Here is a 109,115-nt window from a genome sequence, read left to right as displayed (position 1 = left end):
GCTACCTAAATGATCTTACGGTTTTTACAGCGATTTCCACATTTCCACAGCGATCTTAAGGAATTATGAATGAACCGCTTGGCCTATTGAGCTAGCTTGTACGTGTGTAGTTTGGATTAGAGTCACTTTCCAGAAGTTGCTAAAAGTTGCCAAATAAATTTAAAAAATTGCTAAATTTGTTGCTAGGTGCTTTTAGAAAAAAAAGTTGCTAAGGTAGTCTGAAAAGTTGCTTAATCTAGCAACAAAATTGCTAAGTTGGCAACACTGGAACAGTTAGTTATAGTTAGTCTGTTTGTACGTTAGCAGGGAATTACTAACTTTAATAATAACTTAATGAGAGTATGACAACCAGAAAATCCTCTCAGGATACCTGGAATCAGTGTTGCAGTCCCTCAGACACAACGTTTTACCATTTTTATAGCATAAACACCATCAAACCGATGACAGTTTCGGATTTTCCAATGTTTCTCTATGGCGCTGAAACCTAAAGATGTCCGAGTTCCGGTCCCAGCGCGACTGATACTCAACTGCCATTGGCTCATCTGCGTTCGATGGGAGGGGCTTACCGATAGGTCAATTGGGGTTGCAGGACAGTGGCCCTCTAGGAGCAGGAGTGCGTTCCACTTCGCTTTTAGACACTCATTCGTGAACTTCCCCTCGATTTTGACCAAGGGAGCGAGTACTTTACACTTCAAGCAGCTCTATATCCTACACTTCAACTTGATTGGGATGTCACAGCAGATCGCACTTAACTGTAGTGTATGATATTTTAATTATTTTGAGAATGAATCGCTTAATACTTGTACCTTATGTTCACAGTCTATATCTAATCTACGGATTTTATATATATTTCCCAACAATTTTATGCATATAGAATGGTGCATAAAACAAATTTAGTAAAAATAAATGCTAGCTTTGGAGTGGAACGCAGCCCAGGATTGGACTCCCCTGGTCTAGTAAGTGCACATGGCTATGTCATAAATGTTCCCGCCCCACGGTTACGGCACAAAAATACTATTAAAACCTTATATCAACTGGCTTTCTATTACCGGTAATACAATACAGTGAATGACATCCATTTGTTGTCTCCCAGTGTCGTACATCATTGGGAGTTTAGTTTTTTTTATACCTGCTGTAGCCATTAGACTAGCGGTTTGGAAAATGGATGGATGGAGGATTCAGCTACAGGCACCATCTTCTGGTCAGATTTGGGAATTAATTCGACGCGTGACTCTCACAGTGCATTATGGGTACTCAAGCCATTGAGCCCACATCGGTTGTACACGCGTTATTGCGGTGCATTGTGGGATTGACTGAGTGCACTCAATAACATCCACTATGGTTTCGGACACCACTACAAATGGTTGTCCCCGTCAAATATTTAAGTGCCCTATTTAAGTGTATAGGGAGCAATTTCAGACACAGTCTTTGTGCATCCTTCAAAATGAGCTAAATAAAGAATGCTAAACAAAAGCTGCCTTCCAAGGATCCTTCAAATTTAGGGTGAATTCCTAACAGAGTTTTTGCACCCGTGAAGGGCATTTCAGGAAGGGGACGTCATTTGTAGGAATGTTCCAAATGAAAGTGAACAACTAAATCCTTTCAAGAAGGGCCCTTCCTCAGATCCGTTAGCAAAGGGAACATGCAATGATCACTTCAATGAGGTGATTTAATAATTTATGGTCATGTTCTCACCCAATCTGACCCTAAATAACCCTAAATAAATGTGCCTATATAGTGTGGGTATACTCAGATTTTTAGTATGCACTGTCTGTGTATTTTGTGTATTTGTGTGAAAGTGAAAAGGGAGAACAGGAGTGGGAGGCGGAGGCGACAGAGAGCGATTCATGGCTTCAAGTCAAAATGCTGAGCCCTCAGGGATGAAACAGCCTCTCACGCCTCTCTGTTGCTCAGCTCGTTCATAAGCCAACATGCTGCAGGGTCACATGGTGCAAATAACCAAGCCTGTCCCACATTGTTCACATTAACTTCAGAACTAATGTAAGCGGTTGCTGTCTTTTTTGATAGTGTGATTGAATGTGTTTTTAATGTGTAACACACAGCCTCTGCAGAATTGTTACTACACTCATTTTGTGCAGGTTAATTAAGCAAAACACATTTTCATGTCATACTGTTAAAGCTTCTGGCAAAATTACAATACAGATTGATTCAGATTACAGCATTTCAACACAATATTGTTGTTCAGCCCACAGACTTACCTTGAGGCAGTGTTTTTTTCTACCTGATAAATATGTAGCCTATAGTTTAGTATGAAACCATGTGATTTTTTAAAAATATAATACCAAAAACTATGATATTGCAGACATAACTGATTCAAACAAACACTGATGAAGTGGCTGACAGGAAGAATTCTAACCTGGTTGGTTTTATATTTTAAAGTAATTTGTACAGCAGCAAAGTGCTACAAGTTGTTTATGTTGTCATCCAAAAAAAAAAAAAAAGGTATGAAGACAGGCCAGACAGGAACATACGGTCATCCTCAGAAGAAATTAGCCCAGATAAATCGTGCTGCAAGGTTTTATCAGTTATTCAGTTTTTGTTAAATACAAATGGTCTCCAGGACCTTTCTTTTTAAAGTACAGTCTTATTTAAGCAGATAATAAGCTTGACTAGTGGAGTGAATCCTCAAACAGGTGTACGTACACAGCCTATTAAATTATATATACAGTATATTATACTAAATCACTTTTTGCTACACCAAAACAAAAACTAAAGAATTGAGAGCAGAGAAGGCAGTATTGTGTCACGTAGGCTCATTATTTGTAACCATGTCTTGAATGGACTTGTGTGTGTGTGTGTGTGTGTGTGTTTTATTTACAAAACAGAACAATATTCTAACAGAATCAATTTTAATAACATCCATTCCAATATACAAATGTAGGGCAAAATGATTTTATAATGGTTTGGTGTTGAAGAAGCCCTACTGACAGAGCTGTGCAGGGTGCAAAAGACAAAATAGCTTGTTTGAATAGTCCTGCCTGCTGTAATGAGATCTGTGTGTTTTTGTGCCTTTTCAACATAGGCTTGCAGCATGACCAGAAAAAAATGAAAACACCTGGTTTCAGCATCTATAACAATGCCTTTCCTCCAGGGGGACATTTTCATTTGTAGTAAATAATAAGCCTATACTTCAACCCAGATAGGTGTGATGTGACTGGTAGCACTGCTGGCTTATTGAGTGGATCATAATCCTGTTTCCTGAACTGGCATTTAGACAGATCCAGTCACAATACATGTGAATTATCCAAACTCACGAGACATCCTCTTCACTGCAATGTGGCCCATGGTTTGAGATTAAAACCCTTGATAGGAACAGACAGCATGAGGAATCGATTTAGTAGAAGCCTATATATCAATCTTGTCAAAACCTATTATCAGGAGAAAAGGTCTGAATTTCTCCACTGAGATTGAAAGAGAAAAAAGTAGCCTGAGGATTTAATTTTCGCTACAGCAGAAAACAAACTACAGGATGCATATACAAATAACATAATTGGGTTTAGATTATTAAGACAGTCGTTACTCCAAATTTCAATAGTACAGTGATTATGACCTCTGGTGTTGAGACAGTAACATTACATCTATGACATTTCACTAATGCTTAGATCTGTAGCACTTTTTGAGTAAGTAAGTAAACTTTATTTATATAGCACCTTTCACAGATAAAAATCACAAAGCGCTTTACAAAGTATATACAATTTAACAAATTAAAACAACTCCAAAAAATAAAACATAAAAGCCCAGAATTAACTTAAAGCTTGTCTGAATAAAAGTGTCTTCAGCTGCTTTTTAAAAGAATCAACAGATTCTGCCACACGCAACGCGGGGGGGAGAGCGTTCCATAATTTAGGGGTAATTGCCTGAAAGGACCGGTCTCCCCATGTTTTAAAACGGGTTTTGGGGACACTCAGGAAATTTTGACCAGAGGAACGAAGAGTACAAGAGGAAGAGTACGGTGACAGCAAGTCGTTGATATATTGGGGGGTCTGACCATGTAGTGCTCTAAAAGTTAGAACTAAAATTTTATAATAAATTCTGTATTTAACAGGCAGCCAATGTAATGTAAATAAAATTGGAGTAATGTGTGTCCTTCTATTGGTTCCTGTTAAAAGCCTAGCAGCAGCGTTTTGCACCGCTTGCAGACGACTCAAAGAAGATTTGTTAAAACAAGTAAACAGAGAATTACGATAATCTAGACGCGAGGAAATAAAAGCATGAATGATCAACTCCATAGTAGCTTTGGGCAACAAAGTCCTCAGTTTAGAGATATTTCTCAAATGATAATAACAGTTTCAGACCAACTGTCTAGAATGACCATCCAGAGACATTGATTGGTCGAACCGAACACCAAGGTTTCTAAAGCTCAGCTGAACGGTTGAGTCCAAGGAACAGAGATGTTGTTTGATTAGAGGTATTTTTTTTTGTCTGGAGCAATGATTAAGGTTTCCGTCTTTTGTGTATTTAGTTGTAAGTAATTATTATTTAACCAGATCTTAATGCAAGACATGCATTCCAGCAATTCAGTTAACTTACCTAACTCTGACTCTTTAAATGAGCAGTATAACTAAATGTCGTCGGCATAAAAGTGATAGGACACATTATTGAAATTTCGAATGATTTCACCAAGAGGGCTAATGTACATTAAAAACAAAATAGGACCTAAAACCGAGCCCTGAGGAACTCCACATGACAGTAGGGTCATTTCTGAAAGAATGTTATTAGCAAACACACAAAATGATCTGTCACTCAAATAAGAGGAGAACCAATTTAAAACCGACCCTGAAAACCCCATATCTTTTTGTAGCCGATTTATCAACACATTGTGGTCTAATGTATCAAATGCCGACGATAAATCAAGTAAAATCAACACAGTGTAGTGTCCAGAGTCTGCAGCCATCAAAATGTCACTTGATACTTTTAAAAGCGCAGTCTCGGTTGAATGACATTTGCGAAAACCTGACTGAAATTTATCAAACAACATTTTTGGTTTTAGTTTAGTTTTAGTTTTACCAGAGATGTGTCCAAGGGTGACATGGTTTAAGGTAGTAATCTTAACTGTGCAAGCCTTAATGCATACATTTAATGGTCTGCATGTGAGACAATTTTAAAACAAACCTCCTGCTCATTACATTATGTGTCCATAAAAATGGTATTCATCTATCAAAGCTAAACTGACTCTACAACAATTCAAAGTGTCGTTTTTTCTAAACGATTACCTACTAATCCAGTTACACTAATTCACTCATAAATACTGCTAAAAGCATTAGTGAATGCCTGAATTTATGATTTGCTAAGCTGATATAACAGTTCAGTGAGACTCCATCCCTATAAAAAAGTCTGTGCAGATGCATAAATCTGTTTGAAATTAAATCAAGAGGCTTGGATGGAAGCCAGTGCACGCTATTGCACTGATGGTCTGATTAGACATGTAATTGTTGAGAAGACTATTCACTTAAAGGCTGTGCCCCAGCAAACACCAACGGCGTTAACACTGATCTAACACAGCCCAAAATGTGAGTTAGGCTTAAAGTCGACATGAAGCGGAAGTTGTGATAATCTTCTTCCCTATTGTGATGTATATCTGAGTGAAACTGTGTCATCAGAGAAGAGATGTTGCTGCAAGAGGGAGCAAGATCAGAGAAGAGATGTTGCTGCAAGAGGGAGAAAGAGGGAGGGGAATTTATTACGAGAGCACATGAACATGTCATCTGAATGTTTCTGTAAAAAGCTAGGATATGTTGAATAATATTAATTGGTTGCTTTGCCTGTTTTTGAAGTGCACTATGCCTCCTGCCATTTAAAAGCAGTTTAGGAAAGCAATGCTATTCTGATGTGTTTGGTTGGCTCTCTTGTTTGAATTTGCAGCACACCACGTCTGCCAATTATACCAATCCACATTGTCGCTGAAAGCTTTAGGCTACAACCCGTCTGAGAGTTGCCCCCAAGGCGAGTGATAAAAATGTGTTCCAGTGCTGGAATTTTAAAAATCATTTCATCCAGAAATCTGTATGCTATTTAACCTTTAACCCTGCCTGGTTTAAATGTTTGAAAATGATTAACAGTTGAAAACATTTGGTAGAAATTAAGTTTAAAGTAATTAAAATAGTTACACTACTTATATCATTTTAAAAAGGTAACTTGTTATCTGTAACTTATGGGCCCTATCATACACCCGGCGCAATGCGTCGGCAGGCGCGAAACAAGTGTTTTTTGTTTGTTTCAGCCTGGTGCAGGCACATTGTTGGGGCGGTGCTATTTTGAGGCAACTGAAAACGACTGCACCATTGACCAACAAAAACCTGGTCTAAAGCATAGACTGTAAAAATAAAAATGGATGTAGTGTCCGTGACTTCACCCATAGGTTTCTGTAGAGAGTTTATGGAGCATCAAAGTTGGCCATTGCCATCATGGCAGCGCGTCACTCCCGGATAACTGACAATGGGCAAAGAGGTGGGACGTGTTTGGTTATGGTGATGTGATGACAAAATCCCTGTTTCCATTGAAATTACCCGGAACAATTTGTACCAGGAACTTTTTTTACAGGAACTTTTTCCCCCCCAGACCTGCGACTGTCTGCGTTTCCACTGCGGTCTGAAGTACCGTGAAGATTAGGCAAATTAGTCCGGTGATGTAGGACTGCGCACGGCACGACTGCTACTCCCAGTCACCGATGGTAATCACTTTTGCGCGACACTGTCTGCAACAATAACAAGTATGGAGGAGATTCAAGCTGCGCTGCTTTTGCTGGCTATGTATTGGTTTACTAAATAGGTCATTAACAAAACGGCGGAAAAGAGACGAGCACTGATACTAAAGCGTATTTTGAAAGCTCGTAAAGCTAGATTTAAAATAAGACAACGTATGTTATTATCAGCTATTACGGACATTGACCGTGAGATGGCTGAGACGAACGCGCGCCATCGGACAGAAAGAGCGAGACTGATATTTACTGAACGCAGAACGATCCTCGCAAAAAATGCTGGTTGAAATAAAATGCTGCATGAGCTCAACCAATCAGCATGTTCATCACCCAAGTCCCACCCCTGAAAGTTCCTGAACTTTGAAAAAGTACTACCTCAGGAGTAGGGCCGTTCGGAGGGGGAAATATTTACCCGGAACTTCATTTAGACCCTGGTTCCTGCGGTCGAAACACACCGAGTACCACCCCAAAGTTCTTAGTTCCTGGGGAAAGTTCCTGCGGTGAAAACGCGGCTTATTAGACCGCAGACAAACGGCAATCCACCTGTCACTCAAAGTGGCCACGGCTTAAATTATGCAGAACTTTAAGGCTTTATATAATGTAAACGAATGAGTTGTAAAAAAAAATCAAATATCGCTTCAAGAGAAACTGGGGGAGGTTGCCGCTTGGTCTAAAGTCAATAGCGCAGTATTTTTTTGTGTTATTTAAAGGGCGCGTTAGTAATATGTGCCTATAGGTGGGTGCACAACGGCATACACTCTGCTTATTACACACACAGGGACACGCAGCAGCACACAAACATTTTTAAATATTAAAAATAAAAGGATTTCTCTCTTTCCGCTCGCAAATTCCGCTATGTAAATAGCGAATCTGCCATGGTGCAAGCGCAGCTGGCTTTTAAAGGGAATGGGAAACACTCTGATTGGTTTATTGCACATTAAGCCCAAAACACACCCATGACTCATTAAGAGACTAAGTACAACCCCTTTGGACCATGCGCCTGGTGCACCGACCATTTTTTTCCATTGTTAAACTAGCAAAAGTGGATGCGGACACGCCCCAACCCCAACCCACTGTCCCAACCCACTGCACCATGCGCTTCAGACCATACACTCAGATCGTTAAAATAGGCCCCTGTATGTGAAAATGAAAGATCTAAACACGATCACCGGCAGAGTGTTAAATGTATTTTAACCATTGTAGGGCAAAATTACTTTTTAAAAGTAATGCATTACAATATTGTGTTACTCCCTAAAAAATAACGTCTCGGTTACGTATGTAACCCTCGTTCCCTGAAGGAGGGAACGGAGACGTACGTCGGAACTGACCGACGAATTGGGATCTGTTTCAGAGACCAATCTACTTCGAGTGTATTAAAAACGAGCCAATGGACATTGGCATGCGGTGCACGCATTCCACGCGCCGCCCCGCATTGCGGGTATAAATACGGAAGTGGAAGTACCGCATATTGTTTTCAACTGAGGAGCCGAGAAGAGTGGCTCGGGCCTTCAGCTGAAGCACAGCACCTGGCGACGGGACGTACGTCTCCGTTCCCTCCTTCAGGGAACGAGGGTTACATACGTAACCGAGACGTTCCCTTTCAGTCGGTCACGTTCGACATACGTCGGAACTGACCGACGAATTGGGATCCCTACCAAAACGCCAGGGATGCTGGCCCTTCCAGCGCCCTGCCTGAGCTCGCTGGACCACTCCTAAGTTGGAGTGGGAGTCAGGGCTCCCGGCAGGGAAGGACAGTCACTGCTGTTCCTGCAAGACCCACTCAGCGTGACTATTGGATAACGCTGGGAAAGCGTGCCCGTCTCGGGAGATGGTACGCTGCGGAGCCACATCCTTCAATGGAAGGAGAGGTGGAAATACGCATCAGGACTAACCTAACCTAGGGTAGTGCAACTATGGAAAATCTCTGGGGTGGACCCAACCTGATCCCAGGGGGGGAAGAACACATCCCAGAGATGACAGAGCGGGCTCTGTCGAGGGAAAGACACGGGGCTAACCGAGCAGGGTAGCAGATACCGTGGAGAATACACATATGGGGTAGCTGTGAGGGGACCGCAACATATGGAACCCAGCCTACACACACGTTCCACAAGCATACGGGTGCAGGCCTGGCGCCAGACGGCCGCAACGTCTGGCACCGCAGGGGTGACGGAGGAACTCACAGGGTTAGCCGTTTCCGGGGAACACAAATGGAGCAAGAATAGACGCACGTATCCGGCCCGGAGGCGGGAGTGGCGTTGCAAGCCGACACTAGAACAGGTACTTAGCGCTACTGGCCCTGGGGGGCGAGGATGCGGGAAGATACCGGCTCTACACGGAGGCTATAAAATCTAGCGAACGTGTTAGGTGTCGCCCAGCCCGCAGCTCTACAAATGTCTGTCAGCGAGGCACCTTGAGCCAGCGCCCAGGATGAAGCAACACTCCTTGTTGAGTGTGCTCGCACCCCGAACGGGCAAGGTACGTCTTGGGACTGGTAAGTCAAGACAATGGCATCCACTATCCAGTGGGCCAACCTCTGCTTGGAGACAGCCTTTCCCTTCTGCTGACCTCCGTAACAGACAAAGAGCTGCTGTGAGGATCTGAAGCTTTGAGTCCGGTCAACGTAAGCGCGAAGAGCGCGGACGGGACATAACAAAGCTAGGGCTGGGTCTGCCTCCTCCGAAGGCAGCGCTTGCAGGTTCACTACCTGGTCCCGGAAGGGAGTGGTAGGAACCTTGGGCACATATCCAGGCCGGGGTCTCAGGACAACGTGAGAGTTGGCCGGCCCGAATTCTAGGCACGATTCGTCGACCGAAAGCGCATGCAGGTCCCCCACCACTGCATGAAAAGTGGGATTTTCGTCAGTATGTGACACTGTAGATTGCCGTGAAACTTCAGGTTTACGACTGTGCACGGCAATTTGCAGGCAACACCGAAAACTGCCGTAAATTGTCGGAAATTGACGTGGGCCTTGCTTGGCAGTTGTCCCCCCATGACCCCCCCTCCCCTTAATTCTAGGGGAGGCTTTATCATGTAAATGAAGATGCTGTGAGCTACACAAATGCAAATCAGAGTAGCAGCAGGGGGAGTTTTATCTAGGTTCTGAATTTTTTTGACTAAAACAAATTTAAAGTTTAAGTTAAAATGTTAACTTAAATTTAAGTTAAATGTACTCGTTTTAGTACTCATTACTAAATTTTTAGGGCAACCAGTTTGCTCCAATTTTTTAAGTAGATTCAACTTGTCCGGGCTCACAGTGTAGATGAATTACTCTGTATGTCATTAGCAATAACCAATGTTATGTAAAAAAAATAAAAAAGTACAGGACAGCAGTTCATGTCTTCAACCTTTAGAGAGGTTATGTGATGCAACAAGACAATGAACCAAAGCACACAAATAAATCAAGTAAAGCATACAGTTTACATACCAACATTAATTTTTCCACCCTGCACTGTGAATGATTTTTTAAATGGCTATTAATCATAAATGTGAAAAGTACAAGTTTGTTTGTTCATAGTTAAGTCAGATTGTGTTTTTCTGTAATTGTCATTTAAATTGAGCTCACACCACATTTTATGAATTATCAATGCAGATTTTCAAGAGGTGCTTTCCTGGACAGGGTTTAAATTATGCCAAGAGTAGGCCTTAATCTATTTAATCGTGAGTTAAAAAATTGTTGCCTGGAACAAAGATTAAGCACAGATTACTAACACCTGGACTATGAGTCCTGAACTAAAATAAACTGGATTCATTTACAGTTTTATCTAATTGCTTACACACAATTTCTGAAAATATGGCTCCATTTCTTGTAACTCTACACACAAAACATCAGACATCTCTTGCAAAAGCAACACTTTGTGCAAAACTATTTTAACTATTTCCAAAAATGTTGTTTTTGCATATATCTAACTACACACAAATATGCACAACTGAGGAATTTACAGTTGAACTGAAATCAACTGAACTGAATCAACACTGAAGTCACTTGAGCTGAATATTGACACTATATTGGCTTGTTAGAGCCGGTTTACAGCAGAATTTGTTTTGAACTTGTTACTGAAGCTGCTATGAAACAATATATTTTGTTGTATGCATATTCTTTCTTGTTACTGAAGCTGCTATGAAACAATATATTTTGTTGTATGCATATTCTTTCTTTCTCAAACCTTAGTTTTGATTTCTAAGTGATCAATTTATGTATGTGTTTTCACACATGATCATTGGCTGTATGGGTCCTCAGTAAATGAATGTGGCATTTAAATGGCAAAAGTTATTCTTGTCTCTATAATTTATGGCTTCCTAAAGACACGTTTATGGGTAAATAAAATATTAATAATATAAATAAAATGAATATCAAAACATATTTTAAATATAATGAAGTCATTTTATTATAGCACTCATCAGATGTTCCTGGAAACAAAACAGAGACAGAACAGTATAAACAAACTATACAACAAACTAAACACCAAATTACAAAAACATTATTATGTGAAAGTGAATAAAGTTGTGTGTGTTTTCAGTTATAAATATGTGCTGTGTAAATTAGCCTATACTTTTAGAAATTATATATAGCCTAACTTTAAAAAACAAACAATAACCCATATAGATAAATTATAATAATTGTATAATATTAAGCATTTACTTAATATACATTGTAACATTAGGCTACTTTACTCTAGCACAGTAGTCAGTTAAGCAATTAATTAATATCTTATATTAATATGTATGTAGCCTAGGCTACATCTAAAGGTAAGTCTGCTTTAAAAAAAAAATTATTACACTTCGACATGTACAGAATGTGCGCGTTAAGAAACACGTTCAAATGTGTCTTCTTAACATGTTAAAACTGTGCGTGAAGCGGAAAACAGGGCGTGTTGAAGGTTGAAACGATCATAAGTCACGCGTTTCGTATAAAGAGATTTGGCCCCGGGCGCGTTCCATATCAGAGCCCTAGTCCAATGAGGTGCGAGGTCGAGGTCATGGCCATGACGCGTAGAAGACGAGCTTTAAACTATTTTTTTATGTTTTTTGCTGCTTTCCTTTTTCGTGATCAACAATGACAGGACACCGTCATCAACTCAATCTCTGCATGGACGCGACGAACTTTTTGGACTCATTTTCAGGAGGCTGTCTTCGTCTTCATAACTCTGAGGCAAACTGCAGGCGCTATGAACCACAGCATGGGTAATGTAACGTTACGATTTAAAGAATATGCTTTTATTCAGCTGTATAAGGAAATGGATGCGTTAATAGATCCGAGCTTAAAACTGCACATTTTGTTTACACAGACTATCCTCGCCTCATAACGAAGCCGTGAGCTCTTATCTGCTTGGAGCGATTTCCGCGAGTCCACATTTAACCGCTGATCATGACGACATTGTGTGTAAGTAACTTCTAATGTGTTTCTCATTCCTTGTTTAATTTTACCGTGACTGTTTTTATTAATACCAGTCTCATGTAATTGTTTTCCAGCTGCCTGTAAGACGTATTATGAATCGACACGCCGGAGCTTCAGATACAAACAACCTGAAACTGCGAAGTTTAGCTCGGAGTCGATCAAGAAGAAAAAGGGTAAGATTTATTATATTAGATCCGTTTTTTGTCAATGTGAGTATTTTTCAGGTTGCTTATTGTCTTTATGGATTGTATTACAGTTGCTGGAAGCGAGAGTGTGCTGGATGAGGTGGACATTTGGAAGTCCGCGACCATTGAACTCATGTTTGACGAGGAAGACGGCTTTGTTGACGGGGTGTCTGGATGGATTGTGCGGCCACCGCGCTCTCGCAGCCTGGAGCTCGACGAACTTTACATTACATTACGAGACATTACTGCTGCACTGTACATAGTTGTGTGTTTAACAATAAAGCTCTTTCTTTGAGTAAACCGCTGTGTTTTATAAATGAAGCCATTTCTTTGAATGAACAGCTGTATGCTTATAAATGAAGCCCCTTGTTTGAATAAACGGCACGGTCCGTATAATTTTCCCATATATTCCTTGATGGTATGAATACTTCATAGCACAATAACATTAATATGAAACAAATTATTACAACATAAATTATATATTTATTATTATTATTGGGGTTTACATTTATAATGAGCCAGGGGGACCAATAATGATTGGTTTGCAGTGATCTGCCAACCAATCACGAGGGATTTTTCTTTTTTAAATGTAGTGGCTTCAGCCAATAGTGAGTGAGTAAATTCAAGTCTGGCCGTTGACTCTCTGGTTTCGCTGCTATTCATATGCAAATTAGAGGCGTCGCACCTCCGTGCGGTCTCTCAGCGGGGGGCTCTCCACCTACGTCATGGTTCGTTTACGACAATTTGTGGCACAGACGAACGCGACGTTCGCTGCCTCTAAATTGTCGAAAACTGCCGAAAATTAGGGAGATTTCCAGGAGTATACAGGCGTTCACGGGTTCGAAAATCCCACTTTTCATGCAGTGCACCCTCTTGATTGAGGCCAATGCGGTCAGGAGGACTGTCTTCATGGACAGGATTTTTAGCTTGACTGACTGCAAAGGCTCAAATGGAGAACCCTGGAGTGCTCTAAGCACCAGGGCTAAGTCCCAAGAGGGTAACGAGGTAGAACGAGGAGGATTTAGTCTCCTCGCACCTCTGAGGAACCTGACGATTAAGTCGTGCTTACCAACGGATTTACCGTCTACTGCATCGTGATACGCCGCTATTGCAGCGACGTACACTTTGAGGGTGGAGGGTGACAGCCGCCGCTCCAAACCATCCTGCAGGAAGGAAAGCACAACATTAATCGAACACTTCCGGGGGTCTTCCTGGCGGGAAGAGCACCAAACGACGAACAGATTCCACTTCAGAGCATAGAAGCGCCTCGTAGAGCGGGTGCCATAGAGTGCCCCGTCCCTGAGAAAGAAGGTCCTTCCTCAGGGGAATCGGCCAGGGAGGGGCTGTCGCGAGGAGTGTAAGTTCGGGGAACCAGGTCCGGTTGGGCCAATAGGGCGCAACTAACAAGACCTGCTCCTCGTCCTCCCTGACCTTGCACAGAGTCTGTGCAAGAAGGCTCACTGGGGGAAACGCATATTTGCGTAGGTCCCGGGGCCAGCTGTGCGCCAGTGCATCTATGCCTAAGGTACCTCCGGTCAGGGAGTAGTACCACTGGCAATGGGTCAACTCCGGGGAAGCGAACAGGTCTACCTGTGCAACCCCGAAGTGGTCCCATATCAGCTGGACGCTCCGGGGGTGGAGTCACCATTCGCCCGGAGGTGTCGACTGACGAGAGAGCTCGTCGGCTGTCTGGTTCAGCGCACCTGGGATGTGAATAGCACGAAGTGACCTCACAAACTTCTGACTCCACAGGAGGAGATGGCGGGCGAGCCGGAGCATGCAACGGGAGCGTAGACCACCCTGTCGGTTGATGTACGCAACGGCCTCAGTGGTGTCCGAACGGACCAGTACGTGTTTGCCCTGGAGCGGTTTCTTGAACCGGGCCAGGGCAAGCCGTACCGCCAGAAGCTCTAGGCAATTGATATGCCAACGCAGTTGGGGTCCCGTCCACAGACCCGAAACCACGTGCCCGTTGTACGTGGCCCCCCAACCCGTGGATGAGGCATCCGTGAAGACCACAGCATGCCTTGACACCTGTTCTAAGGACATACCGGCCCGGAGAAACGAGGGGTCTGACCACGGGTTGAAGGTTTGGCGACAGTAAGGAGTCACTGGGACCCGGTACTGACCGCTGTGCCGCGCCCATCTCGGGACTCGGTCGTGTAACCAGCATTGAAGCGGCCTCATATGAAGCAATCCGAGCGGCGTTACCGCGGCTGCGGATGCCATATGCCCCAGGAGCCTCTGAAAAAGTTTCAGTGGGGCCGCTGTCCTGCCATTGAACGTATTCAAGCAGTTCAACACTGACCGGACGCGCTCTGGAGTGAGGCGCGCTGTCCGGCTGACCGAATCCAGCTCCATACCGAGATAAGAGATCCTCTGCGCGGGGCAGAGTTTGCTCTTCTCTCGGTTGACCCGAAGTCCCAACAGGCTGAGGTGACTGAGCACCATGTCCCTGTGTTCGCACAACTGCTCTCGAGACTGGGCGAGTATGAGCCAGTCGTCGAGATAGTTGAGTAAGTGAACGCCGCGTTCTCTGAGCGGAACAATGGCTGCCTCGACGACCTTCGTGAAGACGCGAGGCGACAGGGACAGCCCGAAGGGCAAGACTTTGTACTGATATGCCCTCCCCTCGAACGCAAAGCGCAGGAACGGTCTGTGTCGAGGAAGGATAGAGACATGAAAGTACGCGTCCTTCAGGTCGATCGCTGCGAACCAATCTCGGGGACGGATGCATTGGAAAATGCGTTTCTGCGTTAACATTTTGAACGGAAGCTTGTGCAGGGCCCGATTCAGAATGCGCAGGTCCAAGATTGGTCTTAACCCACCCCCTTTCTTGGGTACAATGAAGTAGGGGCTGTAGAACCCCGACCTCATATCGGCAGGAGGAACCGGCTCGACCGCGCCCTTCGCCAGCTGGACATCGATCTCGGACCGCAAGACATGGGCATCGCTGCTCCGCACGGAGGTGAAGAGGATGCCCCTGTACTTGGGAGGCCGGCGTGCGAATTGAATCGCATAGCCGAGTCTGATGGTACGGATGAGCCAGCGAGACGGCCTGGGGAGACCTAGCCAGGCCCCCAGAGACCGAACTAGCGGAATCAACGGCACCACAGACGTACCCGGGGTGAGGCAGCGAGGTTGAGTATTCAGACCCGACTCGGGAGGCCCGGAGGCGGCCCGGAGTGTTGCCTGAATACTCCAGGTGGGGCAGAGAGTGGGTGAGAAGGCCCGGGGGCGTCCTCGGTGCCCAATCTGCTGCCGCCTGGCGAGGGGTGAGAGGGGAGGAAAGGAGTGGCAAGGCCCGGGGGCGTCGCACATTGCCAACCTGTCCCTCTCTGGGCTCAGGGAGGGAAGAACTGCTCTGAGAATGTGGGTACCGCTGGACTCCGGGGAGCCAGCGGCAGGACCGAAACCAAAAAAATATTCTCCCCCCCGGTCCTCCTCCGGGGGAGGGAGGGGTGCGGACACCGTCTCCCCGAGCAATTCCTCTCTCGCTGGGCTGCCCGTTTCAGGGGTTGCTTGCCCTTGTGCTTGCTAGCAGGCTCGCGGGACCCTGGACGGGTTGGGCACCTCCCTTGCGCCCGGCCACCTGCTGCCTGGGTGGAGGCGGACGCAGGGTGGCGCCCTCGGCGACAAGCAGATGGAGGTGCTGCGGCCGACGACTGGGAGTAGGCAGCAGCTGGTCGTCGGGGCAGGTTTTTTTTTTTTTTTTATTTATTATTATTATTATTTTTTTATATTTTTTTGCCACCTCCGTCTGCTTCTGGGCCACCAAGAACTGCTGGGCGAAGTTCTCGTTGGCGTCGCCGAAGAGGCCAGCCTGACAGACAGGGGCGATGAGGAACCGAACTTCGTCGGGCTCACGCATATCTGCCAGGTTTAGCCCCAGCTTCCTGGACCACTGGTGTGGACATCGCCTGACCCAGGGAGCGTGCAGTGACTTTCGTCACTCCGGAGAGCGAGGTCCATCACCGCACGCAGTTCCTGCATAACCCCTGGGTCGGGACTACCCTCATGCATGCAGGACAGAGGGCAGTGAGAGAGGGAAAAACTTATACAGGTTATGGCCCTTTTGGTGTTCCATATTTTGACACCAAATAGTTCCATGCTGTTAAATTTTTCCAATGCACATCCGGGCAGCCACCCCGGAAAGCATTGCTGACAACTCTGAATCTGATTCAGCATGAGCACACACCATTATAGTGGGAAACTCAGCATTATCATTTCCAGCGCATAACAGCCCTCTCTCCAATGCAGCAATTGACATCTGTCCTCCGCCAGAGCGCCAAATGAAACGCTAGATCCCCTTTTTTTTTTTTTTTTTTTAAAGGACCAGCAATCCCATCTGTAAGCTACCAGCAGGCATGTGAGACAATGAGCGTGGCCGTCAGACTTGACGGCACACGGCGCGCTGAACAATCCAGCCCCTATGAAAGAGCAAGGTGAACAACGCGCCGACGTGGTAATGTTCTCGTGAGAGAACATGAACCACCCACAAACAAAGTCTCAGCACGCTCGTGATGCGATAGAGGAGTGGGGGCCCGAAGAGATGTACTCGGCGGGGAAGCCCCACTGTAATCCTCAGGTCACCAGCGCTTATTAGCCAAAGTAATCCTCTTCTGGAGCCCCAGAAAAGAAACTAGATCGGGGAATAAGTGAAGGGACTCAACCCCGTTTGAGGTTTCATAGTCTCGACCGCGCATCAGAGCGGCGAGTGACGCGCTGGGTTGCCGTGACAACCCCCGCTATCAGCCGGCGCGAGACGGCACACGGCGCGCTGAACGCTCAGCCTTTACGAGAAAGGTGAGACGAACAACACGCCGACGTGACCATGCTCTCCTGAGAGAGCATGGATCACCCACGAAAGCAATCTCACATGTTTATATGCGAGAGAGATCGTGGCCGTCAAATGAGGACAGGAAACAACCGCATCCAGAAGCACACGGTTTGAATGACATCTTGAAAAAGACGCAGGGTCAAACCGTGTTGCTCTTTTAGTGACAGAGAGAAGAGAAAACCGCTCCGAACGTGCCGAGGCACACAGGGGAATAGCCGCGGCTTACAGCGGTTTAAAGGTGCAAGCCCGCTGTAAGCACTCAGAGGGAAACGCCCAGCGAACCAACAGTTTCACTTCTGGTCGCGACCACCGCTGTACAGCACCGTCACACCGACACAGGAACAGGTAAGCTGATCTTCTCTCGTAATGTCTTGAAACTCGTTCGTAGAACACACTCTTCGCAGGAAGCATGAAAGCTCGGCTCCGAAGTTGAAAGCAATATGCGGTACTTCCACTTCCGTATTTATACCCGCAATGCGGGGCGGCGCGTGGAATGCGTGCACCGCATGCCAATGTCCATTGGCTCGTTTTTAATACACTCGAAGTAGATTGGTCTCTGAAACAGATCCCAATTCGTCGGTCAGTTCCGACGTACGTCGAACGTGACCGACTGAAAGGGAACTAATTGTGTTACTTAGTTACTTTTTATGGAATGTAATATATTATGAAGGAAATGCAAATCCACGCCTGTACAGTAGAGGGCACAGCTCAAACAAACCTTTCAGTGCCCTGACTACTGAACTAGGGAACTGATTGAGACGCACCCATGGCCTCACAGAGCGCGCATTTACAGACAAGCTGTCATTCACGGTGTGCGCGCACTGGCGCGTTTTCAGTTCAGAGCGGTCGTGTGCATGTTACTTTCGGTTAGATAGAATTAGTGATTTAAAAGCCTCCGCCGGTGATACCGGTATTACCGGTGTTGTCACACATCAATTAACTGGTGGGAAAATGTACTCACCGTCACATCCCTACAAGTGTCCTATTCTTCTGAGAGAAAGGCAGCACCTCAAAGGCAGCAGGCGGAGGCTTTTAAATCATTGATCAGTCTATGATTGAAATGCACGCCATGAATGAATAACAGTTCGTCCATAAAGCCTTGCTTATACTCGACGCGCCCGCACGAGCGCGAGGGTGCGCGCGGCAAAAATAAATGCCTGCAGTCAGCGTAGCGCAGAGGCTCGCACTGCGGAGCCAGGCGAAAGTAAACAATGCGCACTCTGTGCGGCCGTGCACATTTTACTTTCGGTTTTGAATTAGCGCCAATTCGGCTGCGGGTTGCTTGAATTGTGGGTTCATTAGCCTATTATTTTTAATGAAAAACACAACAACAAAACAAATGACAAACTCCCTTAAATAGGTGCTTTTACGTTTCGCTTTGAAACCAAATCTTCCGCGATCATCAGTCAGCTCCTCACTCTTAAATCTGATGAATGATCCTGCCGCTGCCGAGACTCACGGTCGGATCCTGCTTTATTAAGCAGATACGTTCAGTTTTTGTTTGTATTGTCTGTTTTCTAACTGAACTAAATTATTTTATTACTACAAAAAAATCAAAAAGACGGTGGGCGGTGCCACGGTGGGCAAGTGATGTAACCGGTGTTGAGTCTGGACACCGGTAACACCGGCAACACCGACTATCATAGCAAGCCTAGACACTTGGGGTATTTCTAATTTCTTATTTGTGCATCCTCGTTTTCTTTCCTCGCTTCCTTTACGTGCATCTTAGATTCACCCCCTGCGACGAAAGGATACACCTGTCCATCCTCGTTCATGACTGCACAGGAAGCTTCTTCGCTCATCGTTTCTCACCTCCTAGCATTGCAATTAGAGAATTGAGATGTCCTTCAATGTGGATAGGTTTGATCGATTTCTGGGTCACAGACTGGAGGATGGAGGAGCGAGGAAATGAGGAAGCATCCATTTGAGTAGGGAGAACTACTCAACGTCAGCAGCAAAGACATTGGTTAATAAAGTGACATTAAATACATAAAGTATTATTGTATTACTTAACATAATATTCGGAGTTTGCATTTCACAGTTTCTATTCATTTTGATGAATACTGAACCTGTTTTTGAGCAAGTGCAATGACTGCACTTCTGGGTTAGCGAGTCAGACTAGTAACCATAAGGTTGCGGGTTTGATTCTCAATACCGACTGGAAATGAGCAGGGCACCAAACCCCAATAACTCCTTGGGCGCCACTGCAAAATGGCTGCCTATTGCTCCGGGTGTGTGTGTCCATGGTTTGTAGTGTGTGTGTGTTCACTAATGTGTGTGCAATAACTTGGATGGGTAAAGTACAGAGGACAAATTCCTTATGGGTTCCTTCACGTCACTTAAATGCAGGCTCACAAGGCAAGAACAAATTTTAATACAGAAATTTTGTGTGAAACAATTTTCCATGCATATAAATATGCAAATTGTATAGTGAATGTCTGTTTCAAACAGGTTTCCCAAAGACTCCCTCTCGTCTACCATCTGTCACCGAACAGGATAGTCCCGCCTCAGGCTTACGCCATTGGTTACGCTTATGTTGCTCGGCTAGGTTGCTTCACAAACAGTTGTGATAAAGCCACAGAGACACTGTGTTTACACAGACTTTTCTGAGAAAACAACCTACAAATTGCTTTCTTATAGCTGTCTCTGCCTATTTAGTTGAGATAGGAGAAAATATTTTAACATCAAAAAAATTACACACTTCAGCTCGTACAAACCTCTGCTCTTGGGGCCATCGGGATGTCTGCAGTAATAAGCAGTGTGAAAAGCGATGATACAGTAGATGTGAGACTGGATAAATCCCACCCTGTGGCTGATGTAAACTTCATCTCTCTCAGAAGAAAATGCACTGTGCTGTGAAATCATCATCAAGAAATGCACCACTACACCATAATAAGGTCGTGAAAGCAATCATTGCCCTTTAGCATTAAACCCAGGTTATCACAGAGGAAGTGTAAGGGAGAGAATGCTGACTCGACAGATTCAAATGAATTAGGGCCCGTTAGCTCTGTGGAAACCACTGAACTGAATGTGATAACTTTTCTTTTGCTAATTTAAAGGCTAGGAAGAGGCTTAACTCAACCCAGGACTGAAAAAGTTAATGGGCCAAGCTAAAGGTAAATCTGCCAATGGGAAATCTGGCCTGAAAGTGTTCATTTTCTTAAGGTATAATTCCAAAGATATATCAGCAATCCCTAAGGGTGTAATAATGCATGCAGGGAAGCTGAAGAAGACAGAAGAATAAGGTTCCAAAAAACTCAAACGGTTTAATTCCACCTCAAAAGTGGACAAACACATCTAAATACAACAAAGACTGGACTGAAGCTGTGTCCCAAAGTGAAGGCTGCGCGCTTCGAAGGCCGTTTTATTTACTTCAAGTTCAAGCGCGGTTAAGCTGTTGTGTCGGGAGCGGCCGGGCTATTGTCAGACTGCCCAGTCCCGTCCAAAGTACACCAGAGTTACCGACCGTTGCCGTCTTTCACTGGGAAATGTAATCCTGCGCAGCAAGAAATCTAATTGAGTGCTGTGGAAATGCATCCTTCCTTTGCCTGAGAAACAGAGGGCGCCTTTTGAAGTCGCTTTCGAATTGCGGCAGCCTTCGTTGCGCCGCTGTGACGCAATCTGTCTTTGAATGCGGCCTTCAGAGGGTGCAGCCTTCACATTGGGACAGCCTTCCTATTGCCGCTATGATGCAATCGCACTTCAAATGCGGCCTTCGAAGTGCATGGCCTTCACATTACGACCCAGCTAAAGAGTGCAGGCAAGGGTGCAGGTTAAATCAGACAGAAACGAGATGAGTAATAACACATGGCTGAAACAACTGAACTAATTATGACGGTAGCCATATAAACAAAGGAATGGCGGGAAACTGAACAAAGAAACAAATCAAACACAGGCTAAAAATAAACTGAAAACATGACAATATGGTCAAGTTTTGTCTGGTTAGTATAGGCCAGTTAGCCCCTGCATGCTGGTAGATACTTTAACAACAGTTTTCTCTATTGACAGTCATTCAAAAGTAGCCATGCTTTCTACTGAAATACATTTTAATCAAAATATGAGTCACAAGTATTTTATTAAATTCTAGGACATGCTTTACCTGTGACAGATTTTTTAGAGGGCTGAGGGTTCTTAAAAGCGTGAAATTTAATTACGTTTTTTCCCTGTCTTCTGGATTTGACATCACAGCTCATATTTCTTAAATCCGATCAAAACACTTGACAGACAGGGAGTTAACTTCACTTAACAGAGCCTAGCGCCAGTGACTCTGGGCCTTTTTGTTTATTAATATCACACTGTTTTGGGCAGTTGTGGGTTGCAATTATTTCAGAATATTCTAACATATTTGGGCTTGCTATTGCTTGGACCCAGTGGCACAATAACCACTTTGCTGTGGTTTAATGTGAAGTAACAGATTATGTTTCTCTGTCTCTGTTTCCCTCCATACACCGACTACTGTGCTGCTAGAATGCGTGTAGTGATGTTGCCACTTGGGATCGATCGATTGTACCAGTTTTTTATGTTCTGTATCATTCTGTATCATCGTGGGAAACTTGAAGGCTCATACGTTTTTGAACTGAAAACGAGCGCAATTTTATTCCACGCAAACTCTACGTTGGGAGTGAGTAATTTGTTAAACGTGCTCGCACCTGATTTCTGTTAGATATAGCCAACGCAATTCATTACTGTTCATATTGGTTAAATGTTACAGGACACTAATAAAAGAAATGGGGTATGACGTATGATGACGTGTAATGGTATAGTAGTGGTGTCCCATTTCTTAGTGGAATATTTTCACCTCTACGCCTTGCCACTCTGTTTTAAGGGGCAAGAGGAACGGGTAGGTGTAGGGGTATAAAATATAATTGGAATTGGGCCTAAATGCATTTATAATGTTACAAAAGAGTTGTATTTCAAATAAACTTTTTATTCGTCGTCAAAAAAACCCTGAAACAAATGTAGGTTTCCACAAAGAAAAAAGGTTTAACAGAATGTTTTATTTTTTTCATCATTTGTTTAAACAGAAAACTAAATTAAATGTAATTTAAATTGTGATAATATTTCACAATATTACTGTTTTTACTATATTTTTGATAAATAAACACAGCCTTGGTGAGTGTTACGGAGGGACTGAGATGAGAGGCGTGCGGATCCATATGCAAAGCTTTTATTAAAGATGTGTCAATAACAGACAGGGCTCAAACCAAGGCAAACAGGCATGATATGGACAAGACAAAGAGCATTCCAGGGACAGGCAAGGGTCATCAACCAGAGAACTTCATCCAGGGGACAAGGCAAGAGGATAATCTGACTTCCAGGCTAAGGTCCAGGCGAGAGGCAAACAGTATCCAAACAGGGCAAGACAAATAGAGATAATCAAAGGCGAGAAAGAGTCCAGGGCAGGCAGAGAGCAGGCAGAACACAGGAAACCAGGCTAGGATCAAAACACAGAGTAAGACTAGAACAGACTAAGAACACGGTTGGCTCCGTAAAGAAGCTATCAGCTAAACAGCAACATGTGCTAACAATACTCGGCAATCAGTGAGCTTGTGCATCAGTGTTTTATAGTCCTTGTGATTGACTACAGGTGTGGAACTAATTAGGAGCAATGAAACCTGGGAAATGTAGTCCAGGGTAACATGTAACTGTGTGCAGTGAAAAAGTCTTAATGGTGACCTCTGGTGGTGGGTAGATGGAAACGGCAGGCATAGGATATGTTACAGTGAGCATACTGCTTTCAAAAACATAAAAAAAAAATCTTACATACTCCAAACTTTGAATGGTAGTGTGTATACAGTGCATCCGGAAAGTATACACAGCGCTTCACTTTTTCCACATTTTGTTATGTTACAGCCTTAAGGCCCTTTCACACCGGACCCATCACGACAAAGTGAAGCGGGAAAATGAATATTTTGTGTTCGAATAGTTCGCGTCAAAACCATTCACATCAGCCGCGACACGAATTTGCGACGTCTGTGACGTTTCAGAACTCCAACATTCCAAAACATTTGCGGCGATAGGTGAGAAAACACGGACACTTCATAATTCAGTGAAGACGAGCTTTTCACTTTATTTAAAAGACAGAAAAGAAGGTTTTAAAGTCTTAAAGAACAGAGAGTCTGAAGGGGAGTATGCTATTCTTGTACAAAAGCCAAAACTTTATCATGGCCGGTCCTGCACTTACTTTCCAATGTCCGTGGGACAATTTGAGGAGCTCCTCCAGAGACAGTAGCACACATTCACTTTCCATAGTCACCGACATAATTAGGTTTAGAAAAAAATCTACGAGTTTTAACTCAAAAGGTTAATGTTATCGTTGTCTGTAGCCTACAGTGGGCAAACGCAGCTGCATCTGCAGGCTACAGCTGTAAACACAACTACAGTTGTAATCTCATGAGGAATGCGATACCTGGCAAACGTTAATGTTGATCGTGACCTTTGTTTCCTTGTATGTGATTGGTTTAAACCTTTTCTGTCGTTGCGAGAGTTTTAAAAAATCGATATCGAAACAAAAAAAAAAAACATAGTTTTTTCGCTGCAGCATATTCACATTCGGTGTGGAAGCACTCATTACACAAACAGCTGATCAAAAAATTAAACCATTGCGCGAATCATTCACGCGTCAAAATTGCGTCCAGTGTGAAATTACCTTTATTCCAAAATTTATTAAATTAATTATTTTCCTCAGAATTCTACAAACAATACCCCATAATGACAATGTGAAATAAGTTTGATTGAAATCTTTGCAAATGTATTAAAAATAAAATAAGTACTAAGTATTCACAGCCTTTGTTTAATACCTTGTTGAAGCACCTTCGGCACCAATTACAGCCTCAAATATTTTTGAGTATAATGCTACAAGCTTGGCACACTTATTTTTGGCCAGTTTCTCCCATTCTTCTTTGCAGGACCTCTCAAGCTCCATCAGGTTGGATGGGGAGTGTTGGTGCACAGCCATTTTCAGATCTCTCCAGAGATGTTCAATCGGGTTCAAGTCTGGGCTCTGGCTGGGCCACTCAAGGACATTCACAGAGTTGTCCCGTAGCCACTCCTTTGTTATCTTGGGTGTGTGCTTAGGGTCGTTGTCCTTTTGGAAGATGAACCTTTGCCGCAGTCTGAGGTCCAGAGCGCTCTGGAGCAGGTTTGCATCCAGGATGTCTCTGTAAATTGCTGCATTCATCTTTCCCTCCATCCTGACTAGCCTCCCAGTTCCTGCTGCTGAAAAACATCCCCACAGCATGATGCTGCCACCTCCATGCTTCACTGTAAGGGATAGTATTGGCCAGGTGATGAACAGTGCCTGGTTTACTCCAGACATTATGCTTGCCATTCAGGTCAAAGAGTTCAATCTTTGTTTCATCAGACCATAGAATTTTATTTCTCATGGTCTGAGAGTCCTTCAGGTGCCTTTTGGCAAACTCCAAGTGGGGCTGTCATGTGCCTTTTACTGAGGAGTGGCTACCGTCTGGCCGCTCTACCATACAGGCCTGATTGGTGGAGTGCTGCAGAGATGGTTGTTTTTCTGGAAGGTTCTCCTCTCTCCACAGAGAAACGCTGGAGCTCTGTTTGAGTGACCATCAGGTTCTTGGTCACCTCCCTGACTAAGGCCCTTCTCCCCCGATCGCTCAGTTTGGCCGGGCGACAGCTCTAGGAAGAGTCCTGGTGGTCCCAAACTTCTTCCATTTATGGATGACGGAGGCCACTGTGCTCATTGCTACTTCAATGCCACAGACATTTTTATGTACCCCTCCTCAGATCTGTGCCTTGATACAATCCTGTCTGGAGGTCTACAGACAATTCCTTGGACTTCCTGACTTGGTTTGTGCTCTGACATGCACTGTTAACTGTGGGACCTTATATAGACAGGTGTGCCTTTCCAAATCATGTCCAGTCAACTGAATTTACCACAGGTGGACTCCAATCAAGTTTTAGAAACATAATTAAATGATTCCAGAATGTATATGATATATCCCTGTATGTACAGATGTTCCCTATGCTATACTAGCCTTTTATGATGTGTAAATTTGGTAATTTAAAATGCTTGTTTTCATGTGTAAGAATATATCTCAGCTTTAATATCTTCCAGCCACATACTTACTGTGGAAACACATACAAAATGTGGAAAAAGTGAAGCACTGTGAATACTTTCCAGATGCACTGTATTTTTTATCTTTCTTAAACCATTTGTTGTAAGCGATAGTAGGAGGGCATCCCCACTATGTGCTTTTTAGTTAGTAATTGCTGTCACCTGTCATCGAGCTTTCCTGTCTTCCTGTCTTTTATTGTGTGCTGTTTTTATGCTGAGCTATACAGCACCCCCCCCCCCCCCAACCATTGTTCCAGAGACATAGTTCCTCCCCGTTTAATGACACAATGAGGAGAACCATTTCCAAGCATCGATCCTGACAACATATCACATCAATTATCCTTTTGCAGTGAGTTTGCTGTTGTGAACTATGTGTGGAACCAGTGTAGCGTTATATATAAATCGCTTTATAAGCTTCTCCCCCCTGGGAACTGGCCAGAGAATGTGGCAGGGCTTGTGCATGCTGTCATCAGGCGCTGCGGCAGCAGTGGGCGGCACACAGGCGGCACCGGACTGTCCTGAAACATAATGCCCTCTCCTACTTCACATTACTCAAAGGCCCAAGCAAGGGCCCTCGCTCTGTCACATCCTTATGTAAGTCCAGAGTGTTTTTGCCCTATACATGCTGAATTGGGCTTGAGGCTTTACCATATGGCGCTCTCGCACTCTGCAGTCTATCCGCTCAGCCATAGGCTTCAGGCTCCATAACTTCATGCAACAACACAGGAACTCCTGTCCCCCACAATGAAGGGAACTGCCCTATGTGGTATGAGCAGACAGACAGATACAGGGATGCCGCTGACATTTTGTCAAGAGAATGGCACGGCATTGAGTGCATGGTACAGACTCCAGGCTTTCCAAGTAGGTGCCAGGACAAGAGTGGGCGGCACTAGATTGTTAAGTGCCTGACAGATTATTCCAAGATTCTTGTGAGTTTACAATGTTAGAGACCGGTCTTGCCATGTCAAGATGATGGCAGTAGGAGAGTGTTATATGAGTTGATTGAGTAATGTTATCCAACCTGGGTTGAATTTTAAACACCATTTCTCTCCCTCCTCTCTTTCACTCTCTTCTTGACAGGTCTCAACCAGGGACAGTTAATAATTCATACAGTTGTTGCCTCAGTTCCTTTTTGCTATTACAGTAATCATGTTTTCCTTTTTGCTATTACAGTAATCACAGTAATCTCCCCCCACTTCTTTTACTACACTGTAAAAAAGCCAGTAAAATAGGGCACAATTTACTGTTTAAATATGAAGGAATTCGCATTGCATTGCATTGTGTTTTGGGATTAACAGAAATTTCCGTAAAATTACTGATAATGTTCTGGCAGAAAATTACCAGTACATTTTCCATTTGTATTCTTTACAGTGAATAGCTCATCGTTTTTCAGTTAGTGTCCCATGTGTCTTAACAGGAAGTGACATCAGCTCATGCACAAGCCAAACAATCTGTATATTTTAGGCAATTTAAAAATTCAAAAAACTTTTTATTCAGCTAAATTATTTAAAAATATGTGTGCAATTCAAGTGCAATCACTGAAACAACAGTAAAACAGTTCTTGAGTAATTACATGTTTTATATAATTGTATAAAATGTTGAATCAATTATTCATGCTTACTATAATTAGTTATAATTAGGCCCAGGTTCAACTTAACAGAAGGCATGGCTTCCTACAATTAAAGATTTATCAAACAAAAATGAGGAACTGTCCCAGTGGACTACTTGCAGCCAATTTAAACTAAAAAAAGCAGTGTAGCTTGACATCAGGCAGCAATGCATAAGGCATTTGAATAAAACATTGATTGTACATGTCTTTTTAGTCACATTTATAAGTTTGAAGTTGGCAGTAAGCATCCACTTGACAGCTTGTCTCTCCCTTGAAAGTGCTCTATGAGAGATCATTCCATTTTTCTTTGTACGTTTTTAGTACTTTTTCACTGTCTATATTAACCCTTAAATGCATGACTCTTTCGCCAATCATTCTTACATATTCGGGTCTTTAGCGACCCGTATCTATATCTAACACGGATGGATCTCTGTCACAGGGTGTTTTGGTGTTGGTTCATGTTCATGTTTCATGTTTCTGAGTGTGTCATGTTCACTGTCTTGTTTCCTGGGCTGCGTTCAGCCTCAACAAAACGTTGCAAAACGTTTTTTAAACGGAAACAGTGCTGCATTGAACACCCTGTTCTGATGACACAAGAGTTGCAACTATGGCAGCTGAGTAGGCCAAAATTGTGTTCTTTTTGAGGAATTTTCGGAGCCTGATGAAATCGATATAAATACGTGTTCAATACTGCAAAATACATGCAATCACTGCCCTTGCCGTCCAGAACATCCCAAACCCATTTAATTAACCTTTTTTTTATCTCCTGGTAATCAATTCTAATTTTATTTTATTTTATTTCTAGTTCTTACTTTTTTATAGCTTGTATTTTCTTTCTCATTTTATGTAAAGCACTTAATTACCATATATGAAATTTGCCTTGCAATGAAGCTAAAAATATAAATAATACATCATCATGTTAATATATATACTGTATATATATATTTTTTTTTTTACAACAATCATGTCTTCGAATATCTTCAATTGATGCGTATAGGCTACATACTGAGCTGCAGCGGACACATTTGTAAACAACTTTACTTGGACCCATTGTGCGAGCTGTCTCTTTAATACCGCATGGTTTATATACATGTTGCTGCTGATTGGGCTGACATTTTTGACACTCCCACCAAACGAGATAAAACGCATCTCAAACCCGTTGCACACCGTTTCCAGGAAACATGACATTCAACCGGAAACCGTAGCAAAACGTTACGCACCGGTTTGAGCTTTGAACGTACCCCAGGGCTGCGTTCAGCCCCGACAAAACTTTGCAAAACGTTTTTTAAACGGAAACGGTGCAGCGTTGAACACCCTGTTCTGATGACGCAAGAGTTGTAACTATGGCAGCCGAGAAGGCTATTCTTTGTGTTCTTTTTGAGGAATTTTCGGAGCCTGATGAAATCGATATAAATACGTGTTTAATAGCAAAATATATGCAATCACTGCCCTTGCCGTCCAGAATAAAAGAACATCCCCATCCCATTTATTTATCTTTTTTATCTCCTGGTATTCAATTCTAATTTAAATCATTTTATTTCTAGTTCTTACTTTTTTAATAGCTTGTATTTTCCTTTCTCATTTTATTTCAAGCACTTATACCATATATGAAATTTGTTATATAAATAAACTTGCCTTGCAATGAAGCTAAAGATATAAATAAATACATCATCATGTTGACTAATATATGTATATATATATATATATATATATATATATATATATATATATATATATATATATATATATATATATATATATATATATATTACTATAAAACTCTTACGACAATCATTTCTTCTAATACCTTCAATTGTTGCGTATACTGAGCTGCAGCGGACACATTTGTAACTTCACTTGGACCCATTGTGTGAGCTGTCTCTTTAATACCGCATGGTTTGTATACATGTTGCTGCTGATTGGGCTGACATATTTGACACACCCACCAAACGAGAGAAAACGCATCTCAAACCAATTGCATTCAAGGGGGTAGCCCAGCCCCCGGAAAGCGTACCACCCATAGGCGCGGCCATTGCTAACCAAGCCATCACCTGTTGTTAGCATCCCATTGACTCCCATTCATTTTGGCCTCACTTTGACAGTGAATATCTTTACATCTGAAGGCCAATTTATACTTATGCGTCGGGTGTACGCCGTAAGCTACGCGCGTAGCCGACGTGAGCATTTATACTTCTGCGCTGTTGTCCGCGTCAATGTGCAATTACACATGCAGACGCTAGTAGGCAGTGTCCTCGGGCATGTTGGTGTAATCAAGACAACAGCCGAAGAAGAAGCAGCTTGTTGTGTTGTAGAATGTGTACATTCATGTCGGAATATCAGTAGCAGTGAGAGAGCGGCTTTTCTTGCAGCTTGAGTTGTTGTATCTAATACAAATTAAGCATCTCTAGTTGATTAGTAAAGTTAAATAAGGTGATCTGGCGCTGGAATGCGTTTGTGAAATCATGCAGAGCTCGTGGCCGCTGTTTTCTCTAGCGGTGGCTCGAGCAATCGATTGCTGTTGTGGAGACTTCATTCACGAAATGTACCCTAATGTGTCCCTGTTCTTGATATACAACTATCATCCCATTTCTGGACACACACACACACACACTCCTATCGCAGATTTTTTATTTATTTATTGACCTGAGGGAGGGGTTCTGGCAGACCAATCACAGCGCTTGCGGTCCGCGTAGAATTGACGCGTTGTTACATTTTTGGAGAGGTGCGCGTCAGGGTACGGCGTATCCAACGCGTCTATGCGTATGGTACGCCGTACCTTCTGCGTGCACTCGACGCAGAAGTATAAATTGGCCTTGAGGCGTTTAAAGACTCCATTCGTCCATTGTTTATTTCTAAACAAACACGACAATGTATAAAAGGCTCCATTACCTTGTATCTTACACTAGCGTCCCGTTGAAGCTGTTTTTGTAAAATATAGGCTAACGATTGCGTCATAACCACGCGACTGTGTCGCGCTGTTGAGCAAATTACCGTATAGACCTGAGGAGAAGCTCGAAGGAAATCTTTTACTCTCTATGAGGCAATCGGGGGGACGTGGAGGCATAAACGCTGATAGAGATGTTGCAGATCCTGCTTCATTCATCAAAGGTTGCTCCTGCTCACCCTCTCTGTCTCTGCAAGATTCGGTGATTCAGATTTTACGTTGCACAACTACTAGAAGACTTGCCACTGTCGGACAGGCTGATCACGTCACATCTACGCCGTCAAGCTCAGTCTGAGGCTGCGCAGTACGATCAGCCATCAGGAAGTGAGTGCTTCTACCTGACTTCAATTCTCCCCGTTGAAGTCTATGGAGTCGCTTTTGTCCATTTCTTTTACTGTCTATGGTTGCACACCATTACACACCGTTTCCAGGAAACATGACGTTCAACCGGAAACCGTAGCAAAACGTTGCGCACCGGTTTGAGCTTTGAACGTGCCCCAGGTCTTGTCATGTGATTCCCATGCCCTCATGTGATCTTGTCATCATATTCTGTCATTGGTTCATTGTTTGATCATTGTTCACAGGTGTCCCTTGTCATTAGTCTCTTGCTGCGTCCCAATTCGCCTACTTATACTACGCCATAAAAGTATGTACTCTTTTTGAAAAGAAAAAGTACATACTTTTGAGTGTGTAGCAGAAGAGTATGCAAGCTTTGGGACATACTACTTCGTCATCTTTAACGGACTCTGTTGCTTAGTTACGTGTGTCCCGTCACCGTTTAAACTGCCCTGTTAATCATCGTCAGAGTTCAAATCCTCCACATTCAATTTAATTTCCTACCGTATCGGAGAGAAATGTAGTAGCGCGTTGATCTTCCAGTCGTGGGTCTTTAATGCAGAGACTCCTCTCATGTGTTTGCAAAGTTAATGGTCAAACGTATCATTACAAAAGTTCACAATGCTGCTGCAGGTGAAATATAATGTGGCTAACATTGAAGAAATATCTTTTCTTCAGGTTAAATACTGATAATTGCTCACTCAAACCCCTTTATCTAATCCTCTCTACTTAACCGTCAGACTAGCGTAGCCGTCATGTTTGTAGTTTTTAACACTTTTTTATCAGCGTTTGTAGTTCTAATCGAATCCTCGTCCATCTCGTAAGGGGTTGTGGGGAATATCAGCCGTTAGAGTGCGCACATATCTGCACTTCGAATTATGACCGGAAATAGTAGACCATCCGGGAATCTTTGGAATACTCTTTTCAACATACTACGATTTGGGACATAGAAGGTGTTTCTCAATGTCAAGGATACTTCCTCTGCAGGACTGGTCCTTCCAAGTTATTAAGGTCTGTTAGCCATCAATAACGTAATTTGTATAATACCAATACGGTAGTAATTTGTACTGGCATTTAAACGTTAAACTTTACTTATATTTACTACGGTTATAACAAATGTTTGGTAACGTAAATACTTACACTGGAAAGCAAAACACTGAAGTCTACTCGTATGCATCCTTTCCTGTGTATGGCATATTTTTCGAACAAAGGACTCAGACCTTGGTTGAAATTCCGAGGATCCTCGACATTGGAACAGTCCTTCGACAGATGTCGATGACGTAGCATCCTCGGAATTCTGGCTTCCGAGGATCCTTCCTTGACATTGAGAAACACCTACTAATTATTTTTTCGAATACTATTTAGTACGGACAGTATGCAAATTGGGACGCAGCATCTGTGTATTTAAGCCCTCATGTTTGCCATGTGTCCTTGTCTGAAATTGAATGTGTATCCATTGCTGGTGAGTTTCTGTTGTCAAGTCAAATTTGTTATCAAGTTAAGTTTAATTAAGTCAAGTTTAGTTTATTGTTTTGCCAAGTCTGTTTTTGTATTGCCAAGGCAAGTCTTTGTTTTATGTTTTGAATTTTGATTTTGGAATAAACTGCACTTGGGTTCTTCAACTTGTCTACAGTGGATTAATGTTACAATCTCTACCTGGGTTGTTTTAACCAAGTGAATGGGTTGTTTTAACCCAGCAATTGGGTTGTTTTAACCCAGTGAATGGGTCATTTTAACCCAGCGGTTGGGTAAAATGTTTGCTCTAAACAACCCAATCGCTGGGTTAAAACAACCCAACAGCATTTTTTAGAGTGTAGTGTAGTCCTTCTGGATGGTGATGGGTGTTATTTATAATAATAGGCCTATTAATAATAATAATAATAATAATAATTTCTGTTCCCAAAAATAACTCTGGTGGTGATGTCTAAACCCATCTTTCACATCTAAGCATTTTGGTCTGATGTAAAGAGTGTGTTCACATCAGTGTTCACATGTGAACAATGGTGGTGTGATGGATATTTTTATCACACCTTGGGCCTCTTACCATTTGAGCATCATTTAAATGCCACTGCCTAGTATTGTTGCTGGCCATGTCCATCCCTTTATGACCTCAGAGACTTTATGACCTCTGATTTTTCAGTCTCACTCCCGTAAAAATATAGGCTAAGTTAACTTCTCCCGCCCGCAACATTCACATTTTGTCCCACTCCCGCCTGCATAAACGTATACTATAAATAGATTATTTTCTGTATGTCCATAAAATTTCCATGAAATGGTTTCAAGTTACTAGCCTACACATTCTCGCATAAACGCTCCCGAAAAATTACTTGTTATTAAAGTATCAATATTCAAAACAAACAGAAAAGCAATAGGCTGCTGCATGCATGGTTTGGCATGGTAGAATGGTAGAATCCTTAAAAAGCTAAAAGATGTGCTGGAAAGGATTTGATCGGCTCAGATTGTATTTTCAATTTTGCTACATTCATTGCGGGAAATTTAAAGGGATAGTTCATCCTGAAATTAAAATAAAGTCATCTTTTACTCTCCCTGCTGTTTTTTCAATGCCCTATGTCCTTCTATCTTTATCGGACCGCAAAAACTGAAAAAAAAAGAAAAGAAAAAAAAACCTCTTGCATGCGCTTTCTATCCGCTTGTTAAGTCGTGATGTAAGGAATGCCGTTTCTGGGTCCAAGCCTCAACTCGTTTCCCTTGAGAATGCCATCGACGGCCGTTTATAAGCGCTATTTATTCATATTAAACATCAAACATTTCAAAAAGTTAAACATTTTAAATACTTACAGTCTATACAACAGTCTCTGTGCTCACAGCGTCACAGACATTAATATTTTAACGATTTATAAAAGACGAATCACTTTCTTGCCATCTGGAATTTTGGTGTGGAGATAAAGGTTATGATTATTTTTTTTGTAGTATAAGACCACATTGTGTGTGTGTATATTAGCACCGTTTGTTGTTTTTCTTGTGGTATGAGATAGAGCAGTTGGACCCGGAAGGGCTGCCGCATGACATCAGACTTAACAACCGAATTGAGCCTGATTTCTCAAAATGGTGCGTGTGTGTGCTTATCCTGGGTGCAATTACAACAGTGCGAGTTACAGTAAGCATGAGCGGCTGCAGGACGTTTTTCCTAAGTTAAAACTAGGAAATGTTGCACAGATGGTATGGAAAATGTAAATGTAAATTCTGAAATGCATTGCCATTTTGCATACAACAGACGTCTTTGCTATCCAGTCACTGCTTAGAGCAACAGCTTAAAGCAGCACTAGTTAAGTTTTGCTCTCGGGGTCCCCCTACAGTTGGGAAACAGTATTGTCCTCTACTACTGTCGTAAACTCTGTCATTCTACATCAGGGGATGCATCGCACGTGCATTTGTTGACATGACAACCATGATAGCCCTGAACACTGCAGGAGGAGTTCACATGCAGGTGTTCTGCTTGCGTCGCGTGTGAAATGTCTTCATCCCAGGTACAGTGGCATATGTTTCAGCATATCATATGAATATAATTTCATGGGTTTTATTTTTTTTTAAACGCCAAATGATCGCGATGCTCACGTTTACAAGCCAGCGTCATTCTAGTATAGCCTAGTCTATTGTTTCCCGTTTTACAGAATCTATATGATACTTCAATTCATTGTTTGAGTGGTAATAACCATATATCGTCAATATTATAATATCAAGCTACCATAGATGAATCTGCAAATTTGAAAAATCGATTTGCATTATAGCTTGAGGCAAGACAAATAACACAGACATGTTAGGTATCCTAAAATATGATTTTGTACGTCTTATGTATTTACTTGCAAGAATGTAGCCCCTCCTCCTTCAGCTCACGCCCAACGAGCAAATGCTGGCCCAATGTTGATCCTCGTCCTGCCTTTAATCCGATCACTTTCTTGTTTCCTCTTTTTGCTTTCCTCCGACAAAACTTTTGCTTTCTTATTTTTCCGTGCTGCTTCGGCCATGACTATAACATTCGGCAAACAAATGATAGTTGGGCTCGCACGTCCGAGTTTAAGGAAATGGGGGTGGTGGTGGAAGTGACGTATATGCCGTAAAGCGGTCGAATTTTGTAGTTCTTTTTGTTCTCGGGTTACTACCCGAAACCCGAAGTTTAAAAGTACGATTAAAAACGATACAGACCCCGTCAGGCTATGGCAGGTGTGTCATTCAACCTATTGTAAGACGATGTATCATCCCAAGAGTCTTTAAAATATATTATAAAGGTTGAAAAGTTACCTAGTGCTGCTTTAAACAACATATGTGCACTTTTACACACTAAAAAGTGATGACATTTTTTATTAATTGCAACTAAGAAAAATATATATGGTAATGTTGTAAAATTATTTATTATGAACAGTTTCCAAACAATGGCAGATTATTATACGTATGGATTTGGTAGATTATTTCAAGAAAACCTTAAAAATATTAATGTAAAATTACTGTAGATTTCTCTCTCTCTGTCTGTCTCTCTCTCTCTCTCTCTCTCTCTCTCTCTCTATATATATATATATATATATATATATATATATATATATATATATATATATATATATATATATATATATATATATCAGGGAAGAAGCTCAGAAAATAACCACTTTTAACATAAACAATACTGGACCATTGAACAATGTGATTTGTTGTGATTGCATATTCAACATACTATGACCAGACCAGATTTGAATTCTTTGTTGTAGATCATATTGAGTATTCTCTTCTGTATGAGAATGTGTCAAAGCAATTATCTTTGTTTATTTTGGCACCCAGTAAATTTACACGATTAATGTCTTGACTTTGTCTTGAGTCACACGTTATATCGAATAATGGATTAAATCTTAGTGGGTTCACAATTCTCTGCTACACTTAAGGACATATTTAAATGTCTTGAGTGGGAGTGTTGCGGGAAGCCTTCAATGCGTATTTGCATGAGCGAGCAGAGAACTTTTTGGACAGGAGCAGCACAGCGTTTGGCATGCAACCCTGAAACAATTTTTATTCTGCAGCAATGTGGGAGGATCCTATTTGAATGCATCTTGTGTAATGTTGGATCTGACAGGCAACATGCTGATGTGCGTAAATATGCAGTCAATTAGCTTTGTCACCAACTGACTTGCAGGTGCTTGATGAAGATAGATCAGAGCCAACACTGTTTTCAACAAATAAGTTCTGGGGTTTTATTTTTAGCTTGTTAACTTTCTCAAAACTTCAATAGCCTTCAGCCCAAAGATGATCTGCACACATTGTCAGCACTGAAATATGCCGTGAAGACATCCATCAGTTTCAAAAGGAAATCTCTTACAATCAGATCTGTGCCTGTTGGCAGTTATATGTTGGAGAGCAGCAGCAAGCCGGTATATTATGAAGACCTGCCAGTTCCGTGGGTGCTGAAAGTGGAACTGGAATTTACCCCAAAATTCCACAATCCAGCCTAAAAACAACCAGCTAGAAGAAGCAAATGCATTTCTGCACTTGATATACGCATTATTCCCTGGAGTGCTATGCCATAGCTAATCTATGTATGATGCAATGTCAAACATCTCTTACTTGCCAGAAGTGGGCGAGCATGTGAAAATAGAATTTCACGCCTCAAAGGAAATAACCTCATGGTCAAAAGTGACATGACATATAAAGAAAGCGATGAGGGGTTTGCCTGCATGTATGTGGCATAAATGGCACATAGAGATTAGTAGTAGCTATATGATGTGAGTATGTGTTAATTGGATGCCACTGTGATTCAATGTATATTTGCCAAACATGCGAGATGTCATTTTCCAAGCCTGTTCCCTCCAATCACCACTGAATCGAGAAGTCTATCACTGATAGGTTCTTCTCCTATGAGCACACAGCGCAGAATGTGTCTAGGAAGCAACCAGTAGTTTAGACTGACTGCTGTGAAGTAGTTGCGCATCCCTGACGGATTCCAGTGCCTTGGAAACCGCTTAAAGTCACGTCTTTCTTTTCACAGAACTAAATGGCTGGGACTTACAACCGATACAACGTATGTAGATGAGTGATTCAATAAGCGTTTGGGAAAGGCAAACGATTGCCCGGCTTTAAATGTAAGTACGCAGTGAGTCAAATTTGATATGATGTATAGGCTACGTTTATGCATTTGAATGAAATATTTTGATGTTTGATAACGTACAAAGTCAAGACTGTACGATGGATTTATTATTGGCTATAGTTGAGGGGAAAAATCCGAAAACTAGCAATCATGTTTGTTGTTTAAAGCGCTTGATTTTTGATTGATTAATAGTGTGAATTTAGAAGACGGTAAACAGTTTTAAAACCGCTTTTTATCTATTATAGAGTGTCATTATTGTAAAAATGTAAAATGCGTTTTATAATTAGTGTGAATTGCTACCACATGTCGAATGTGTATAGCTAGCCTACTGTGTTTGTATAAAAACAAGCACAATATATAGTGGAAAAATTCTCATTAATTATAAAACTAATTTTATATTTTTACAGAAACAACGTAGTCCCACTGTGACGGATCGTCAGATTTAACCCTTTCAGTCTGGAACAAAGTTTTAGGGACACACGGAAAATGACACTCTAAATGCAGGCATAATAATCAATAAAAATCAGCTCATGATAATGTTTTATTTTTTTATATAAAAAAAGATCAGATTCTAAATTAACATCTGATCACGTTTTTTAAATAGGCCTATAAACGTAGCCTGTTTACTAACCTATATAGGCTACTATTTCAGTCTTTTCATGTTTAATGCAGTGTTACTTGCCATTTCTTTGTTGTGATATTTACTAGCATTTTCTGAGTGAACAAATAATGTGTTAGATCATTGCAACTTATTGGTTAAAATTAAAAAAGTTCAATGTCAGAGCATGCAAATCACTTTTGACAGGCATAGTTTGAAGAAAATCTAAGTTTTGGTGAATATTGCCTTAAATGTGTTAGAAATTGGAAAGTTGGAAAATTGGAAAGATGGAAAGTGAAATAACAATCTCTTGTATTTTGCTTGCATTTAGACCTACAGTGTTGTTGTTCAATACAATGAATAATAAAGTTTAAAAAAAAATCATGCCAGGTTAAAGATGGCATAGAGTTAAAGTGAAAATGAAAAATCTGTTATTAATTACTGACTGTCAGTCTAAAGGCGTTAGACATTCGTTCATCTTCAGAACACAAATGAAGATCTTTTTAATGAAATCTGAGAGCTTTCTGTCCCTCCATTGACAAGCCTATATTTACAAGCCCCAGAAAGGTAAAGGCATAATTAAAGTAATCCATGTGACATCAGTGGTTTAACCTCTTTTTTTTCTTTTTTTTTTTTACAAAATATTTATCTCCAACGAGCATTCACGAGAGCACAATGACATGTGTGTTGATGTGAGAGCATGTGTTAATATTTTGTCAATACAATGGTAAATTATATATAATTTTTTTTTTTTTTTTGTACAAACAAAGCACTTGCATCATTTGAGGTTAAACCACTGCCGTCACATGGATTACTTTTATGATGTCTTCCTTTCTGGGGCTTTAAAGTGGTAGTTGCATATGTTGTCAATTGTGGGTTATGGAATAAGATGAGGGTGAGGAATTAATGGCAGAATTTTAATGTTTGGGTGAACTATCCCTTTAAGTTAAGGCCCTTGAATTGAGATTTTGATGTCCTCAAGTGACACGATGGCTTATTGGTGTCTGTTTCTATACTGTACATTACTATAGTACATTACTATAGACTGTGGCCTGAAAAACTATGAGAAACTGTGGAGATTTCCATCTTGTGATTAGCTGAAGGCTTAAGGCTAAGCTCTCCATTGGTTTTCAAATCAGCATTTCTCATGTGCTCTGTTAGCTGGTAAATGATCAGTTGTGTTAAAAGCGGTTTATCTTGGGTGCCATGAGATGCCCAGATAATCTCTATCAAAGGCAGGCCGATCATATTTACCCTGTGCACAAACTCTCTCTCTCTTCCACATTCATATTTTATTATTTACAATACTCAAAGAGGAAAGATGAGATGTTTTCCCTGCTTCATCATACACACAAATAAACAGCAAAAAATATATATTTTTTGATTTATTTTTTTAAATGATATGGCTAAGAAATTCTTTTAAAAAAATAAAATGCTTCACATTATGCTCCTGTTTTGCTTTCATGATTAATTCAGAAAAGGTTCTCGTGGATATATTTTCCAGTTTGTCAAAGAACAGTAATTGGACCCTGCCGTTGCAAGATACAGAACTCAGTCATTCACTGACCTAGATTTTCACTGAGATATCTGGCGTTTGAAGTCAATATAGCAAGAAGGTGTGCAATAAAGAAAAATAGCTGAGGCATCAGACAGCCATCAAGTCTTGTGATAATACCAGTGTTTAAAAGTTTGGGGTCAGTAAGATTTTTTTATTTTTAAAATGATACTTTTATTCAGCAAGGATGCACATTAAATTGATCAAAAATGACAGAAAATACTTTTTTTTTTTTAATGTTGCGATTTTTATTTTATATGCTTTTCAGCTTTTATTTTTATAAAATTCAGCTTTGCCATCACAGGAATATATGACATTTTCAAATATATTAAAATAGAAAACTGTTGTTTGAATATTTGTTTTACTGTATTTTTGATCAAATAAATGCAGCCTTGGTGAGCATAAGAGACTTTCAAAAACCCCAAATGTTTGAATGGTAGTGTATATTAAGGGCAGGCAAGAGGGCAGTGCAGTTTATCTGTAGCACTGGAGATCCAATACCCATAACCACCAAAGCATTCCTAGCTTCAGGATTTTTGGGTTTCCTCCTGGTAAGGTTGTTAAACAAGTCCAGTGTAACCTTCCCGCGGGGTCATCCCTATCAAGGTCCAGACCTCATTGAAGATGTCATCTGTCACTCTAAATGAGTGACATCTCAGTATCCTTCAAGCAGCCACTGAGTCACAAACCACGAGGGTTGGAACGAGATAGAACAGCTTTCGCACTGGGAAGGAGAGGGAATTCTGATTGTAGGATATATATGTTATGTGTGTAGGAAGACTGCATGTTTCATGGATGCAGCCAGGTAAAAATAACACTGGAGACGTCAAGATTTTCTCCTAGTAAGGATGTGTCTACCTCTGATGGCTTGTGCTTACAAAAATGAAAGGGCTCGTTCACATAATTCATCATTTATTCACCATCATGTTTTTCCAAACCTGTATGACGTTCTTTCTTCTGTGGAACATAAAAGAAGATATTTTTAGTGTGTTTCAATTGTGTGGACCCCAAAACCTATTTTGTACTTTTTTACAGCGGCACTTATTCTGCTGCCCACCTCCATCACAAACCATCATGAAGAGCTGATGAGTAGAAAAGAGACAGGAGTGTTAAATTAATAAATAATGAAATTAAATGTTCTGATCTTAGAGATGAGTTGATGTATGTGGAGCAATCTGGATTTAATAGCACTGACAGGCAGAATGGAAGAGTATTACATCTCAAGAGTTTTTTTGTTCTTTTGTGTTGGTCTGTGTGGAAAAACATTTCTTTTTCATGTTAATATGACAGTTTTGTGTTTGTTTAGCCATGTCAACATGACATGATACCCGCTTTAAATACTTTAGCACTACCCACGCAATCCAAATGTAAGCATTCTTACATCTTCCTGCACATTATGTGTATGAACACATGCTGCAGGGCAGACGTCTGTTGTCTCAAACCCATCGTCACAGCTGCACACAGATTGCAATAGTACTGGAAGACTGAGCAAAGAATCACAGACTATTTTTTGCCATCAATGCTCAAAATAGACATTGAGAAGATAAAAAGTACCTGTGAAATATAGGGCCAGATAAAAGCTGTTTTATTACAAATACAAAGCTGAAAGGCTCAGAGCCAACTGGAAAGTATACAAGAACGAGGGAATTGAGAATCATTAGAACCTAAATACTACTTATTCTGTTGTATCTTGTCGTCTTTGCGTAGTTGGTGGTAACACAGCTAAAGTGGTTTTACATAATTCCGTGGGAATATGCAGTATCTGTCGAGTTTTATGTCACCATCAGTAAATCTGTTCTCAGAATGAACTGGATTCCAACGTTAAAGCATTTTTTGAGGGATTATTTCACTGTTTTCTGGGATTATATGCTTCAGAGTGCATCTTTTCAATGGTTAAATTCAAAGTTTAATGATTTCACAGGATAAAGTTTCACAAATCATTCATAACTATTTGAAAATGATTAAAATGTGCTATTTTCTCAACCTTTTTCATATTTTTTCCATATATATATATCTCAATTGGTTAGCTGGTCAAATGTTTTCTCAAAGTATTCTGTGATGGTGAACTATTATAGATAGAAACGCCTTTTTTTTAAGGGTATCGCCTTATAGCTTTCAGTCAAAACTTATGTAAGGGGTATATTTTGTCACCAAAGAGTCTCTAAATACATTTAATGAGGATTGAGAAAACCTGTCCTAATTTGTCCTGGCTCATCAAGCTAAAATTTGGAGTGCTAACTGTAAAATTTGTCAGTAATGCTTAATCTCTATGTACAAATCTGTTGAGTCTACATAATCTCTCCATTTTTTGTCTCTCGTTTCTCAGTCAGACGCGTAACACTCAAGCAGCCATGCATTTGTGTAGCTTTGTGGGTTCTTTGCTCCTCCTCCTTTTCATCAGCAGGTAAGAAACTCCTGGTGGTTTATTATAAACTAGCTTTTGCTATTCTTGCACTCATTATTGTGATGTGGCTAGCTGAATATGACTGCAACATATGCTGTTTATTGCTTTTGTGTTGTTCCCCTTAATTCTTTTTTTTTCTAAAAAAAAAACTAGTGTGTAGGATGTGCATTCACTTCAGTAACTTTGTACAGTTGATAAACACTGTATTTCTCGACGCTCGCAGGAAAGCCGAGGCGGAAAACCCATTTTCGTCAACAAGTTCTCCCGGGTGATAAGCTTTCGGAGTGACGTCTTTGCCGAAATGACAAGCCGGTATAATTTAGGTTTTAGTCTTTTGGCAGCAAATAAAAGACTATATGTCTTAAGTATCCATTCACACCGGATTATGTGGGCTCGGTGAAAGGTGTAGCTAAAGGAAGGATGGAATTATAGCTAATCCATGTAGACTTTTGGGTGAGCCTGAATGAGACCGTCGGAGTCAATGTATGGGTTACAGATGGAAATACCAGCCCTCGTATCGTGTCTCCTCTCTGTTTTGCCTGTTTGAGCTTATCTTTCCATGCAGCAGTACAGTAGCCGCAATGCTAACGCGATTACTGGTGACAGTGTAGAAACAAGACATTGATTTACTGGAACTGCCGTCGCTCAGCCATGTTCAATGAAAGTTCAGGAAGATTCCATTAAATGAGATATGCATCTCATCGTCGATGCTGGTATTCTGGTATGACCTTTGAAATTTCCTGGGAAGATGAATAGGACCTGGTCGGGACAATTCTGCATAAGATCAAAGGGGGATGTTGAGGAAGTGTGCCAACATCAATTCACCTCACCATCTGCTTTTACCCACCCCCTTCCTGTCCTCCTTTCCTTTCCTTTCCTCTCCAATCTCCAGTCTCTTTTCCTGGCAAGATGGGAGAATTTAGTGGGTGTACATATAGTTTGGCCTGCAGTTCAGCTTCCATCACATAACAGACTAAACAAGAGCAATACCTCCTCTTTGGGTTAGTGCTTAGCACATGAAGATAAGGATGTACTATTGAAGGATTAGTCTTGCAAAGGCCCTGATGAAGTTTTTGTTCTAAATCTAATACTGCTGGTGCACAGATCCAATCGCCATCTTGGAATTATAAGGTTTTATCTGCATTCTGAGCAATTTTGAGATATTGAGCTTCAAAGATTTTGTGTTCCATATAACAAAAATTCTCTTTTATACATGAAAATGACAGAGACCCTAAATGTATTCTAAATGTACAATATCAAAATCCTCTCAAATTTGTAAATGGGTATTTTTGGAACAGGCCAAATGCAGATAGAACGTTCTAATGTTAAAAAAAACCACTTTCCGCTTGGAATTAGGACCAGATTTACTAAACAGGGCAAATTAGTGTGAGAGCGCAATTCCAAAAAAGCACAAATGGGAGTGGAAAGTTCAGCGCGTGATCTACTGACGACGTGCAAATTAAAGAACACAGTTGTTGCGTGACAGGTGTCCTACCCGTCAGATTGTCCTACTAGGACTTACTGTGCATGCGCACATCATTATTTAATATTTATTTTTCAAATATTTACATTATATAAGGGTAGGGTAGGTTTATGGTAGGAGTAGGTATGGATGTTAATAAAGCCTCAAACCACATGAATATTATGCTGGTAGCACAATCTGATAGGTAGCATTTTTTTTTGTTGCTGTCGAATTGTGCTACCTACTGTTTTAATGGGAGGTAGCTAAATCTGATCATTTCTATAATAGCCTAACCAACGCAATCTACCAGTTAGCGTCTGGTTTAAGACATGAATAATGGCGCAAACACCAGTAAATTGACATGAGCAAACCTTAGTAAATCACCTTGCGGATTCATTTAAAGAGGTGATGAATTGAGAAATCAACTGTCCCTTGAGACTTTGATATATAAAAGTTAATTGTGATATAAGAATATCCTGTAAGTTTTGGAGCTGAAAGCATCCTTGTTAGTGAAAGAAAAGCTTTCATTGACACCAGGTCCAGCAAACGATCGATTTCAGAATATGTCAACCATTGACGCCATAGAATGCAGAAACGCCGCCTCAACAGATAAATATGTACGCCTGCTTCTGTAGCCTCGCCCACCGACTCGTGGAGCTAAACGGATCGCACTAACGAGCAATATGCCGGTTCCAGCTCACGTGTGTAAGACATTGCGCGTTTGTTCGCTTCATTTCACCGCAGAATCGTTTGTAAACAATACAGGTTGAGACTGGATTTGCAGACATTGAGATTAAAACACAATGCTGTGCCTTCTATATTGGATCCGCCAGGAACGGTGCAACACACTTATGTGAGTAAAACATGTTTTTTATATGTGATAGTATTGCATTGTTACAGATCGTATTGATTATGTGTACGTGTCTAACTTAACATACCTTAGCACGCTGTCACAGGCTGGAGAATCCTTTATTTGAGGTGTTATTGGTTCATTCGTGATCAGACTCGGACTTGTAACGTTATGGGCCAGGGCTCGCAAAGCCCAACGTCCCGGGCCTATGTGTTTTTCCAACCTGATCTCATAGAATTCCGTGAAATGAACACGGGCACCTTAACTCAAAGTCTGTGGCAGTTTCATGGAATCGCCGAAAATTCCGTGATGGGTCCATGGAAGGGATGCCTATGTAAGTCAATGACAGTATATAGGGCATGGTTATCGTCATGAAACTATGATTTTGCCATTATGACATGGAGTGTGATTCTCGATTTAATCAGCCAGCATAATTTTATGTACAATTATTATAATTTTTTTTATTTACAGTATTCAGACACGTTTTGAACAAGTAAACCAATCCCTTCCCTAAACCTACCCATTTGTGTATTATAAAAAACAGGATATAACGGGCAGATACGACTGCAGGCACAATTTATTAAAAAAGTACAAATATTAAGTGTTCCGAGGCCAAACGATTGATTTGTGTGAAGAAAATCCCCAAAAGCGATCAGCAGCGTCGAGTGCATCCGCCAAAGATCATGAACACATTTAAAATTTTACCGCCGGAAGAAAAGTTATGTCAGCTTTGACAGCATTGGCTGTCGTATATGTCTCGTGACCAACTGCGTCATTACGTCGGCTTTGATTGTAAAATGCCATTGGCTCTCGTGTGTCTCGTGATCATGCTAAAGAATCGTGTGTATTATTTGAATGAGATATGAATGAGTGTGTTCACGGAGCGGCGGGATCATCATTTTAGCGATTAAAACATTAAGATCAACTCTGTTCTTTACATGAAGACATCGTGAGACTTCAGAAGACTTGGAATGCAACATGAGTTAATACTTTTATACTGTTTTTGGTCAGTTTTTGCAATAAATACCTGTGACTGTACTTGTATTTGCCTGTTATGTGTTTTATATTGTTGAGAGTGGGTAGGTTTAGGGTAGGAGTGGAGTTAGTTGCTCCAAAATATAAAAGTAGCCTATAAATATTCATAAAATCATATCTACTTTTTACGGTCATAGACTTACATAGGAATCACTTCCGTGGACGCATCACGAAATTTTCAGCGATTCCGTGAAACTGCCACAGATTTTGAGTTAAGGGGCCCGTGTTCATTTCACGGAATTCTGTGAGACCAGGTTGTGTTTTTCAGACGGGCTACCAAAACGTAAGCCCGGCCTGATGACGGGCTATCTTAAATAGTGAAATAACATTCCTTTTTTGCGTGCGTATGTGTGTACGTGTCGTGGTTATTCACCGATCGGGCCGGCCAAGTAATAAAAAAAATAACATTCCAATCAATCGCGGGTGGATGAGAGATGAATCATTGTGTTTGTTTGATAAAGGCATTTTGCGAGCCCTGTGAGCGTTTCTTCACGTGCTTTCAAAACAATTCCCCCATGTGCTGAGGGGAGCTGAAGCTTATTAAATATGCTAATCTTATCCAATCCTAGCCGTGGGCATTTACTTCCAAGTCTTCAGTGCGGCACGCCCATCAAAACCGAGTGTGTCTTGAGAGAGCCTCAAAATCAGGGTAGAAAATAGCCGATTACTTATTCATTATGATGTTTTTGAATGTAAAAACCACGCGAACGTCATAAGTTGACTTCAGACAACAGTATAAAAAAATTAAAAAAGCCAGTTCATGACCCCTTTAAATACTCTCCTTCAATAAATGTTGCATCTGAAACGGAAACTCCAACAAAATGCATATGAAATAAGGTCAGCCGCAAATATAACTCTGTCCATGCCTTTTCAGCGCAAATTTTTCACTGCGTGTCTATGGTAAATCCTGACAGTAGTTTTTAACACCAAAAGAGGGTTTTGTGCTGGTGCAAGGTTAGTAAATCTGGCAAAACATTAATTGAAGCAATAATTTTCAAGAAACACGAACAGTTTACTTATAATTTACATAAAATTAGTGTTGTAACAATTTTTTTGTTGTTGCTTTAAATTTAATGCTTTCTATGACATTTATTTCATATTTAGTACAAATTGTTTTCTGGTTCAAATTGTTTTCTGGTAGCATAAAAGCCAGTGCTAAATATCTAGGTTCTAAAATATTTGTTCCTGTGCAGATGTTAATTTTAGGTAGGAATATGGTAGGTAATGAAACACATTATTGTAGGAACTGTTAGTTAAGTTTTAAATAGTTTTAGTTTAGTAGTTTTAAAAGCTAGAATTTTATATAGACAGACAGACAGAGATAGATATTTTGACAGTGGGAGTTTGAACAGTCTTGCTCATTGGTCCTCTTGTGTGCATTTGAGCTCGCCCTTATAGTACCAAGTTAGAGTTTGACTTTGTAGATAGAACCTTTTTGTTTTCTAAATAAAAAGTACCAAAATGTACGCAACTTTAAAAAAAAAACCCTATCACATAATGTAAATAAGTTGTCACAGAATAAGAATATGTGAATAACTCAATTTTGACAAAAATGTCAGATAGAACCTTAAAATCCCATGGTGACGCAATAGTGTTTAAAGGGGTCACATCATAAAAAAAAGTTCCTTGATCTTTTGAGATAAAAAAGCTTAAGAGGTTCTATGAAATCATACTGTAACTTTCAGAACTAAAAACCTACTTCCCAACCAAAAAAAAAACAACAACATTTATTTAAACTCGTTCTGTATTTCTGCAACTTGGAATTAATGCATCAAAACATTAACCTCCATGGTTACATGTTGATGAAACCTATTGGGTGATATCATGCAAATGCTAAATACTAATATCACACAGAAAGAGAGATTTTTTTATTTGATTTGATTAAATCCGATATGCGATTTATAATTAAAAAACATTTTGGATAATTTTGGATCAAGTAGAATTGCATGTTTTTTTTATCTGATTTGTTGTGGCATAAAGTGCATAAAACAGGATTATTCTAAATTGTATTTTCTATTTACAAAATTGTTCAAATGTTTCACATACAGTTTACAAATGGTCAACCAAATTCAATCAATATGGCTCTCTCTTTCTCACCCATGTGTATTGTGGAAATAAACCCATAAAATGCAATCTGCCACTGCACAATTTTGTATGTGACAATGAAAAAACACCCAAAGTCGCTTATAGTAATCAGACATGGCAACAGTGTTAGAGGGTTTAGGATTTGGTGGAGAAAAGTGCTGTTTCTCATTTCACATTTCATTGGAATCAATGGGTCAAAAAATTACTAACATTATAAGTGGACCTCAGAGAAAAGTGTTTATAATATGACCCCTTTAAAGGTCTTTTTAACGAAAACTCCTAAGGATTAAAGTTTTATTTTGTAGGTCCGTTGCCAGAGATCTATTGAAACATACTGTAGGACTGTTTTGTAGATGAGAGACATAGCTGAGCGTTCTATTTTAAAAGCCATATTTAATGCATGAACCCCTCAGTACAGTAAGCAATCATTTCTTTGACACATACTTCTGGATAAACCAGACTAGATCCAAACCGCAGGAGGGGATCACACTGGTGGTATCAAGAGCGCACACAGATTTATGAAAAAAATTAGGTCATCATCACTCTGAACACACTAGTTTAAATAAACAAATTGCCTGGCACGTTGCTGGTTTGCTTATTTATTTATTTGTTGGTTGGTTTATTGCTGATCTCAATATGTTTTCTATCAGTTTAAAAAAATACAAACTTATTTCCGGCTCAAACTTTCTGAAGTTGTTTAATATTTCAATGCTCGACAAGGTCTCCCAGAGAAAGAGTTGCGATGTTGGGGCTTATATCTCATATGACCACTGATGTGTGTAGACGGGGAGATGGAGTTGATACAAGCTTGAGAAACTGTCTCTGTGGACCAAAGCCGAAACAGTTGGGGAGACAGTCCTGCTAGAGCACTCTTCCTCCATACACAACACGTCAATCAGCCTAAACACCAGAGATGTGGGCAGGATTTAGTCTCAAGGTTGGTTCTGAACTATAAGGAAGGGCGTGAAAAACAGGTTTTGGACAGGTAGAAGAAAGGTCCTGTGTCGTTTTATTATTATCAAAATGTAATTTGAACATTTAGTTCTAAAACACCGGATTAAAATTTTTATGTAAATTCTTTTATGTAATGATATAATCTTGTTTGGCATATTGACATCCCGGGATTACATGGAAATTATTAGTTTTTTTTTAAATGTTATAATTGTGTTTATTGTAATTTCATGTCACCATTACTGCAGTTTTCTGCAAAACTTTATATTTAATTGGCATGTTGTTTTATCCCTCTGCAGTCAATAATTGTATCCCTTAAAACTCATCTTTGATCACCAAAATTACGCATTTAAGCATTTTTTTCCTGTGAATTTTTTTTATTCATTCCTTAAAATGGCTTGAATATCACTCTACACCTATGCCACATTTAGTATACGCAGATCCATATGCAAATGAGGATATGTCTCACTCACCGTCTCCACTCACTCATACAGGCTCGTCTATACAATATTATGATAAAAATGGTAAAGCGTTTTATGTATTGCTCTCTACTACGTCGGACACACAACGCTAATTAATATGATTAGTCTTTAGCTTGACTATGTCATCAAAAATAATGTAGCCTAGCCGATTTTCCATATCAACAGAAAAATATACCGGAATAACCTTGCTTCTCTTGAGACTTCCCAGCTTCAGAGCGATCATAGTTAATGACATGCTAAAGCCCTCACACACGTTGATGTGATTGGTTACAAGGAAGTTTGTGACGTAAGAAACACTGGTGATTTCAAACCATGTTTTTCAGACTGTCTTTTTTTCACTGCAGTTTTAAGGAACGTTTACTTTACGCCTCCACTGTCTTTTTGCTTTTTATAGAAATAAAAACAATTTCATTCCAGTGGATAACGCTTCAATTCCATCAGCTCATCCAACATGAGCTGTTCTAGCTGAGCTGGACCATAGTGCGCAGCATGTGACCAGAAAACTGACAGGACCGTGGCAGAGGATTCGTTACGCAACAGAAGCGTCAGACAAATGTCTTATCTTTTAAATTGCCTGTTCAGCACCACCGCTTCCTATTCACAGAGTACGCACAATGTTGAAAGTGAAAGTAAACCCGAGCGCGCATTCAAACGAATTAACCGCAATTTCAATAAGTTACCGCTGTTTGAAAGCAACTCCCTGAGGCATGCAAATATCTCCCAATATGAAAACTATCTTAGGCTGGGCTGTGTATTTAACCAGATCTTAGCTCAGTATCATGCTTGAAGAAAAATTTGGTCTCTATTTGCACTTTGAATATTGAGATAGTACTTTGATTATGGTTGCACTTATTGTTTGCACTTAATATCTATGATCAGTTTGTGGAAAGGACTTCAGTTAGGAGGGCAAAAGTTGTAGAAGCTCATTAATCATGAGCAGTTAATTCTAAGGTCTGAGCAGACAATCATAGGCTACAGGAAAGAAGCCAGTCAGTTGAGTTTGTGGCAAAACCTTTTACAGTGCTTGAGTATTGTTGTCTTTTACTGCATATGATAATTCAGAAAGTAGAACTGAAATTACATTCATTACAAGTTGATTAGTTAAAACATTTCAAATGCACCTGTAGACTATTTTTCTAGTCATGTTTTTCATCATTGAGGGTTTCTTTAAAATACTTTGTAAAAATCTTGTCTCGTCTCATTCTCGTGAACCCAATCTCGTGTCTCGTCTCGTGAGCTAAGTGTCTCGTCACACCCCTAGAAAGACGTTTGTTTGAAATCTTTCCAAATTTATTAAAAATAAAAAACGAAAAAATATTAGTATTCACAGCCTTTGCCATGACACTCAAAATTGAGCTCAAGTGCATCCTGTTTCCACTGATCATCCTTGAGATGTTTCTACAACTTGATTGGAGTCAACCTGTGAAAAATTAATTTGATTGGACATGATTTTGAAAGGCACACACCTGTCTATGTATAAGGTCCCACAGTTAACAGTGCATGTCAGAGCACAAACCAAACCATCAAGTCCAAGGAATTGTCTTTAAACCTCAGAGACAGGATTGTATCAAGGCACAGATCCGGGGAAGGGTACAGAAAAGATTCTGCAGCATTGAAGGTCCCAATGAGCACAGTGACCTCCATTATACGTAAATGGAAGAAGTTTGGAACCACCAGGACTCTTCCTAGAGCTGGCCGCCCAGCCAAACTGAGCAATCGGGGGAGAAGGGCCTTAGTCAGGGAGGTGACCAAGAACCCGATGGTCACTCTGACAGAGCTCTAGTGTTTCTCTGTGGAGAGAGGAGAACCTTCCAGAGGAACAACCATCTCTGCAGCACTCCACCAATCAGGCCTGTATGGTAGAGTGGCCTGACATAGCCACTCCTCAGAAAAAGGCACATGACACCCCGCCTGGAGTTTGCCAAAAGGCACCTGAAGGACTCTCAGACAATGAGAAACTAAATTCTCTGGTCTGATGAAACAAAGATTGAACTCTTTGGCCTGAATGGCAAGCATCATGTCTGCAGGAAACCAGGCACCGTTCATCACCTGGCCAATACCATACCTACAGTGAAGCATGGAGGGGGCAGCATCATGCTGTGGGGACGTTTTTCAGCGGCAGGAACTGGGCGACTAGTCAGGATCAAGGGAAAGATGAATGCAGCAATGTATAGAGACATGCTTGATGAAAACCTGCCTCAGAGCGCTCTGGACCTCAGACTATGGCGAAGGTTCATCTTCCAACAGGACAACGACCCTAAGCACACACCCAAGATAACAAAGGATTGGCTACGGCACAACTCTGTGAATGTCCTTGAGTGGCCCAGCCAGAGCCCAGACTTGAACCCGATTTAAAATCTCTTTAGAGATCTGAAAATGGCTGTGCACTGACACTCCACATCCAACCTGATGAAGCTTGAGAGGTCTTGCCAAGAAGAATGGGAGAAACTGCCCAAAATAGGTGTGCCAAGCGTGTAGCATCATACTCAAAAAGACTTGAGACGGTAATTGGTGCCAAAGGTGCTTCAACAAAGTCTTGAGCAAAGGCTGTGAACACTGTGTTTTTGTTTTGTTTTTTGCTTCTTCTTTTTTTAATAAATTTGCAAAGATTTCAAACAAACTCCTTTCACGTTGTCATTATGGGGCATTGTTTGTAGAATAGAGGAAAATAATGAATTTAATCAATTTTGGAATAAGGCTGTAACATAACAAAATGTGGAAAAAGTGAAGTGCTGTAAATACTTTCCGGATGCACTGTATTTCAACTAGTTTTATTTGTAACATTTATAATACTTAATTTTCGCCCTGTGAGTCAAATTCAAATGCTCTCAGTCATTGGTATAACCTATGTTGCGGATGAGTCGTCAACCTGAATCCTTATGATGTGACATGTCTGAAAGAAATGGCTCTTGGTTGATCTCGAGTCTGTGAGCTGTTATCACGGATCACTGCAAGAGAGTATATGTCCGAATGATCCACTCCAACTGACTCAAGACACCTTGAGAACACATTCAGTCAGACTGACTGGTTTCATGAACTGGTTGTTTATTAAAAAGATTAAATTCGACAATTTGAAAGGACATTGCTGTTAATTGTCCTTTCTCACTGAAATTCGTAGCATTAAAGGGTTAGTTCACCCAAAAATGAAAATTCTGTCATTAATTACTTCCCCTCATGTCGTTCGACACCCGTAAGACCTCCGTTGATCTTTGGAACAGAAATGAAGATATTTTAGTTGAAATCTGATGGCTCTGAAAGGCCTCCATTGGCACAATGGCACGGTTCACTCTCAAGACTCTTAAAAGGTACTAAAGACGTCGTTACAAAGTCCATCTCACTACAGTGGTTCTAAAATAACTTTATAAATCAGCGAGAATAGTTTTTGTGCGCAAAAAAACCCTAAATAACGACTTACATAGTGATGACGATTTCAAAACAAGGCATCATGAAGCTTCGAAGCGTTATGAATCAATGAGCCGAATCATGATTCGGATCGCGTGTCAAACCGCCAAACTGCTGAAATTTGGCGATTCAAACTGCTGATTCGACTCGCTGATTCATAACGCTTCGAAGCTTCATGATGCTTTGTTTTGAAATCGTCATCACTATGTAAGTCGTTATTTAGAGTTTTTTTGCGCACAAAAACTATTCTCGCCGATTTATAAAGTTATTTTAGAACCACTGTAGTGAGATGGACTTTGTAACAACGTCTTTAGTACCTTTTAAGGGTCTTGAGAGTGAACCGTGCCATTGTGCCAATGGAGGCCTTTCAGAACCATCAGATTTCAACTAAAATATCTTCATTTCTGTTCCGAAGATGAACGGAGGTCTTACGGGTGTGGAACGACATGAGGGTAAGTAATTAATGACAGAATTTTCATTTTGGGTGAACTAACCCTTTAAGTAAAATCTTTTGCTAATGCGGTTTCATATTCATATCTCATTTGACCATTCATAACGTGTCATTTCATATTTTAATTGTAAGTCGCTTTGGATAAAGGCATCTTCTAAATGAATAAATGTAAATATAGGCTTTATTTTGATGAATGTTGGCATTATTTTAATAATGAGAAAAGTGAAGATGTAAATGACTTTTCCTTACTGCACATTTTTATCTATTAGCCCTGACCGCAGCATGACATAAAGAGTCAAAGCATGTAACAAAAGAATGTGTCAATGTGGTGTTAGATGCCTGTGAGGGTTATGATGGATGCTTATCAACTGCCACTATTAGCAGAGAAAAACTCAGCATTCACAGACCAATAAACCAGCATCCCTTCACACATGACTGGACTTCAGCCTGAAGGGGGCAGCAAGTCTGGCAAATGTTCACGCTTTTTGGTTAGTCAATTCCACTTTAGAAAACATTGGTTTCATTTTAAATACACAGTTTTTGTATGTGTGTGATAAGATAAAACAACACAAATGGCATTGCTTTGATGATATCGAAAAAATAAGTTTATTCAAGTGTGCTATTAGTATACTTCTTTTAAACTTAAAAATAAGAAAGTATACTTTCAGTTTACTTTTGATATACTTATACTTAAATATACTTAAAATGGCACTTTAGTAGGCCTATTTGACTTATACTGACAATATATTTGGACTATACATGTACCCAATCTTTAGATCGATATAATTAAGTATTCTAAGTATACTTGGCTTGTATAGCTGTGTTTAATCTTTTGATTGAGTAGCCTATTAAATACGTTTTCACATAGTTTTACATATTGAAAATATTGATTTATAAAGAAAACAGATATATTCCTAACTGAGTGGGGCTGTGTGGCAAGCACAGGTACTGGAAACCTTGTCAAAGTTGAGGGTCGCATGGATTCTATCCAGTATCAGCAGATTCTTAAGAACAATGTTCAAGAATCAGTCAAGAGGTTGAAGTTACGCCGGGGTTGGTTGTTTCAGCAGGACAATGATCCAAAGCATTGCTCCAAATCTACCAAGGAATTCATGCACAGACACAGATACAGTGTTGTAGAATGGCCATCCCAGTCCCCAGACTTGAATATCATTGAAAATCTATGGAATGATTTGAAGCGAGTGTCCACAGTTGGAAACCAACAAAAACCTGACTGAACTGGAGACATTTTGCAAGGAAGAATGGTTCAAAACTCAAACTGCATTGTTTCTGTTGGTTCAATAAATGTTATTTCAGAACTGAAATGTTACTGTTTTCATAAGGTATAAATTATATACAAATAAAGTTGTTGCTTCGAAAGCCCTGCAGATTATAAACTGAAATTATGATAATTATCAGGGGAGCCCAAACCTTTGCATAAAACTGTATAAATAGTAAACTATATGTATGGCATTATGTTCACTTAAAGAAAACTTAAGTATACTTGCATTATAAAGCTACTAAACTAGTAGTGTACTGAGAGTACACTTCAAAGTGTAGTCATAAACAAAACAAAAATTCTACAAATATTAAGATATAACGATTATATATATAATATATTTAATATATTAAGTATACAATTGTAGTACAGATGCAGTACAAATGAGAAATGTAGTTGTGAACTAGTTGTGCAGTTTACTACTGTTTACTTATAATACACAACATATACTTTTATATACTAAAAAGTGGGCCAATTTAGTTAGCAGTATTTAAACAGTACACTTGCCAGTAGTGTATATTAATATACAGTTACTACATAAAGTATATATAAAATATAGTTGAACTTTACGTATGAACTTGAAGTATCCTTCTTTTTCATAAGGGATGGCGATTTCTTATTTGACCTTCATTACTTGTTTTTCAGGCATGACAGAATAAATTGTTCTTTAGTTATAGGATTATTGAGCCCCTAAAGGTAAAGATGCTATCCTGAATTTTTTTTTTTTAACTAGGATGGTCGATTAAAGCTGAAGTGTGTAATTTCTGTGCCACTGGTGTCACAAACATAAATACACAAATAATGACTGTTTGCCATTGGTCAGACTGTCTGATAACCCCGCCCCCAAAGTCATATCATTGGTTAAGAAAATGTTGCTGTGTCGTAATGCTCAAACAAAGAGAGTTTTGCTAACACCACAGAGACTGTTTTTCTGTGCAAATGCCTTATTTTTACTTTGAAAATTGAAAACTTCAACTTGTTTGAAGCATGTAGAGACAAACTTCATGGAACATACTTAAAAACAAATGTTCTGAAACACTAGTTGTACTTACCAGTGAAAATCACTCTAAAAAAAAAAGGTTCTATATTGCACCAAAAATGGTTCTTGGCTCGTAATCATAGGGGAACCTTTTTTAGTGCTATATAGCACCAATTTTGGTGCTTCAGTGGTTCTTCAGCGGTTCTTCAGAGGTTCTTCAGCGGTTCTTCAGAGGTTCTTCACCGGTTCTTTGACTAAGGTGCTATATAGCACCTCTGAAGAACCACTGAAGCACCAAAATTGGTGCTATATAGCACTAAAAAAGGTTCCCCTATGATTACGAGCCTTTTTTTTTAGAGTGTAGCAATACATCATGTAGAAAGCAAGAGCCTTTTTCTGCTAAGTGTGCAGTGATGCAGAATGTGATCAAAGAGGTGAAGAATGTTTTGAACAGTCTTCCATGTGTTTATAGGGACTAATATAAAGGCATGGTTCACTTCAATTTTTTATTTTATTTTAGTAACAGTTTAATGAGAGTAATAATAGAGACATCATGTCAGTGACCTGAAGCTCTCCGTCTGTCTTCCAAACTCTCTCTCACCATCTGTCTCACTTCCTCTCGTTTGATCTTTCCCAGCCGTTCTCTGTCTTTCTCCTTCATATACTGTAAGTGTTTGCACTTTAGCATGCATAATTCTGTAAATCAAATGGGTGATATTCAAAAATGGACAAAAATGCCTCATACTTGACAACATGGTGACTGCGAAAGTTTCAGATGAGTGCTGCTATTTGAGTTATACCTCATTTTTTATTAATTAGAATTGGGGTCCAAAAGTCTGAATTTCCCTGAAAATCCTTTTTTGTTTTTTGTTTTGCAACAAATTATACTACTGTTCAATAATTGGGGGTCAGTAAGATTATTTTATGTTTTTTGAACAAAGACTCTTGTGACCACTACTGCTGCATTTGATCAAAAATACAGTAAAACTGTGAAATTGTTCAATTTAATTATGTTTTCCATTTTAATATACTTTAAAATGTAATTTTCAGTAACTTTAAAATGTAATTTGTCATTACTCTAGTCTTCAGTGTCACACGATCCTTCATAAATCATTGTAATACGCTGATTTGGTGCTAAAGAAACCTATTATTATTATCAATGTTGAAAACAGTTGTGCTGTTTAATATTTTTGTGGAAACTGTGATAATTTTTTTTCAGGATTCTTTGATGAATGGAAAGTTTACAAGAACAGCATTTATTTTAAATATAAATATTTTGTAACATAAACATATTACCTGTCACTTTTGATCAATTTAATCTATTTTTGTTGAATAGAGAAAAAAAAAAATACTGACCCCAAAAACGGTAATTGACTTGTGTATTGTGTGCAAAATTAACATGAATTTCAGAAAGTCTTAGTATTTGATCTGTCCATATTATGACAGCTGCACTCATATCCTATGATTTTCCCATGTATTTCCTAGGAAATACATTTCCTATGTATTTTTACATCATAATGTTTTGTTGTTCTGATTGTTTTAACATCCCTAAAACCTCTGTTTATTTCCAGGTTAAAACTAGATCTTGAATACCAGATTTTCAATGTGGTCTTAGACGTTTAGACCTCACTGTATGTATTTATTGAATAAAAAGAAGAATATTGTATAGGGCAATGTCTGAAAGAGCAGAAGAGACGGAAGAGATCTGCTGCATTGAGAAGCAGTGAAAATCCATGTGTACCTCTGTCCTCCTGCTGTGCTTGGCCCACACTTGTTTCTCTCCATTCTAGAATATTTATGAGTATATTGTGTAGTGTCAACCAGGCAAGTTTTTTTTCTTCAGACATCTCTTGAAGTATTTCCTACATGTGCTGCTGTGCTCTTTGGGGTTGTTACCCTGAAGCTGAATAATATCTGAAGCTCACAGGTCCTTTACACTGTAGAAGCAGAGACTTCACTCTGCGGGAAAGAACACAGTCGCTTCTACCATCACTGAGGACGTTCAAATCGCACGCGCCGCAGTCGGCAGCAGTGCTTTAATGAGAGAACAGATGAAACCTAAAAATACCCAGTATTTTCAAATCTAGGTCATAAGTTATTGCCAATTAAGTCCACATGAACAAAACATGCCTTGGCTCGGTGGAAGTAACATTGGTTTTCTGTTTTTCTGCACTGATTTGTGGCGTAGTGCAGTACTCTATAATGTGTGTGTGTTTTGTGTTCTGCTGCTTTTACAGGATCATGGATGGCACTGTCGCCAGCACGGAGGAGATTTTACCGCCCACCATTCAGAAACTGATGAAGGGATACAACAAATACCTTAGGCCATTCTTTGGCAGTACGGCGAACAAAGCTTTTACATTTACACAAACTATTATCTTGCATAAGTGGATTTTTTATCTTCTCTTAAAGCCCTATCATCATCAACAACTGCAATTAAAACAAATTTAAATTAAGCGGAAACGCTTCAGGCTTGAGTTGATGCGGTCCACTCTTGTAACGCATGTAAATTAAGAACCCTTTTCTGCTGTCTTCCTCTGTTAGTAGTGTTGTCACTTTAGTAAATTTAGTGCGTGTTGTTCTTTTTTTCTTCAGATGGCCCTGTTACTGTAGGCATGAGTCTGGATATCGCCAGCATAGACACCATATCAGAAATCAACATGGTATGATACTCTTACAAACCACAAACATCCAAATATATCTCTAAATTACTAAGACAAATACAAAGTTATGTCATGAAACTGTAGATGTCGTAAGTTGATAGTGCTTGCAATCACATTATTCTATATAGGGCACAGCTGATTGGTTCCATGCTGTATTAATAGCCAGTACATTTGCTGCTCAGCTTTTTAAATACTTTCAAAAACCAGCAGTTTGCAGCATACTTTCAGAAACCCTCCACCTTCCCCAGCTCCACCTGTATAGATCTGCATTGGGCAATTCATGTATGCTCTTGTCTTACTTGCTCACAGCAGCATGTTGCATATGTATTGGCTGTTGCAAGTCCCATACTTCAACAGCAACAGCAATAACAGTAGCAGCAGCAGCACAGCAGATATTCTGACCAAAAGACAAAACATATTAACATTGTCATATCCATTAAGGGTGATTTATACTTCTGCATCGGACGCTGTAGGCTTCGTGTCGGTTTTCATTTGCGCCTTTGTCCTAGTCGACATGCAACTACACATGCAAACCTCTAGTAGGCAGAGTCCACTGGCATGTTGATGGTGTAACCCACAATATCAAAAATATGAAGAAGAGGCAGCTTGTTGTGTACGTTAAGTGATAGCGGCAAATCGACAGCGACTTTTGTTGCAGCTTGAGTTGTTAAATATCAAAGAACAGATCATTTATAATCCGGAAATGCGCATGAGGAAATGCAATGCTATCACAGATTTATTTATTTTTTTACCTGACGGAGGGGTTCTAGCAGACCAAACACAGCGGCGTAGGTTCAGCGCAGAAGTATAAATCAGCCTTTACCATGTCAAAAACTCTGAGGGTTCGTTCACACCGGACGCGAATGATGCATATCAATCGTGCTATTCGCTTGAAGTTGGATGCTTTAACATTTTGAGTTTACTCGCTTCATTTGCGCGTGAAATTAGCTTCATTCGTGCGTGACATTCCCTTCACAACAAACGCGTCATGGGAGGGGCTTCTGCCAGGCGGTTCGTCTCGTTGAGAAATGGCTGACATGGGCTGTGCTTACACGTCTTTTTTGTTAAAATTCTACTGTTAATGTGTGACAAAACGTAGTTTTAAGACTTTTTCAGGCGATAATGTATTTGTTTAAAGCTCAAATCTGTGGCTTATTTATTAAAAAAAGTGCCTATTTGAACATTTTATCTGCCGTTTTCGGAGTTGTGAGATCCAGGCGATCAGCGGCGCTCCCTGCTCGTTAACCCCGGCGAGAGCAGCCTATCCTCGGCTAGTCCTTCTGACATTTGCGGCTGGCTCTGATGTCTCTGTGGTGTCTCGAGCTATTATTCCTCTTCTGTATATGTAAAGGGCGATCTTTGGTCTCATGGATCTATTTTTTGTTCCCTGGCAAATCATTTAGGCTGAGGGCAAAGTGAAGTTTCATTACTTTTTTATTTTTAGGCTATTTAACTTTACGTTACCGTTGTAGCCTGCTAGCACTGACTTTGAATGTTTGACTGAATTGTTTGCTTTATTTCATGTATAGCTTATTATACCTTATACCTTGTTAACGCGGCGTGAATATTCACCAAAGTTCAGATTTTTCAACTCGCGTCGTGTCATTCGCGCGAATCGCGTCATTCGCGCCGCCGACTGTCTATTCGTGTCTTTGCATTGACTTTACATGTAAATCACTCGCGCAAAACGCTTCATTCGCGTCCCGTGTGAACGCACCATGAGAGTCATGACAGAACTCAGATTATAATATTATATTGTAAAATAATATTATAAACATTTATCTGTAAATTCTTCAAAAGCATAACTAAAATAAAAGCATATGGGGTCAATAACAAATAAATACATTTGAGATGATTAAAAGGAGAAAAATAGTTCATAATGCAAGTGCCAAGTTATTTTTAGTAATGTTGCTTAAATATTTAAAAAATGCATATGACATTTTGGAAAAGAGAACAATACAAAACAATAAAAGTCAGTATGAAATGAGAATATATTTTCTCATCTATTGATTTCCGGTAAAACAAGTAAAAATAATAACATATTTCCCTTATGCTTTAAATACACTTGAGAGAACATATAATTGAGAGAGCATATAATAAACAGCTAAATGAATTTTGAATGATCATAGAAGAAGTGTGTTAGAGGCATTGTCTCTATGAACTGCATTTTAATGTGGCATTTAAATTTCAATAGATCTAGAAAAAAAATGAGTCACATCATGGCCCATATTTCAGAGAGCCTCTTTGATCTTTGGACAGAGTTGTATAAGAGCTGAGTGTGTGATGTAAATCTAAGCTTGTCGTGCACACAGCTGAATTAAGACTCTCTGTTCAACCTCTCCAGGATTACACTGCCACCATCTTTCTTCGTCAGCGCTGGACGGATGAACGCTTGTGTTTCGATGGCAATAAGAGCTTGAGTCTGGATGGGAGACTTGTAGAACTCCTTTGGGTCCCTGATACGTTCATTGTGGATTCCAAGAAATCCTTCCTGCATGACATCACTGTCGAAAACAGACTGATCCGGATTTTCCCCAACGGAACTGTGCTGTATGCCCTGAGGTAGTGAGGTGTCATTCACAGGATCTGTTCTTTAGTCAGGTGCTACTGGGGTCTTATGATAGTTGGGGAATGGGCTTACTGTTAAAGGACTGGCTGGAAGGTTGATAGAGGGAATGGGGCATGAGAAGACAACTAGAAAGAGGTAGGGATAAATATAGGCCAGTGGAAGAGTTCACAATAGTGGAAAACTGGGTAAGAATAGAGGCGGTGGCAGGGGACGTGTACAGATGGGCAGCTGGCATCAAAAATTAAACTTGAAAGTAGCATTCACAGACAGTGAGCTGATTTCCAGTGTTATATAAGCAACAACATTCTCTCATTTATGTCACTCTCTTTTTTTTTTTACCTCTGTTTCTCCAGAATTACCACCACAGTGGCCTGCAGTATGGATCTAACCAAATATCCCATGGACAGGCAGACGTGCATGCTTCAACTTGAAAGCTGTAGGCCTCAAATAATTCCTATTTCTCTTGAAACCGTAGCCAGATTTTAGATAATATACAACTCATTGGGTTTCGTTCACTAGTAATTGTGTAAGTGTTCACAATATACAGTGTTTATACGCTCACCTAAAGGATTATTAGGAACACCACACTAATACTGTGTTTGACCCCCTTTCGCCTTCATAACTCTATTTGGCATTGATTCAACAAGGTGCTGAAAGCATTCTTTAGAAATGTTGGCCCATATTGATAGGATAGCATCTTGCAGTTGATGGAGATTTGTGGGATGCACATCCAGGGTACAAAGCTCCCGTTTCACCACATCCCAAAGATGCTCTATTGGGTTGAGATCTGGTGACTGTGGGGGCCATTTTAGTACAGTGAACTCATTGTCATGTTCAAGAAACCAATTTGAAATGATTCAAGCTTTGTGACATGGTGCATTATCCTGCTGGAAGTAGCCATCAGAGGATGGGTACATGGTGGTCATAATTCAAGATTCAAGATTCAAGATTCAAGAGTTTTATTTGTCACATACACAGTTATATACACAATATACAACTGGCAGTGAAATGTAAACAGGTCCGCTCCATGGACAGTGCAAATAACAGTTACAAGAAATTAAATAGAAATAGAATAAAATTAGAATAAAAAGTATTAACATAAGTAGAATTATAAATAAATCAAGTAAAAGATAAAAATAGGAAATAAGATAAAAAAAAAATAAAAAAAAATATGTGGATATGATAAGTGAGATAAACTGTAGACTTAAAAATAAGTGGTTAACATAAAATATATAATATGTATATATAAAGAAGTATAATGTGCAAGGTTTATTACAGGTTGTTACGCAGTAACAATAGGGACGGATTCCATAAAGGGATGGACATGGTCAGAAACAATGCTCAGGTAGGCCGTGGCATTTAAACAATGCCCAATTGGCACTAAGGGGCCTAAAGTGTGCCAAGAAAACATCCCCCACACCATTACACCACCACCACCAGCCTAGACACTGGTAACAAGGCATGATGGATCCATGTTCTCATTCTGTTTACGCCAAATTCTGACTCTACCATCTGAATGTCTCAACAGAAATCGAGACTCATCAGACCAGACAACATTTTTCCAGTCTTCAACTGTCCAATTTTGGTGAGTTTGTGCAAATTGTAGCCTCTTTTTCCTATTTGTAGTGGAGATGAGTGGTAGCCGGTGGGGTCTTCTGCTGTTGTAGCCCATCCGCCTAAAGGTTGTGCGTGTTGCGGCTTCACAAATGCTTTGCTGCATACCTCGGTTGTAGCGAGTGGTTATTTCAGTCAAAGTTGCTCTTCTATCAGCTTGAATCAGTCGGCCCATTCTCCTCTGACCTCTAGCATCAACAAGGCATTTTCGCCCACAGGACTGCCGCACACTGGATGTTTTTCCCTTTTCACACCATTCTTTGTAAACCCTAGAAATGGTTGTGCGTGAAAATCCCAGTAACTGAGCAGATTGTGAAATACTCAGACCGGCCCGTCTGGCACCAACAACCATGTCACGCTCAAAATTGCTTAAATCACCTTTCTTTCCCATTCTGACATTCAGTTTGGAGTTCAGGAGATTGTCTTGACCAGGACCACACCCCTAAATGCATTGAAGCAACTGCCATGGTGTTGGTTGATTAGATAATTGCATTAATGAGAAATTGAACAGGTGTTCCTAATAATCCTTTAGGTGAGTGTATATGCCTAGACTTGACATTAACACATTTTTATGCAGAACCATACCAGATGAATATCACCATAATTTAACGAATAATTTTTGTTATTCTGAAATAAGAAAGACTCATTGTAGGGTTGGGTATATATTGGATTTATATTTTTACATTAATATAATTTATACACATTTGACATGTAAATAATTTGTATGATGTCAATAGGATTTTTTAATGTTTTTGAACGAATGCACACTTATGCTCACCATGACAGCATTTATTCAATCAAAATTTGAATATATTTTAAAAATGTAATTGATTCCTGTGATGGCAAAGCTGAATTTTCAGCATCATTTCTCCATTGTTCAGTGTCACATGATCCATCAGAAATCATTCTAATATGCTCATTTGGTCCTCAAGAAACCTTTCTTATAATTGTTGTTAAAAAAATGGTTGTACTACTTAATATTTTTGTGAAATAACATATAGTAAATAATATAGTAAATTGCATAATTACAAGTAACTAACCATAAATCAAACCCTAATCCTAACCCTAACCCTATAGTAAGTACATGCAATTAATAAATATTACTCAGTACTTATAATAGTATAATTACACTGTAACAAATGTTTCCATGTTTTATCAGGACGTTCCATAGACATAATGCTTTTTATAATGTACAAACTGTATATTCTATTTGGTCCCCACAATGTAGGGTTTACCCGGACCCACACACAGGTTCTACTTGCAAATAAATGTGTACGCAATAGCTAGGGAATGAGACCCAATCAGTGAATTTTCGGTGTTATGAGTTGACCTTACAATGCTTCTTAGTCTCTTCCTTAATCAGCACTACAGAGTGCTTTCATTTGGTACACATATGCTGTGTGGCAGGCATAAGAGTGTCTAACCCTTTAAGGTACATGCATGTTTCAAACCTTTTTAAATTAGTGAAACTCTTGTGAATTATTAATTTCACTAATGATAGATGCTCCAGGTGTACACACCATAAATATCCTTTAAGTTGTAAAAAATTAATCTGCATATAGGATCTTCCATATGCTCATGTAACGGAGGACAGCAAGTAAGAGCTGTGTGAGTAAACTTCACTCCCCTGGCCTCAAGAGGCGCACTAGCGACTGGCGCTAGAGACTGTGGTCTTTAGCTTCCTTGTTTGCGCGTACCCGCAAGTAGGACCAGAGGTTATTTTATGTTCCATACTGAGAGATATATGGGCTATTTGTTTTTAACCAAACATTTAGGACGAGAATGGTTACTCACCTTAAGGAGATAAATTGAGCCATCTATACCATCACCAAACCAAAGGCATAAACCAGCTTAGACAGGAATGTTAATTTATAGTTGATCACAGTAATATCATTCTTTAAAATCTAAAGTTTCATTAGTCTTTTCCTTCCCATTATATCAGAGTAAAACTTATTCCTAAACACGAAAAAATGTAGGGAGTTACTTGATTTTGTCCATCTGGAAATGATTTGATGATTGTGGTTTGCTATTGCTGTGATCTCGTGTGAGTGACAGGTTGTCCCGCCCTCGTGCCAGTAAACACATCATTAGAGAGAAGAGACAAGATGTCACTGCAGGAGGGAGGGGAAGTTATTTTGATTAAAGATTACGAGTGCACAGGAACTTACTTTTTTTTTTTTTTAAGATGTGCTCAAATAAATCATTTATAATAAATACTGCAATTTTCCATACAAAATAAGAACTGTCAATTTAGATTGTATGGTGTCTTTGAATTATCAACATAAGCTATAAAACAACAGTGACAGCTCCTTCACAGATCAGTATGCTTATTTTTTTATGACTGGATGGAATCAGGGCAACATATTTCACAATGTTTTATGCTCTAACTCTCTTGCACACTAAACTTTGCATGACACAGTGCCATCTTGAGGTGTAGATTATGTATTGCAACAGAAAAATATATATATACAGCTCTGGAAACAATTAAGAGACCACTGTAAAATTATCAGTTTCTCTGGTTTTACTATTTATAGGTATGTGTTAAGGTAAAATTTGCATTTTTGTTTTATTCTATAAACTACTGACATTTTTCCCCAAATTCCAAATAAAAATATTTTCATTTAGAGCATTTATTTGCCGAAAATGACAACTGGTCAAAATAACAAAAAAGATGCAGTGTTGTCAGACCCCGAATAATGGAAAGAAAATAAGTTCATATTCATTTTTAAACAACACAATACTAATGTTTAAACTTAGGAAGAGTTCAGAAATCAATATTTGGTGGTATAACCCTGAATTTGAATCACAGCTTTCATGCGTCTCCAGCTCTCCACCAGTCTTTCACATTGATGTTGGGTGACTTTATGCCACTCCTGGTGCAAAAATGAATGCAGCTCGGCTTTGTTTGATGGCTTGTGACCATCCATCTTCCTCTTGATCACATTCCAGAGGTTTTCAATGGGGTTCAGGTCTGGAGATTGGGCTGGCCATGACAGGGTCTTGATCTGGTGGTCCTCCATCCACACCTTGATTGACCTGGCTGTGTGGTATGGAGCATTGTCCTGCTGGAAAAATCAATCCTCAGAGTTGGGGAACATTGTCAGAGCAGAAGGAAGCAAGATTTCTTCCAGGACAACCTTGTATGCGGCTTAATTCATGCATCCTTCACAAAGACAAATCAGCCCGATTCCAGCCTTGCTGAAGCACCCCCAGATCATCACCGATCCTCCACCAAATTTCACAGTGGGTGCGAGTCACTGTGGCTTGTAGGCCTCTCCAGGTCTCCGTCTAACCATTAGACGACCAGATGTTGGACAAAGCTGAAAATTGGGCTCATCAGACATGATGACCTTACTCTAGTCCTCTACAGTCCAATGCATATGGTATCTTGCAAATCTTAGCCTGGCTCTTCTTTAACGCATTGATGAAGGGCTTTTTTCTAGCTTTGCATGACTTCAGCCTTGCCCCTTGGAGCCTGTTTCGAACCGTCCTCGCCGTGCACTTCACCCCAGCTGCCGTTTGCCATTCTTTTTGTATGTCACTTGATGTCATCCTACGGTTGTTGAGTGACATTCGAATGAGTTGGCGGTCATTTCGGTCAGTGGAGAGTCGTTTTCGCCTCTTTTGGCATGGTCAATAGTTTTTTGTTTTATTCCAATTACTTTTGAGGTACTATTAGCACTGTTCTTTGCCATCCAGATGGTTCTATTGCAAGAGGATAGTGATGACCACAGCAGTGTTTTTTTAATACTTTTGCTCATTAAATAAGATTTGGGCCTGTGTTGAAATTCAACAGACACTGGAATGGAATGGCTGCCATTCATGTAGAGATGCTGATTTAAGAAAAAATTGCAGCGGTCTCTTAATTTTTTTCAGAGCTGTATATATATGTACACTCACCTAAAGGATTATTAGGAACACCTGTTCAATTTCTCATTAATGCAATTATCTAATCAACCAATCACATGGCAGTTGCTTCAATGCATTTAGGGGTGTGGTCCTGGTCAAGACAATCTCCTGAACTCCAAACTGAATGTCAGAATGGGAAAGAAAGGTGATTTAAGCAATTTTGAGCGTGGCATGGTTGTTGGTGCCAGACGGGCCGGTCTGAGTATTTCACAATCTGCTCAGTTACTGGGATTTTACGCACAACCATTTCTAGGGTTTACAAAGAATGGTGTGAAAAGGGAAAAACATCCAGAGTGCGGCAGTCCTGTGGGCGAAAATGCCTTGTTGATGCTAGAGGTCAGAGGAGAATGGGCCGACTGATATATTGGACTGATATACTGGGCCAACTTTGACTGAAATAACCACTCGTTACAACCGAGGTATGCAGCAAAGCATTTGTGAAGCCACAACACGCACAACCTTGAGGCGGATGGGCTACAACAGCAGAAGACCCCACCGGGTGCCACTCATCTCCACTACAAATAGGAAAAAGAGGCTACAATTTGCACAAGCTCACCAAAATTGGACAGTTGAAGACTGGAAAAATGTTGCCTGGTCTGATGAGTCTCGATTTCTGTTGAGACATTCAGATGGTAGAGTCAGAATTTGGCGTAAACAGAATGAGAACATGGATCCATCATGCCTTGTTACCACTGTGCAGGCTGGTGGTGGTGGTGTAATGGTGTGGGGGATGTTTTCTTGGCACACTTTAGGCCCCTTAGTGCCAATTGGGCATTGTTTAAATGCCACAGCCTACCTGAGCATTGTTTCTGACCATGTCCATCCCTTTATGACCACTATGTACCCATCCTCTGATGGCTACTTCCAGCAGGATAATGCACCATGTCATAAAGCTTGAATCATTTCAAATTGGTTTCTTGAACATGACAATGAGTTCACTGTACTAAAATGGCCCCCACAGTCACCAGATCTCAACCCAATAGAGCATCTTTGGGATGTGGTGGAACGGGAGCTTCGTGCCCTGGATGTGCATCCCACAAATCTCCATCAACTGCAAGATGCTATCCTATCAATATGGGCCAACATTTCTAAAGAATGCTTTCAGCACCTTGTTGAATCAATGCCACGTAGAGTTCTGAAGGCGAAAGGGGGTCAAACACAGTATTAGTATGGTGTTCCTAATAATCCTTTAGGTGAGTGTGTATATATATATATATATATATATATATATATATATATATATATATATATATATATATATATATATATATATATATATATATATATATATATATATATATATATATATATATATATATTACCTTTTTTTATTTTGACAAACTGAATATACTGTATATAGTAATTACAACTTGTTTAAAACGGTTTGTATATTTTAAGTTTGTGCTTTTGGATATGGATATTTACTATCCCTAATTAGGCTTATTATTTATTATCTTGGGTGAGTCAGACAACTGTTTGGAAAATACTTAGGGAACCCATGGTGAATTAGCATTTCAGTTTGGCCTACAAATGACTGAACAGCTCTGTTGAAAATTATTGAATTTATGCTAATGCCTGTATTATAGCATAGTGCTCTAGAAGCACTGCATATAAAATCAGTGGTAATTGAATGCTTTCTTACTGCTCTATAAGTGTAATTTTATGGAAATATAGTTGCTCTCAGCATTGGAATTACTTATTTTGTGTAGTGATAATTGGCTCTTCAATTTATATTATGTTCTCCTCAGGGGGATATAACGTGAAAGATGTTGTTTTCTATTGGACAAGAGGAAACCAATCAGTTAGCGGTCTTGATCATTTACAGCTGGCTCAGTACACTCTTGAGGATCACTACACCTCTGAATCTGAAGCCGTTTATGAGACTGGTATGTCTACACACACACACACACACACACACACACACACACACACACACACACACACACACACACACACACACACACACAAACACACACACACACACACACTGACTGATATTTTGAAGACTTATTGATGTTTTTATTTTCTCTTTTATTTACTAATACCATAACAGGTAACTACCCAAAGTTGATCTTCCACTTCAAACTCAAGCGGAGCATCTTATATTTCATTCTGGAGACGTATGTTCCTTCCAGTGCTCTGGTGGTTCTGTCCTGGGTCTCATTTTGGATCAGTCAGTCTTCAGTACCTGCTCGCATCTGCATAGGTAGGAACGTAAAGCAATCATTACCAAATTAACATATGATCATCAAAATATATCAACACCTCTTCAGCATTCAGCAACATGACCTAACGAATGGCACGAATGCCAACAGAGTTCCTTCACACTACCATTTAAAGATGTTTTGTACTGTACAGTTAAGTGACAGTTAAAGGGGTGGTTGATCAGCTTTTTTAGAAGGCTTGATTGTGATTATGTGGTGCATGGGTTCATGCTTAGTTAAAAAAAAAAAAAAGATTTTTCACATATTTTACCTTTATTCTACACCGCTGTGTCCCTTCTCATAAAAAAAAAAAAAAAATGTATATATTCAAATAGAAAATTATTTTAAATTGTAATTATACTTCACAATTTTACTGTTTTACTGAATTTAATATGACTGTTTTTACTGAACAAAAACATTTAAAACCCTTACCGACCTCAAAGTCCTCAAAGTACAGATTGATAGGGTGGCAAATTGTCATTTAAAGGGTTAGTTCCTCCGAAAGTGAAAACTCTGTAATAATTTACTCACCCTCATGTCGTTCCAAACCCATAAGACCTTCGTTCATCTTCGGAACACAAATTAAGATTTTTTTTTTATAAAATCTGAGAGCTTTCTGTCCCTCTGTTGACAGCCTACGTAACTACCACTTTGATGCTTCAAAAAGTTCATAAGAGATTGTAAAAATAATCCATATGAATCAAGTGGTTTAGTCCAAATTCTGATTGGGACTGACAGGAACATGTAAAGTTGTAATGGAGAATCAAAGGTGGTAAAGTATTATCTTTAGTTAGTGTTGTTGATATTGTTTTGTTGTACTTGTTTCATTTGTCTTGTGGACACCCTTTTTGTGACCACTTAGCAAAAGAACAGTTCTTATATTAATACTTTCAGATCACATAATCTTTTACTCTAATGACATAGCTAATTCAGTGGATCTGGATTTGCTTTTTCACAGAAACAACTTATGCAACACTGTCTAATAATAGCTTGTTTCTGGAATGCTTCATATGAGCCTGTGTCTGAAGCACATGTTTACACAAGCCAATCAGCGATTTGCTGATCGTGATGATGTATTATGTCACTGAAACCATAAATATATGCCATGCAAGCGTGTCGCCAGCTTCTTTGTCTTCAGAAGCCGCATGTGTGAGCGCGTGTTTACTTGCAAACTGTCCGTATGTGTGACATTGTGTGTCTAAGACAGGAGTTAGTAAAAACATTTCAGGCAAAAGTTTCAGGAGATGTGTGATGCTGTGCCCACGCTTTATAACGGCGGATGACTCACACAAAATCAAAATGTGTGTGATGTGTTTGGGTGAGGAGCATGCAAGATCAGTCCTCCTGACTGCATTCATTGTGATCGGTTTAACATCTGCAAGCTCCAATCCCTCTTGGCAGGGGCGTAAATTTCATCTAACAGTTGGGGGGGACAATAAACATGAAATTTCTCAAGAGCAAATTTTGAAGGGGACACAAATAATACAGCCAAAATCGTTTCTTATAACCCAGCGGGCACCTTGATGTCAATTTGACGTCAAATATGAGTCAAGACTTGACCAATATACTGTACACACCATTTTAAATTCAGTTTGGACAGCAATTTCTTCCAGTGTTAATTGGGTGAAAATCGGAAGTTAATCCCGCACTAAAATTAATTTTATGGACATGTTGGCCAAAATTTTTGACGTTCAATTTACATCAAATCAATGTCATGTTTTAGATATCAAATTGATGTCATTTTGACATCACATTGACATCAATATTTAGTAATTATTTTTCTTTAAGTTTAAGTATTTTTTCTTAACTGAGGCCTCGAAACGCATCCATTTGGCATTTCCTTTCGAACTGTGTTGGATTTGTAACATATTTTACATGAATCAATGTTTCAAAATCGTGTTTGCAAAAACAACAATAAAAAAAATCTTAAATGATAAAAGTGCCACAATTGTCCCACTTTCACGTGGAGGAGTGGCATTTTGCAGCAAAATGTAATGCGTTAATTATAAATGCTTATTGTAAATGCTGCGTGACTTTGACGTGTTTTAATGGGCGTGCGCGTTGAACATTCAACTCGATTTCAAACACTGGAGCGCGCAGAGTTGCCATGGAAACGGCGCAGCAAGCAACAGCTGACAACCAACCGACAAGCTGCAAAGCTCCCTCTGTCGCTTTTGTTTTCACTGCTTTCAGGTGAGTTTAGTCTGTAAAAGTTACACAAATAATACACACAACTGTTCCTGACCCTTTTCTTACGTGTAATTGACGCTTCTGTTGAATATTTACTTTATAGAAATGTAACTTTAGTGTCTTCGAAGTTCATTAGCATCTCAACCGTCTCAGAACAGGTAAGTTAACGTTAACGTAAGCTCTTGTTTATAAAAGTTTGGACTTTTAATCAAATATTTATGGTAGATGACAGGTTTTGATAGTTTTTGTAAAGGTTTTGCTGCCAATTGAATGGGTCATTAGAAGTTGGCTAATTACAGTAACGTTAAATGTTAATCGATGACATCACTTACACAGAAAAAAATGCGATCGCGAAAATTGGCTGAAACTGGTTAAAATATTGAAAAAAAATGTTCTGTGATTTCAGGAAGGACAAAATAACCCCTCTACAACAGAGGGAAGCTATCAAGATCCCAACATGTCTGAAGGAAGCTGCTGACAGAGAAGTAGGAAACACAGGTGAACTGAAGAAGTTAATTAATCTCATATCCATTTTAACAATATTTTTCACCTATCACATACATCTATCTTCTCTTTATTTTCTCATATTAAATGTTTTATTTAATTTATTTTAGAAGGCTTTGACATCCAAATATAAGTGACGCTGTATGAACAATATTAAATGAATAACTTAAGTAACTAAAAACATAAATTCTGATACCCTAAGAATAACAGAAATATGTTCTGTATTAATCTTTCTCTTTTCTGAGAAAGATCTTTTTTTTTTTACCTTTCTCACATTTCACCTCTGCTGTAGCTTCTTTCCTTTTAATACACCTGGCATTGTATACTAAATATTGTTTGCTCTGTGATAAATTGTTTATGTTGATGCTTTCCAGGTTGAAGCCCTGCACCGTAGCAGAGTTGGAGTGGATCTCCTATTGAACATCTCTTAAGGTGCTATGAACCATGTGACTAGTAAGTGAAACCTCAAACATACACGTTCAAAAGTTTGGTGTTGGTGTTGTATATCTTTGAAAAAAGTATCTAATGCCCACCAAGACTGCATGTATTTGATTAAAAGTACAGTAAAGACAATAACATTGTGAAAGAATATTAAAACAGCTGTTTTCTATTTGAATATATTTTTAAGCGTAATGTATTCCTGTGATCAAAGCTGTATTTTCAGCATCATTACTCCAGTTGTCAGTGTCACATGATCCTTCAGAAATCATTCGAATGATTTGCTGCTCAGTTATTATTAATAATGGAAACAGTTGTGCTGCTTAATATAGATTTTTTTTTTTTATTCAACAACATTTATTCAAAATAGAAATCTAATGCTACATTAGTCCACTAAGACCTTTGTTCATCTTCGGAACACGAATTAAGATGAACAACGGATTTTTGTTGAAATCCGATGGCTCAGAAAGGCCTCCATACACTAAGCACCATGACGCATGGACGAGAATATGACGTAGAGCCGGCGTTCGGGCATCCAGGAAATGCACACTTTAGCACCATTTGAGCACTAAGCCAAGACCTAAAGCACAATCAATGTAGAATTCAGCAGCTTAGATACGGCGAGTCTTCCTCTGCTTGTAAACAAAGCTCCTCGCTTTCGGCTCTACGTCATATTCTCGCGTTCACGTCAGAGGCCCAGACGGGACACAAGAACGCTTCATTAAATTATTGTAGAACCACTGCAGTGAGAAGGACTTTTTAACAACGTCTTAAGTACCTTTTATGGGTCTTGAGAGAGGAAATGTCATTGCTGCCAATGGAGGCCTTTCTCAGCCATCGGATTTCAACTAAAATATTTTAATGTGTCTGAAGATGAACCAAGGTCTAACGGGTGTCGAACAACATGAGGGTAAGTAATTAATGACAGAATTTACATTTTTGGGTGAACTAACCATTTAATTGAATGTTGGTGCAACTCACCCTATAGTGTGTTTCATGTTAAAGGGTTAGTTCACCCAAAAATGAAAATTCTGTCATTAATTACTCACCCTCATGTCGTTCGACACCCGTCAGACCTCCGTTCATATTCGGAACACAAATGAAGATATTTTAGTGTAAAGCTGATGCTGAGAAAGGCTTCAGACAGGCCTCCATTGGCATTCAGTACACTTACACTCCCAGGACGCATAAAAGGCACTTAAAACGTCGTTACAAAGTCCATCTCACCACAGTGACGACAATAGTTTTTGTGCGCAAAAAAAAATCTAAATAACACCTTTATCCAGCTTGTTCTTCCCTTCCGTGTGTGCCTCCACGACGCATGCGCAAGAATATGACGTGGCGCCAGCGTTAGGGAATCCATGAAATGCTCACTTTAGTCCCATTTTGAGAACTACGCCAAGACCTAAAGCACGATCAATGTAGAATCCAACAGCTTAGACACGCGCGTCTTCCTCTGCTTGTAAACAAATCGCTTCTGGGTCATGTGTCCGAACGCCGGATCTGCGTCATATTCTCGCGCATGCGTCGTGGAGGCATACACGGAAGGAAAGAACAATTTGGATAAAGGTGTTATTTTGATTTTTTTTTTGCGCACAAAAACTATTGTCGTCACTGTGGTGAGATGGACTTTGTAACGACGTTTTTAGTGCCTTTTATGGGTCTTGTGAGTGTAAATGTACTGAATGCCAATGGAGGCCTATCTGAAGCCTTTCTCAGCATCAGCTTTACACTAAAATATCTTCATTTGTGTTCCGAATATGAACGGAGGTCTGACGGGTGTCGAACGACATGAGGGTGAGTAATTAATGACAGAATTTTCATTTTTGGGTGAACTAACCCTTTAAGCGTTTTAAAAACGTCCTGCTGTTTTTAGTGACTGAAATAGTGCAGCAGGAGCTGCCCTCCAGGGCTCGCAACAGTCATGTGACTGAAAACTATGACTAGGCATGTGTGTCCACTGGTGTGGAGCAGAGTGAGCGTTTTCATTTTCATGTTCATTTGGAAGCTGAGCTTCTCCCTCACGTGTGAGCGTGAAGCTCAGCTTCTATAGGAATTAAATGAAAACACTCGCTCTGCTCCACACCAGTGGACACGCACCATAGTATTTGGGGCGCTAAAGCACACCGTACCTTTCAGCTCGGTTTAATATCCTTGTCATCATCATTTCCTTTTTTAGAAATTCTTCATCCATAGATCACAAGACTATGGTGTTCTTACCGTGGAATAAATAATAAATAGGCTAAAACAAACCAGCACACAGTTTGCTAAAGATCAGCCTACTGTAAAGATTGCTAAAGATAGCCTACTGTAGTTAAAGTCTTTTATTATTAGAATGGCAGCACAACACAGAAAGTATAACACTAGCTTTAGAGAGTTTAAATTACTTTGTGAGTAAATGATAAACAAGTGATGGTTGCTGAAAATCGTATTAATGCTTTAAATGCTGTGAAACGAGTAATACAATATTTGCTCCATCTTCATTCAGGTGCTGTACAGCAGTCAAGCCCAGCATCTTCAGAGGCTGATATAAACAAATCATATGAAGAACTATATCTGCTCCCGACAGATATGGGGGAATGGACAGCGATTGATCTGTGTTCAGATTCAGATTAGGTGTACATTTATCTACATCAATCATCTTTTTCCATGCTATTTTAATTTGCTTTATATTGTTTCTAGATACAAAATCCTGTATTGTATGTACCAAAATGCAATAGTATTTTTTACATATAAGCCTGATGAATAAATTGTTCTTACATTATTACTTTTGTGTCATTATTTTGGTGGTCCGGAAGACATCAATGTGTGGATGTCAAATTGACATCAAGTTTTTGACATCAATTTGATTTGCATTTTTGACCTGTTTTTTGACGTCAATGTTTGATGTCAATTTGACGTCGTTTTGACATCAATTGCCCGCTGGGAAGGATATGTGTACCACAAAAAACAAAAAACATTTCGTACTTAGGCTACTTGGCGTTTTGGTGCACTGAAAAATGATGTAATGTCTATTTTTCTTTTCTCTTTCATTTTATCTGACCAACAACACAAAGTGATAGTTGTTTAAATACGATTAAGGTTCACCACGCAGTCATATTATAAATATTAAATTATCTTGCGTCCTCCACAAAGTATTTTATATGATATTCAGAACTTTAGATATTCAGCTGCAGCAAGCCCTCTGATCTGCCACTTCTTATTGAGCAAAACCTTTAGGTTTAGAATGAGCGCCAATTCGGGGGCGGGTTGCTTGTATTTTGGGTTCATTAGCCAATTATTCGTAATGAAAAACACAACTACAAAACAGTACAATGACACACTCCCTTAAATAGGCGCTTTTACATTTCGCTTTGAAACCAAATCTTCCGCGATCATCTTGTCTGTCAGCTGTTTGCCCGTTCGGCTCGTGCTGTATTGAGCAGACACGTTCAGTTTGTAATAGTTGTGTCAAATGATTTTATTACTATAAAAATTAAAACGACGGTGGCCCGGGGCAGTGCCGCAGTGGGCAAGTGATGTTAACAGTGTTTTGCCTAATCTGTATTAAAGAGAAAATAATCACTTCATCTGATGTTTAAAGTGAATAAAACAGCTTACTGGAGTTTCACAACTGCTGTCTGAAGAGCTTTGTTATCTCCCCAAACTTGTGTGGTACTTTATCTACGTTCTATGGGTAACGTTAGGTGAGGTGCGCGGTGGATCAAACCACTGTGGGGTAAGGGGGAGGGGGGACTCAAAATGTTTCTAAACTTAAAACGCATTTTTTTTGTGTCCCGTTTGCGTTTGTATTGTTTTACTACTTACACATTTATTTTAAGTATATATCATTATATTATTTACAATACTCAGCATGGTTTTCAGGGGGGGACAGCCCTCAGATTGGGGGGGTCCTGTCCCCCCCGTCCCCCCCGTGATTTACGCCCCTGCCTCTTGGCTCATTCCGATTAGAGTCAAGCTCTTACACCCAATGGCTTATTGGGTCCCGCAGCGGCCAAAGCCGCTTGGCGACTTCGGTCATGGGGTTTGCAGGTAGAGTTGTCAGATGAGAAGCGGGAGACGGCTGATCAAGTCCTTTTTCTCGCCCTCTCCACCAACCTCATTCTGGATCCTGAAGCTTACTCCACAATTTCTTCAGACCAGAATAATGAACTGTCTGCATCTGATTCCGAGGAGTTGGATGCAGACAGACAGGCGGGTCAGGTGCGTCAGCAGAGCAGTCCTCTCAATCAAGTGTCGCGTTCGAGGAACTGCTCAAGGTTGTTACTCGTGCTGTGGCCAAGTTGAGTTTAGAGTGGCATGAAGAGAAGAAAAATGCCATTAGATCTAAACTCGAAGTAAGATCTAAACTTAAGAAAGAAACCTACTGTACCTCCAAAGCTACTTAAATTATGTGCAAGTATACCTAGGACAAAAGCTGTTGTAATCGCAAAGGATGGTCAGACCAAATATTGATAAATGAAATATATTTATGACATTATTTTTGAAAGCCTCTTCACTTTACAGCATTTTTACAGTACTGTAGCTTTGCAGGTAGGTTTCTTCAAGCGTCCTGGACGTGTTGCCGCAGTTCTTCTGGATTTAGTCTCAGGTTTTTTTCTGTTTCTTCATGTAATCCCAGTAATGTATGTGCTACATTGCTACATCATCACGTTCAGCCAATCTCCAATTGGCGTGTTTAAACATGTGCTTCAGACTGTAAAATGTAAAGAAATTAGCATTTACCAATTTTTGTACAACATTTGGACACGTTTTGAACAAATACTAGGGTCAAATAGTAAGTAACAAATAGTAAGGCCAACAATGCATTTTTAGCGTATTCTCGTTAAGTTCACACCTACTAAAAAAGTCTTTGTTCAAGCTTCTTTTTACTTTTTTGAAAGTTGATTTTAAAAAAAAAATGCATATTACCATTTACTTTGACAGTGTATGGGATTCCCTAATGTTTAAGTCTCTCAGTATACTTTTTGCCGTTAACTCGTAGGAGTGACCACAGTCTTGACTATGACTACCTTGATGATGGGGGCCCGCACCTCTCTACCCAATGCCAACTGCTTCATTAAAGCCATCGATGTGTATCTGGGCATCTGCTTCAGCTTCATCTTTGGCGCACTGATTGAATATGCAGTTGCCCATTTCTGCACGTTACACCAGCCGAATGCTGCCAATGCATATATGGTGAGAACCTTTATCTTAATAAACGTTGCCAAGTAACCATAATGGCCATGACTAAGATCATCTTCACCATGCCATAGTCATGACAATAAATCAAACGCATTTATGTCTCACTGTTGCATCAGTATGGCCAGGAAATGCAGGAGCGCGAGGACGAGATGAACGGCATCGTCACTTCCATTGGCAGCCATGCTTTGCGGGCCCGTAAGCGAGAGGAGATGCTGACCCGGATGGGCAGCGTCAGCAACCCCACCCCCAGTGAAAGTAAGGAGGAGATCAACTCCTCACAGCCACAGACCCGCTGCACCAAGTGCATGTCGATGACACGTCGTATCGCGCGCTGTCTGTACTGTTGCAAAGTGGAGAACCCGCACTACATCGACAACTACTCCCGGCTGAGCTTCCCCCTCTCCTTCATCTTCATCAACCTCCTCTATTGGACCTACTACTTGTACTTCTAAAGCTCCCGCTGTTGGTGTGTGTTGAGGGGTTTGTAGTGTAGTGTGCATCCCTTTTAGTGTCACAGTTTACCTAAGGGTTTACTCTTACATGTCAGCATGCATTTCAGTTCAACTCATGTCACTTGATAATGACTGACTTTGTCCATGTCACCCATGTATGTGTCATTCCTTGTGGTATGCCGGATCTGAGTGAGTTTGGACCGCACAGATATATGCAGATTTCTACCATGTCTACACCTTGTCAGGAATATGTGGCCTTCATTTTCTGAGGAGCTTTAGGTTCACTCAAATCCACAACAAAAATCGGCCTAGCTGTAAATTGCAGTATGATTTTGTGATGTCCGTACAAGAAATTAAAATTGACCTGAATGTACGTATTATTACATTGACGTTTAGCACAAAAAGCATGATTTATGAATCACTGTTGACACAAGTAACGAACCATAAGCAATTTACGAAACTGAACTTTAATTTTATAAAAGGAACTGAATCGTATCAGCATGTTTGACAGCTACAGTAATAATAAGTAACTGGACCAAAGATTTAATGTGTATCTAATGTTCATAATCACAATCTGAATTCAAATGAGCACAAGTTATACATTGTTTTTGGGGCATATACTGTATGTTTTTGCAAATTCAGCAGTCATATGTCTTTGATATTAGCTGCCAAAACAGGAATCGGTTTTACTCATTTTCTCCTGGCGATTTATCTGCGTGAGTTGCAAGGGAATATTCTCTTAGGGATAGAAGCTCTGATTAGCCTATTAATGATTCTGTATTTTTTGCATGATTATTTATTTATTCTGCTGTATATTTAATTATTTATTTCTTTTTTGTTAATGAAATGCTTTTACCCAATCTAAGCCTCTTTGACCTAGTTAAAGTTGGGACATTAAGAACAGCACTACATTATTTTTTATAGCAGACTATTTTGGACAAATGGCAAACCAAAACATTGATGCGTACATATGCTAATGGCATATTTAAGACTGACGTTTACACAATTTCTTGGCAGATTTGTATGCGTTGTTGATGTCTGAATTGCTATTATTTGAATATAGTTTGCAATGCACATTTTTTCCCACTGTCAACATGTTTTGTTATTGATATATCATTGAGAACTGCTGGTTTGTATGATCTTTTTCTTTCTTTTACTGTGAATGTCATACTTCTTACAGGTGAATATATTTTGTGCTCAAATTAAGCTGTATAAATATTTCTATGTTATTCTTTTGCACTGAGATTTTGAATTACAAAGGCAATATTACTTTGCCAATAAGAATTTTGTTTTTGTATACTGGCTTAACATGGCACATGATGTTCACCAAATAATATGTATTATTAATACTGTTATTTTAATAATGCATGAAAGTTGCGTACAATTGTTAAAAGCGACAGCAGGCCATGTTGCTATGTTTTCCATGCATGGACGGTTCTGCATCTGTTTTCAGAGATTTGGACATATGTAATAAAGAGTTAAAACGGGCTTAAAGTAATATATTTCGAGACAGAAAATATTTCTTTAAAAAAATAAATTTTAGTTGTTCTGTTTACCAGTACACACTATGTCTGGACACATTTATTAACATTATGACATATGCAACTGCCAAGTTTCTCTGTACTGTTCAAAAAAAAAATTATAATAATGGTAGTGAAATTTAGCAAACTTAATGCCCTGCCACAAAATCCTTTAATGGCAGTGGCATCTTTGCATCCTTCTGCCCCTTACTGGTGAGTCCAGTTCTTTGAATGCTTTCTACGTTTATTTTTATCCTCATCTAAATCCAGAACAAACTCGATACAGAAATACACACTTGGCAATACATCTGTCACTGCATATTACTGCCTTTAGGTTAGTATGTTTGTCAGTGCCGATCCTGATGCCAAAGAGCGGGCGTTTTAACATCCAGTCTTTAGCATTTTCCTTTTGAAAATGAAAATAGCAAACCATTTGTTTACTCTTTGCAGTATTTATAACCTATAATATATTATTACATGCCATGTTCACTGGACAAATTTGATTTCAGCATGTAAATTAAATGAACACTGTCAATGTGTAAAAAATAATGTTACGTTTAAAAATTGCTCAAATGGCAAAAATAATGTTTCAAACTTATTTTTTGTAGATTTGTTTTTAAAATATTTATTTATTCATTTTGATGTAGTACAATACTTCATGTCTCACTATGCATGTAAAGTTAATGTTTAGGGTAATAAAATATTTTTACTAAAATCTGAATATTTGTGCCTTTGTCATTTTATTTGTTTTCCACCTTCCAGTAAATGTGACCGCTTACCTTCCTTGCCACTATTGCCACTTCATTTACCAGCATTTCATTCGTTATTTATATCCTGATGAAACCAAACCACATGGTGGCGCTGTGACTTCAACCTCACTATGAAAGGCTCAGATCAAAATAGACATCACAGCAGAATCTCAGTCTCAATCATTTTCTTCTTGAGTACGACCCAATACCTATTATCTTGGTCCCAAACCTGTATAATCAGCTGCTTTTTAATGCTGAGGATAGCATGTCAGAGAGGGTGAAATAGATGAAGAGATTGGAATATGGGACATAGTGTTGTTAACTTCTTCGCGAGATGTCCAGTCATCCATGCTCAGGCTTTTTCTCCTGCTCTATGGGATCACACAAAGGGGGAATGAATAAAGAGCAGGGGCTGCCATGCCAAAAAATCCGCACACTTCATCAAAGTCCCCCTCCTTTATCAGTCAGCATTACAGTTGTGCACTGCAGTTTGGTATTAGGCTACTAGCATGGTGTCCTATTTCAGATAACATTCGAAAATATAAAACAAATATTGTACACACACACACACACACACACGCACGCACGCACGCACGCACGCACGCACGCACACACACACACACACACACACACACACACATACACTGATCAGGCATAACATTATGACCTAATATTGTGTTGGTCCCCTTTTGCTGCCAAAACAGCCCTGAGGCATTGACTCCACTAGACGGTGTGCTGTGGTATCACCAAGACGTTAGCAACAGATCCTTTAAGTCCTGTAAGTTGCAAGGTGGGGCCTCCATGGATTGGACTTGTTTGTTCAGCACATCCCACAGATGCTCGATTGGGTTGACATCTGTGGAATTTGGAGGCCAAGTCAACACCTCAAACTCGTGCTCCTCAAACCATTCCTGTATATTCAGACACCTTTCTATCAGAAATGAAAGCTCTAGCATAAGTTCTGCTGGGAAGACTCAATTACTACGTCACTTATTACCTTCATTCTAACCCAATTATATTCTCATGCTCACTGTATAAAAGCCCGGTGCTTACACATGTTTGAGTTCGCAGATACTGAAGCGACGATTACCCCCATCCTCCCCACCACCACCAGGATGGTCCTGTCCATACCTCCCAGGGGGTCGGCTGCGCCCCTGCCCTCATCTTCAGGCAGGAATTGCAGATCCGATACCCTCGGATTATGCCTACGGACGGGGCCTACGCCAAATGACTTTGTATATTATTAGCTTGCTGAGCTATTAATAAATGCACTATTGTCGATATAATTCTTCCGAGTCTTTCCTGTAGAACCAGCATTAACTTTTTGAGCAATTTGAGCTACAGTAGCTCGTCTGTTTGATCGGACCTCACGGGCCAGCCTTCGCTCCCCACGTGCATCAATATGTATGTATATAATATATGTATCAGAAGTAATTGTTGTAACACAGAAACTGGTTTCATATATTACAAATCATCCAGAGGGAATCTTTGACGCACGTGTAATGAGCTTTAATTTGAGCTTTAGCCTTTATTTATTTAGCTCGGCGGAACATTGAGAGGTGCAGCCACGGTGCATTATGTCACTGAGTCACACCACTTTCTGCACTGATGAGCTGCTCTCTACTCCCCTACCACACTCTCCAAATTCAACAAGCACATTTGGCGAGTAAGGAAAAAGAGCCAGCACATTCCATCTGCACCTGGAGCAATGAGAGCCAATTGGTATGCATGTGGCTCAGAGACAGGAAGGTCAAAAGCTGTACAACATGGATCATTTTCCACTTTTACCCCTTTTATTCCTCTCTTGTTAAGGGTGAAAGCCCTGCCCCTTCCGCTCTATTTTCAGATTTCAGGTCACATGTGAAGCACCAGTCATTTTATATTCTGTCCACATGATGCAAAGGAATGTGCGAGTTAAGCAGAATGTCCAGTATTTGTATTCAAGAGTGCAGCATATGTATATGGGATTTGTGTGCGTTTGTGTGTCTACCTGTAGGGTGTGAGCAATCTGAAGAATACAGTAGAGAACTGAATAATGAATGAGGTCATCTTCCAGCAATGTTTGCATATATACAATTTATTATTGATTTTGACAGCAAGACAATATCCCTGTATGGTTTATTTGTAAAAGTGGATGGACTTGTCTCTCAAGAGTGTCCATCTTCAAGAGATAAAGTTGTTCAATCACTCCTTGAAAGGTATAGAACATTCTTGCACTCTTAAAATCAGCTTTCTCAACTCCGGACACACTTAGACACTTAGACACTTTGATAGACAGATTAAAACTAATGCACAGTGGAGCTGAATCGTCTCAGTCAGGGTTTTCATTATGTTGGGGAGACTGTCACATGAGAAATATTGTCAAAATGACAGTATTTTCGACAGCTACAAGTTTTGAGTTACAATTATAATTACACAAAAGTATAGCAGTGGTTTTGTTAGTTTTAAACGAAACCTAGTTACCTAACACAAATTAGCACCATCTTGCATCTCAGGTGTCTTTACCGACTGTGGTAAAGATGGCCTGGGAGGGATTTAGTAGAGCTGTAGTGGTGAACACATAGACTGCAAAAAAAGATGGACGACTCGCCTTCACTTTCTTCTGTTGACGTAACTGAAGCCGCCAGTGTTCAAATATGGCGCTGACATCTTGGGTCTTGAGTCTGCGCAGTATAGCAACTTGGAGCCAGAGTCTGCGCAGTAGTGAGCGTGAAGTAAATAAACACTTATGGAAATGTAGAGATTAAAGTTAAAGCTCCATTCTCCTCACGAAGTTCCCGAAAAAATGTCTGCTAGTACCTCAGTGACTACATCGCTCAGAGAAGCTGTCAATCTCAGCTGTCAATCATAATGTCACACCCCTGTTTTTATAGCATCAAATAACTAACTAAAACCAAACTCCACTATTTTTGAAAATAGGCTCATTTTCCAACTCCCCTAGAGTTAAACAGTTAAGTTTTGCTGTTTTCGAATCCATTCAGCCGATCTCCGGGTCTGGCGGTAGCACTTTTAGCATAGCTTAGCATAGATCATTGAATCTGATTAGACCGTTAGCATCTCGCAAAAAAACAAATTTTAAAAAAATGTTAGATATTTTTCCTGTTTAAAACTTGACTCTTCTGTAGTTACATCGACCGACAGAAAATGAAAAGTTGCGATTTTTCTAGGCCGTATGGCTAGGAACAATACTCTCATTCCTGCGTAGTAATCATGGAACTTTGTGCCGTACCATGGGTGCAGCGGTGCAATGATATTACGCAGCGCCTGAAAATAGGCTAACTTCTGTCAACATAACCAACGCGACAACCTGCTTGCACAAGGAGCGTGCTTTGTAACCATGGATACATTTGTCAGAGACGATTCAGAAGATATTTACTTTGGTGCAGATCCTGCAACTACACAAACTTAGTGCCGGTTACCTAGCTGGGGACTATTTTCAGGTGCTGCGTAATATCATTGCGCCGCTGCACCCATGGTACGGCAGCAAAGTTCCTTGATTATTAAGCAGGAATGAAAGTATATTTCCTAGCCATATCAGCCTAGAAAATAACAACTTAGTGCACAATGTAATTACAAAAGAGTCAAGTTTTAAATAGGAAAAATATCTAAACACTTTGGTCATTTTTTGAGCGAGATGCTAATGGTCTAATCAGATTCAATGATCTATGCTAAGCTATGCTAAAAGTGCTACTGCCAGACCCGGAGATCGGCTGAATGAATTCGAAAACGGTAAAACTCAACTGTTTAACTCTTGGGGAGTTAGAAAATGAGCCTATTTTCAAAAATAGTGGAGTGTTCCTTTAAGAACACTTGAACTAACATCAGCGTGATAAAAACGGCCTAAAAAGACAGAAACCACCTTTGGAAAAAAATTATTTGAATTATTATTTGATTGTTTAGTTTGGCTATGTCTTTATGAACTATACTGCTTCCAGTCACCTGGGGGCGATCGAGACGTGTCGGCTTAAGTTTTCAGGCTTGTGTGAACATAAAACGACAGAAGCTCGAAAACTAAACAAAAACTTTGTTTGGAAACACAAGGAACCTGTAAGAGACACAATGACCTGGATGAGGGCTTAAAATAGAAGAAGACAAGTAACTTGGGTTGCAGTCAAATTAGCTATAGCTTTTGTGTAAACAAGTAACTCATAATAATGAACAAGTAACTGATAATAACAAACACACTAGCATCCTCCAATGATCATTATATATGATGAAGGTAAATCGGGGCACATTCTAAGCTGTCATGTCAAGGTTATAGACCTTAGAAATAACTGAAATAGTTTGGCGAAGTGATATGGAACTGTAATGCGGTCAAGACCTGCCTGGAACTACTTTAGCCGTGCATTTCCCTGAAAATAATTAGATTCAAGCATTAAACAGCCCTGTAGTATTTCAGCCCCCACGTACTTCATAAATTGAAGGAAATTAGCTGCATTTGTTTGTAAAACAATGAAACTTTTATTTTACCTTTTACATTACCTGTTTTGTGTTTCATACTTATTTATTTTAATGAATTAATTTAAATGTTTTCTTAAAAGCCTATAGGCTGATTAATGTCAGATTCCCATTGTGAGAATAAGTTCTGGGTGAATTAACCTACATCTTTTCCAGGGCTACAGTAGTGAAAATGTTCAATAGTGTTTTTTGTAGCCAAGACTAGGCATGTGCCTACAGGAATTAGCTTTTAAAAAATGATGTTTTATTAACAATGTTCAGGAGGAACATGTTCAAATTGCCCATCCGATCAGTATGAGAGGAGGCATATATATATATATATATATATATATATATATATATATATATATATATATATATAGCCAACTCGCCTACGTTCCTCTACAGTTTTCTGCATCCTTCCACCACCCCTTCTCCTCACTCTTGCTTGATTACTATCCTAACCAGAGATACGGGAGGAGTACTCTCCTCCAAATTCCGAGATTTAGGACAGTTCTACATGATTATTTGTAAGTGTGAACTCTTGAAATAAACCTACAAAGGCCTACCTTCTGGAGTAAAATGTGACTAGTCCTATGAGTTTTACCGGGCATGTTAGGCAGATATGAAAACTCTAAGCTAAGATGTAATGTGTAGCCATTAGGGAGATTTGTGGCTAAACACAGTGCAAGAATATTTTTCCTCAAGATAATTTTTTTCTGCCTGTAGATGCTAACTGGTACATGTCATCTGATGAAGCTGTTTGGACTCTGAGCTGTAGATATGGAGGAGTGTATAATATGATTGTACGTTCAAACAGGGTTCACATAAGGTGTAGGACTCGATCCCAGCACATTTGTATCTTTTTTCATTTTATTTTTAGTTTTCAGACACGCAGCAATCTATCCCTAAGGGTCTTCATGAATATTCATCTCCCGGTTTTTATGAGAAGAGATTCACAAATGCAAGAATAACTATTAGGCTACATGTACATTCTCGGAAGCTTTTAGTAACTGCAGTGCACCATAAATGTCTGTTTTACACTTGGCATACAGGGACTGTAAATGCATACAGCTCATGTTTGTAACAGATTTTCATACACTATACATCTTTAAAAGAGCCCTGCATTACAACAATACATGATGGAAAAGGATAAATCCTTAGAGCTGTAAGCATTATAGTCTTGCATCACTATCTGGTAACACATTGACCCATTTCCAATTGATCACGTGTTCATAAATGCAAAATAAGGCACTTAGGTGAAGGATGAATGTGTGTGAATGGTGAAAAGCATGGTGCGGTTCTCAGGGTAAGTACGCTTCAGAGCACACTGCTCCCACACAGGGAGTGGTGTTCTTTGGCACGCTGTAAATCTAGGCCATCGGCTGTCCGGCAAAGGCACAAATACAGTACATGCGCTAGCACATTTAAACACACTCAGCAAGTCCATGGGCAACACAGCAAGTGCCTATATAAAAAGCCAGAGGGCCTGAACACGGAGGGCCCTGGTTCATGGATATATCTTGCCATTCTTGTGCAGTACGATGCAAACATTTTGTAGAAGGGTGAGGGGCGAACACTGTTGAGCAGGACAGTACTAATTAGAAGGAAGTCATCGTGATTCAACACTGCAAACGTTGATTCATCTGAGGATATCTGCCTGGGTGATAAAAAAACGTATCTTGGGTATCAGAGTATATTGGCTATTTATACTAAATAGATTGAGCATGGGTGACTGTGGCTCATGATATTGTTTTCTATTTTAGTTAAAAGAAAAACTGAGCTATGTAACATTGAGGGCACTGTTGTAATTGCCTCACTGGAACGGTGAACTTTTTTCATAGGCTGTGAAACATTGATTTAATGGATGTTTTCAGATCAGATCATCAGGTTTCAGGGGTCCATACATTTCATTTTTTAATGCCTGTAAAGGGTCTTGTTATACAAATCGAAAACCATTATTGCAGTATAACAGAGATATTTACTGTCTGAGGGGCCATTTACAAAGTGCAAGATTTTGAAAAGAATACTGTTATCGTCTCTGTGTAAACAACAAAAATTATTTGTGAAAACGGTGATGTCGTGCACATGCGTATTACGTGTTCAGTCTATAGGCGCGTAGTGTTTCTTTACAAAGTGACATGCTAGGTTAAAAATAACCCAGGTTGGGTTGAAAATTGACTAACCCAGCAATTGGGTTGTTTTAACCCAGCGATTGGGTTGTTTTAAGCAAACATTTAACCCCGATCAAAAATGCTGGGTTAGTCCATTTTCAATCCTACTTAGGTTATTTTTAACCCAGCATTTTTAGAGTGTACTGGCCTTGCATGCATAATACAGCATTTTTATTCATTTTCGCAGTGAATGGGTATCATTTTGACAACGTTGCTGTCTGTACGCGAAAAACACAAAGGAAAAACGTTTCTGTTTTTAGTAGATTTTGTGCAAAACTACACACCAAATCTCCAAAACCATAAGCTATTTCTCAGCCTTTGACACACTTTTTTTTCAAAACGCTACACACAATTCTCTACCTAAAACACACAAATCTAACAGGAAGTGACTTGCTTTCCTTTTCCAAACACAACCAATCAAAATGCTACACTTATTCAACAGGGCCACGTTCAAAACTCAAATCGGTGCGCAACGTTTTGCTATGGTTTCCGGTTGAACGCCATGTTTCCTGGAAACGGTGTGTAACGGGTTTGAGATGCGTTTTCTCTCGTTTGGTGGGTGTGTCAAAAATGTCAGCCCAATCAGCAGCAACATGTATATAAACCACGCGGTATTAAAGAGACAGCTCACACAATGGGTCCAAGTAAAGTTGTTTACAAATGTGTCCGCATCCAGCTCAGTATACGCAACAATTGAAGATATTAGAAGATGTGATTGTCGTAAAAAAAAAAAAAAAAAAAAAAAAAAAAATAATAATATATATATATATAAATGAGCGAGACTGATATATCAACATGATGATGTATTTATTTATATTTTTAGCTTCATTGCAAGGCAAGTTTATTTATATACCAAATTTCATATATGGTAATAAAGTGCTTTACAAAAAAATTAGAAAGAAAATACAAGCTATTAAAAAAGTAAGAACTAGAAATAAAATGATTTAAATTAGAATTGATTACCAGGAGGTAAAAAAGTTAATTACATTTTTTCTCAATTGTTTGCACACATTTTCTGAAAGCATGCCTCATATTCTCAGAACTCTACACACAAATCCAAAAAAAAAAACACAATGGGCAAAACCCCTCAATTCTCCTGCAAAATGAAACTTTACATTCAAAACAAAGTTATTTTGTTTAAATGTTTATTTTTTTGGTTCAGTGTTACACTTACTACAGACAGTACAAACATAAGTGTGTTGTAAAATATTTGAGAATATTGTTTTTATACTCAGAACACACAAATCCTGCAAAAACAATGTACACAGTGTACATCCCATTCCCAACCAACACAAAGTTGCACATACACTACATACAAAACAACAACAGAAGAATTTACTGTATACAGTTACAGTAAAAAAAAAAATAATAATACCTATGCTGCATCCTCTCTTCTGTTGGGGTCTGGCCACAGCACCTCATCAAATAGTAAAATACTGTAAATACAAAGTAGGTATACATTTCCTAAATACTTGAAACATACTTTACAGTATTTTTACAGTCCTACAGAACAGTCCACAGGCAATACTGTACTACTGTACTCATTGAGTACTGTATTGATATGCAGTACTGCAATTTTCTAGAGAGAGTAGATTTCTTACCTATTCTCATTTCGGAAAGTCCGGATGATGGATGCTACGGTGTACCTGCTCAAATGTGGCTGTACTCTTTGCCCAGCCTCCCTCATAATTAGACCATGGTTGACCACATGATCAACCAAAGTGGCTCGGATCTCATCAGAGATTACGGTCCTTGGCCTTCCTCGTCCTCGTCCTCCCCGTCCGCCTCCTCTTACTCTCACTCCTCTGGCTCTGCCTCTGTTTCCAATTTTGGCATCCATTGCTCCAAAACAGAAGAGCTCACCTGTTGCCTTTTTATGCTAAAGCTCTGATTGCTAATTGTAAAACTGTGTGACGGGTGTTTTCCCTTGTGATGAGTCAGTGTGCATATTTGAATGGCAGTGTGTTCCTTGTGAAAACAAGATATTTTCTGCATTAAAATTGTGCCAAAAGCAGATAATTGTGTTTAGTGTTTTGAAAAAAGTGTGTTTTAGAACTGCAATTTGAGTGTAAAGCAGGAACTGTGCTTGTAGTTTAGCAGAATTGGTTCAGAGGGTTGGTGAATGAGTTACATGTTGTGGTCATTGTGTCTCAAGTACCAGAATTTGTGTGTAAACAATTGAGAAAAACTTTAAATGGGATTGGGATGTTGTCTTTTATTCTGGACGGCAAGGACAGTGATTGCATGTATTTTGCAGTATTAAACATGTATTTATATCGATTTCATCAGTCTCTGAAAATTTCTCAAAAAGAACACAAAGAATGGCCTTCTCAGCTGCCATAGTTACAACTCTTGCGTCATCAGAACAGGGTGTTCAACGCAGCACCGTTTCCGTTTAAAAAACGTTTTGCAACGTTTTGAACAATGGATGCTAACAACGGACAGAGATAAAGAGGAGTAGGAGGGAGAGGCAGGGAACAACAATGAGGACAAATTCAAAGACGAAGAGTTGGAAGAGGAGGAGGAGGAGGAGGAAGAGGAAGAAGAGGACGAGGGCAAAGAAGAGAAGGAAGGAGAGCCAGCTCTGATGAGATTAGTGCAACACTTGTTGATCATGTGACCCCCCCCCCCCCCAACAATTCCTGGACTGTGAGTTACATGGTATATCCAAAAATGTACTATTATGGAAGAAGTGTATTGCAATTTGATGCAAATGCTTCATTCTGACATGCGTTTATGGCATTTTGAATGCAGTGTTACATTTTGAAGGAGATGTGAGGCATTTTGCATTTTGTATGTGCAGTTTTGGGAATTGTGTGTAGAGTTTTGAAAAAAGGAGACATGGTTTTGAAAACATGTGTAAGCAGTTGGAAAAAAACTGTAATTACTCACCCTCATGTCGTTCCCAACTCGTAAGACCTTCGTTCATCTTCAGAACACAAATTAAGATGTTTTTGATGAAATCCTAGAGATCTCTGACCCCTCCATAGAATGCAATATAATTAACACTTTCAAGGTTCAGAAAGGTAGCAAAAAAATATTTAAAATAGTCCATGTGCCTGCAGTGGTTCAACCTTAATTTTATGAAGCGACGAGAATACTTTTTGTGCGCAAAAAACAAACAAAAATAACGATTTTATTCAACAATTTATTCACGTCTGTGCCAGTCTTCTACGCTGTTGACGTAGTAAATACAGTACAGGACACATATGTGTGATGCTGATGCAGGGGCTGATCAATGTAAAGTTCGTAGCAGACTGACACAGACGTGAAGAAATTGTTGAATAAAGTCGTTATTTTTGTTTATTTTTTGGGTGAACTAACCCTTTAATGCATGCTTTTGCTCTTATTGTGAGCGATTAATTGGTTGGGCTCCATTCTGGTACATAACCCCCATTTTTCACCATCCAGTGGAAAATGGAAAAATTTGTTTTATATGTTATACATATTACATAAGTAAAATGGATTGCAAATGGCATTTTATGTTGATTTTTAGACCATTTATTTTTTAGAGCAGCACCAAAGAAAGAGTTTGACCTCTGTGGAAAGGTGAAGAGACATGGGCTGCTCCCATTACCCATCTCTCTGTAGGAGCGAGTCCGAAGAGAGAGAAACAGTTGATGTTATTTCATGCATAGCATTATAGAAGCCCACACACGCTTAAGCTCTCACATTCTGTCAGGGTGGCTGTGTTGTTATTTTTGGAAGAGCACAGACCAGATTTTGATCATGCTAATGTCTGAGCACTTGCCCTCACACTGACTCTTTGTACTGACCCAGAAATGTGTATATTTGTAAACAGCATATATAAATGCAGACAGGAGCAAGCAAATGCAGATAGGGAGCGATGGAGAGATTTATATGACTGATCGTGTACGACATGTCTAATGATAGATGATGACAGCGGATCCCCTTAAACTACGTGCTGGACTTGCAAAGGTAACTAGCTGAGACATGTTTCTTGCATTGGATGAATTGAACAGAACTGATGGGAACATGCAGAACACTGTGGGTACCACTGGAGTGCAGGAAGTAATGCAGTTAAACTTACTGTAAACAGCACTGAGGACTCACCTCATATTTTCACAACTGCTACACTCAATGTAGTCTCAGGTAGTCAGAATTTGAACTACGGATAAGGCAGTTCCTCATTGCAGCTTATTCTATCCAAGGACCGCGCCCACTTTGACAGGAACAGACCGTCTGGCTGACAGATAAAATGGAAAATAAAGCAGAAAAATGTGTGTGTGTGTGTGTGTGTGTGTGTCTGTGTGGGCATGTTTTTGAGAAATATCAGGACACAAATGTGTATAATGATATGGGTATGACATAGGTCATAGGTATTACAAGGAGAGGGTGAAATATGAGGACGTTACCCATGTCCTCACTTTTCAAAAGGCTTATAAATCTTTTTTTTTTTCACAGAAAGTAAACTGTGCAGTTTCCTGTGATGGGTAGGTTTAGGGGTAGGGGCAGTGTAGGGGGATAGAAAATACGGTTTGTACGGTGTAAAAGCCGTTACGCCTATGGAATGTCCCCACATTTCACAAAAAAAAAAACACCCTGCATGTGTGTGTGTGTGTGTGTGTGTGTGTGTGTGTGTATGATCCTGGTAGAGGTGTAACAATATAACATGCCACAATATGCTGCAATACAAAAATGCAACCATACTATATATCGTGGAAAGTGTATAGTTCCCCCAAAATGAAAATTACTGTGTGAGAAAAAATTAAGTCAGTACTACATTAATCTACTATATATAATGTATAATAATGCAATGGGAGAATATTTGTGGGTCTTGATCATGCCAAATGTATTATGTTACCAGTAAAAGTGGCCTACATTATATTATAAGCATATTCGTCATAATAATTCTGTATTTTCAGCTTCAGAATCATGAATAAACTGGTGTCACCATTGTCCTGTGCATTGGTTTACCAGCACCAGGTCCAAGATTATTCATTTTCACCCCCAATTTAATACCAAATGTAACATTTTAATCAACAGTAAATTTTTTGTTAACCTTTTACCAGATGTCCTGGAGTATGGCAATAATATTGTATCATGAGTTCAAATCATGACATGAGGGTATTGTTACACCGCTATTCTGGTAAACCCAATGTTATGGGGACAAAATGTCCCCACAAGGATGGCAATATCTGAAATCCTTTTTGTCCCAATGAGCTTATAAATCATACTAAAGGTCTTTGCACACTGAGTCCGAAATTTTCGTATGCGTTTTTTTTATATTCATCATCTACTGACTCTGAATTGTCAAAACCCCTCTCAAAATGCTTGCCACGGATGTGAAAAATGCAGAAAATAGTTTTTTTTTATGACGGATGAAAGTTTCGGAGGCAGTGTGTAAACGTGATTGACACAACGTGAGGTCGTATTTATTTTTCAAATTTCAGACTCAGTGTGCAAGGACCTTAGTGATGTTTTTTTTTTAAAAGTAAAAATGCAGAAAGTTTTCTATAATGCATAGGTTTAGGGGTAGGGTTAGGGGATAGAATATACAGTTTTTACAGTATAAAAATCATTAGTCTATATGTAATGTCCCCATTAAAACATTAAAACACAACGTGTGTAAACATTACTGCACACACTATAATGTTCGAAAGTTTGCGACAGTTGTCACGGGTGTGTTCAGGCAGGAAGGCGAAGACAGGTAAAGACAGTTCTCAAACATAGTTTAAAAGTATTAGTGATGTTCGGTTCTTGAACGAATCGTTCTTTTGAGCCGGTTCGCAGCAAGTAACCGGTCGAACCCATAGATATCCATAATAAAGGCTAGATGTCTTACGGCGGAGTCTCTAATGTCATCACCGGCGGCCATCTTGTCACAGGCAGGGCTCTATGGTACCTGATGATCTGCATGAACACAAATACTCTTATCTCACTGAAATCTTGACGGATTTACAAATGATTTTGTTTCTTACAAACGCTATTAACGTGGCTATAACTATGGATGCTTGAACAAATTATGAATATTTTTTCATGCAGTGTCATAACTACATCTCTGACGTTTATAACAAACCAAACAGTTTGAAAATCAGTAGAAAATTGAGCAAGCTATGGTTATTTTAAAAGTGCAAGCACCCATGAAAACAATGTTACGAGTTTATATATATATATATATATATATATATATATATATATATATATATATATATATATATATATATATATATATATATATATATATATATATATATATATATATATATATATATATATATATATATATATATATATATATATATATATATATATACATATATATTTTAAATATATTTTATATATTCTTATAAATATTCTGCATGTGGAAATTATCCAATCAGGTTAAAACTGCCCATTTCAACCAGCACTTTCCATTTTCAAGTGCAATATGCATGAGATGGCCAATGAAGGACTGTGGGCATTCTTTTAGCCAGGGTAAACTTATTGTAGTTAATATGGAATCATCTTGTTTAGCAATGGATTTCCTGGTTTATCTAATGATTAACCATCCTGGTCTATGGCTCATTGCATCGGGGCTGGAAAAAATGCCAGCTGATGAGATCATTTTAAATGTCAGCTGACCCTCCTGTAGAATCTGCCAGATACAGTGTTAAAAACAACAGTTTTGTTCACTCTCCCCATCCTCCGATTAAACCACCAGGGAGAGACAGAAGGGGGAGGCATCAAGATAAAATAACTAATGTTCCCTCATTGCCTCTCTGCATGCTTCGAGGTTGAGACTAATTTAATTAGCAGAGCTGAGCCGAAGGCTTTTGTCACAGCCCCTGAACTAAGGGCATTAGAGTTTGTGTTGGAATGACTGTGATGACCCTGATCATGAGAAAGTCAGGACATCTATCCAATGCTTGTGTAATATTGTACATGTATGCCAAGTGATGTAGTTATTGGGAATCTATACAAAAAATGAACTAATATCAGAAGTTTCTGAAAATCACCTGGTCTTAATGACCTCGTCGACTAGACAGCAATTGGAACAGATCCTCAGCGAAGACCAAGAGAACCAGACAAGCCCTCTGCACAGACCCTATGGCCAGCTTCAACTCCTCGTCCCTCCATATGTCAGCGTTGTGCGAAAGTCTTACTAATAGTGCACAGTATATGACGTCTTTCCTCCCGATCGCGGGGACTTTTATTTTGGCGGAGCGCAGCGCATTCGGTTGAGGACTTCACAACGCTGTGTGCACGCAGTTATGCCAACTTAGCGACTTTGTCGCTATATTTAGCGATTTTTCAGACCCCTTTGGCGACTTATTTTCAAAAAAGCGACTAGCGACAAATCTAGCGACTTTTTGGACAAACGTCAGCTACTTTATTTTGCAAAAGTCGCCAGTGCTGTTCTGCGAGCGCGAGGTCTTGCTTTCTGCATGCTTCGAGGTTGAGGGAAAAGATGGCGCCGCCGTGCTCGGTCGCCGTTCAGGTCGCTCCGCTAAGACTTTGCTTTTATTTATTATTCTACTCTCTTTTACTCTCTATTTTTTCCAACGGATCATCTGCTTTGATCTGTTACGACAGCAAAACACTTCTGGAAATTGGTTACCGCTACACTGACCTGTTTCAGGACACTTTCTCCAATCTTCCATCTGAGATTCGCCGGGACGCCGAGTTGAACAATGGCCACTCGAGTCGACGGCGAAGATTCAAAAAACACCGCGGGAAACGCGCTGGGATCCGCAACAGACTGAGAAAAAGAGCATTCAGTCCTCCTCTCCCGAGCATTTTGCTCGCAAATGTCCAATCCTTGGAGAATAAGATGGACGATCTTAGAGCCAGGATAAGTTTTCAACGGGACATGAGAGACTGCAACATCTATTGTCTGTCCGAAACATGGCTCACGCCAGCGGTCCCGGATACAGCCGTGACGCCGTCCGAGAACTTCTCTGTTTTTCGGATGGACAGAACAGCCGAGGCCGGGAAATCTAAAGGCGGTGGAGTGTGTTTCATGATAAACAAGAAATGGTGCGATCCTAGGAACATCTCCATTCTTTCGCGATCCTGCTCGCCTCACTTGGAACATTTAACTCTCATGTGCCGGCCTTTCTACCTGCCGAGGGAGTTTTCCTCGGTCATCACCACTGCCGTTTATATTCCACCACAAGCAGACACGGGGCTGGCTTTATCTGCCCTCCATGATGTGACCAGCGGCTTCATAAACAAACACCCCGACGCTGCTTTCATCGTCGCGGGTGATTTTAACAAAGCAAACCTAAAGAAAGTATTGCCAAACTTTCACCAGCATGTCTCCTGTCCCACACGAGGAGCAAACACACTGGATCATTGCTACTCTCCGTTTAAGAACGCCTACAAAGCTCGTTCACAGCCAGCTTTTGGCAAATCGGACCATGCCGCCATTTTCCTCACACCGGAATATAAACAAAGGCTCGTTCAAGAGCCCCCGGTGAGGAGGGAAGTCAAACGCTGGTCATCCCATTCAGAGATCACGCTACAGGCAGCTCTTGATGACGTCGACTGGGACATGTTCCGCGCGAGTTCTGAAGACGTCAGCGAGTTCACAGAAGTGGCGCTCTGCTTTATTAACACACTGACAGAGCAAGCCACACAAACATTAACTATAACGTCCTTCCCTAATCAGAAACCGTGGGTGGACAGTTCAATTCGCACTGCAGTAAACTCGCGCACCACCGCTTACAATGCCGGTCTCCTAACGGGGGATATGAGGGAGTACAAAGCTTCATGTTACGCTCTCCGGCGCGCCGTTAAAGCCGCAAAACTCCGCTATAAAGACCGAGTGGAATCTCATTTCCAACTCAACGACTCCCGGCGGATGTGGCAGGGACTGAGAACCATCTGTGCTTTTGGAACTAAATCCTCTGCAGAGGTGAGAGCTGATCCGTTACTGGTGAACGAGTTAAACTCTTTCTACGCTCGCTTTGATGGTAATCGCGGCAGCGCGACTCCGGCGAGTGACGCGTCAGAGAGAGTCCCTCAGAGCAGCAACGGTCACGTGATCTCTGTCTCGGAGGACGAGGTTCGGAGGGCACTCAAACGTGTGGATGTCAGGAAAGCTGCTGGGCCGGATGGTATTTCAGGTCGTGTTCTGCGGTCCTGTGCTGATCAGCTCGCAGGGCTCTTTACATCCATATTCAACGAGTCCCTTGCTACATCTGTTGTCCCCACCTCCTTCAAACGATCCTCCATCATCCCTGTACCTAAGATCAGTAAACCCTCTTGCCTAAATGACTATCGTCCAGTGGCTCTCACATCTTTAGTCATGAAGGTCTTTGAGAGACTCATTAAAAACAACATTTGCTCCTCCATTCCTGACACTTTGGACCCTCTTCAGTTTGCCTATCGTCCCAATAGATCGACTGAAGATGCCATTTCTCACGTCCTTCACTCCTGCCTCACTCACATCGACAGCAAAAGTGGGAACTATGTCAGGCTGCTATTTATTGACTATAGCTCAGCCTTTAACACCATAGTTCCCATTAAGCTAACACACAAACTCCTGGATCTAGGCCTGAATTCTTCTCTCTGCCTCTGGATTGAAGATTTCCTCACTGGCAGACCCCAGGCGGTGAGAGTAGGCCAGTTCACCTCCACCTCCATCACCCTGAGTGTTGGAGCTCCACAGGGCTGTGTGCTGAGTCCCCTGCTCTACTCTCTCTACACCCATGACTGTTTGTCCACACACAGCTCCACCTCGATCATCAAGTTTGCTGATGATACTGTTGTCCTGGGTCTCATCTCCAACAACAATGAGACGGCATACTTGGACGAAGTGGAGCAACTGACATCATGGTGCCAGGACAACTGTCTCTCTCTGAATGTTAACAAGACCAAAGAACTGATTGTGGACTTCAGGAAGAGACAGCATCGGTCATACTCCCCTCTCATGATCAGCGGGACACCGGTAGAGAGAGTGAGCAGCTTCAAATACCTGGGTGTGAACATCTCCGAGGATCTGACCTGGACTACACACATCCAGACACAGGTGAAAAAAGCCAGGCAAAGACTGTACCACCTGCGCCAGCTGAGGAAATTCAGGGTTTCACCAGCCATCCTGAAAACTTTCTATCGAGGGGCGATAGAAAGTGTCCTGACTCAGTGCATCACAGCGTGGTACGGGAACAGCACCAGTCACGACTGCAAAGCCCTGCAAAGAGTGGTGCGCTTATCCGAGCGCATCTCAGGCTCAGCTCTCCCGTCTCTGCAGGACATCTTCACCAAACGCTGCAGAGGTAGAGCTACTAAAATCATCAGAGACATTAATCACCCTGCAAACTCTCACTTCACCCTGCTGCCATCTGGTAAGCGCTTCCGTAGCCTGATGGCAAAGACTGAAAGACTCAGGAGGAGTTTCTTCCCCCAGGCCATCAGACTCCTGAACTCAGTCACGTGACTCACTTCACCCCCGCACACGCATAAACATACGGTCTTTCAACATTAACATCCACATACTGCAATTGCACTGCACTTTACTTTACGTCCCTATTGTTACTGCGTAACAACCTGTAATAAACCTTGCACATTATACTTCTTTATATATACATATTATATATTTTATGTTAACCACTTATTTTTAAGTCTACAGTTTATCTCACTTATCATCCACATATTTTTTATATATATATATATTTTTTTTTTTTATTTTTTTTTTTTTATCTTATTTCCTATTTTTATCTTTTACTTGATTTATTTATAATTCTACTTATGTTAATACTTTTTATTCTAACTTTATTCTATTTCTATTTAATTTCTTGTAACTGTTATTTGCACTGTCCATGGAGCGGACCTGTTTACATTTCACTGCCAGTTGTATATTGTGTATATAACTGTGTATGTGACAAATAAAACTCTTGAATCTTGAATCTTGAATCTCCCTGCCGTCACACCTCTGTGGCTGAGAGGAACAGCGCGTGGCGTGCTGTTGAACACACACAGCAGCTGACAGACGTGAATGAGCTACACATGAGCACACAGGGGTGCCACGGACCAATCACTTATCTGCTTCCTTTGTTTTATATTTAAATAATTTAGTTTGACCCGTTATGATTTCCATTCTTCTCTTGTGCTTATCACTTATATTACTCACTCTCACTGAGCTTTAGTTCATCCAGTTTCAGACATCTCTCAGATTGTTAAAAAAAAAATTGATTCACTATATCATACTTGTACTACTGTATGAGAAAAGATATAGGAAATGAGAACATATTTATTAGACAGTTGGCTGTATTGTATTAATTTAAAATACAGTATGTCAGCACGGATTAAGAGAAAACACATTAGGCAGGCAGAACGCAAGGACGACGCGGTGACGTCACGGATATGCTAATTGACGCATGACGTCATCTAGCGACATTTAGCGACTTTTTGGGCTGGCTTTAGCTACTTTCCTTGGAAAATAGTTGGCAACACAAGCTGTGTCCCAAAGTGAAGGGTGCGCACTTCGAAGGCCAGACCAGGCCACGCCTTAGAAGTGCATGAAGGGCGAACCGAGGGACAGGGTTGCCAGGTCTGCACAACAAAACCCCTCCAATTGCTAATCAAAAGTAGCGGAATCACGGCCAAAATGGGCCAGCATATGCCACAACGCGGGGGGCGCCCAGTACAATTATTGCTAAAGTAAAGACAACTTACGAATAGTTAAAAAAAACTATTAGATAAAAATAGGTAAAAAGTACTTTAAGTAGGCTAATGTATATCTGACTTGTGATGCAACCATCATGATCACACATGTTCATTCATTTGGACAGAAGAGAACTGCACTGACACTATTGGATGGGAACTGAACTAATCTGGATGATGACATCCCTGTTTTCTCCAGAGCTGCTTTATAGATGAATTGAACTCATTCCATTGACGAACTTGACAGTTATTGAACCAAACTCAATCAACACTGAACTGATTTCAACTGAATAATGGCTGTACTATTGTCTTTTTGCAGAGTTGAATTCTGTTTGCATCATTGAATCATTATTTTCTCGTAAAGCTGATTTTAAACAATCTTATCTTGTATAAAGCGCTATATATGAAGGTGACTTCACTCTAAAAAATCTTGTGTTATTTTGTCGACACAAAACCTTTTGGGTAATTTCTGGGGTAATTTTTTCAGTATTTGAGTAGATTTTGTGTTACCAAGCTCCTTGGTCAGACGTAACAACCCAGTGTTTGGATCGTTTTTGTGTTAGACAGATCCTGGGTCAGACGTAACAACCCAGTGTTTGGATAGTTTTTGTGTTAGGCAGATCCTGGGTCAGACGTAACAACCCAGTGTTTGGATAGTTTTTGTGTTAGGCAGATCCTGGGTCAGACGTAACAACCCAGTGTTTGGATAGTTTTTGTGTTAGGCAGATCATGGTCAGACAAAACAACCCAGTGTTTGGATAGTTTTTGTGTTAGGCAGATCCTGGGTCAGACGTAACAACCCAGTGTTTGGATCGTTTTTGTGTTAGACAGATCCTGGGTCAGACGTAACAACCCAGTGTTTGGATAGTTTTTGTGTTAGACAGATCCTGGGTCAGACGTAACAACCCAGTGTTTGGATAGTTTTTGTGTTAGACAGATCCTGGGTCAGACGTAACAACCCAGTGTTTGGATAGTTTTTGTGTTAGGCAGATCCTGGGTCAGACGTAACAACCCAGTGTTTGGATAGTTTTTGTGTTAGGCAGATCATGGTCAGACAAAACAACCCAGGGATTGAGTTATTTATTTATTTATTTTTATGTCCTCTTCAGGAGAGAGCGGTGCAGATCCGTCAAATTGGTGTGGTAAAATACAGGTTTGTATACATTTTATTGTATCTATAAATTCGTTATTGTGCTGTATATCGTTTGATTTTGTGCAAAGCAACATACAGGGGCGGTCTGTGTTTTCGTGTGATGGAAACGCCTGATGCCTGGCATAAAATGTTATGATTTTATTTAAAAAGACACCGAATATAAATACTTGATGTTAAAATATGTTCTCAGAACTGTGTACACTGATTGTTTATGGACAGGTTATGGAGCCAGTCACTGCATATTTCGGCCACGAGGTGAAACGCAGGGCGGCGGTCTAAAGTTGGTCTAAAGTTGCAAAGTTCCCCCGCTGAACATGACTCAAGCTTCAGCACAAGATCCAGCGTCGTTATGGTGGAAACGGGACAACAGAGACTGGTCGATTACACTTGAATTACTTCTAAATGTTGAATTTTTTCTCTATTTATTATCTATTACGAGCGTAGATGTTGGCAATATGTATACAAAATATATAAAATATGCTATACTGTAAAATATGATTAAAAAAAATAAAGGAATTATCATGCAAACCAGCGGTTGTGTCGCATATTTTTTAAAAGTTTAGAGGATTTAAGTTAATCCGCAGACATTAATTAATGTATGAAGTAAAAACAAATTGGGTTGTTTTTAACCCAGTGTTTTTTCTAGTGTTGACTTTTTCCTGTCGCATTTTAACACTCTAATGTTTTTATTTTGTTTTATACTCATCCAAATAATTTTATTAAGTGTCCTGTGATTTCAATTGCATATATGAACATCAATTCACCACTACTCTCTCTTTCTGAAACTAACTGATGTTTTTAAGACAAAACCTGACCCTCTGGCATTTTGTCACAACCTTTTAACACCTCTGTGCTCTTTTGAGGTTTTAACAAATGCCACAGATTGAATGGGGTGTTGACCTAACAACAGGAGCAGATGTTGTTCCTTAATTACCAAGCTTCTGCCAACTGCAATTCTGAAAGAAAACAAGTAACATCACTTGATAGATTAGTGAACTGAGTGCTGTGATTACCACAGGACACTGATAATGGGTCCACACACAATTTCGCTCCTCCTACACATATGAGAGAAATCCCACAGAAGCCCCAGCTCTGGTCCGTAATGTGATTCATGTGCGAGCATGCTTTGCGTCATTACTTTGAGTCTGTATACATAAAGAAGGAGTCCGGCTAGTAGTGTATCGCATGTGAGGATGCTGCAGGTGGCGGATCATCTATAGCCTTTTCTCACAGCAGCTGGAATAATTAAATTTATCATTTTGATGGCGGATTGTAATCCAGAAAGTACCAAACGACAGTCATCCGTGACAACTGGAGGTTCACCCGTAGAAAAAAGATTGTACAGAAATTAAAATCTACATAGGAAACGGTAATACACACTAAATACACATAGTTACGCAATGCTGACGTTGTTAACATTAAAATTTTGAGAACAAAGTATAACGATAATAATTTGCACGGTTTGATGTGATATGAGCTAAATGATCGTTAGATTTAATCACTGTTGGTAACACGAGTTATTGTAATGCTTTTTTTCTCAGTCGGTCAGAGCAAAACTTGTTCAGATGACATTTTCCAGTGAAACATATTATTTTGGTTGTACTTCCAAGACGTAGAATCTGTAATTCCAAAGTACAGTATCCACACCTGTGTGGTGACAGCCTACACATATACTTCTCAAAACATTAGATTCATCTGCGCCGGGGAGCCGTGAAGATGCACAACCCACGTACAAACAGTAATTTCGCAACTAACTGCAATTGCATAGCCTGACAAGCCAGACCCACATCAAGATGTTGGGTCTGGAAGCTCACCATTGACAGGGCTCAATCCGAGGGGCGGGATAAACGGTTGTCTTTTAAATTCCCTCTGCACGCAATTGGATAGCGCCATGAGCGCCACAACCAGCCAGAGCAAAGAAGAAGGTGAAGCCGAGCTAACGTTAGTTGATAGACTTTCGCTGTATCCGATAGGCAAAACTTCGAACATATCTTCTTTTCTTAAGAAGGACTTCAGTGCCGTTCTTTGTTCTTTTCTCAAAGAAAAGCTTAACTCCAAGTCTTCCAGAGTCGCGGCCAAAGCCGATTCAAAAGACCGCTGTTCGCCAGCTTCTTTGTTTACGAGTAGCACGCAGAAACTCTGCAACTCTGCCGTGACGTGCCTTCATTATGTTAAGCCCGCTCACCGACTCTACACACACTGTGATTGGCCTGACCAGAGTTTGGTTTTTCCAGCTCTCAGGTCTACCGAGAGTTGTTAGACTACACTCGCGGCAAAATAGGGTGCGTCTAGATTTCGACAAAGTCGCTAGATTGCGACAAAGAGGAAAAAACTTATGGACAGCAGCTTTTAGAAAGCAGAACTCTTCTAAATAGAAAGTATTAAGCACTACTAAATTTCCCACTTAAAGCAGCACTAGGTAACTTTTCAACCTTTATAATATATTTTCAAACCTCTTGTGATGATACATCGACTTACAATAGGTTGAATGACACGTCTGCCATAGCCTGACGGGGTCTGTATCGTTTTTAATCGTACTTTTAAACTTCGGGTTTCAGGTAGTAACCCGAGAAAAAAAAGAACTACAAAATTCGACTGCTTTACGGCATATACGTCACTTCCACCACCACCCCCACTTCCTTAAATTCGGACGTGCGAGCCAAACTATCATTTGTTTGCCGAATGTTATAGTCATGGCCGAAGCAGCACAGAAAAATAAGAAAGCAAAGGTTTTGTCGGAGGAAAGCAAAAAGAGGAAACGAGAAATTGATCGGATTAGAGGCAGGACGAGGATTAACATTGGGCCAGCGTTTGCTCGTTGGGCGTGAGCTGGAGGAGGAGGGGCTACATTCTTGCAAGTAAATACGTAAGACGTACAAAATCATATTTTAGGATACCTAACATGTCTGTGATATTGGTTTATTTGTCTTGCCTCAAGCTATAATGCAAATCGATTTTTCAAATTTGCAAATTCATCTAGGGTAGCTTGGTATTATAATATTGACGATATATGGTTATTACCTACCACTCAAATATTGAATTGAAGTATCATATGGATTCTGTAAAACGGTAACCAATAGACTAGGCTACTATAATAACACCAGCTTGTAAACGTGAGCATCGCGATCATTTGGCGTTTGAAAAAAATAAAACCCATGAAATTATATTCATATGACATGCTGAAACATATGCCACTGTACCTGGGATGAAGACATTTCACACGCGATGCAAGCAGAACACCTGCATGTGAACTCCATAGACATGTGAACTCCTCCTGCAGATGTAGAATGACAGTTTATGACAGTAGTAGAGGATAATACTGTTTCTCAACTGTAGGGGGACCCCAAGAGCAAAAACTACCTAGTGCTGCTTTAACATTAATCTAGCAAAAAATACATATAACACTTAATTTTAGCATTTACTCTCCCTTTTGAGTGTCATGGCAAAACATGCTGGGACAAATTCATAAAACTCAAAACAACGAAACAATTCAGATGACTTAAAATGTGTCAGTTTTGTGAACTCAAAAGAAAAATAGTATTCTAAATACTCATAAAAGTTCATTTGATTGAACTCATTAGGTTGATATCCCTAACCAAATAGGCAGGCCCACACGGAATCTGCGTGCGCAGAATTCCACAGAAAACTCTGCAGATTAGTGCCCGTCTTTGAGAAGCATACACAACCTGCGCGTGTGTGATTGTGAAGGGTAGTAGTCGGTGCTGATTGACGTGACATTTTTTTTAGTGAGAGAGGGATATTTTAAAATGTCTAAAATAAAATCGACCCCGGAGTTAAGGAAACGTCACTTGTCTGTAAAAATTACTTATTTATAGCTATTAAAAGTAGTTCATGTATTTACTTAAGTAGGTATTTATTTATTTTGCTCTATTGTTGAATGCTATGAAATTGTTTATTTAATGATTTGTGTACAATACAGCAATATTTTCTCCGTCTTTTAGTGGATGTACTACAACCCCAAATCAGAAAAATTTGGGACAGTATGGAAAACGCAAAAAAAAAAAAAAGAAAGAAGTGATTTCTAAATTTACTTTGACTTGTATTTCATTGCAGACAATATGAACACAAAATATTTCATGTTTTGTCTGGTCAACTTCATGTCATTTGTAAATATGCATCCTTTCCTGTCATTCAGACATGCAACACATTTCAAAAAAAGTTGGGACAGTAAAGCATTTACCACTTTGTAATGTTGCCATTCCTTTTCATAACACTTAAAAGACGTTTAGGGACTGAAGACACCAAGTGATGAAGTGTTTCAGGTGTAATTTTGTCCCATTCTTCCTGCAAACAAATCTTAAGGTGGGCAACAGTACGGGGTCTTCGTTGTCGCATTTTGCGCTTCAAAATGCGCCACACATTCTCTATTGGAGACAGGTCGGGACTGCAGGCAGGCCAGTCAAGGACCCGTACCCTCTTCCTCCACAGCCAGGACTTTGTAATGTGTGCAGAATGTGGTTTTGCATTGTCTTGTTGAAGTATGCATGGAAGTCCCTGGAAAAGATGTCTTCTTGAAGGCAGCATATTATGCTCCAAAATCTCTATGTACTTTTCAGCATTAATGGTGCCTTCACAGAAGTGCAAGTTACCTTTGCCAAGGGCACTGACACAACCCCATACCATGACTGACCCTGGCTTTTGGACTTGTTGCTGGTAACAGTCTGGATGATCCTTTTCTTCTTTGGTCCGGAGCACATGGCATCCATTCCTCCCCAAAACACCTGAAATACTGATTCATCTGACCACAGTACACGTTTCCACTGTGTGATGGTCCATCCCAGATGCCTCCGAGCCCAGAGAAGTCGACGGCGCTTCTGGACACTGTCAACATAGGGCTTCCTTTTGGCACAGTACAGTTTTAACTGGCATTTGTGGATGTAACTACGTATTGTGATACTTGACAAAGGTTTGCCAAAGTAGTCCTGAGCCCATGTGGTGATATCGCTTATAGATGAATGACGATTCTTGATGCAGTGCCGCCTGAGGGATCGGAGATCACGGTTGTTCAGCTTAGGCTTGCGCCCTTGTCCTTGCACTGAAATTCCTCCAGATTCCTTGAATCTTTTAATTATGTTATGCACTGTTGAATGTGAAATATCCAAATCTCTTCCTATCTTTCTTTGAGGAACAATGTTTTTAAACATTTCAATAATTTTCTCACTTATTTGTTGGCAAACTGGCGATCCTCGGCCCATCTTTGCTCCTAAAGGATTAGACCTTTCTTGGATGCTGCTTTTGTACCAAATCATAATTACAATCACCTGTTGACATCACCTGTTTCAAATCACATCATTATTTAACAATTTTATCTCATTACTAGCCTTAAATTGCTCCTGTGTTGCAGGTCTGAATGACAGGAAAGGATGCATATTTACAAATGACATGAAGCTGACCAGACAAAACATGAAATATTTTGTGTTCATATTGTCTGCAATGAAATACAAGTCAAAGTAAATTTAGAAATCACTTTTTTTTTTTTTTTTTTTTGCGTTTTCCATACTGTCCCAACTTTTTCTGATTTGGGGTTGTATAAGAGATCTATAGCTTTGTTTAAAAAACAAGATGTTCTATTTGTAATTGTATTGTAAACTTTAAATAAAAGTTAAGAAGTGAATATTTTATTTGTAATGTTTCCAATACTCTTAGATCTTTTTAATACATTTAAAACCATTTCACATAATTCCCCAGATTTTTCCAAAAAAATCAGCGCATAAATCACAAAAAAGTCAGCAGATTTCATGTGGCCCTACAAATAGGTAAAATATCCCTTTGACATCAATTTTGTGTGTTAAACAATTACCAACATTGTTACTATTTCATTTTGATGTGAAGAAATAATATATAATGGCTGTAATGGCCATCAGATTATACATTTTCCTTGAAAAGATTGTGCTTATTGTTCCTGAAAGAAACCTGAAAGTATAATGACTTCTGAAGACACAACACTTTTTAAAGATCCTCTTATTATAATTTTATTGGAGGGGACATGTCAGTGGCTATATTTTGCAGCTGTATATCTGAAAAAGCTCTTCATTCTTGTTAATTTCTTGCTGCAGCTGCTCTCAGGGTTTGCCCCCTTTCACAATTCTCATTACATGATTAAGTAAAACTGTGCATAACTATCAGTGCACTTAGCTGCCATCAGCACTGACACTTGCATGGTGATGTACATTCTGCTCTCCAGCGCTCTCTCTCTATATAAAGAATAAGAGTACTTTCTTGTTTCCATGCCAAAATTCAGGGTATCTGCTGCATTATAATGTAGGATATCAGTCCTTTTGTCCAAAATTATGGAAAAGGGAGAATTGTACAAGTATTAATGTTAGCAGTACACTGCTATTATGCACTAGGTAACCGACATCTAAATGATGTTTAGTAATGAGTCATCACTCTTTAAAGGGATAGTTCACCCAAAAATAAAATGTTTATGTTTATCTGCTTACCCCAAGGGCATCCAAGATGTAGGTGTCTTTGTTTCTTCAGTAGAACACAAATTACGATTTTTAACTCCAACCGTTGCAGTGTGATAGTCATATAATGCATGTCAATGGGGATATTTTAGAGTATGAGAGCAATGAGAGTAAAAACACATAGACATACGAATCCATATTAAACCATGCGGCACGTGGCAACACATTGATGTCTTAAGACATGAAACGATCGGTTTCTGCGAGAAACCGAACAGTATTTATGTTATGTTTTTACCTCTTATCAGACGAATGTCATCTAGTATTCCCAGCGCCATAACTTCCGGCGAATAAGGTCAAAATACTGGCGTGATCAAAGATATATATATACGTAGATGCCTCATTCGACCGATCGCAGGCCCTAATGAGGGATCTATATATATATATATATATATATATATATATATATATATATATATATATATATATATATATATATATATATATATATATATATGATCGCGCCAGTATTTTGCATGTATTTTGACTTTATTCGCCGGAAGTGATGGTGCGGGGACGGCTGATGCAGAGCCATATAATTAAAAAAAATATATATGGATATTTTTCTTACACAAATGCATTGATTCGCTTCAGAAGGCCTTTATAAACACCCCGGAGCCGCGTGGAGCACGTTATTTGACGGACAGATGCATTTTTTATGGACTTCAAAAACAGAGCAACTATTACTGCTATTATAATGCTTGGATTAGCCAGAACATTTTTAATATAACTCAGATTTTATTCGTCTGAAAGAAGAATGTCATATACACCTCGGATGAATTGAGGGTGAGTAAATCATGGGCTAATTTTCCTTTTTGGGTGAATTATCCCTTTAATTACAATATAAAAGAGCCTTTAAATTCCGATTGTATGAGCCACACTCAAAACCATTGTTTGTTTGATTATTTTTCTCTAAAAGTTCACACAATTCAGCCAAGAGCTTCCTAAATTGGTGTGCTTAGGGAATAATACCACAGAAAGCGTTCCACACATATGTTTAAAGAGCCCTCTGCACTCTTCATTGTACTCATTGTGAATCATTGTGAAATCGGATACCAAATATCAGACTCTGTTTACAAAGAAAATTACCTATTGCACTGAACAGATTGTTGCATTTTTAGAAGTCCTACTGTCTGAGTTGGTTTGATTTTACCTTTATACATTGTGTTCCTTGTTTTTATCAGAGATATGTGTTTTAGCCTTCTGAAATCTTTAGATGCATCTCACTGGAGCTTTAAAAAACGTGTCAAGCTATCTGTTTGACTCATCTTACTACTGACAATGCAGCGGCGATGCTCATTCAAGCTTCATACATGTCTTAAAACGTTAGAGTAACGTTCACTTTCAGGGGTTGGTTTGCTTATGTGTCAGTGTATGTGTTAGGATGTACTGTAGCTCTTCTCGTGCCTGTGTGTCATTGCATCTTTCAACAGACATATTCTCATACACTATTAATGACTTTTTAAATCACTGAGATGGGCTGCTGTACAGTAAAAACCCTTCATCACATGCTGTCTCCTAAGTGCTCTTTGACTGTTTGGGAAGTGTTGTCATGGCAATTGTTTTCACTGCCTGATCTGATCTGACACGGCACCTTAACATATCACTCTTGAACTTTGTTGACCCATGACCTCATTTGACCTTGTTTCCACAGTAACAAAGATGTGTGCTGATCCATGTAGAAAATGAATTGTGATTCACTCTCCCAGGTGACATTACCTGTCGCTTAGCCATATCATCACTTCTCAGTCATCCTGTTGCCTTGCTGTTTTAATGTGACAAGACATGCTTTGCTTTGTTGAAAGTAATTTAAATCATTTATGAGGGTTTTTTTTATTCTTGATATTTATGAAGCTCTTTTGGACTTCGTGCGCAATCATCAGTTAGTTCAGAATGCTCTCATATGTAGCCACCAAGGACCCAAAATCCATTAGTCTTACTTAATGAATTTGGATGCTCATCTAAGCTATTATATGGGTTATGTATATCAGAATCAAATAGAGAATGCCATTTAAAATTGCAGTTCAAATGCTAAATATAAAGGAAATCCATGTAAATAGTTATAATCCATTTCAATTTTCTGAATTAATTACAAAGTTGGCCATACGCATAACATATGGGGTATTTATTTAATTTTTTTGAAATATTAGATGATTGTCATGGTTATGGACTCTTTTGATGTTCTGTTTTGTTTCCCTTAGTTTCCCTGCTCTGTTTAGTTTCGGTTACTCAATTGTAATCTCCTTAATATCTAAGTCCTAAATTTGATTATGTTACTCGTCCGGTATTGTCTTTATTTATACAAGCTGTTACACTGCCTTTGGCAAGGGCTAAATTGTGATGGCTAGACAACTGGGTCAGAGCATTTCCAAAACTGCCGCTCTTGTGTTGAGTTCCCGGTCTGCAGTGGTCAGTATCTATCAAAAGTGGTGCAAGAAAAGAACAACGGTGAACCGGTGACAGGATCATGGGCGGCCAAGGCTCATTGATGCATGTGGGGAGCGAAGGCTGGCCCTTGTGGTCACAAGGATGGCCGAGTGTGTGTGCGTCGCTTACCTGGGGAACACATGGCACCAGGATGCACTATGGGAAGAAGGCGAGCCGGTGGAGGCAGTGTGATGCTTTGGGCAATGTGCTGCTGGGAAACCTTGAGTCCTGCCATCCATGTGGATGTTACTTTGACATGTACCTCCTACCTAAGCATTGTTGCAGACCATGTACACCCTTTCATGGAAACGGTATTCCCTGGTGTCTGTGACCTCTTTCAGCAGGATAATGTGCCCTGCCACAAAGCAAAAATGGTTCAGAAATGGTTTGAGGAGGACAAGAAGTTTGAGGTGTTGACTTGGCCTCCAAATTCCCCAGATCTCAATCCAATCGAGCATCTGTAGGATGTGCTGAACAAACAAGTCCGATCCATGGAGGCTCCACCTCGCAACTTACAGGACTTAAAGGATCTGCTGCTAACATATTGGTGCCAGATACCACAGCACACCTTCAGGGGTCTAGTGGAGTCCATGCCTTGACAGGTCAGGGCTATTTTGGCAGCAAAAGGGGGACCAACACAATATTAGGAATATAATGTTAAGTCTGTTCGGTGTGTATGCTGCTTAATTTTTTTTTTTTTTTTTTGGAAACTGATACATTTTTTTTTTTTCAGGATTCTTTGATGAATAGGAAATTCTCTCATACACTCATAGTGCTGCCACCAGCTAGTTGTACATTCATTAATTTGGCTTACTGCCAACATTTAGCACTTTGTCCAGCCAAATTCCCAAAATAACAATGCATCCACAATACTGTTATGCTACTGATACTAATGAACAAAACACCAGGTATCTCCAGCCAGTTTGCATTTGGGTTTTGTTAGTGCATGTACACTAACTTTCAACTTGCACCCCTCTCTGTTGAAGCTTGCACAGGGATCCATATCCACAGAATGATTTCATTCTGGGATGCGACACCCACAGAGCTATGCTGAGTGGTTGATGCCCCATCCAGCCTGTCATCACAGCAGTCACCAGCCTATTGTATTTTAGCAGTAGCACAATGCATGTTTATAGAGAATAAGGGTTGGTTCAGGCAGCCTCTTCAAAATATTTAACCTGCCTGTAAATCACATGTGACAGTTGACAGGCACTTCCTGTCCGAGACAATGCTGTCACTGAGTCGCAGCCTCGTGTGGAGGAGACGGAGCCGGGCCATAGAATATCAAATTGATATGAGCTAATAGACATTTTACCAGATTACTGTTAACTTTTACTTTGACTTGGAAGGGAAAGGAAGTTAATCAAGGCTTACACTATAGCATATATAAATAAAGTAGATGTTCTCACAGCTAACAGACATGAATTAAAAGCCACAAAATCCCAATTTTGATTTAATGAGGTTTTGGAATGTAAGTCAGTCTCCCAATTTGATGATCTTGTGAGACATTATGCTAAAAGAAATTCAGATTTTCCTGGCAGATGTTGCAGAGCTTGATTAGTAAACATTTTGGATTGAATCTATGTAATAATTTCACAGTTCATTCTGTCATGCGCACTGACTCTTCTCTGCATTTCCTAAGACCATCAGTATGAGCCAAGTTGAGCCAAGGCAATTAGTTAATAAACAAAGTCAACACATGATTTATAAAATGTGCTTGGTATGCATCAATAGCTATGTTTACATGCAACCAAATAACCCATTAGCATTGATGGCTCGATAAGACTGATAAGCCTTCATGTAAATGCCTAAATCGATCTGTGCTGCATTCCTCAAAAGCATTGTAAGCCTAAGTAGATCGTAGAACCATTGGCACCAATGGTCTCTACGATCAACTTAGCTCACAATGCTTTTGAGAAATGAAGCCCTGATTGAGGTTGATCTGAATTATGATCTGACTATTTTCTCAGTCGGTTAAAAAAATACCTTGTGCATGAGTGCACTACCATGATCTTTATGTTTACAGACTGAATATTTATTATATATTTGCTAATAAAAGCTTCTGACATACACTGATCAGACACTGATCAGACATAACATTATGACAGGTGAAGTGAATAACAATGATTATCTCTTCATCACGGCACCTGTTAGCGGGTGGGATATATAAGGCAGCAAGTGAACAATTTGTCCTCAAAGTTGATGTGTTAAAAGCAGGAAAAATGGGCAAGCGTAAGGATTTGAGCGAGTTTGACAAGGGCCAAATTGTGATAGCTAGACAACTGAGTCAGAGCATCTCCAAAACTGCAGCTCTTGTGGGTTGTTCCGGTCTGCAGTGGTCAGTATCTATCAAAAGTGGTCCAAGGAAGGAAGGGAACAGTGGTAAACCGGCGATAGGGTCATGGGTGGCCAAGGCTCATTGATGCACGGGGGGAGCGAAGGCTGGCCCGTGTGGTCTGATCAAACAGACGAGCTACTGTAGCTCAAATTGCTCAAGAAGTTAATGCTGGTTCTGATAGAAAGGTGTCAGAATACACAGTGCATCGCAGTTTGTTGCGTATGGGGCTGCACAGCAGCAGACCAGTCAGGGTGCCCACCGCTGAAAGGATAGTGTCCACATCACATGGATGGCCAAGTGTGTGTGCGCCGCTTACCTGGGGAACACGTGGCACCAGGATGCACTATGGCAAGAAGGCAAGCCGGAGGAGGCAGTGTGATGCTTTGGGCAATGTTCTGCTGGGAAACCTTGGGTCCTGCCATCCATGTGGATTTTACTTTGACACGCCTAAGCATTGTCGTAGACCATGTACACCCTTTAATGGAAGCAGTATTGCCTGGTGGCTGTGGCCTGTTTCAGCAGGATAATGCGCCCTGTCACAAAGCAAAAATTGTTCAGCAATGGTTTGAGGAGCACAACGAGTTTGAGGTGTTGACTTGGCCTCGAAATTCCCCAGATCTCAATCCAATCGAGCATCTGTGGGACGTGCTGAACAAACAAGTCCAATCCATGGAGGCCCCACCTTGCAACTTACAGGGCTTAAAGGATCTGCTGCTAACATCTTGATGCCAGATACCACAGCACACCTTCAGGGTCTA

The 109,115-nt window shown here is 40.0% G+C and overlaps 1 protein-coding gene across 2 annotated transcripts; it reads left to right on the top strand.

The window, feature by feature from the left end:
- The first annotated feature begins 35,734 nt into the window (after nt 1-35,734).
- gabrz (gamma-aminobutyric acid type A receptor subunit zeta) lies at nt 35,735-77,700 on the top strand. Of its 2 annotated transcripts, XM_079845603.1 has the most exons (11): nt 35,735-35,839; nt 36,103-36,196; nt 40,681-40,758; nt 55,972-56,072; nt 56,330-56,397; nt 58,742-58,959; nt 59,320-59,402; nt 66,238-66,375; nt 66,543-66,695; nt 74,810-75,003; nt 75,126-77,700. In XM_079845603.1, the coding sequence occupies exons 3-11, from the start codon at nt 40,706-40,708 to the stop codon at nt 75,459-75,461; spliced, it is 1,344 nt and encodes a 447-aa protein (XP_079701729.1). In that variant the 5' UTR covers nt 35,735-35,839; nt 36,103-36,196; nt 40,681-40,705; the 3' UTR covers nt 75,462-77,700. The 2 variants fall into 2 exon arrangements, with proteins under 2 accessions (XP_079701729.1, XP_079701728.1); XM_079845602.1 differs by lacking the exon at nt 35,735-35,839 and having other exon boundaries at nt 35,978-36,196.
- Nucleotides 77,701-109,115: the final 31,415 nt, after the last annotated feature.

Source organism: Gobio gobio (genome assembly GCF_949357685.1).
Source record: "Gobio gobio genome assembly, chromosome: 20".
NCBI lineage: Eukaryota > Metazoa > Chordata > Actinopteri > Cypriniformes > Gobionidae > Gobio > Gobio gobio.
The sequence above is the reverse complement of the archived record's forward strand: the minus strand, read 5'-3'. Positions and strand labels throughout refer to the sequence as shown.

What these genes read in the sequence shown, in the direction of transcription:
- gabrz (XM_079845603.1), top strand. Translation starts at nt 40,706, where the DNA reads ATGCATTTGTGTAGCTTTGTGGGTTCTTTGCTCCTCCTCCTTTTCATC. An exon ending in CCATATCAGAAATCAACATG is followed by an intron (nt 56,398 to 58,741) that starts GTATGATACTCT and finishes CAACCTCTCCAG; the next exon opens with GATTACACTGCCACCATCTT. An exon ending in ACCTGCTCGCATCTGCATAG is followed by an intron (nt 66,696 to 74,809) that starts GTAGGAACGTAA and finishes GTTAACTCGTAG; the next exon opens with GAGTGACCACAGTCTTGACT.